The 134,656-nt window shown below is 53.0% G+C and overlaps 13 protein-coding genes and 1 long non-coding RNA gene across 33 annotated transcripts in view; 8 read left to right on the forward strand and 6 right to left on the reverse strand.

Annotated features, from left to right (window-relative positions):
* The first annotated feature begins 1,120 nt into the window (after window positions 1–1,120).
* IGSF8 (immunoglobulin superfamily member 8) lies at window positions 1,121–7,197 on the forward strand. Its single transcript, XM_087943596.1, is given in 9 exon segments — window positions 1,121–1,374; window positions 2,357–2,731; window positions 3,007–3,477; window positions 3,798–3,845; window positions 3,848–3,880; window positions 3,883–4,221; window positions 4,961–5,365; window positions 5,472–5,609; window positions 5,909–7,197. Coding segments are annotated over 8 exon segments (1,860 nt in total). The 5' UTR covers window positions 1,121–1,301; the 3' UTR covers window positions 5,588–5,609; window positions 5,909–7,197.
* Window positions 7,198–8,668: 1,471 nt separating this feature from the next.
* Window positions 8,669–12,965, reverse strand: KCNJ9 (potassium inwardly rectifying channel subfamily J member 9). The gene is made up of 3 exons (XM_026685986.2): window positions 12,363–12,965; window positions 9,396–10,353; window positions 8,669–9,043 (listed from the first exon to the last, which is right to left on the reverse strand). Exons 2-3 carry the CDS (start codon window positions 10,327–10,329, stop codon window positions 8,727–8,729), a joined length of 1,251 nt encoding a protein of 416 aa, XP_026541771.1. The 5' UTR covers window positions 10,330–10,353; window positions 12,363–12,965; the 3' UTR covers window positions 8,669–8,726.
* A 2,202-nt stretch (window positions 12,966–15,167) lies between these two features.
* KCNJ10 (potassium inwardly rectifying channel subfamily J member 10) lies at window positions 15,168–22,157 on the forward strand. Its single transcript, XM_087943597.1, is given in 3 exon segments — window positions 15,168–15,226; window positions 20,297–21,325; window positions 21,328–22,157. Coding segments are annotated over 2 exon segments (1,134 nt in total). The 5' UTR covers window positions 15,168–15,226; the 3' UTR covers window positions 21,433–22,157.
* Window positions 22,158–26,071: 3,914 nt separating this feature from the next.
* LOC113428758 (uncharacterized) lies at window positions 26,072–30,295 on the forward strand. Its single transcript, XM_026691291.2, has 4 exons — window positions 26,072–26,411; window positions 27,118–27,444; window positions 28,121–28,387; window positions 29,736–30,295. The coding sequence occupies exons 1-4, from the start codon at window positions 26,366–26,368 to the stop codon at window positions 29,810–29,812; spliced, it is 717 nt and encodes a 238-aa protein (XP_026547076.1). The 5' UTR covers window positions 26,072–26,365; the 3' UTR covers window positions 29,813–30,295.
* Window positions 30,296–33,639: 3,344 nt separating this feature from the next.
* Window positions 33,640–59,201, forward strand: KIRREL1 (kirre like nephrin family adhesion molecule 1). The gene is made up of 15 exons (XM_087943598.1): window positions 33,640–33,813; window positions 50,270–50,419; window positions 51,184–51,333; window positions 51,712–51,869; window positions 52,679–52,829; window positions 53,168–53,273; window positions 53,399–53,547; window positions 53,728–53,855; window positions 54,039–54,165; window positions 54,348–54,448; window positions 54,546–54,744; window positions 55,121–55,228; window positions 55,650–55,789; window positions 56,200–56,277; window positions 56,718–59,201. The coding sequence occupies exons 1-15, from the start codon at window positions 33,753–33,755 to the stop codon at window positions 57,180–57,182; spliced, it is 2,271 nt and encodes a 756-aa protein (XP_087799724.1). The 5' UTR covers window positions 33,640–33,752; the 3' UTR covers window positions 57,183–59,201.
* Window positions 59,202–64,055: 4,854 nt separating this feature from the next.
* Window positions 64,056–76,324, reverse strand: HJV (hemojuvelin BMP co-receptor). Of its 3 annotated transcripts, none has more exons than XM_026685964.2 (4): window positions 68,086–68,623; window positions 67,068–67,219; window positions 66,488–66,978; window positions 64,056–66,185 (listed from the first exon to the last, which is right to left on the reverse strand). In XM_026685964.2, the coding sequence occupies exons 2-4, from the start codon at window positions 67,174–67,176 to the stop codon at window positions 65,562–65,564; spliced, it is 1,224 nt and encodes a 407-aa protein (XP_026541749.1). In that variant the 5' UTR covers window positions 67,177–67,219; window positions 68,086–68,623; the 3' UTR covers window positions 64,056–65,561. The 3 variants fall into 3 exon arrangements, with proteins under 3 accessions (XP_026541749.1, XP_087799743.1, XP_087799742.1); XM_087943617.1 differs by lacking the exon at window positions 68,086–68,623 and adding an exon at window positions 76,030–76,324 and having other exon boundaries at window positions 64,260–66,185; XM_087943616.1 differs by lacking the exon at window positions 68,086–68,623 and adding an exon at window positions 76,019–76,324 and having other exon boundaries at window positions 64,260–66,185.
* On the forward strand, window positions 69,377–71,476 carry LOC113424307 (heat shock 70 kDa protein 1-like). The gene has a single exon (XM_026685952.2). The coding sequence runs from the start codon at window positions 69,572–69,574 to the stop codon at window positions 71,474–71,476; it is 1,905 nt and encodes a 634-aa protein (XP_026541737.1). The 5' UTR covers window positions 69,377–69,571.
* LOC113424339 (heat shock 70 kDa protein-like) lies at window positions 71,944–74,896 on the forward strand. The gene is given in 3 exon segments (XM_087943615.1): window positions 71,944–72,243; window positions 72,280–72,946; window positions 72,949–74,896. Coding segments are annotated over 2 exon segments (1,959 nt in total). The 5' UTR covers window positions 71,944–72,243; window positions 72,280–72,519; the 3' UTR covers window positions 74,481–74,896.
* A 45-nt stretch (window positions 76,325–76,369) lies between the features above and the next one.
* BOLA1 (bolA family member 1) lies at window positions 76,370–77,429 on the forward strand. Its single transcript, XM_087943618.1, is given in 3 exon segments — window positions 76,370–76,513; window positions 76,770–77,120; window positions 77,123–77,429. Coding segments are annotated over 2 exon segments (477 nt in total). The 5' UTR covers window positions 76,370–76,513; window positions 76,770–76,789; the 3' UTR covers window positions 77,269–77,429.
* A 605-nt stretch (window positions 77,430–78,034) lies between these two features.
* On the reverse strand, window positions 78,035–87,794 carry SV2A (synaptic vesicle glycoprotein 2A). The gene is made up of 12 exons (XM_026685953.2): window positions 87,209–87,794; window positions 85,047–85,227; window positions 84,665–84,816; window positions 84,065–84,198; window positions 83,830–83,919; window positions 83,557–83,667; window positions 83,255–83,343; window positions 82,392–82,556; window positions 81,926–82,059; window positions 81,234–81,437; window positions 80,638–80,797; window positions 78,035–80,035 (listed from the first exon to the last, which is right to left on the reverse strand). The coding sequence occupies exons 1-12, from the start codon at window positions 87,792–87,794 to the stop codon at window positions 79,852–79,854; spliced, it is 2,190 nt and encodes a 729-aa protein (XP_026541738.1). The 3' UTR covers window positions 78,035–79,851.
* Window positions 87,795–92,570: 4,776 nt separating this feature from the next.
* SF3B4 (splicing factor 3b subunit 4) lies at window positions 92,571–95,743 on the reverse strand. Its single transcript, XM_026685988.2, has 6 exons — window positions 95,680–95,743; window positions 95,396–95,524; window positions 94,732–95,274; window positions 94,402–94,593; window positions 93,988–94,158; window positions 92,571–93,855 (listed from the first exon to the last, which is right to left on the reverse strand). Exons 1-6 carry the CDS (start codon window positions 95,711–95,713, stop codon window positions 93,671–93,673), a joined length of 1,254 nt encoding a protein of 417 aa, XP_026541773.1. The 5' UTR covers window positions 95,714–95,743; the 3' UTR covers window positions 92,571–93,670.
* A 320-nt stretch (window positions 95,744–96,063) lies between these two features.
* LOC148129565 (uncharacterized) lies at window positions 96,064–101,565 on the forward strand. Its single transcript, XR_015745364.1, has 3 exons — window positions 96,064–96,332; window positions 96,723–96,860; window positions 101,281–101,565. It is a non-coding gene; the product is annotated as an uncharacterized LOC148129565 (long non-coding RNA).
* On the reverse strand, window positions 97,134–111,905 carry MTMR11 (myotubularin related protein 11). 14 transcript variants are annotated; one of them, XR_015745363.1, is made up of 17 exons: window positions 111,182–111,899; window positions 109,253–109,325; window positions 107,732–107,868; window positions 106,784–106,856; window positions 106,275–106,417; window positions 105,798–105,876; window positions 105,437–105,593; window positions 104,779–104,866; window positions 104,174–104,262; window positions 103,497–103,627; window positions 102,497–102,569; window positions 101,775–101,850; window positions 100,695–100,867; window positions 99,987–100,157; window positions 99,606–99,851; window positions 99,238–99,516; window positions 97,134–98,219 (listed from the first exon to the last, which is right to left on the reverse strand). XR_015745363.1 is itself a non-coding variant. In XM_026685961.2 (17 exons), exons 1-17 carry the CDS (start codon window positions 111,236–111,238, stop codon window positions 98,103–98,105), a joined length of 2,157 nt encoding a protein of 718 aa, XP_026541746.1. In that variant the 5' UTR covers window positions 111,239–111,905; the 3' UTR covers window positions 97,134–98,102. The 14 variants fall into 14 exon arrangements, 13 of the variants coding, with proteins under 13 accessions (XP_026541746.1, XP_087799730.1, XP_087799733.1 ...); XM_026685961.2 differs by having other exon boundaries at window positions 101,780–101,850; window positions 111,182–111,905; XM_087943604.1 differs by having other exon boundaries at window positions 101,780–101,850; window positions 106,805–106,856; window positions 111,182–111,884.
* A 4,450-nt stretch (window positions 111,906–116,355) lies between these two features.
* The window catches only part of OTUD7B (OTU deubiquitinase 7B), a 23,827-nt gene continuing 5,526 nt past the window's right edge, over window positions 116,356–134,656 (reverse strand). For all 5 annotated transcript variants that reach the window (XM_026685936.2, XM_087943602.1, XM_087943600.1 and 2 more), the window contains 11 exons: window positions 128,589–128,738; window positions 127,973–128,143; window positions 127,571–127,798; window positions 125,497–125,598; window positions 124,995–125,122; window positions 124,585–124,697; window positions 124,072–124,199; window positions 122,943–123,092; window positions 122,599–122,713; window positions 121,872–121,956; window positions 116,356–121,252 (listed from right to left, as the gene is read on the reverse strand). In XM_026685936.2, the coding sequence (XP_026541721.1) occupies window positions 119,939–121,252; window positions 121,872–121,956; window positions 122,599–122,713; window positions 122,943–123,092; window positions 124,072–124,199; window positions 124,585–124,697; window positions 124,995–125,122; window positions 125,497–125,598; window positions 127,571–127,798; window positions 127,973–128,143; window positions 128,589–128,673 (2,619 nt within the window). In that variant the 5' untranslated portion in view covers window positions 128,674–128,738 and the 3' untranslated portion in view covers window positions 116,356–119,938. The remainder of the gene's footprint in view (window positions 121,253–121,871; window positions 121,957–122,598; window positions 122,714–122,942; window positions 123,093–124,071; window positions 124,200–124,584; window positions 124,698–124,994; window positions 125,123–125,496; window positions 125,599–127,570; window positions 127,799–127,972; window positions 128,144–128,588; window positions 128,739–134,656) is intronic.

A 134,656-nucleotide genomic window follows, 5' to 3' on the forward strand; every position in this document is an offset into this window, starting at 1 on the left:
CCCTTCTGTGCTGTGAAAGTGGGGCAGCACACTCATCTTTGGCAGGCAAGCTCTTCCCATCGCCAAGGGAACCTGGCGGCCTTGTGCCTCCGAATCTGCAGCCTGGGAAACGCAGAGGCTGCAGGCTGGCTGGCGGGGAGGGGTGGGAGCTGGAAAGAATGCCCTGGGAGGGGGGCTGGTCCCTCCCCCCCCCCTTCCCAAGCTGTGTAAATAAATGCTGCTGTGAAAGAGCGCCAAGTCCACCGCAGGGAAGGGACCCGAGAGACCCAGCCCCACAGGCTCTTTGGCATGTGTGTGTGTGTGTGTGTGTGTGTGTGTGTGTGTGTGTGTGTGCCTGTGAGAGAGAAGAGCTCGCTCCCTCCCTCCCTCTCCAGAGAACTCCTCCTCTGAGTTCTCTCCCCGAAGAGACCCTCTGCAAGGGGGGAGGGGGGGAGGTCTCTGGCCTCCGCGGTCTCCCCCCAGCCAAGAAAGCCAGTCTGGGTGCTGCTAACAACGAGCCTGCAGGGGCTCTGAGGGGCCACCCACTGCAGGGGCGGCAGGACTCCGCAGGGTCTGGGCAACTTTTCATCTTGCCTCCCTCGCAGTGTTGTTGCTGCCCAGTCAGAGTCAGATGCCTTTGGATACCGGTTCCTTTTGTGTTTGCTGCTCAGCTGGTGGCCACAGTCACACCTTGAGGCCATGAGTTCCACAGACAAAGGGTCCCGGCCGGCAGTTCCTGTTACAATCCACCGTCCTTTGAGGGCGGCCGCGACTGGGCCCTTCCGACTTTCGCTCCTCCTTCAAAGCCGCCACCCGCTTTGACCTATTTAGGGTCCCCGTGGACTTCGGAGTCTCTTGGCGGGCGTCTCTCGTTCCTGCAGGGGAGCAGCTGCCTTTGCGACGGCCTTTGGCGCCCCCGGGGGCCGCTGCACCGCTCAGAAGGGCTCCGCCGAACCGGGTATAGCGCCGAGCTCCGGTCTGTCCCCCGCCCACCCCCGCGCCTCATTCACCGTCCTCCGTCCGCCTTGGCCATTTGCCCCGGAGGGAGGGAAGGCGAGCGACGCCCGCCCTGCCAGCGCGACGTCCCTGGCCACGCACAGACCGACGGGGGCTCAGGGCAGCTTCGCGCGCGCACGCGACCCCGGGCTTTGCGGGCGGGCGCGCGGCGGAGGCGGAGGCGTGGCTAGTCGGCCGAGCCCCGCGTCTCCTGGGCCCCGCGGGCGAAGCGAGCCGCCGCCCCAGCCGCGCCGGGTAAGAGCCGTTGCGCGCGCGGCTGGGATCTCGGCGTCTCGGAGAGGGTCTCGCCGCGTCTCCGGCCAGCCATGGATGCTCCCGCGCGGGCTCCGAGCCGCCGCCGCCTCGGCTTCCTCCTCCTCCTCCTTCTCCCGCTGGCCGGTGCGTGGCAGGGCCGGTCGGGGCGCGGTGGGTCCTCCGGGGCGCGCGGGGCAGCGGGCGCGCGGCCGCGGCCGGCAGTAGCGGCGGGAAGGGCGGGCTGGTTGGCGGGCCGTGCAGGCCGGGAGAGGAAGGCGGCCTCGGTTCGCTCTCCAGCAGGCCCTGCGGGCCGGGCCGGCCGATTCCGGTGAGTCCCCGGAGGCGCTTTCCGCCTCCCTTCCCGGCCTCGGGATTGCGCCGCGACTTTTCCTGCCCCGCAGAGCGTGGAAGGATCGGCGTTGGAATCTGATCCCGGGCAAGGAGCGCAGCTGCCCGAGGCGCCTGGGAAGACTGAGCCTGCCCGGCCGAGATGCGGTGCTTTTGAGGGCTGCCGCTGGGCAGAAGGATGGGCGCCCCCCTCCCAGCCAGGATCGGCTGACCCCGTTCCTCCCCCAGGCCTCCCCGCACAGTCCGGCTTGCTGTGGCCTGCTGGGGAAGTCGGGGGTTCCTTCCATTGCCCAGTCCAGCTGCGATTTACCCCAGGCCCCCTGCAGCCTCCCATGCGTGTGTCCATTTCCCTGCACGAGCCCGGCTGGGGGGTTACCCAAGGGGGCTGCAAACGAAGCCTCTCCGGCTGGAGGCCCCGTGTGCCAGCCCTTGCCCCGTTGCTAGGTGCGGGTGGCAGCTCCAGGGAAGGGCAGGCCCTTTGCACCTGCCGTTCTCCCAGACTCCGGGCTCCCCGAGGACCCCGAGTTGGGCTTAATGAGGCTGTTACAAGATTAGGCCCTTTTCTCTCATTGGCTGCAGGGAGGCCTTGTGTGAGGGGCGGAGGGAGGATTCCTGGTTGGCCAGATGCGTGTCTGCCCCTCCAGGCCCCAGGATGGTGGGATGGGCGCCCTCCTCAGTTAGAGCCCTTCCTCAGCCAAGGCCCTCGGCCTCCTTTGCTTGGCTCATCGGTCACTCAGCTCAGAGCCACTTGGCTAACCCGCCTCCGTTGCCCACACAGCCCTCAGCGGTGCCAGGAAGGTCCACCTGCCCCCGGGGCCCTTGTACCGCGTGGAAGGCACGACCCTGGCCATTCCCTGCAACGTCTCCGAGTTTGAGGGTCCTTCCCTGCAGCAGTTTGAGTGGTTTCTGTATCGCCTCTCGGCTCCCGACATCTCCATCGGCATGGTCAGCACACGCGATCCCAACTTCCCTTACGCCGTTTTTGGGGCCCGAGTGCAGGCCGGCAACGTCTCCATCCTGCGTCTTCGGGGCAATGTTGTGGAACTGCGTGTCAGGGCAGTCCGGATGGAGGACACCGGGATCTACGAGTGCTACACGCCCACCACGGATTCCAAATACCAGGGCACCTATAGCGCTAAGGTGGAGGTCAGAGGTATGTCCGCCATCTCGATGCTGGCGGTTCAGCACAACCGGAGGGAGGAACGAGCAGGCCTGTTTCCTCTGCTCCTCTTCCTGCACTGTCACCCCAAGCTGCGTGGGGCAGGGTCCAGCCCCCAGGAACTGGCTGCGGACTGGCGGCTAGGGTCACTTGGGTGGAATCAAGGCTGGGGAAGAGGGAGAGGTCCTTGCTGGTCTGGCTCATCTTCCAGGGGGATGGTGGGGAGGGACTGTGGGGAACTGACAGCATCCCTTTCTCCCCCCCCGCAGTTATCCCGGACCAGCTCTCAGTCTCCGCTGCCCCTTCCTCTGGTGCGAAGCCCCCTTTCTGGGTCCAGGGGGCCATGGCTGCTCCCCCTCCCCAGGTGGTGCTTCTGGAGAGCCAGGACCTGCTGCTCACCTGCTCCGTGGCCAGCAGGACCCAGCAGCACACCCACCTCGCGGCCTCCTTCGCTGTCTCTGCACCCGGCAGTCCCCGGCTGCAGCAGGAGGTGATCGGGCTCCGGCGGGACTTTGCCCTGGAGGCAGCCGGGCGTTTTGCCCTGCGGCGCCTGGCCCGGGAGCTCTCCCTGGTCAAACTGGGTGACTGGAAGTACCAGATGGCACTGGACCGGCTCAGGCCAGAGGACTCCGGGACTTATCACTGCGCCGCCGGGGAGTGGATCCAGGACCCTGATGGCAGCTGGCAGCAGATCACTGAGAAACGGGTGGTACTGGCTGATGTCTCCGTTCAAAGCATAGGTGGGTTTGCTCCTCCCCCAAACACCCCTTTATAGCCTGGGGGGAGCCTCACGGAGCCCCCCTTCCACATTTCCCAAGGGGCCCCTCCCTCATCATCTTGTGGCCTTCCAACCTCAGAAGTGGCACCAGTTCCCTCCTGCCAGCGTCTCTCCCTTCACTCCACTCTGCCTGTTGGGCCTTGAGGCCACCCTGCTCTGGGGTTACCACGGGGAGCCGATCGGTGGGGTGGGGCACGTGTAGGACTGTCACGGACAGGGAGGGGCCGTGCTCTTCCACCTCTGAGCCCGTGACCCCCTTTTCTCCCTGCGCTTTGCTTCCAGCGAGCCAGCTCTCGGTGTCTGCTGGGCCCCCCAGCGCCCTGCTCAGCCCCGAGATTCCCTGGAGCTCTTCTGCAACATCTCCGGAACCCTGTCCTCCTCCTGCCCCACGTTGCCTTTGCGGTCAGCTGGGAGCTGAGGAAGGAGGCTGCCGGGGAGGGGCATCTGGTCGCCCGGCTGGAGGCCAGTGGAGGGCTTGTCCTGGGCCAGAACTACGCCAACCGCAACACGGGCACGAGGCACGTCTCCCTGCAGAAGCTGGACTCCCCTCTGGGCGCTTTCCGGCTGCGGATCGAGTCAGCCCAGCCGGTGGACGTGGGCTCGTACCACTGTGAGGTTCAGGCCTTTTCGCGGTCTCCGAGCGCAGAGTTTCGTCCATTGGCCACCCTGAGCTCTGAGGCGGTCAGCGTGGAGGTCAAGTCCCAAGGTAGCCCTTCCTCTTCCCCCACCGAGCTAACCTGAGCTGGCCTTTTGAGGCGGGGGCACATGAGGGCCAGCGGGGTTCTTGCCCACTTGAACTAATTTCCCAAGAAATGCGGAAAGGTTCCAGATTTGATGCAATGGGTGAGCCATTCCGGTTTTCTCTTGGGCTGGGATCTACAGAGATCAAATTCTCCCGGAGGCTGTAGAGCCTCTGGAACGTGGCGGAAGACTTAAGTAGCCATAATTTGAATCCGTGCAATCAGAAAAGAGAGATGGGTCATAATAATGACCCGCCAAATTCCAGAGGCCTCTATGGGCTGCCTTTCCCTAGTTAGATATTGTTGTGTTTGGGCCAAAAGGATTTTAGAAACACTCTTGTGCCCCACTTCAGTCACCGCTCAAATTTAGGGGTGGACTCCAAGGGCATTGAACCATGAACTTCTCTTGGTCTTGGATTCCCTGAGGCTTCCCCAGTGAAACAGAGCAGCCGGCTGGACTACCTTTTCAGCCGACCTTAAACATACGGTGGCAGAAAAGGAGCCTTTGCCTGCTTTTATTGAGGGAAGCAGAAGAACGGAAACGTTCCCCAGAGGCCATTCGTCTTCTCAGCACTGCCTGCCATCCCATAATTACGCGCATGATAATTCATGCCATGAATCTCTTAACTCTGGCTGAGCTCTCGCACCCGTGGGAGGTGGCAGGGGCTCCTGCCCTCTTCTCAGGCTGCCTCCTTCTCTCCACAGCGGTGGTGCTGGGGGCCGTGGCATGGCTGCCCTTGCCCACCCTCTACCGCGGCAACACAGCCGACGTCCGGTGCAACGTCTCTGTGGAATCGGCTCAGGACGTCCACCTGGCTCTCAGCTGGTGGGCAGAGCTGCCCCAGCCGGACTCCTCCCCGCTTGGGGTCCTCTTGGCCTCTGTGGACCGCGAGGGGGTGGCGCAGCTGGAGAGGCCGCCGTCTGGAGGGGCCCTGAGCGTGGATAAAGTGGGGCCGCAGAGCCACCGGTTGCGCCTGCACGCAGTCCAGCCCTCGGATGAAGGGGACTACCACTGCGCTGTGACCGCCTGGGTGCGCTCCCCTGACCGCAGCTGGTATCAGGCCGCCTCGGCCAAGTCCAACGTGGTCACTGTGTACCCGTATCCACTGGGTGAGTAGAGCCAGGCCATTTCGGCCCCGAGTCTCCCCCTGCTTGGGCCTCCCGCCAGGCCCTCCCCTGCGCGAGGGCTGATGCCTTCCTCCCCTTGCTTCCTCAGCCCTGGACACCCTCCTCCTCCCTCTGGCAGTTGGCATCTCCAGTGCCCTCCTTCTGGGGGTCTCCATCCTGGTCTCAGTCACCTGCTGCTTCATGGCCAGGCTGCGCAAGAGGTGAACGCCCAGCCGGGAGGCCAGAGGTGAGCAGGTCTCCCTGGGGGCTTCCTGAGAAGAGGGGCTCGCTCGGCTCGTTGTGGCAGGGCCATTTGCTGAGCCTGTCCAGGCAGCTCCAAGAGAGGGGGCTCCGTTGGAGGCAAGGTCCTAAACAAGCTCCTTCCGTGGCTTCGTGGCTTCCGGAGACGGTTCCAGGCAAGTTGCCAGAGGCTGCTTTCTGGGGGCACCGGGGGCGTAATTTAGGAGAGCCTCATCCAAGTGCCCCTCTCCCCCCAGGAGGTAGAGGGTGTTTCAGGTGTCTCTTCTTTCTGTGTCTCCCGTATAGCTTTGCAATCTTGCCGGTCCCCAAGATGCTTCCTTCTCAGCCAAATCTCTCTGCTCTGTCCCTCTTTCCACTTTGCCTGAGGAGGAGGAGGAGGAGGAGGAGGAGGAGGAGGAGGAGGAGGAGGAGGAGGAGGAGGAGATGGGCTTTCCTTCATCCCCCTCCCCTCCATTTGCAGGCCCTCCCCGCTGCTCTTCTTAACAACGTCGGTGGCTGCTTCCTGAAGCTCATCAAGGCAGCCGTGTCTTCTGGCTTCACCTGTTTGGACTCTGGCAGAGCCCGGCCGCATCCTCAGCGCTTTGGAAGGGCTGCCACAAGAGGGGGTGCAGGGCCCCTCCTTTATTTGAGCCAGGAAGGAGCGCCTCCTGTTTGCACGGGGTGCAGCCTTTCTCTCTTCTGTTGGAGGCTTCTGGAAGCTCTCTATGCCCCTCCCCCCCCCAGGGGGGGGCAACCAGAGGGAGTCATGGCCTCCTCCAAGAGAAGCTCCAGGTGTGAGAGGGATGCCTGCCTGCCCCGGAGTCTCACCTGGAGGCCTAGAACGATGGGCAGCCATCTTCCGTCACCCAGATTGTGCCCAATGAACCCCTTGAGGGATCAGGGGCACCCTTCCATCCCACGCCTGGCCTCCTAAGGACCTGAGGCCCCCCCTCCCCTGGCCCTTGGTTTCCTGGTGCCCAAGTTGCTGGCGGAGTCCCTGACGGGCACAGGGAGATGCCACAGCAACAGGCTGCACCCCAGCAGGGGACCCAGGCACCGTGGAGGCCGCCTAGCCAAAGGGCCAGAGCTGAGCGGCCAACATCTTTTGGCTTTTGAAGAAGAGCGGCTCTGTGTCCAGCGGCCAGGCCGTTTCCCTCCAGGGAGGCTTTGCTTCTGCCCCACTCTGCAAACGTCCCAGGCACTCAACCCCAGCAGGCACCTCTGGACTTCTCTAGGAACGCAGCGGTGCCACCAATGCAAGCAAGTCGTGTGCGTGCCACTTGTGTTGTGTTGCGTGTGAGTGTGTGCCCTTGGCTCCCCCTCCAAATTCTGTTGCCAGCAGGAAAGGCCAGGCTGTGCCCACAGCTCAGTGCTCGCCCAGAGAGTGGCTTTGGGCTCCTGGCATCCCTCGGGCATCTTCCGTCCATGCACTTCTGCCCTTCGCTCAGAGGGAAGAGGGCGAGACCTGCCCAGCCAGGAGCGTTGGATGGTGCTCACATTCAACTGGGGGGCGGGGTGGGGGTGGGGGAGAAGCTCTCAAACTTGAAAATAATGTTCATGGGGCCAAATGGGATTTTAATAAAAATGTGAAGAGTCACTTTAAGTTTTCTGTCAAGTTTTCTGAAGCCCCCAAAACAGGAGCCACAAGATCCTGCAGGTCGGGGAAGAGAGGCAGCTTCCAAACAGGCTGGCTGGGACCTGGGGGGCTGCAGCTCCTGGGCATCAAGAGGGCACCAGGGGAAAAACGGCCAAGCGGTATCTGAAGGGGCAGCTTTCGTCCTCCAAGGGGGGGCTGCCATTTGCTCACAGAGGCGTCTGGCACGAGGGAGTTGCTTGAACCCTCTGGGCCTAGAATTTCCTTGCAAGGGCTTTGGGGCCATGGGGGGAGGGCACCCAAACTGGCTCTTTGGCCTGATCTCTCTTGCTCTGGGGCCCCCTTGGGGGAGCTGCACTACCCTTCCCTGCCAGGAGCAAGAGGGGGCGCTGCAGAGCTGCAAAACCACCGCAGCTGTGAAAAGTGGCTCAAAATGCTTGACTGGCTTCTAGGAAATGCACCCCGCTCCCCTTGTTTTCCAGTGTAAACTCTCCTGTAAACCACCTACCTTTGCCAAAGGAGGCCAGTCTCCCAAAAGAACTGTCTGGTTTGGAGCATAAAATGCCGGGGGCTTTTGAGTTTCATAGGCAAATATATGCAGACACACAATTCCTTGCTTGCGCAGTAAGGTTTATTTCAAAACATGGAATGTCAATATACCTCTTAGTCCATATCCTAAATCAAGGAGCATTTTCTTGTCCTGTGGGGGAAACAGCCAGCCGTGCAGTGCTGGGTCTCGGGTCTGCTGGGCGGAAAAAACTCGCTAATCAAAGCAGCCTCTTTGGGGCCTCCCTCCCCGACTCTGGCAAAGGAGGCCTCCAGCCCCTCCCCAGGGCTTTGGGCTTTCCGCTGAGGCCACATTTCTCCCTACACCCCCCTGGGGATCTCCTGGTCTTTGGCAGGCCCAAAGCGAACTGTGCGGTGTTTTTTAAAAAAGTTGTCTAAATTGTGCAAAAGTGTGCCCACTTGGAAACCGCAGGGTCTCCCAGGGGGGGAGGGGGGCAAGGAGAGCAGCCAGAGCGTCCATGGTCCTCCCCGGTTGTCTTCACTGCCTCCTTGTTGGTGCAGCTGCCTCTTCACACCTTCCCTCGTTGTCCCCCAGTTGCCCCCTTGCTGTTCGGTGGTGGCCGTTTCTTCCCCTGGCAGGGCCAGGTCCAACTAGGGCTTGCATGGGAGACCCTCGGGGCTCGGCTGGGAAGCCCGGGAAGCAGGAAGGGCCAAAGCCCCCTCGGCCTTAGTGCGGAGAAAACCCAGGGGCCCATCTGTGGAGCCCCGCCTCCCTCCAAGGGCCTCGTCTTTCCTAGCAAGGGGCTGGACCCCCCTTGAATATGGTGTCCAGGGCCACATTGCCTCCTAATGGCTTCAGCTGCACTTCCAGGAGCAGCTTCTCGGTTGCACAGTCGGTGCTGACAACCCCCAAGGTCCAAACTGGCCGGAGGGCTTCACTTGCCCAGATGGCTCCCTGCCCCCTCTGGGCGCCTTGTGCCACAGCCCAGGCTTCCTGGCTTGTTCTGCCCGTCCAGCGGTCGCTCAGACCTTGGACTCGCTCTCGGTGCTGGTGAGGTTCCCGTTCCTCTCTTTGTCCGCCGTGTCCCCCTTCTCTGTCCCCTCCTCCACCTTCTCATCCAGCCGGCTGGGGATGGACCAGTAGAGGTGGGCATCCATGCGAGCTGCAGCCTCTGCCAGCTCCCGGGCGCTGCAGGTGGGGGTGGGCACCTCGAAGGTCTGGTGGAAGCTGTTGTAATCCACCTCGTAAAACCCATCCTCCAAGCTGAGGACCGACATGAAGCGATGTCCCCACAGGACCTCGTCCACCAGGTAGGAGCTCCGGGCTTGGCATGTCATCCCTGCAGGGGAAATCGGGGGCATTTGGGTAGGGGGAGCAGGACAAGGACAGTCAGCTGCCAGTTCGTATATATTGATTTCTATGTCACCCCAATTCTGCCTTCCTGCACCCACTGGGGAGGGCTCTTCTCTTGATACCCACCTGAGGCTGGGGGCTCTTCCTTGACGGAGGGTAGGAGTTCAGTGGGAAAACGGGCCACAGGCGACCACAGGCACGTGGCTAGGACTGGCTGGGGTGGGATGGGGACGACCAAGCCAAAACCCCTTCGCTTCACCTGAGCTGAAGTGGCTCCTTCCAAAATTGGTTCTGCACCCCTGGCCTCTTTGGGGAGCCCACAGGCCCCACCCACCTACCTGTGGCCTCCACCATCCCCTCCAGGATAACCACGATCTCAAACTCGTCCTTCTGCAGCTGCTCCTTGGACACCTCCCAGAAGGGGCTTTGCTGGTTGATCTCGTGGCTGATGATGAGTGGAGAGACGAGGAAGAGCCGGTCGTCACCTGTCTCGAAGCCCACGCTGATGTCCGTCTGGTTGAGGGGGATGAACTCCCCTTCTTGGGTCTGCTTGGACTTGATCAGCTTGGCCCGGATCGAGGCCTCCACGATGTGGGAGTTGCGCAGGTCGCCCACCCGGAACATGAGGCAGAGGTGGTCGTCCCGCAGCGAGATGACGGCGTGGGAAGAAAAGACCAGGGTCTCCGCCCGCTTGTTGGGCTGGGAGATCTTGACGAACATGCAGCCCACCATGAAGGCATTCACCATGGAGCCCAGGATGGCCTGCAGCAGGAGCAGCACGATGCCCTCGGGGCACTTGTCGGTGATGACCCGGTGCCCGTAGCCAATGGTGGTCTCGGTCTCGATGGAGAAGAGGAAGGCCGAGACGAAGCCGTTGAGGTTGTTGACGCAGGGGGTCCAGGCATCATCCCCCAGGTGGTCCAGGTCGCCCCGGCAGTAGGCGATGAACCACCAGATGAGGCCAAAGAAGAGCCAGGTGACCGCGTAGGCCAGGATGAAGACCAGCAGGCTGAAGCGCCACTTCAGGTCCACCAGAGTGGTGAAGATGTCGGTGAGATAGCGGTAGGTCTCCCGCACGTTCCCGTGCTGGACATTGCACTTGCCATCCTTCTCCACGTAGCGCTGGCGCCCACGCTTCTTCTCAGCCTTCTCGGGGCTCTCGCCCAGGCGCCGCAAGGCCGCCGACTTGCCTGGCTGTGAGGAAAGGGGCGCTTTGCCCTCAAAGACAGGGGTCTTGGGGATGGCAGGAAAAGCCGGGTTGTCCTTGGCCATCGTAGCACTGGGCAGCCTCCAGATCTGCAAGGAAAGCCAGGCCAGAGCCCCGAGTGAGGAAGGCGGCACAGCGGAAGGCCACAGACCGCACAGAGAAGGAATCTCCCTGGGGCAAAACTGAGGGTTACTAAGCTGCTTTGGGGAGCGGGTGGGCTGAAAAGAGGGGGGGTGACCCCATTTGGGGGTTGCCCACCTGGGACACAGAGCTTGAGAATTGAACCATGCTCCCAGGAGGCTTCTGGGTGTCTGCGGACTGAACTTTGCCCTTGGAAACACACACTCTGGGTTTTTGCAAAACACGGACTCATCAGCTGTCCATAAGTGTTGGCTTTGCACAATTGCAAGCAAACAGAGCACACAAGTGGACCCCACCCTTCACGGTGGTTTGAGAGTCCAGAGCAGAGGCAAACCCTGCCAGTGCCTGAGGGCCTGGGGAGGGGGTGTTTGCTCAGGAGCAGGCTAGACTGCTCTGCTGCAGGGCCGGCCCTTGCCACCACACTTCGTGCGAGGCCAGGAGGAGAAGCTAAGAAACTACCCAGATGGCCTCTTCTCCAATTAAGAGGCAGGCTATTTTTAAACAGTGCCCACACTGTGAAACCAGTTGAGGTTGCACCATTGAAATGAGCAAAGGTTCCCTGCGCTGTAAATATTCTCCAGGCTGCTTCCTTGGAAAGCAAGTGACCCTTGAGCCAGTCCAAAAGCTTCAGGGGGAGGGGGAAAGGGGGGGGTGGCTGGGTGGCAGGAACCGAGGAAAAGAGATTTCTTCCGCCCTCTTGAATCCAGGTTATCTAGAGACTCTGCTGGGTCACCGTTTCTGGACAGGCCAAAGGTTGAGCCCTGCTTTTAGACGAGCTTCTTGCGCTCGAAAGGCTGCTGGCTTTATAAAGTGGCCATTGGGCAAACCCTGGGAGGAGGAAGCGGGCAGGACTGCTGGGATGGGCCAGGTGGGCTGGAGTCTGTCTGAAGGAGACGGGGCAGCCTGCGAAATCTTTTTGGCTTCTCGTTGTTCAGGGACTGTAGAAGAGAAACGGCTTGGCCGCTGTGGGAACAAGGGCCCGTTCTCTGCCCTGACGGTGAAGTCCATTTCCATTTTTCCTGGACTGGGGGTGGGGGGAAACCTTCAGGAAGCCCTAGGTATCCCCCCTTTTCTCCCTCAAGGGCACGGGGTGAGTTGGCAGCTGCAGGTGTAAACTTGCTGAGTGACAGGCCTCCCTGCTCAGCCTCCATGCCACATGTTCTATCAGAGAAGGGGGACAGAAATCTGATTTCATTGGGGGGGGGCAGTTTGACTGCTCTGCAGGGCCCCCAACCTGAAACCCACTGCCAGGAAATCCATCCACTCCCTCAGGGGTTAGCTGGGCCACCTTGTCCCACCCCTGGAGGACACAGGCCCTGGGTGGGGGTGGGGTCCTACTGGCCACAGGGGTCCCACACATTCAACCCTTGGGCCAGGGGCTCACGGGACGACCCCTGTGCTGAGCTGAGCCTGCAGGAGTCCCAGGCCTGCCTCCACCTCCTAGCAGGCTCCAAACCTCTCTGGCTCCGGAGGCTCCTGAGTTGGCGTGAAATATCATTTATTTAGCCCACGGATGTTCTTATTAGGAACTAAGATGAATAGCAATAACCGTGTTGACATCCACAGGGAAGAGAATACCTGGCAAAGTTCATAGAGAGAGCTGCTGGTTTTTCTCAAGCACAACCTTGGCTTTTCCTCTTCCTGCTCCGCAAGCCCAACCCATGTTTTAGATTAATAATACGGGGGAGCGCACCTATATTCAAATCCCCTCCCCCAAATTTGACCAAAGACGGCCTATCCAGCAGGACTGCTATTCTAGTGAAGGAGGCGCCAGAACTCCGCTCTGCCCTGATTCCTGAAAAGAAGGCCCCATCGAATTGGGGGACCTCAGAAGCCCCCGGAAGAGGAAGGATGGACACGCAAGGGCCCCCTCCGCCCGGACAGAGCCGCCGGGGACCCCCACCTCCCCACCCCCACTGCCCCGACCGGGCCAGCCCTGGGCTGGAGCTGTCCTCACCTGGTGGTGCTGAAATGGCTCCGCGCTCCGGACTGGGCGATTGCAGCAGCTCCGCCTCGCACACTCATCTCGTCCGCCGCCCGCAGGACATCCCTGGCTGGGGGTGAAGCCCAGACCAGACGCCCGGGCCCGCTTCCTCCTCCTCCTCCTCCTCCTCGACTTCCTCCTAAATTTAGCTCATCTCTGAGCCCGATCTCTCTTCCTCTCCCTCCCTCCCGATGTGTGTGTCATCTACCCCCTTCCCAGGCGCCCTTTCTTCCCTACCGTCACCAAGGCAACTGCTCTGAACGTCCTCCGGCTGGGATGCTGAATTGCACGGGGATGCGCATGAAAGCCTGCGGTGCACAGATCCCTCGACCAGAAGGCAGTGGAGGGGAGCAGGGTCCTTGCTGGCAACTAAGGGTCTCAACTACACCTCCAGACCCATGTTTCCCAGCAGAGGTCCCTGCGGGCGGAAGCAGAAAGGAAGCTGATTCAACTTCCATGGCTTTTTGGTTTTGGGGTTTTTTGTTTTGGATCTGGGGAGGTGAGACAGTGAGCTCCAGAGGAAACGGATGTTCCTCGGCCCCTGGGCCAGGGGCCTTTCATGACTGCAACCTTCTCTCTCCCACCTCAGGCAGGAGATCTGCGGGGGGTGGGGGGAGAGAATCTTCCTTGCAGGACCCTCACAAAGCAAAGAAGGAGGGTCGACCTGTGTTGGAAGCGATGCCAACTTTTGACCCAGACCAGGGATTGTCAGCTGAAAACTTGCCTACCCCAAGGGGAGGCTGGGCTGTTCAGGGGCCCATTGCCCAAATTGTGGGGGATATACTTAGGGGTCCTTGCTGAAGAGGACACCGACTCAGCACTGCCCTAGAGTTCCCAGTTAGCCTGGGCTGATCCTGAAAAACTTAGTGGAATTGGATCCGGTGAAGGCTTGGATAGGAGAGCACTGGTAAATCCCATGGATGAGAGCTTGCCTGAGAAGTCGAGAAAGGGCTCAAGAAAAAGGAATGACGCTTCCCCTCCTTTTGCTTCCCAATTTAAAGGAGATTCACTGGAAGCGTTTGATTCCTGTCCACAGAGGTGTTCAGGCACGGAAACCCAGTGCGATGGCCCCAGCCAGCATCCTGGGCTGCCTGCGCGTAAAATGTTTCCTATGACCAAGGCAGGAAAAGGCCTCCCTGAACACCCAAAGGGTCTCTGGTGCTGTGCAGAGCAAGGGAGGGAGAAGGAGGAGTCCAGCTGCGCCTATGAGGCAGAGAACATCAGGATCCAATGGCTTAGCGGCCAGTTGCAAGATGGGCAGAACCTGTGGGAGAAGCTGGCAAAGGGGAAACACATCGGGAATGCCCCAACCCCCTCCCCACCAATGAAGCCACGCTTCTGGCTCAGACCTTGGCGGGGTGCATTTGTGGAACCGGCTTGGGGGTCACAGACCACTCCGGTCAAAGGGTTCCTGCTAACGGAGGCCTGCTCGGCTTCGGCTATGCAGAACCACCGGCCTGTTTTCTGCTTGGCATTTTTTCCAACAGTACCAGAATAATCCGAAAAGAAAAAGAAACGAAGAAGGAAACAAGAAGCAGATTTAGCTTAGAAACAAGAGACCTTTGAAAAGAGGAGGGTTTTGCCTGAAAGAAGATTGGGAAGAAAGGATCGAGGTCCATTGCATTCATTTTCTAGAACGAGAAAAGGAACCGGAGCTCCTGAAAACGTGGAAGGAAGTCCCCCCCCAGAAAAGGTCAGGCGCAGCTGCTGCCTTGCCTTCTCACCCCCGCAGTTCCCTGCTTGACAGGCAGAGGGCGCAGGAACCTGCTGAGGGCCTGGAAGGGCTCCCAAGCGCTGAGACCTGCAGCCTCCGGCCAGGGCAGTGGCCCCTGGGGCTCCCTCTGCTGCAGACTAGGCAAGGAGCGGACGTGGGAGCCCCCTGCCCCTGAAGGTGGGTGGGCGCTTCATCCGGGCCAGGGGCTGCGCGCAGGGAGGGCGCTCCCGGGCAAGTCCAGCTCCTCTCTGCACTGGAGGTCGGGGGACGGAGCACAGAGGAGAAGCAAGCAGAGCCCTGCCTGGTTTAACCCAGAGAGCGCAGGGGTCCGGGGACCCCGCCCACCCCCCACCCCCTGCACAGATGAATACAGCCACCCGGTGGGGCGGCCGCCTGCCCCATTTCATCCCCAGCAAAAAAGCCTGGACAGAGGTGGGCGACCCCTGCAGGCAGAGGGCGAGTGGCTTTTAAAACCTATTGGCCTCCCGTCGCCCTGCATGGCCACTGCCCGCTTTGCCTTGTGACCCTTAGCCTGGATGGAGAGCCTTGGTTTCCAGCTCATTAACTTTCTACTCAACCTCTAACCCCGGAGAAGGCAGGGGGCTCCCCCCTCCCCTCCCCTCTGGTCCACGGCCGAATTCTCTCTCCCTCCTTGCTCCTGCTGGTCCCTCTTTCCTTTCTTTTGAGCGCTCCACTTTTCCTCCTCCTCCTCCTCCTCCTCCTCCTCCTGCTTCTCCATTCTCCACAATTCCTGGCAAGGCTCTCGTCTGATAGGCCGGCTAAGGACGTCAGTCGCCTCCCTCGGCTGCCCCCTCCTTTAAAAAAATAATCCTTTCATTCACTTGAAGTTGAACAAACTTTTGTCAGCCGTGGAGAGGGGGAAAAGGAGGCATAAAATCCATGCTCCCCCATCAGCCTTGCAGAGCGCCTCACCCGTCTTCCCCACGGTCTGCGCAGCCTTGCAGCCTCTGCCTCTCCAGCCCTGTGGGGAGAAAGCGTCGCCCGGGGTCAGCCGGGAAAACAGGGGAGCGGACTCCTTCCTGGTCAGGCGAAAGGCGCTGAGAAAAGGTCGCCTGGAGGTGAAGGTCCCCCGTTTGCAGTCCAAGCCTTCTCCAAGCTCAAGGTAAGGCAGTCCAACCTTGGACGTGGGAGGTTCAAAATGTGCCCCCATGGGTCGGGGCCCCTCTTGCTGGCATATCTGATGGGGGGGGGATGCAGGAGACGAGGGGGGGTTGCTCAGGAGCCCCTTCTGGCGTTTCAGCAGGTGAGGGGGAGGGAGGCCACCTGCATTCTTAGACAGTCGTAGCAACCTCTGCCTGCCCGACTCTCCTCCGCCGGGGACAAATGGCCCTTCAGGAGAATCCAGTCCTCCCAGGGTTTCGGACCCCCCTCCCTGAGGGAGAACACACAGCCATGGAGGTGGGCTGTTCCAGGTGGGAAACCCAGGGGAATCTCAGTGCCCCAGTTCGCTGTCTGGGGATAGACAGGAAGAGGGTCTTCCCACCCTGCTGGGCTTTCCCCAAAAGTAGGAGACCGAAAACCTCCAGGGGTGCCGAAAGGAGACATTTTGGGGCTGAACTCCAGGTCTGGGTTGGGGACCCTTTCTGGAAGAGGAGGGGGGCTGTGGCCCTCCCTCCAAAGGGGAAGAAAACAGGGGCGTTGGGTGGAAGGAAGGTGGTAGAGGGAGGATTTGGGCAGGCAGGGAAGTCCAGGCAGCCCTTCCCACCCGGGTGCTCTGCCCTTCCCAAGGGATGCCCCGACCCTCCCAGCCTGCCCCCCCCCTTCCCTAGAAACCCCCCAGGTGGGCCAGTCAGGCACTCGCTCGCTCGCTGCCTGGCTGGTCGTCCTGAAATGTCTTGTCTTTCTCTTCTGGCAACCAAACTTCCCGTTCCCGGAGACCGTTCCTGACATTTCTCCTTCTTTGGGAAGGAAGATTTCTTCCCCTGTCAGCCTTCGGAGGTGAGGCTGAGTCCTGAGGCCACGTTCTTTTCCTGGGACCAATGTTGTGGCCTGAAGACGGACGACTCCGTGCTTTCGTTCCGCTTTGCCAGGGCAAAGGTTGTGGCGGGCAGAGCCAGGATGCCAAGGCCAGGAGTTTCTAGGTTGGGTATATCGGAGTGTTTCCTCTCCTTGCTGAAGTGAGGGGAAGCTACCGGGGGTGGGGGTGCGGGGGGGCTTGGTTTTCTTGTGGATCTCCTGCCTGACTTTAGGGGAAGCTAAGATCATTGGAACGTTTGTGGAAGCCTTGTGTAAACGACCGGTTGGCCCGAGCGCAGAAGCCCCCACTCTAAGAGAGCAGTGGAGATGTGCAGCGGAGTCTGGAGCTGAGCTGAAGAGGAACAGAGAGACGTTGCAAACTTGGCTCTTCCTGGCCCTCCTGCAGGGGGGGGAATCCAAGCCCCCCACATCACACTTGGCAAGCAGAGAGGCGCAGGAGGCAAGGGCCTGGCTGAGCCCCCTGTGCTGGCAGTGAGCTGGGGGTCAGAACAGGTGAATCCCAGGGGGGTGCCATGGACACGGCCCGAGGAGCTCCGGTGGCAGGACTCATGCCCGCTGGGGTGGCCAGGAGAGGAGGGAAGGGGAGCCAAGCCAGAGAAGGCCGTGGCTCCCCCTCGCATACTAACGAGCTGGCCTTCTCAAAGCGCTTTTTGTCTCCTGGAAGCTCCATTCAGGCCTTCTCCTGGGGGGCAGACAATGGGGCTTCTGTCTTGCCTGCTCTTCTTACCAAACAGTCAAATGCTTTCAGTCCCCCCCACACCTCCTCCCCCTCCCCACAAGCCTGGCCGGATCCTGGGCAACTGAGCTTGGCGGTTTCCAACATCTGCTGCCTGCAGAGGTCCAGTGGGGAGCCTCGGCCCATGTTTCCCTTCCCTCCTGGGCAGCTGAGCATGATGGGAATGGTTATCCCAGGCTGCCAAATTTCCACAGGGCCAGCATGGCTGCAAGAGTGGCTGGGAAGCAAAGGGTGAGCCATTCGGATGCAATCCCCGCCAGATCGTTGTTCAGCCCAGCCTCTACCAAGAGGTCAAGGGACGCCGGCTGGCCTTTTATTTTTATTTTTATTTATTTTTTGTCAAGCAATTATTAGATAACAGGTATAAGTATAAACATGGTTATGAACGCATGAAATGGATGCTTATAAGAAAAATAAAAAGAAACAATAGGACAGGGACGGTAGGCACGTTGGTGCACTTATGCACGCCCGCTACAGACCTCTTAGGAAAGGAGTGAGGTCTAAGGTTAAAGTTTTTGGGGTTTGGGGAAGAAACCACAGAGTCAGGTAGAGGATTCCAGACATTGACCACTGTTGCTGAAGTCCTATTTCCTACAATCAAGTTTGGTGCGGTTTACCTTGAGTTTGTATCTATTGTGTGCTCTTGTATTGTTATGGTTGAAGCTGAAGTATTCATTGACAGGTAGGACATTGCAATGTATGATTTTATGTACTATACTTAGATCGGACTGAAGTCGTTGTAGTTCTACGTTGTCTAGGTCTGGAATTTCAAGTCTGGTGGCCTAAGGGATTCTGCAACAAGTATGCCCCACTTCAGCTCCCGGTGGATCCCCTGCCCTGGCCAGAGCCCTCGAAGCCCAAACACAAGTTTTAACAAGCTGCTGCTTGTTCTGAGTGCCACCCGGCTGCCCTGGAGGGAGAAATGTCTCTGCAGCACCAGCCTTTAAGACAAGCCTAGTTTACAGTTTAACCACATTTGCTGAAGGTGAGGAAGGGGCTGCCGCCTTGGCTCACCAGCCTTCGGAAGGCATACCTTTCTGGGTGCCCCTTTCAGCAGGAGGGGCGGAGTGGCCCCCCTCTTCCTCAGATGAAACCCAATAGGAAGGAGGAAGCCGCCTGGAGCCTCCAAAGGAGGCTGGTTCCCTGGTTCCGCAGAGAGGCCGGGCCCCTTCCACATCCATCTCTCTGAGGATCCCGGCTGCCCCAAAAACAGGGCCAGGCCCTTCACTTGCAACCCAGATCTGGGGCAGCCAGAACCCCAGGCAGAAGGCAATCTTCGGGAGTTAAGCCCTGGCCAGGTTTTCCAGAGGAAAAATAGTTATATATTATGTTCTCCTTGTAAAACAGGCTGTAAACTTTTACAGGCTGTGGCAGCATTGTTCCCTGCCTAATGAATGCAGGCTGAAGCACATGGAGTTAATGTTTAATGTTGCCGAGATGTTAACAGCAGCCACTTAGGGGCCTTTTGAGGGACCGCTCTGGGCCATGGGGGGGGGCAGATGGGGGGAGGGCGAGAGTGAGAAGGAACTGTTTAGGGGAGAAAAGAAAGGCAGCATTTCAACAGGTGCAGTTTCATGGCATCTGGCAAATAGCACCCTCTGTATATGCCCACTGGGTCCTTCTGGGAAACCTGGAAGATTAGGACTCAAGAGGGGGGTTGCTGGGGGGGGGGCGGGAAAGACTACGGAGGCTGCCATGTCCACAGATTGATGCTGCAGTCCCAGATGCCCCAGAGGGGCATCCTGCTTTACGCAATGTTTAACACGAGTAAACTTCAAGACCAGGTTCATCCTGGAACCACAACTGCAGTTTGCCAAGCTCCCTCCTTTCAGTCACAGAATTTGGCTCCATTCCCACAGTGCACATAGTTGTGTGCCTGGATGACACGGTTTTCCAGGTTGGCCAAACTTCCAAACTTTGCCAGTGGTGCAACTGCCACAATAGCCCTTTCTGTGAGAAAAACAGCCTCCCCCACCCTTCCCTTGAACCCAGAGCCAGATCCATTCCCACATGCAGAGCCAACTCTGCCTAGCACGGCTCCCTGAGCAGCGTGTGACTTAGAGCATGCCAGCCTTTGGCTTCTGCCCCCATGTAGAAGTCAGGCAGCTGTGGGGTAATACATTGGAAGAGCCCCCCCCGACCTCCTCCCCGTTTCTTCTTCCGGGAGCTGGAGACCCCGACGGGCATCTGCTTCCAAGGAGGCTGGGCTGCCTCCCCTCGGCCTGAGAGGTTACGGAGGGACCTGCGGGGGCCACCAAGCAGAGGAAGAGACCCCACAGGGCGGCAGACAGCCATGGCCTCTGATGGAGGCTGGCCAGGGAGCCCAGAGGGGAAGCCACGAAAGGAAGCGGGCGGAGGGACTGGCGGCTGGTTCCCCTCGGCCCAGAGCCGAGGGTCCAAAGCGAGGGAAGGTCTCTTGGAAGAGCAGGCTCTCCCTTTGGGGGCAGTTCGGGGGCTGCCCTGGCAAGAGGCAGCTGCTTCTTCACTCTCAGAAGTGGGGCAGCTGCTGAAGCCCACAGCCGTTCTGGCCAAGGGACGGGGGAGGTCTCTGGGCCAGGGCTGCAGGAAAGGCAGAGGCCCCCTGGGGCCCACCGAGGGTGCCGCTTTCCTCCCTCCATGGAAACGGTGGGGGGACAGGGATTCATTTCTTTTGCTGGGAACAGGATTAAAAGGGGGCAGAGCTGGAAGGATGGACAATTACTCCATGGACAACCTACTCTGTGTTTGTGTGTGTGTGTGTGTGTGTGTGTGTGTGTGTGTGTGTGAGAGAGAGAGAGAGAGAGAGAGAGAGAGAGAGAGAGAGAGAGAGAGAGAGAGTTGAGTTGGCCTCCTTGTCCTCCCCCCCAGTTCATTGGGTTTCACATGCAGGGAAGGGAGGAGGGGGGGCGCCCATCAAGCAGGGGCCTCTGGAGGGCTGCAGCCTGGTCAAGAGGAAGGGGGCTCATGGGCCTTGCTTGACCACAGGGCAGGAGGCCTTAGGGCAAGGCTGGGAGGTCCCTTGGACTCCAGCTCTCCCTTGGCCCTGCCTTAAGGGGCATCCAAGGAGCTTTCATCCAAGGACCTTCCCTGTGAGAATCCGCTCCCCGCTTTCTTTCAGTCAATCGCATCCTGTTTCCTTCAGCAGCCAATGGGCGACACACAGGCTAACAAGCAGCAACTAACTCAGGAGTGCAAAAATGAAGTGAAGCTGCTAGGAACCCCTAGGACTGTAAGCTAGGGGGCTGCGGGGTGACAGGAAGGGGGTCAAGAGCCCCTCAAGGAAACCAGAAGACTGTAGAACTGAGGAAGAATGGGGGGGGGGGGCACCAGAAGTGCCATTCCATGGGACAAAGGTTGTGGAGGTGGAGGGCTCCTTTGTGGTTCATCCCAAACTCAGATGCGATTCCCCCGCCTTGAATCCCTCTGGCCTGATCACCCCCTTACCTGTCCCTCTTTCCACTTGCTCTCTCCTCTGCCCAGATGACCTCGGCCACCAAGGTGTACTACAGCCAGACCACCCAAACCGACAGCCACCCCCTGATTGGCCCGGCGCTGCGGAAAAGGCGGGTCATGACCAAAGACGGGCGGAGTAACGTGCGCATGGAGCACATCGCGGACAAGCGCTTCCTGTACCTGAAGGACCTCTGGACGACCTTCATCGACATGCAGTGGCGCTACAAGCTGGTCCTCTTCTCGGCCTCCTTTGCCGGCACCTGGTTCCTCTTCGGGGTGGTCTGGTACCTGGTGGCGCTGCTGCACGGGGACCTGCTGGAGTTCGACCCTCCCGCCAACCACACGCCATGCGTCATGCAGGTGCACACGCTGACCGGGGCCTTCCTCTTCTCCCTGGAGTCCCAGACCACCATCGGCTACGGCTTCCGCTACATCAGCGAGGAATGCCCGCTGGCCATCGTCCTGCTCATCAGCCAGCTGGTCCTCACCACCATCATGGAGATCTTCATCACTGGCACCTTCCTGGCCAAGATCGCCCGACCCAAAAAGCGGGCGGAGACCATCAAGTTCAGCCGGAGCGCCGTGGTGGCTCAGCACGATGGTAAGACCTGCCTGATGATCCGGGTGGCCAACATGCGGAAGAGCCTCCTGATCGGCTGCCAGGTGACAGGGAAGCTCCTGCAGACCCACCTGACCAAAGAGGGGGAGAACGTCCAGCTGAACCAGGTCAACGTGGACTTCCAAGTGGACACGTCTTCCGACAGCCCCTTCCTCATCTTGCCCCTCACCTTCTACCACGTGGTGAACGAGCGCAGCCCCTTCCGGGACCTGGCCCTGCGCACCGGAGAAGGTGACTTCGAGCTGGTGGTCATCCTCAGCGGCACCGTCGAGTCCACCAGCGCCACCTGCCAGGTGCGCACCTCCTACCTGCCCGAGGAGATCCTGTGGGGTTACGAGTTCACTCCGGTCATCTCTCTCTCAGCCAGCGGGAAGTACGTGGCCGACTTCAGCTTCTTTGAGCAAGTGATCAAGGTGGCCCCTCCGTGCTGCCTCCAGGAAACCGCACGGCTCGGGACCCCGAGAAACTGAAGCTGGAGGAATCCTTCCGGGAGAAAGCCGAGCGGGAAAGCGTCCCGCTGAGCGTGCGGATCAGCAACGTTTGAGTCCCCCTGGGGAACCGGCCTCTCATAGCTTCTAGGCGTCTGACGCAGCCTCCCCCCATCCCTCCTTCCCTGGCCGGGGTGCCCCCTGCTCTCCTGCCAGCCTCTTCAGCTGCAGAGGGGGCAGCGGCTCCCCCAAAGAGAAGGCAGCGCCCAAGAAAAGGAACTCTTCCGCCCCCTGTGCGCTTCTATTTTGCCCCCTTCCTCAGACCAGGCAGAGACGGAGGCCGGGCTCACAAGGACAGCCAAACGCACCACCAGGGAGACAGGCCTGAGAGTGGCCGTGGCTGAGGCCCCCTGCGAGGGAGGCTTCCGTGGACGCAGCTCTGCTCTGGCCACATTGGGTCATGGGATCCCCAAGCCGCAGGTGGCTGGAGCCTTGAGGAGGACCCGTGAGGGTCCCAGCCTCTGCACGCGCACACACACACACACACACACACACACACACACACACCCTGCGTGATCACAGCTGCCGTTTTTGTGTTGTTACTGTAAACCATCAAAATGCTGCACCTTTTAAACCCAAGAAGGCGAGGCAGCTGCCCAGAGCAAGGGGGCCCTCCAAGAGCAGCTGGGAAGAAAAATAAGAGTGGGAAGGAGAAAGCAGGAGAAGAAGAGGCTGTCAGCTGGGGGAACCCACTGGATTCCAAGCTAGTTCAAAATCAGCTGGTGGGGCCTTTTCCTCAAGCTCCATCCGTCTCATTTTCATCCGGCCAAACCCAGCCCAAGTATTTTCTTTCAAAAGGTAGGATATTTCAGCAAATGTAGAAGGGAAACTGAGGCACGAAATGTTTCATGGACTTTGAAGCTAAAATAATCCTGCCTGTTTTCAGGTTGCCTGATCAAGGGGGAACCTGCCAGCTCCCCAAACTGTGCCAGAAAAAAAAATCTGCTCGGGAGAGAAGGAGTCACTTTGGGCACACACTGCCTGCAGATGGATGCCCACTGCAGTCAAGGTTGCCCTGAAATTTTGTCCCCCCCCTGCCCCCCAGGAGAGCCCGCCCGCCTGCCTCTCCAGTTGAGCCTGTTGAGGTCTTCCAAGGGTCTTGGAGCTGGAGGAGCGAGGCGAGGCGTGGGAACCTCCGGTCTGCAGCAGCCACTGACAGTGGGATCGATTGGGCGGTGGGCCGGGGAGTGGGGGGGCTCAACCCTGCTGTTCTGCGCAGGAGTCAAGCTGGCCTGGCCTGGATGGTTTCTGATGGGAACAGAAGAGTCCAAACTGGTGTTTTGCACATCAAGAAAGAGGGAGAACGTAGCTTCCTCTTGGGACATAAATGTCTACTATGATATTTATATGTTTATTTATATAAATGATCTATATGTTGGTACTCGTAAAAAAAAAACAGAAAGCAAAGAAGAAAGGAGCGAAGGAGTGATGTTGCACTTTGTCAAAAACGAGTTAAAGAGCAGACACAATGCTGTCAGCACCAAAAAGGAAGTTCATCAGAGATTACACTGCAGTCCTCATCCCTTTCTCCCACAGCTTTAAATTTTTAACACAAAATTAGCAGTTCCTGAGACTTCCTTCCTTCCTTTCCTTTGTTTTTTCTTTTCCTTTTTTAAGTTTGCAGCCTGGACCTATACCTAACAGATAGCACTTCATAGGTAGTTTGAAATGCTTTGACCTAAAATCCTCGTTCCTGGCTTGCACATGAATTTCGGCTAGAAAATGAATTGCGACTCCTCTCCCTGAATTTCACAGAATCATCCTTCGGTCTGTTTTCCTCCAAGCCCCATGGCATCCATAGGCAAACGCCGGGCAAATGCAGACCTGGAGATTTGGAGAGACCAGCTGGATCAGTACTTGCCATTCAAATCCATTTGGATCTAATGGAGATCAGGCCTTAAAGTTTTGGGAGACACGAAGAGGGAGAAGGAGGTTAATTCTTCTTCCTTTCTAAACCCAGGGTTAGAAAGGGCCAGGTGTCCTCCTCCCCATAGGAGGAAAGGGCCTCCTCGGGTGAGGCTGGTCCCACCAAATTTGCAGGCCTCGAATAAAGAAAGAACACGTTTGTTTGTTTGTTTTTGGAAACAAAGATGCTGCACAGAATAGAGGGGGGGTTCCCAGTGTTTCTTCCAGAGAGTTGGGGGTTCAGGCACGCAGACAGGAAAACAAAAAGGGAACTTTCTAACTTAGGAACAAGAACTAGGATGGTGCAATGCAAGAACTAGGGTGGTGCAATACACCTCTCCAGTGTGCATTCATGGCCCTGAGGAGCCAGGCCAGCTGCAGGGTTCCGCACAAGGGTCCCTCCCAGCCTCTCAGAAGGAGGAAGAAGCACCCGGGGTGGCAGCCCAGCTGATGCCCTGCCTGTCCCAGGCCAGCCGTCCACAAACACACCCAGATGGGTTGCAAACTTTCCTGAGAGGGGGGTGGGAAGCAAATAAACAAGGGGCAAAGGGAAGGTTTCCTGGGCAGAGTCCAAGCTGGCCATAACCTGTGACTGGTGGTCATTTCTCCGGCCCTTTTATACTACCAGACTCTCAGCTTTGTGTGGCTGAATCAACCAGAGTCTCTGGGAGTTATTGCACACAACCCACAAGACCCCAATAAGGACGGGTGTTTTGATGACTGAGTTCAAACTGCATGTTAATCTGATTTCCATTTTTAAAAAAGTTTATTTTGTGCCTATTAATTACGTACTGTACTTCATAAATATGAAGGTTTTTATCCACTGAAGAAGACTTTTTGCACTAAAAGTCCAATTTTATTGGCGGGTGAAAGGGAGCTGTTTTTTCTGTTTAGAACAAAATCACTAAATAAAGACAAGCTTAAAAGTCAGATTTTCAAATGTCTCGTTGCTTTAATAGATAGTGATGTGATGAAATCAGTTTATCAAGGAGGGGGCACGGGGCACAGGCATTGCTGAAGGTGGGGGGGGGCTTTCCCCAGGATTACTGCACGGCACCCTCTTCCTAATTTTATTCAACGCAAGTCCTCGGGTGCAACTCCAACATGTGGGCAGTGGGGCGGAAGTGGGAATGGCAGCTCGGTGGCTTTCTGGAGAACAATCCCGCCTTGCAGAGCTCCGCTTTTTTCCAGCGGGGAAGCATCCCACAACGACCCGCTCACACGCACAACGGCCCAGAAACAGCGGGATTTGGAGAAACGCAGCGAACGTGTCTCGCTCGGCTCTTTCCAGACCCCAAACGGTCCCAGGAGGTCCTTCCCACCGCACCTACCTCCAGCTAGAATCGGGGGTCCTTCCTCCCACGCGAGAGTCGTTCCCGGCCAAGAGGGATCGGGGCCAGGCGGGGCGCGACCGATGGTTCTCCCAGCTAGTGACCCACGCAAGGCGCTTCCTAGAGTAGAGGCTCCTTCCGGAGAAGGCCCCCTTCGGCTTCCCTTGAGCTCCCCCGCTTTGGTCTCGGCGCCTTCTCTCCAGAAGCGATGGAGAATTTACTCCGCCCAGAGAGCGCAGTCCTGCCCTGCGCCCACAGTGGGCTGCAGCCCGCGCGCCCCCTTTGCAATCTGGACAAGGCTTCGCCGCCACCGGAGGGCGTCCTTTCTCGACTCGGTGGACTGCTCCGGTCCGCCTGCCCGCCCAGCCCCGAGCCCCGAGCCCGGTGCAGCCGCAGTCGGCCCGAATGAACGTAGCTGCGGAGCGTTGCCCTTCGCGCTTCAACTCGGAGGGAGGAAGATGAGCCTCCTGCGGGGCTTCGGTCCCCAACGCGCTCTGCTTCCCTGGGGTTTGGCAGCTTCTGAAATCCTCTCCGCTGTCAGGACCCTCGGTTTGGACAGGTTGCTGGGCCAGTGCCGGAGTCTCTCGGCCCAAGGCTCCGGACAGCATCGTATTGTCCACGTCCCCCGCGGCCTTATTTATGATCAGTTTCCGACACTACTCAGTTTGCTCGGTTCTGGACAGACAACCCCACCCCCAAGTCATAAAATTGCAGTTAACAGCAGATGTATAGCAAGTCAGCAAGACAGCATAGCAAGCGGCGACGCCCTCGCAAAGCAGGGACTCAGATAGCACCCAAGGTCCGTAGAAGGCAAAGGCAGAGGCCACCAGCGATCGACAGGAAGGAAGGTTGGCGCCCATTGGGCCACAGGAAGCCCCTCTTGGCTCGGAAAGGGAGGCTGCCCCCCCGAAGACGCTCTGCCAACCAGAGCCTGAAATACCAGTCAGACAAGGCAACACTTGGAGGAGCTGTTGTTTTACCTAGATGTTTACTTAAGAAAGACATCTCTCTTCTGTCCTGGAGAACCACGGACCCCACCCCCACCCACCCCAGGCTACAGGTTGCACCAGGTTGAGCTTGGAAAGCGTGCAGCTGGCTCTGGTCAGGGTTTGCAGGAGTTAAGTTAGAAACCACAAGTTGCACCAACTGCATATTTTTTCCAGAAGTGAAGCTTCTTGGTTCTGGGGAGGTTTTGAGCCCTCCAGTTGGACCTATAAATTGTTTGTTAAATTTATATGCTGGAATTAAGGCCAGGAGTTTTATCTATTGATTTATTCTATTTCAATAGCCCCCCCAATTCTGGACTACTTACAATTCTAAAATTATAAAGCATTTAAAGCAATTATTAAATACAATAAAAAGCATCCACCCAAAAAACGGAAGAAAATGGCAGCAGCTCCAGCAGCAGCAGCAGTGACAATGGAGCCAAGGCAGTGGGCCCTCCCCGCATTCTGAGCGCCCCCGGACGGAGGCACGTTTTGAGCTGCTGCTGCTGCTGCTGCTGCTGCTGCTGCTGCTGCTGCGGCAGCTTTTCTCCACCTGCCAAGGGCCTGTCCCCCTGAACTTTGTTGAGTAGTGGGGCTTCTCCTCCCGCCGAAGCTTCCTTCCCTTCTCACTCGACAGAGCTGAGGCATGTGACTTGCTCTCCAGACCACCCCCAGGAACAAGGGAGTTCCTTCTGAGGGGGGGGAGGGAAGAGGAGACGCCCGTTTCCTTGTGACTCACTTTGCCCATTTGTCTCCGAAGGGCTGACATGGACTCCCACGTCCTCCTGGCGATCCTACTGTTCTGCTCCGCAGGTGAGCCACAGGAAGGGCTCTGAGAGGGGCCTCTTCTGCTGGGAATGGCTGGGACAACCGATGTTCTTCCTCCAAGGGCACTTTTCCCATGCTCAGAGGTGCTCTTCTTTGGAGCCTCCCAGCTTGAATTGGCTTTGCTTTTTGCTCAGCAAGGCAGCTAAGTGGAGGGATCCAACCTGGGGGGGTCTCCTGAGAAATGGTTGTTTGTGGCCTCTCCTCCTTCGGCTTCTTCACCTGGACACAGACGGGCATGATGCCCCACTGGGTGGGTCTCTGAACAGCAGGAAAGCCCAACCTCCTTTGGGGGCCACACTGGCAGCTTCCACCGAAGTCCAGGGAAATGGAAGGGGACCAAGGCGTGGCAGTTTGTGGTGCTGAGCCGCAGAAAGCATTGTTTCCTGGCCACTAGCAGGATGGAAAGTGTAATGGAATATTTGGGAGGGGGCCCCTGAGCACAGCTGGGGAGTGGGAAAGCAGGTGTAGACTTGAAGGAACCGGCGTAAGGAGTTGGGAAAGAAGGAACTGGCTGGTGTTTCACAGCTGTTAGGGGAGCATTTATTTCTGCAAATTGTCCCCCCACCAGAAGGACATCAGTGGGTCTCCTGGTTGGCTGGTCCCGTCCTGTCCCGTTTCCCCGGTCTCCAAGGAGGCTTTCCTGGGTGGGTGGGGGGTGTCAGAACGTGCTCCTCTCTCCCCTGTGTCCCAGGAGCAGCCTCTTCACCTGAGGTCACCTTGAAGTCGGTTCATGTGGGGGATGCCGTCACACTGCCCGTGACCCTTCCCAAGGGCCAGAGGCTCACCAACCTCCTCCTGAGGGACTCCTTGAGAAAACAAGCCATCGCCATCTGGATGGAGTCCAAAATGATCACGATTCTAGACATTGACTACGCCAACCGGGTGGCCTTCCAGGAAGACCAGATGGCCTTCAGAATTGCCAACCTCAGCTTGGGCGACGGGACCACCTACGAAATCTCCACCAGCTTCAGCACTTCCACACCAAAACTGCTCAGCAGCTTTCTGGTGGCTGTATTCAGTAAGGAATCTCCTTGCGTGGCAGATAAGTAGCAGTCGCATGTAGACGGTCCCTCCACTCAGGCTGCCCTGAGGGAGAGGAGGAAGCGGAGAGGTATTGGAAAGTTGGAGAAGGCAGGACTTGGCGTAAGGGACAAACTTAAGTGATCTCCAGGAAATCAAGTCCCTTTGACTTCCACATTTCTCCTTGTTTGCCCATTTCTTGACTGTTAACGCATGAAACGTTGATAGGAGGCCGGGGGGCGGAGCGGGTGTCACACTGCTTTCGGCTGAGCTAGGGGATGTTCTTAAAAGACAAGCCTTGGTTGGTCTGATTTTCAGATCTCTTGGCTGGACTGAGTGACCTCTCTGGCCGAATCCTCGCCCCGTTAGGTTAGTGCTTTGAGCAGCAGTTTCGCTGCTCAATTTTTTTCTTCCGTGGAACTTTCAGTTCCTCAGTCACATATTGTGAGTTTGTGCAAGACAGGCAGAAGTTGTGGTGTAGCCTGTTCCAAAAGCTGATTCATTTTGCTGCACAGCTAGAAAACTATTCTGCGTTCGAGGGAAGGAAGATTCTGCTTCCCTGGAAAGGTCCAGGGGGTTAGGCTGGATGGCCTCAAGGGTCCCTTCCTGCTTCAGAATCCTAGGTCTTCTCTCCTGCTCCTTCTGAATTGCACCCCTCCTGTCTTTCCTGCCAGACATCACCGAAAGGGTCTCCTCCTTGGGGAATGATTCCTGCCACATTTATCTGGACTGTCAGGCAGGGATGGGGCGCGGTCAGAGAGTGACCTACACCTGGAAGGACACCGAGGCCGGCACCACCCTGAGCCAGGTGGCCTGGCTCACTCAGCTGGTGCACCGCAACCAGAGGAAGGCCTACACCTGCATGGCCCAGACCTCTACCGCCCAGAGCTCCTTCAGCCTCGTCCTCCAGCACTCCTGTATTCCCAACACTGCAAGTCCAGGTAAAAGGCAGAACCTGCCCAAGACGCCCCCCCGTGGCTGAGCCAAGCCACTTGCAGCTGGCAAAGACTTTTCCGCACCCCCTGAAGGCAGACTCGCAGCACCAATGTCTGCCTGAAGTGCAGGTGCCCCTCCTTCTTGGCACCAGCAATTTGGCACCAGCATTCCTGCCCCCTGCTGCAGGTCCCCTCCCTTGGCCATTAGAAATGCCTGCCTGCTTGAGGCTGGGATAAAAATTCAGCCCTCAGTCCTTGTTTTGGGGAGGAGCCCAAATCTTCCAGTCTGCAAGCGCCACTGAACGGGTCCCCGGCAAAGTCTTGGCACTTCTGACGATCCTTATTTTGGGGGCCGATTCAACTAGGTGGGGCAGCTGCCAGGTTGGCCCTTGGCTCTGCAAGGGAGTAAAGGAGGCCTCAAGGAAGCTCTGTGGCCCCTCCAGAGCTCACAAGGTCCAAACCAGGTAAAGAATATTACAAATAGGGCAGCCCGAGTACCATTTTTGAGATCTACGCAAATTTGTCAGCTGTGTTTGGAATAGTTGCACTTCTGAAGTTTGCAGAAGCAAATGTTCCCTCTTTGTCTTCGCTGTCCTCTGCATTATTCATTGGTTTCATTAGTGGGTATTCAGCAATTCTGTTTGAAGTTCTTTAAGTCATTGTTTGGCTAACCCTGCCATGCTGCAATGGGGTGGGGGGGAGACTGGAGAAAGGAGGGCGGTTTATGGGCGCGGGGATGGGACCCAGCCAGTCTGGATCAAGTGGGACCTCTGGGAACTTTGGAATCCAAAACACAAAATGGGGGTCGGATGCAAAGTCGCAGTAAAAAGGAAACAGGAGCCAAAGCAAACCTCCCCTGAGCAACACACCCACAGTTCCCATCAGCCCCACTGGGAAAGGACGATGGGCAAGGTCAGGGAAGGGGCCTCCTGACTACAGGCTGCCCTGCCCTATCTCCCAAGCGAAACGAAGACCACGTCAACCTGAAATCTGCTACCAGTCGGGCCGGGCGGGCTTTCCTGTCCACCCAGGGGATGGAGATGCCTGACTCTGCCTGGCCAGTGCGGGGGGGCGGGGGTGTGTGTGAAGTTGGTGCGTTTTTTCAGATATCCAGGGATTTGTGTGGCTCTCAGCTCTTTTGCCACCAGGCTATGGAGTTGGTTGCCCAATTCAGTGGCAGAACCCACCCACCCCTTCTCGGGAAGCCCCCACTTCTGGCTCCCCTCACCCGATTTCCATGGCTCAGATCAGCCTCCATTCCCCACCCACCCACCCCATGACTTTGGTTTCCTTTGGATGGGCTGCCAAAGTATTAATGACCCCCCCCCTCTTCCCTTCCCCTCTCCTGCCTTAGGACCCTGGGCGCTGGGCTCTCTCCTGGTCAGAGGACTCCTGGTGCCCACCGTGGCTGCTGCTCTGCTGCTGCTGTGACCCAAGAAGACCCTGGGCGGCTGCTTCCCCCGGCCAGCCGGCCCCCAGCCGCTTTAATGGGGCAGCCAAAAGGGCCTGATGAAAGCCTATCGTGGCACCAGCCCTTCCAGGTAGACCAAGTCAAGCAACGCTCCAGAGGAAGACCGGGACTCTTCTTTCCTTGAGAAAGGCTAGAATCAGAGAATTTTATAATTGCTTCTTTTATCCCAGGGAATCCGCAGCTCTTCTAAGCCATGTTTAATCAGCTTCAGACCCCTTTGCTTGTTTCATGGGCCTCAACACCCCTCGAGGCATCTCCAGCCCACCCACAGCCTCCCTCGGGCTCCCACGTGCTGGCACAGGGTGTCCCTGTAGCGCCAGTTCTTAAGGCTGGAGGAGCAACCTGTCCGATGATTGAAAAGCCGCTTTTCTCCCTGTTTTCGGATGAGTATTTGTTGTGTCTAAGTGCTTTGCCTGCTATTACCCATTAAAAGATGAGGTGAAGCCTTTCTGTGTGGGTCCTCTGGGGGGGGGGGTGGGGGGTCCTGTGGAAGGAGAAGCAGAGAAGAGGAGGGTCAGTCTTGGTGGAGGAGGCAGGAAGGACCCCCATGAGCCAAGAAGGGCTGGGCTTCAGCTCACCTGGCTGCCTCCCAAAGGACAGCCCTTGATGGCTACTCCAACTCTGCCCCACTGGGAACTGCTAGATGGGGCAGGTGCTAGCTTGCCATTGGCTTAGCAGAAGCTGAACCCAGGACTCAGAGAAACTGGGCTCCCACCTGGAGCTAAGCCCCGCAGGTGTTGCCTTGGTTTCTTTTCCAAGCCACCGTTGGCTGGCCTCATGCTACCCAGGAAGCTGATTGGGCAGCTCTAGCCTTGGCTTCCCCCACCAATAGAGCCGACCCTCATCAGAGGAGGAGGAGGAGGAGGAGGAGGAGGAGGATGTGAGACCAGGGAGTGTTTCCTCCCAACTGCCCCAGCTGCAACCCAGCCCCTCTGTTTGCTGGCACCGGTCTGGGCTGCCTGCTGTTTGGCTGGACTGTCTGTCCTGGACTGAGCAGCCCTTCCAGGCAGGGTCTCCCGAGGGGGCAGGAAGGGCGACTTCCTGCCCCCTCGGGCAGGAAGCCCACTCAAAGCGCAAAAGGATGCTGTGTTCACTGTGGGGACCGAGAGGCCTCTGGGCATTTGCCCTCGATGCCTGGAGCTGCAGCCGGTGGCGTGGGGGGAGGGCCCTCCTCAGCCAGCCTGCATGTGTCGGTGTGTGTGTGTGGGGGAAGGTTCCCCAACCTCATCCTCATTTCTGGGGGCAATGGACTGCCCCGGAGACGGTGCCCAGCTCTGAAATATGGCCACGATTGACCTTGGCCGAAGCCCTTCAGCAGCAGATCTTTCTGGGGCCACCAGCTGCACCCCTTCTGCCTGCCCCAGTGATTCCACCTCTGCCTGAAGCAAGCAGGGCTGCTTTCCATGCAGGACCCTCCTGGCTGGTCTGCGCTTGCCTTCTGCGTGAGGCCATGGTGCCCAGGAGATGCCATGCGAGCGCCAGCAGAGGGGCCAATGCCAGCCTTTCCCATCCGCCAGGCAAGAGCACTGCGAGGAGCCCAGTGAGGGCACAGGGCAGGCGGTCGCCGCTCCTCATATTTATGGTCCTGAATCAGAGGGGAAGCTGTAATTCAAGATATCATAAAGCATCCCTTAGTTTATAATAATTGAATTATTTACTGGCGACCCTGCTAAATGCTGAGTGGTATAAATTATTGAGTGACAGATCTGCCAAGAAGTTCCCATAAATAAGTAATCCTGTGCCGTCTTAATGTTCTCACTAAATAACTCACTTGGGCTTCTGTCTAAATGCCCTCTTGGGAATATTACTCAAGTGGCTGGCTGGTGGAGCAGGCCAGGCTTCCCTGCTCCTTTCTGGGCACCCCTTCTCCTTGAGGGTCCTTTGCTGGGAATGGATGGGGAGAAGAGGGGGAGCAAAGGGGGGTGGTGGCTGCCAGTAGACACCCCCCCCCCCCGGTGAAAAAGCCAGCTGGGGTGGGGGCAATCAAACACCAGCAGCAGGAGGTTCCAGAGAATCCCAGCGGCCTTGAAAGTGCAGCCCATCTTCTGGGAAGCAGCCTCTGCCCACGACGAAGGAGCTGGGGATGGCAGAGGGGCAGTCAGGCCCAGAGAGACGGTGAATGGATTCATTCATTAATTCATTAAGAAGTTAATTACAGCGAGAGGCTGGCTATAGCATGCCAGTGCTGAGGCTGGATGGAACGTGACGCCTCCTTTTCCTTCAGATCTCTCATGCTGAGCCTCAGTTTCCCTTTTGGTACCTCTAGCTTTTGGAAGGAGCTATCTTCAAGCGTGCAGGCCAACCCTGGAGCCCGGGGAGAGGGGGGTCCGCCCCCGTCCCGCCAGGGAGAGCAGTCTTTTTGAGGGCTTGTCGCCACCGGAGGGCGCCAGGGAGCTTCAGAAAAGCGCCTTCCAACTTCGGAGGGAGCGAAAGAAGGCGGAAGTTTTTGCACGGATCCCGGCCGGTGTGTCCAAAGGGGAAGGGGGAGGGCAGGGAAGTTACGCTCCTCCTTGTCGCTTCCCCACCTCTCGCTCAATGCTGGGGGAAGGAGAGGGTGCTGTGTCGCCACGGAGGCCCCTGAATTGCCGGGGGCGAAGCCAGCTTGAAAGGCCTCCCGACTCCGGGGGCTGGCCAAGGGGGCAGAGGGGACCCCTTTGCAGCCCCGCCGGGGACGAGGCCGGCTCTGACTTCGAAGGCCAGGAGGGAGGAGCGCCGGACAGAGCCCGCAGCTGACCTCCTCCTGGGAGACGCTGTGTCCTGTCGGGGCCTCCTAGGCAGCCACAAAGCGAGTTGGGGCGGGGGTGTCCAGACTCTCGGCCTGCTTCCCCCGCCCCCCCGTTAGCTCGGAGAGCCCATCAACCTTCCCAGTCCCAGACCCCGCTTCTCCGGTTAGGGCCGAAGGGTCGGGCTCATCAGGAAGCCCCCGGCGGTAGTTCGTGTGGATGGGTCTCTGCAAACGACCTTCTAAGCCCGTAGGACGGAGGGCTCGGCTCGGGCCGCTCGACTTTGCAGGGCTGCTCGAAACGCCCGGCGTGGACACAGGTCCGACCTCCGGTTGTCGGGGGTTCCCCGTCTCATCATCCGCCGGCTCGTCATCCCACCCCGTTAGGCTTCCGAATATCAGCCGCGGCCGAAACGATGGGTCGCAGATCAGCCACGCAAGCCCGGGCTGGTCCGTGCCGAGGGAGAGGCACTCTACGCATGTTCAGAAACATCCTGCTATCCTACAGGTGCGAGGTGGGAGAGGGGTGTCAGCGGGCGCAGGATGGGAGAGCCGAAGACAGCGGCAGCGCGAGAGGAGCCTCTCCTGGGAAGCTGCGGCTTTTGCCTCTGTGCAGCCCCGCCGGGAGGTAAGGGGCGGTCGGGCCCGCGGGGACCTTGTTGTAGAAACGTGAGGTTGCCGACCATCTGCCCCCCCGCCATCCTCGCAAGGGGAGACCCTTCGGCCCCGGCGGCGGCGCCCCTGGCCAAGCTGGGGAAAGCCGGAGTCTCGGGGGGAACGTCCCCCTCCCAGCGGTGCCCCCTCGCCTGCTCGGCAGTTCCGACCCGGGCGCTGGGCAGCACCGGACTCCCATCCCCATCGCTCAGGGCGCGCGGGCAGCGTGGCTGGCGGCGCAGCGGCATTCCCCGTCTCCGGACCTCCCTGCGCCCGGCTGGGCCAATCCGGCGCGCGCTCGCTCCCCGGCGACGGTCCCTTCCTCGCTCCTTCCCCCGCCCGCCTCCTCCTCCTCCCTCTCCCCCGCCCGCCACCCCAGAGGTTCCTCTCCCGCCTCCTTTCTCCTCCCTCTCCTCCCCTTCGCTGGAAGGAGCAGCGGCGAAGACGGCGCTGGGCGCGCGGGGTAGCAGGAGGCCCCGAGCGGGCGGGCGAGTGCTGAACCCAGCCCCGCCGCGCCGGGAGCGATGCTGCCGTTGCTGGTCTTCTTGTGCGTCTTCTCGGGAGTCGAGGACGCCTTCGCGCAAGGTAAGCGGCACCCCGACGGCCGCCCCTGCTCGCCGCCCGGAGGGTCCTCCGCCTGACCCGCCAAGAGAAGGCGTAGTGTCCCGGCGCCTCCCGTATCTCCGATTCGCCTCTCGGGCCGGACAGGGATGGCTCGCTCGCTGGACGAGGCTTCGCGGCGTGGGACAGAGAGGCGGCCACCTCCGGCCCGCTGCGGAGTTGGGCCGGGCCGGGCCGAGCTCCGCTGGAGCAGCCGCGCCCGCCCCAAACCCGCCGCCAGGCTGTCTTTGAAGGAACAGCGTCGGCGCGGGTCGGGTCCCCGCCAGCAGTGGCGAGAAGCCGGAGCCCCCCTCGTTCCCTCCTCCGCAGCCCTGTGCTTCGGAGGCGGGCGAGGCGCGATGGCCTCGCTGCCCTGTCCTCCGCGCGGAAAGGAAGGGGGCGTCAAAAGTTGTTCGCGCTTGGACCGCGAGCCCATCGGCTACGGTCGTCGGGGAGGGAAGGAGCGGCGCCTCGGTAGGAGCCGGGTCGGGGGCGAAGGAAGGGGGCGGCTCCTAGCAAGAAGCGAGAGCGAGCTGAAGTGGAAAAGCGGCTCGCTGCCCGCTCACTCCTCCCTCGGGCGGCCTCGCCTCGCTTCCTTTCGACGTCCCGCCTGGAGTTGAAATTAAGACGGGGGGATGCAGGAGCGCTCCAGGATTGGGCGGGGAACGTCCCCACCTCCGGACCAACCAGAGGAGGCGTACAGGAAGAGTCCCCAGGGCAGGCGGGGTCGGGGGGGTCTTCTGCCAAGCGCCGGCGGGCGTCCGTCCTTGGCGCCCGGATTGGGGCGCGTGCCGGTGGGCCGCTCGGCGGATGGCGAGTATGTTTGGGAGGGGAGCCCGGTGGGCTCGCGCTGCGCGGGCTCCTCTCTCTACAGATGGGGCCGGTCCCTGCGATGCTGCTAGAGCCGGAGCTCCCAAGCGGGACCGGCTGGCCCTCGAGCCCCTGGCATCCTTGGCTTGCATATGGCGTCCACCCCGGGACGGCCATGGAGGGGGAGCCCGGTCTCCGGCGTTTGTGGGGGCGGGGCTCCCGGAGGAGGCGGGGGCCAGGCAGAATCCGAGCGAGGTGGCTGTGCTGGGGAGGGTTGAGGAGGGGGTGAAGCCTGACGTCATTCTCCCTTTCCCATCTCGTATGCCATAAACAGCTAGCGTTACTAATAGTTATAAAATGGTGTGTGTGTGTTTAACTGGCTTGCATCTCAGTCACAACTGGGCTCCTTCAGGCAGCTGGGGGCAGCTTCCAGTGCATTTTTCAGCATTTGTGGGATCTTGCACAGAAATGTAGGTAGCACAGAAAAATTATCTTCCTTGAATGATTTCATGGAATTCTGATTTTTTTGGGGGTAAGCCATGAGGACTAGAGACTTGTACAAAGGGTTTCCATGAATATCCTGATTTCCGGGGAAGAAAAAGCTTCAGACCAAAGGCCCAACCTGGTGCCTCGGGAGTGGGCTGGGGGCTTGGAAAAAATCTTTCTAGGACCCCTCTCTGCCATGGATGGGGCAAGGAGGCAAGGCCTGAGCCTGGCCTGAGAGCAAGGCCTCTTCAGTGGATCTCCCACATTCAGAGGCACTCTATACCGCGAGAGATGGCGGAGGAAGGTGCCTGGGTGTTTTCCAAGCTTGTGGGTGGGTGTGTATATCTCCATCTTCCCAAATTGTGTATCTCTTTTTAGGAATTCACCTAAAAAACACTCTCTCTTGCCTCTTGGGCCCGCTTGGGGGCTCCCCATTGAGGCATCTGGTTTCCCACCAGGTGGGATGGCCTAGCTCAGCCCTTAGGAACAACACCTTCTGTCCAGGGATGTGGGGAGGGGGGAGGCATGGAGGGGAGGGATTAAACTGTTGATGTGGGTGACAGAAGCTGACTGCCCTCTTGGCCCCATGCGGGCGGGGGGCAGGCTCTGGAGCTGGAGAGCATAGATGGGGCAGCCCCTCCCCTCAGGGCCCCATTCCATCAATCCAAGCAGGAGGGAGGAGGGCTTCTGATGGGATTGGGAGGAAACAGACCTTTGGGAGGGGGGAGGGGACCCCAGAGGGCAGCATTCCTGTGGGGGGAGGGCCAGGCCGTCCTTGGAGATGCATAGGGATATAGGGGGCTTTATGGGACAAGGCCTCCCCAGGCTATTACGGGGCTAATGAGAAACAGGGCCTGCGAAGGGGGCTCGGAACACCCCCCCTCCACCCCCCCCATGGATTTTCTTTTGGCATTCCAGACCTGCAGACTTTTGCTGGGACCAGAGCTCTGGCTGAGGGTAATGGGGGTTGTAGTCAGCATGTCTGCAAAGGCCCAGGCTGGGGAAGGGAGTGAGGGAAGAGAAGCTGAAGCCCCTTGTGCTCCCCCTCCCCCACTCAAAGGACACGCAGGCACTTAATTAGGAAGGGGGGGGCAAGCCGACATCCACGTCCTCGGAATGGGGGGGTGCTGGGCTGCCACTGGCCGAGCTCCATCGCTCCTCATTTTTCACAAAATAATTTTCTGTATTTTATCTAAATGAAAGTCATTTGTCTTCCCCTCCGCCCTCTTTCAATCATCCGGCAGGGGTCTTTCCATGATGGCATGTCACAAATTGAAATATTCATTCATTTTCAGAGCCATTCTGCCCGTGGATGATTTTTCATCTCCTCTTCAAGAGGCAGGAGGGGCTCTTTGTCGGGGGAGGGGAGGGAAATGGGTGAGGGAGGGAGAGAAGAAGCTGCCATGGGCCATTCTGGCTGGGATTCATGGGGGCTTGTTGTCTGGCCCAGGTGGCTGGCCGAGCGTGGCACTTCCAGCCCCTCGGTCCCTCTCGGCCCCGCTTGGGGGGCTCCCCATTGAGGCGTCTGGTTTCCCACCAAGGGAGGCGGGGTGGGATGACCTAACCCACCATCTCCTGCTCTCTGGCCGTTAGGAACAACAGCAGGTCTCCAGGGAAGGGAAAAGCTGGGCAAAGCCTCCAACCACAGGGGCAGTCTATCGTGGTAGTTTCTGGGAAGAGGAAAAGGAAAAAGGGCTGAGCTGTGCTAGATCCAGGCCCACTTCTAGGCTACAGCATCTTCTTGGCTTCTCCAGGCTGGGGATGATGGGAAGTGAGGAGAAGGGCAGGGGGAAGGAAAGTGCTGCTTTCCCACCTACCCAGCACCCTCTGAGCAGCACAGCTGCAGCAACAGGAGGTAGAAGGCGGACCTCCTCCTTCCTGGGCTCTGGCCCTTGTGGCCGTGCCCAGCAGCTCAGCTCAGCAGAAGGCCTGGCCAGCCAACCCCAGGGCCCACCGGGCGGCTGCCCTCTGCCAGCCTCATGACCTTCCCAGCCTTTGCAGAGCCCAGCAGGCTGCCCTGCGAGGCAGGACGGCTGGCTCTCTCTGCACGCAGCTGGTCCTCCTCTCCTTGCATTGGGGGGCAACCACTGGAGATGGCCTCCTCCCAAGAGTCAGAGGCTGGGAAGAAGGGAAGCACCTGTGGCAGCGAGACCTTGCGAGGCACCAAGCAGGCCCAGTGGCCCCTCCTTGGGGAAGACTTTGCAAGCCTGTCTCGAAGGCAGCCTTTGGCTCCCAAAGTCAGTCCCGTCGTCCGTCCCCCCCTGCAATGCCCCTTGGCTGCCTCCCCTCCCTGGCATCCAGCCCAGTCCGTTTCCTGCTGAGACCCTCCCTTGGCTCTGGAAGGGGCCAAGGTCAAGGTTCCACAAGCAGAAGCAGTCTACCTCTGTGGAACAAGCAACCAGGGGAGGGAGGACCCTTTGCTGCTGGGGCTGGGGCGCCTTCTTGGAGGAGCTCTGCCCCCCCCCCTCCCTCCTTCCCTGCTGGTTCCTTCCCTGGCAGTGGCTACCAGGGGATTAGAGCTAACTCCTCCTAAAGATTCCCCTAATTGCTTGGCTTAGCTCAGGTTTTATCATCAAAGCAGCCGTTATTTCCTCTCCCGCCTGCTTTTCTTTTTATTATCTCTTAATTAATCACTCTGGCGTTCACACTTAGAGGATAATTAGAGTCCCTTGAGCCTCCGCCCCCAGCTCATCTTCCTAACCTCTGGCTCTGAGTAGCTGGGGGAGGGGGAGAGGAAGGGGGCTGCAGGGAGCAGAAGAAGTCGACCTTGGGCCCCCCCTCCGGGCACGCCGCTGTCACCCCCATGCTCCTGGGCAGGGAAGTGGGGCTTGGATTAACCAGGGCTCCCTTTCTGGAAGGGCTTTGAAAGGGACCCCGCAAAACACTGGGCCAATTCCTGGGGGCATTTTGGCAGCTGTGGAAAAGATCCAAAAGAGTTCTCTGGGAGTTTGTTTCAACTTGTGAGGGACCTTCTGTGTCCCAGAGTGCATGGCACCATCCTCAAACTACAGTCCCCATGATTCTCTGGGGGGAAAAACCCTGGAAGGTGATCATCAGAGGTTGCAGGGGTGGGGGGTGCCCAACTGAGGTTCCTCCTGAAATGAGAGGCAGGTTAATCAGACGGGCTGCCTGACAATAACAGCCAAACAGGGAGAGGGGCTGCTTGAGGGGCTGCTTCATGCCTCTTTGGAGTCCCTCAAGCACTGGTTGCAAAAGCTCCTCCCTCCCTCCCTCCCTCCCTCTGTCCTTCCCTCCATGCTTTTCCGTTTTCCTCCCTTCCGTTTTTACTCAAATGAAAGTCTCTGTAAGTGTGCTTGCCTGTTGGGAGGGGGCTTAAAGATGGCCCCAAGCCTGAAATATTTGGGGTCTCCTGGGAATCCAGATGGGTATGTTTGTGTACACAGGAGGGGGAGGGGGAGGGGGAGGTGGGGGAGGGGAGGGGAGGGCCATTGTTTTGCCAGAGAGAAGCTGCAAGAAGAGACCGGAAAGAAAAGAGGCGGCTGAAATATCACTATCCAACTTTTATTGCAAAATTGGAGAACAGTTGTAAGCCTGGAGGTGTTTCCATAGAAACACCAAAGAAAGGGAGATGGGGACTGTGTGTTTGTGTGTGTGTGTGTGTGTGTGTGTGAGAGAGAGAGAGAGAGAGAGAGAGAGAGAGAGAGATTGGAGGCAACAACCCAACGCTTAAAAGGGTTGAACAAAAAACCCATTCAAAGATAATGAAGTGAGAGAAGCCTTATCAAGGGAGCTACTCCTGAATGCCAGCCTCTTCCCTCCTCCCCAGGAGCCCAGGCAAAAGTGACTCTTGTGAGGATGAGGATGAGGATGATGAAGCTGAAGATGTCTCCCTCCCTGCTTGTCCTTTGGAAACCAGAGGCCGGCCAGCTGATGGGTCAAGCAACCCCCGCTGGCTTCTCCCACCTTCCCCCTTGCTGAGGAGCTGGCGTGGCCCTATTTTTAGCCCCATTGAATCAGCTGGTGAAGGGGAAACACCCCCCCCCCCGGCTTACCTAAGGAAGGATCTGCTGTTTCAGGGTCTGGGGACAAATTTGCCCTTTTCTAATCTTGGTCAATTTTATTTAGGAATCATTTACAAGTAACTAGAAGTTACTTTGGGAAGTTTTGTTTTTTGTTTTAAACAAGTTACCTTTTGTCTTTGTAACAAAAGGCAGGCCTGGTTTGCTTGCAGACATGGAGGTCTGAGACCGCAGGGGCAGCGCTAAGCCACATCTGGGACAAGGGGGCATAAAGAGTGCCCAAGGAAGACGGGGGGGGAGGAAGGTCTTTCCTCCTCCTCCTCCTCCTCCTCGATCGGAGCCGCCTTTGGGGCTGCCTGCGGGGAGTTTCAAGATGCCAGGGAGGAAGGGCATGACCTGGGCAGCCTGGCAGGAGAGGTCCAGGCCCTGGGAAGCCTTGCCAAGCCTTGACCTCCTTGGGCTGCAGCCAACTGTAAAGACAGATATACAAACAAACGGAGAAGGCGCCATACGGTAATGGCTTTTTCACCCCCACCAAAACACCTTGTTTTCAGATTAAATGGTTGGCTGTGGCTGTCAGGCTTTGCAAATTCCTCCTGTGACATCGGGATGAAGGTGCTGCTTCGTTCCATGCACAAGTTACCACCTGACCCTGCCTTGTGTCAACCTGCCTGGAGCCGCATCCCCCTCCAAAAAACCCTGTACCTCTCCTGCACAGTGGGCCGGGACGCTCCCTTCCTCCCGCTGGGCTGGGGCCAAAAGCAGGCTGAGCTAATCTTGCCTGCTTCTGCCTTGCCTGCTGCTTCTCTGGGCCCTTTTCTCAGTCAAGAAGGGAAGCGCTCTTGCTCTGCTGCTGTGGGGGGGGGGGGGTTCCCCTCTCCCCCGCCTCGACTCATCATAAAATTCGCCCAGGTGAGCAACCAACAACGTCGGGCAAAGGCGGCCAGTGCCAACTTGTTGGTTGGCTCACTTGGCAGCTGTGTTTGCACACAGAGTTTCCTGGAGACTAAGGAGCTGAACGGCCGGACTGGGAGGGAGAAGGGGCTGTGGCAAAGGCGGCTTTGGGCTGCCTGTCTCTGGCGGGTACTTGCGCCATCCTCTCCTCCCCCTCTCCTGCTGCGTCTCCGTCTCCCTGACAAGTCCAGGAGGAGCTCTGGGGCAGGTTCTGGCTTTCTGTGCTTCCCCCGGGAGGCTTATATTCTGGCCAGCCCACGAGAGCGTCTTGCAGAGTCCCGCCTGGCCCCCTTTGAGGATGGACTAACCCCCCGCCTTTTCTCAGGGTCTTTTATTCCTCTGCACCCAACCAGATGCTGGTGATGCCCCTCTTGGCCCTCCTGATGCCCTTCAGTTAAGCAGGGTCCTGCCACTGTGGAGCCAGGCTCCTCCTTTCTTGCCTCTGGGCCTTCGGGAACCATTTGGTGGCCAAAGACACACCCTACCCCCCCAGAGACGGGGGGGCCCGGGACTCGGAGGATGCAGGGAGGGCCTCCCCCTCCTGTTCTTCAGCTGGAGCTGCTCCTCTGGCGCAGGGAGCCAGGCAAAGGGGGGCTGGGCTGCTGCTGGAAGGCCAGAGGCTCCCTCCCCTCCCCCACGGCTCCTCCTGCCTCCTCTCGCCTGGCAGGAAATGCTTCGAATTCCGGGCTTGTGGAATCACTGCAGTGTTGCAACCACAAGAGCCAGCGTGGAGGCAGGCGGGGAGAGAGGAAGGCCCAGCTCTGCTCCCAAAATCCCCTCCCAGGGCTGGCAAGCAGGAGTGTCGGGACGAACGCTTCCTGTGAACCGGAGGGGCCTTGCTGGGCCGCCCCAGGCACCCCACTGCCATAAGGGGGTCCAGGGCCTGGAGCGGGGGGCTGCCTGGACCTCTCCCATCTCGGATGGAGCAGAAGCAGCCGGGCATCTCTCCGGCTCCGGGCTGATGGGAGCCTCTCCTCCAGAGAGCTGGCTTTCCGGACTCTCTGGAGCCCCCAGGCAGGGAGGGGCAGGGCTCTTGGGCTCCCATGGTTGTGGGGATGAGTTCATGGTCCATCTCTGACTGGAATGCTCTCTGCAGATCGCGCGCGGGGGGGCATTGCCAACCCAGCCCGACTGGAGTGGGGTGGGGAGTTAATTTGTTCCATAAGGGCCAAACTCCACACCCCTTTCAAAGCCTTGTGCATAGAAATACAGGGACTTGTGTAGCCGGGTGGGTGGGGAAGGGGCCTGCTGTGGGCTCCCCTCTGGGGGAGGGAAATTTGCCAAGCAATGTTTTGCAGTAGCCCTTTCAAGTTGCCCCCCAGTGGCTCTTGAGATGGTGTTGGCCCTCTTCAAGGCCGAGCATGCTGGGGAAGGTCTCCTTGCATTCCTTCTTATCCACTGGGGGAGGGGGACCAAGGTTGCAGCTGAAGGTTGGCAGAACGGGGGTTGGGGTGCAGCCATCAGAGGCTGAGAGCTGAAGGGGGTGCCAAAGAGTGGAGGGGTTCTCGGATGCTGCCCCTCCCGGTCAGCCCCAAAGGGCAGCTTCCGCTGCTCCCCTGCCTGCTGAGAGGGGCAGAGGGAGAAGGTTGGGGCGAAGGAGAGCGTGGCGGCGCCTGCGGAAGGGGGAAAATTGGGCCCTTCTGCTCGAAGAGGTTCTGTGCAGGGCAGAAGCTGGGCAGGCACGGGGGAAGCGAGGTTGCTGGCCAGTCAGAAGGACTGGGGTGAACTGGGCTTCACTCCTTGCTTTTTCCTTCTTGTTTTCTCCTCTGCTGGGCTGGGCGGAGAAGGCAACGGCTGCCATCCGTCCGATGGGCCTCTCCACCCGCCGGCTTTCCCTTAGCAGAGCCAAAGGCCTTATCAATCGGGCGGAGGAGGAAGGGACACGGTTCCACATCTGCTCCGCCTGGCTGGAAGGAGTGCCCAGCTCCCCTCGCATCTGCTGGAGCCGGGAAGGATAATTCCGCTGCTAAAAGACCCTCATTAAGGCTTCTGTCTTTAGAGCAAGGCAGGCGGGAAGCAGCTTGATGGGCGGCTGCCAGCTTCTTCCTTAATGACTGCCGATTCTTCTCTCTTTCTTCAGGAGGAGGAGGAGAGGGAAGAGATCTTAATTAGCCATTGTTCTTAACAGGGATATTATACAAATTAATTAAACCTGAGCTAATAAACAAGCACCCTAAGTTTTCCCCGACAACCACAGAGATGGAGATTCCTAGCAGAAACCAGACAAACTAAGAGGGGCTCCCCTAAGTCCCCAAATCCCAGGGCTGCTGCTCCAACAAATTTCACCCATCAAAATGTGGACGAGGGACATTGAAGCCAGGGATGTGAAATTACAGTTCCCCTAATTCACCCCCTTGGTCCCAATTTCTAGCAAGAGTAGCTCAGAGGGTGCAATTTGCAAGACCGTGGATGTGGGAGTGTCCACAAGTGGGGGATGGACGGACGGACAATGGGGGCTCCCTGGCTGAGGAAGCGGGTTCGCCCTGCTCCAGTGAGTAGAGGCCGGGAGGGTGAAGACGGGGACCCACAGAAAGGAGGCTCTGGGACAACGAGGGCAGCAGCAAATGGCGGCCTCCCATGATGAAGTCACTGGGCAACCTCTGCTGGGCTTGGGCCAGTTTTGGGCCACAGCCTCCCCATCTGCCGCCTGGCCTCGCCTGGCCTCTCTTGGCCCCTCAGAGAGGAGGGAACGCCCGTCACTCAGCCAGAGCAGCTTCCGTTTACAGGGCAGGATCCAGGGGCTTCCCTGTCCCAGTTGGGCACAGCAGCTTTTTTGTCTGGTTGTGGATCCTTCCGGCTGATCAGCCCTGTTCCCAGCTGGGGGCCCCGACCTGCCCTTCTGCTTCCTGCCAGCCTTGGGGCTTTGTCCACACACTCTGTGTGTGTGTGTGTGTGTGTGAAGTGCTGTTGTGCATCCAGGCAGAGCCCCACTTGCCCCACCCAGAGAGGTGGAGAGGGCAGCCTCTGATCGGCCAGGCCCTGCCTGCCCCCTTCCAGGGGTTCCAGCCGGGCAAGATGGACGGGGAAGAGCTGTGCTGGAGGGGGAGGATGGCCAGGCAGCCCCTCTCTTGGCAGCCCTCCTTAAAAGTGGCTTCCAGGGCAGCTGCTGGTCTTGGGGTTCAGGTGAGGTTCCATAGTGGAAGCAGGTGCTCTCTCTGCCTGGAGGTGGAAGAGGATGTGTCTCCGTTGCATTTTCCTGCCTCTGCCCTCTGCAGCCTTCCCGGCATTCCAGGCCAAAAAGCTGCCTTGTGTCGGCATCTCCTGCTTCGGCCCCCCCCTCCCAAGTTGACTCGCTTTCCCTTCGAAGAGGGAGGTTTGTGCCAGCAGCCGGGCCAGGGTGGACAATGAGACATTTCCAGCAAAGCAATGGCAGCAGCGTTTATGTTTCCCTTGTTGCCAAGAACAAAACAAGGGCTAAACTGAGGCAGGTGGAGGGATTGGAGGAGAAATAACAACCGGGAAATTAACTTCCCTGGTGGCTGGGTTTTTCCTCCACCACGGTGCCTGCTTGCCAGCTCCCCTGCCTGCTCTCCTTGGGAAAGCCACACAGCAGTAGCAGCAGCAGCAGCAGCCAATCAGAATCGGGGTGCAGCCGCTGCAGCCCCGAAGAGGCGAGTTCCAACTGGGAATAAAGAAGCCGTTTCGCCTTCTTTAGTGGGGCCGGAGATGCGTTGCTCTTTTAAGCCTCCCTCTTCCCAAACAACAAGGATACGGGGGTGGGGGGAGGCATTCTCTATGTGGGCAGACGGGGGGTTCAGGCAGGAAACCCTGCTGGGAAATGCCGGGAGAGGGGCAGGCTGGTTGAAGCCAAAGGGGCAAGACGCCCCTCGCTTCCTTGCTCAGATCGAGGAGGTCTCTGGTGTTGGTTCCTGGGCTGAGGGCTGATGTGCAACGTTTCCCCCTCTCTGCTACCCGGGCAGCATTCAGCCCCCTCCCCAGAAGCCAGTTTAACTCTGAGCATCTGAATAGGTTTGCAACAGGAGGAGAAGCGGGGGGGGGGAGGTTGGGCCTGCAGTCCAGCTTCCTCTGCCTTTGGAGAGCCACTCAGGTGCAGGAAGAGCCTTTGAGTTGCCTAACAGAGGAGGAAACCTGTCCATCCATTTCCAACCTTACAAGATCTCTGGGCGACCATAAAAACAGGCAATATCCACTTCCATTGTCGTCCTGTTCCTTCCCAAGCTGTCTGCCTGTAAATCAGGGGAACTGGGCATTTGGGGAACCCAGCGAGGCCTCCAGAAGAAAATGAACGTGTGAAGCTGCTTCCCTCCGAAGGAGAGACGCTACGGCAGCTCCCGTAACCGGCCAAGCGGGCCGAACGAGGGAAAGCTGGGCCTCCTTTGCCTCTGCCGACTCCTGGGGGGCTTCAGTTGCACCCACCCTGGCCGGGAAATGGTGGGGGGGCTCTGGGTGGTCCCAGCAGCTGCTCTGAAGGATTCAGATGCCCTTGGATGACTCTACCCCCCCCCCAAGCCCCGCTGCCCCCTCTCCCACATGCCTCCTGCCCAGTGGTGGGATTCAAAATTTTGTACTGCCGGTTCGGTGGGCGTGGCTTGGGGCGTGGCTTGGTGGGCGTGGCAGGGGAAGATACTGTAACATCCCCATTCTCTCCCCACCCCACTAACCTTTCCAGCTCCATTCTCCTGTGCAGGGCAACCAGAGAAGACTCAGCCGATCAGCTGGGACTCCGGAGGCAGAGAATAGTTGGGGGGAGGGCCAGTCCGAGGTGGTATTCTGAACTACTCAAAATTTCCGCTACTGGTTCTCCAAAACTGGTCAGAACCTGCTGGATCCCACCTCTGCCCCTGCCCCGCTTTGGCCTCCCTCCCGTTACTTTCCTGGCCCCAAAGAGGGGGGGGGCGAGTCCCCCCCTTCCCCCAGCCTCTGTTAAGGGCTGTGTTGGGGTTTGTTCCCATCCGAGGGGAATGCCCTCCCCCCTCCGCCACCCTGCTGCAAATTTGGCAGCTCCACTCGGAGTGCCCGGGGGCTCTTCTGCCCCCCCTGACCTGCACCTGCGGGTCCCCTGGCAACCCTCCTGGTCGCTGGGCCACCTGCCGTGAAGCCCCCAGGCCTCTGGGCTGCTGGGGGGCAGCCGAGGAAGGAGAGGTTTGGGGGTCTGAATGGGAACTGGCTTGGGAGGGTGAGAGAAAGAGCTGCGCTGACCTACTTTTCCAAGGGAGCGGCTGACTACCTGCAAAGGAACATTGGGGGGGTGTCTTTCACTGCCCCTCCTCCCCTAGGAATTCCTCATGGGAGAGGAGAAAAAAGGGCCCCCTCTTTTATGTTAAATGCTTTATTTCCTCCTTGGCTTCAGCCTTCTCACCTGGCAAATGGGGCGTGGGGTGTGTGTGTGTGTGTGTGTGTGTGTGTGTGTTCTGGGCCTACCTGCAGGGCTGTTGTTAGGGGGGAAGCTGGAGCAGGGGTCTAAGGAGCAGAGGGGCTGCTGCTCCTCCCTTGTCCACCAGAGTGGGAGCCCTCCCTTCCTTCTCCAGCAGCCTCCTTTGTCTTCCCACCTGGCTGAGTCCTCTCTGGAGGATTAAACAGTCCCAGGGGAGGGGAGGGGGGCAAGGTTTAACCCCAGGGCAACAGAGTCGGGCAGATGGGAACCCTCTGAACTGGAGGGTTTGCTCAGCTTCCCTCCACTCTAGGGGGCCCTGAGGTTCTTTGGGGTGCAGCTGGGGGAGGGTGGGGGCATGGAGGGAGCTCTGCCAGGCGGGGGGCTACAGCTGCCCTGGCCACCAAGGGGCTTGCAAGATAATTGGATTCCTTGGGCCTCTGATTTATAAAAGGAGACGAAGCGGGAGGGAGGCAGAAAAATTCTCTCCCCGGCAAAAGAAAGAAAGGAGACAAGAATTGCACATTCCAGCACAGCGGAGAGGCCCTTAACCCCTCCGCGCCCGGCTTGAGGTCAGGCAGCTGGGCTTCCCGCGCATGGGGCAGAACAAAGAAGCTCCAGGCTTGTAGTTGCAACCCTGCTGAGGTTTGGGGGAGGGCTGGGAGCACCCCGCTTTTCTGAGGTTCCTCCAGGGCTGCCACAGCACCGTTTGCACTATTTCTGGGCTCAAGGGTTCCTGTGAAGGGCTTTTAAAAATGGGGAGAGGTGGGTGTGGGGCCCAGTTAACCCAGAGATCTCTTCGGGGGCTTTGGGGGAGCAGACTCAGCCAGCTGAGCCCATAAAGTTGGTAGCATTATTCCAGAAAGGGGGAGCTGGGCAGGCGCAGGCTTTGGGAACTGCCGAAAGAGGCCAAAATTTGTTTTTTCGGGTGTTTCTCAACGTTGCACACAAACCTGTATCTTGTCACTTTGGAATGCTGATAAACAGCTGAGCTTTGTCTTGGTTTCTTCTCGTTGACCTGGATCAAACTGCCCCCCTACGTCTGCCTTGCCCCACTTGCCCTGTTTGCGGGGAAAGTTGGTATCTTATCTGGAAGCCTCGGGTGGGGTAGTTTCTCAACCACCAGCTCTTCTGCACTGAGCACCCAGAAAAATAAATCTTGCACTTGGCCCAGATTTTATGGAAACATTCAAAGGTATTTTGGCTGCAGCTTCTCACCTGCCAAATTAAATGCAGGGGGGCAAGGGGGGCTGGAGGTTGGCAGGTGCTTCTCTTGAGGTGCCCTGGAAGCAGGAGACCATTTCCAGCAGACATTTCTCGGGGCCTGGCCTGGCTCGGAGGCTTTCTTGGGACAACCAGGGCAGCTGAGCATGGTTAAGCAGAGGTGGGGAGTGGGTTGGAATGGTGCCCCCTCTGTGGGCTCCCCGCCTCTGGCAAGGGCTTGGACCCACTCCCCATTTGGGAGGCAGGCTGTGCCCACGGAAAAGGGGCAGGGAAAAACTGCCCTCTGCCCAGCAACGGGCCTCCGAAGTGGCTTCCTTGGATCCCAGGGCAGGCCTTTGCCATTCCTCTGATCTTGGGCCTTTTGGGGTGCTGTAGCTGCTGCTTTGCTGCTCAGTCTCTCTGATGCTGGCTTGATGCTGGCTTGATTCAGCTGCTGCCCAAGTTTATCTGCTCAGCTGCACCAGCCTTTCCCCTCCTCTGTGTCTCCCTCTGTTTTCACCAGACAAATGGAGCTGTTTGCTGCAAGGCAGTAATGCTATTCATTAGTTTTAGGGGCTCTTCCCTATCCATTCCCCCTCCCCAGCTCTCCTCCGGGCGCACTTCTATTCCTGTCTTTGTGTGCTGGAAACAGTATCGTTTGCTCAGAGTTGGAGAGGACCTTCCTCTATTGCTTTCTGAAGCCTGAGGTCGGAGGGAGCTTTTTAATAATCCTCATAATAATTCTGATAATGATAATGTTATTTATTAGGTGGAAAATGTTTAGGAAACTTTGAGGAGGGAAAATAAGAGTCAATTTCCTTGTGTCAACCCAGGCCTGTATTTATAGCTCCTCTCGACATCATTTTAATTGAAAATTTTCCTTATGTTTTCTCTGGACTAATTACGGTTCCCTCCTGCACATCCAGCAGGGCCAGAAATGTCCTCTCCCCCTTTCAGTTCTCCATCCTCCCCCTCGATGGTGAGATGCTTCTGCAGAGGACTTGGGAGGTGGCTTCCTTCCCTTTTAATTGATTGGGGCCAGGAGGCTGGCAGGAGTTTGATGAATGCCCGTTCATTAGCTGTCTCCCCCAATTACTCCCTGCGCCTGGCAGGTCCCTGGGCTCTCCTTGGGCCTGGGGCAGTTGTGTGGAAGAGGACCCAGGCCCAGCTGCACTCGGGGATTGGGAGGGGGGTGAGGGTTGCCCACTTCCTGCCAGAGGGAGGGGGAGGGAGCGGGAGCTGGGAAAGCAGTGAGGGTTTCCCCCTCCCAACCTCTTTACCACCCCCCCCCAAAAAAGCCAAGGAGAGCGTCTGCCAATCAGAGGCAGCAACCACAGCTGCAAGCACCTCCATTCACACGGCGGCGTACTTGATTCTACTAGCATAGGGGTGGGTGGGGGCAGCTTGGGGACTGGTGGGAGCCGGTCATTGCCTGACAGGTTTTCTCTTCCGGGACCTTTGGGCTTCCCGGGTGGCAGGTGCTTGGCGGGGGCTGTAATGAGCCAGGCTGCCCCTCACCCCCAAGGCGCATCTTCCCCACTCCGAGGCAGGATGAGGAAGTGGGCTGGGGGGGTGTTTCTCCTCCTGCTTCTGGGCCTTGCTGGCTCCCCGTCTTTTCTTCCTTTTTGGCCAAGAGGTTGGACGTTGATTGAGTCTGACGTCCAGCAAAGGTGTTTTCCGCTCATGTAGATGTGAAAAGCCCCGTCTTGTGGCAGCAGAATAATCAAGGTGGAATATTTGATCGGGCCAGGAAATGAGGTGCTAAATTTGTTGTGAGATCGGTGTCAAAAGCAATCGAGGCTTTTGCTCCTCCTGCAGGAAAGATGGTTAAATCAGAACTGGCGAGCGGGGAGGGCACTGGGCAGAGAGAGCAGCTGCAGACCCTTTTTTTAGTTTTGTTTTTTTTTAGTTTTTAGTTTAATGTCTGGAACAGTCATTGTGGTTTGTAAACTGTGATTTAGGGCTCTCTGTTCCATATGAACGCTGCCAGCTTTTATTCGTGTGCCACAGACTGGGATGTGCCAACCAGGTCAGCATTTGGGAAGGTAAAGACCGGCAGGTGTCCGACGGCTCCTTGCTTATCTTTCCTGACTTGGAGGCTTGTGGGGCTCCCCAAACAGGCAGCCTCCCTTGAGCCTTGGGGCTAAAAGAAAGCAAGCGGGGGGGGGGGGAGGCGTAAGATTTGCGTGTCCCTTCGGGGCAGCTGCCCTTCTGGCAAGACCCAAAGAGAGGGGCACCTGTGTGGGCATCACTTTCCTATTGCTCACGAGGGCATGTGAAGCCCGTGGAGAAAAGGGGCTCTTGGCCCTGCAAATATTTTCTCTCCATACACAAATTATTTCTGGTGACATGTGTGCTGGCGTTTTTTTCCTTCCTGGCTCAACAATCAATAGGACTGCAGAGCTTTCTCTTATCTGGAGAGAAGTGACAGCAGCCTTAAATGAAATCTCTCTGCAGTGCTTGCTTATCACGGCTATCGCCTCCTCCCAGCCGCTCTGTGACAGGCACCAGGGAGCCTCTCTGCTTCGCTGGGTCTGTGCACCTGCGCTCACACCGGGCGGTTGTGTCGAGGGAAGCACAACAGTCTTGCCCGGATCCAGAAAGTAACACCGACCTGCAGTGTTCAAGCGGGCACATCGCAGCAGCCCTGCAAGGAGACGTGGCCATTCCTGTGGCGTGTTTTTTGCCATTCATGAAAGCGTCATTCAGTTTTCCGAGTGGTTTTTGTTGCTGTTTTCAAATGTTGTACTTAAATGTTGTAATGAACAAGCAGGAGAACAAACAAGCGGAGTGAGGCAGGGAAGGGCCGGTGCCAGTTGAGGGTCCAGCCTTTGCCAAGCTCTGTCCAGTCAGTTTGGCTTCCCTCCTGAGGATGGGAAAGGTGATGCCCAAGGGAGCCTCTGCCAGGGGGTTGCCTGGGGGCGGGGCTTCCAGGCTGCTCTGCCTGCACCCCTTTGGGTGCCCAGGGCAAAGGACGCCTTGCGTGTTGGCGTAATTACGCAGGCTGCACTCAAACTCTTTAGTGTTTTTGGTGACGCTGCTGAGTTGATTTAAAGCTGGGCCCAGAATTGGGGGGGGGCATTCAGCGTGTTTTAGGTGCCAGAAAGTGCCTCCTGTGCCATGAGCATCACCCCCACCCCACCCCCCATTCACTCTGCCATTTTTCTCCCAATTCTCTGGGGCTGCAAGAGAAGCCTTTGGCTGGTTAATCCATTGACTGGACACTCCCCCCTCCTTGAAACAAAAAAGCAAAAATCAATCCAATGTGGAAGGAAACACCAATTAATTAGGTGACCCATTTTTAACGTTACTGATTATTCCAACCAATCCTTCAGACAAGAAAAGGCTCCCCCCAGATGGCAGGGACAGACGGCAAAGGGGCAGTCCTAGGGAGGGGACAGCTTGGGGGGAGAGGAGAGCAATCCTGCTTTGGGGGGCCCTTCTGGATCCCCCGGCTTCACAGCTTCCGTTGGTGCCATGAAGCCCCGAGGGACGGAAACGCCTCTTCTGGGCGGACTCCTTCACAGCAGCCGTCCTAATCCACAGGGAGTCTCCTGGTCTGTTGCCATCCTCCACCTCTCTAAGGTGGACTGCTACTGTTCATGGCGGTTCTACAGATTGTTGCATTAAACCAGGACAAAAGGACTCCGCTCACCCGTTCTCCCCCTCCCCTCAGTCCTCCAGACCCGCTTCATCGAGGAACCGGAGGACCAGACGGTGGTTGCTGGGCAGAAGGTAGTGCTGTCCTGCGTGGTGCTGAACTACTCTGGGATCGTGCAGTGGACCAAAGATGGCCTGGCTCTGGGGATGGGACAAGGCCTCAGAGGTGAACAGGGAGGGGGCTTCTTCCTGGGCTTCTCCTATGGAAATTGTCCACCTCCTCCGCCCCCCTTGCCCCACCCCCTACCCACAAGGCCGGCTGCCTTCAAGAGACGGGACAGGGCTGCGGGGCAAGACCCCCCCAGCTCCCCCCAGCATCAGCCAGCCTCCTTCCAAGTGGCTTGGCTCCATGTGGCCCAACAGCACCAGCGCTCCAGCACACAGAGCGGCCCCCTCCCAATTCACCTGCCACCTCTCATTAATTCATGTGGCCGTTCCCCGTGATTTCTTATTTTACCCCCAAGGTGACCCAACTCCATGCAGGAGAAAAAGCTGCGGGGCAGGGGGGCTGCTGCGCTCCTTGCCCTGTGTTTCTTGGGGTGGGGCAGTGTGCTGGGTGGGGTTGGTGGCCCTCTCATCTCTTGGCCACTGGGAATGGCGCCCCCCCCCCCCCACTTGCTTGGGGAGGTCAAGGCTCTCCTTGCAGACCCCCTAAGGACAACGCTTGCCTTCCACCACTGACTGATGAGGCCGGGGCTGCTTCCAGCCCAACTCCTGGGGAGGGGGCAGGTGGGGGGGGGCATCCCCTAGATCTGCAGTGGAGACAGGGCTGCTCTGTAGACCCTCTCAGAGTTGAAGAGCGTCACTGGAGGCAAACGGCAGAGACTGTAAGAGGGCAGCCAGAGGCCAAGCAGGAGGGAGGGCGATGCCAGCTGGGCACCAGGCCCTGCTCTCGGCTCGGCTCCCGCTCACCCACCTCTCTCTTCTCAGCCTGGCCACGCTACCGGATCACTGGGGTGACAGATTCCGGCCAGTTCAATCTGGAGATCACCGACGCAGAGCTCTCTGACGATGCCTTATATGAATGCCAGGCCACAGAGGCTGCCCTGCGATCGCGGCGTGCCAAGCTGAACGTCCTCAGTGAGTGTTTGGGGGGGGGTCCCTCTTAGGAAAAACATGGCCGGAGCCCCAGCAACTTGCCCCCCCTCCCTTCCTGCTGCCTCCCTGTCCCACCTTCTCAAGTTGCCTGCCTCCCACCGATCCCCTGTCGATAGCTGCTCCTGGCCAGGACCTCCCGGGGGCTCTGGGTGCCGAATGTCTCCTTTTCCAGGCACTTCAGTGCTTTCAAAGCAGTGTGAGGAATGGGGGCGCCTGTTATCTCCCTGCTTTCCCCGCTGGGGACTGGAGGGTCTGCCGAACTGCTGGGCCCCCAAACCAGCCGGGCTCCTGTTCAGGTTCCGGCTGTGAACACGTAGCTTGACCTGTGGCTCTGACCTGCTATGTCTGCTTCCCTGTCAGTTCCCCCTGAAGACCCGATGATTGACGGGGCCCCCGAGATTTTGCTCCGTGCTGGCACACCACACAACCTCACCTGCCGAGCACAAAACGCCAAGCCTGCGGCCACAATCATCTGGTTCCGCGATGGGTTGCCACAGTCCGAGGCTGCTACTGCCACGGTATGCCAGGTGACCTTGGGGAGGGGCTGCTTGGGGCCTGCAGGCACCACCTTGGGGAGGGGCTGCTTGGGGCCTGCAGGCACCGTGAAGAATCCCAGTCCGCTGAACCCACGGCCCCCCAGGCGTATTGGACCGCAACTCCCCTAACTCCCAGCAAGCATCTCTCGAGCGTTTGGAGGCGTTGCCGATTTCAGCCTCTGTGCCCGGAGCACCGTGTGCGAAGGGTGAATCTTGCTTGGCTGCAAATGGCTTTCTCTCCGCCTCCTCCTTCCTCCTGGGAGCGCTTCCTTCCCCCCTCCCCAATTCTTAATTTCATTTCTCTCCACCAAAATCCAGAATAACCTTCCCACTGGCAGCGCGGTTGGCCTCCTGGCTCTGGCGAGGCCATTTTTCACTCATTAATCCCCCAGCAGTTTATGGTGCGTTGACATTAATTTGGGCAACCTCATTGGGCATTTAATAAGCATGGCTGAAACGTTTTGGTTCCAGGCTAATTTGGAAGTGATGATTGGTGCAATTCCCCCCAGATTTGAGGCGGGGCATGGGAAGGGCTGCGGCCACCGGAAGGCAGGTTTCTCTGCTGGGAATCTTTCTAATCCAAGGATGTGTTGCTGCTTCAGTTCTGACACCCTGTGCAGAAGCCTCCCCTGGGGACCCCTGGGAAGGTTCTGGGGTCCTTTATGGGGGGGTGTTATTCACCACAATGCAATGCCCAGCCACCACCCTGAGTGCAGGGAAGGAAGCTGCTTTCCTGACTGCTCTCAGTTCTGACGGCTCCCCTTGGCCGCCTGCTCTTGTTGCCTCCCCAGGAAGTCTTAATGGATGGAAAGAGAAAGACCACCATCAGTCAGCTGCTCATCACGCCCACCGACCTGGACATCGGGCGAGTCTATGTGTGCCGTTGCAGCAACGAGGCCATCCCTGCAGGCAAGGAGGCCTCCATCAAGCTCAACGTTCACCGTAAGGAGGGCCTCTTTGGGGCATAAGGACCCTGAGCTTTTGGCCCTTCCTGGAGGAAGGGGAGGAGCACGGCTGATTTGGGGCTTAGGGTTTGATAAAAGTGGGAAGAGGTTCATATTTTGGTTTCTGAAGTCACCCTGGCTGGGATGATGACGAGCTGACAGCCCAGTTGTAGACCCCTTGGCAAAGCTCGGCCGAAGAGGATGGAGGGTGCAGGGGAGGAGCTTGATGGGGGTCAAGAAATCTGGGGATGCTGCGCCCAAACAGTTGGCGATCAGGTCAAAGGAAAGAGGCAGCCATCGGTTGCATGGCTGTTAACCGTTCCTTCTGCATGGCAGACCCTCCAACGGTGACGCTGTCTATTCAGCCCCAGACGGTGCAGGAAGGAGAAAGAGTCACCTTCACCTGCTTGGCCAACGCCAATCCAGAGATCAAGGGCTACAGGTGAGCCAGGTGCTGGCCGGGTGGGAATGATAGACCTCCAGACCCTTGCCTGCTCTTGCAGGGAGGCTCCTCGAAGTGTCCCCGAATGCTTGGCCTAGTGGATACGTTTCCTCCAACCCTGCCAGGTGGGCGAAAGGCGGAACGATTATTGAGGATGCCAAGGAGAGCAAATATGAGACGCAGGTGGATTACACCTTCTTCACGGAGCCGGTCTCTTGTGAAGTGCGCAATGATGTGGGCAGCACCAACGTCAGCATCCTGGTGGACGTCCATTGTGAGTAGGGGGCACGGCTGCCAAGGCTGAGACGAGAGAGGGCACCCTTTCTGGGGAAGCCACGCCTCCTCCCAGCAGCCCCTCCCACTTTCAGCCACCTGGGCCCCTGGTCTCCCCTAGGGCCTTGGAAGGCAAGGGGGTCGCTCCCATGGTATCTCTTAACTTCCTCTCCTCTGCCAGTCGCTCCTCGGATTGTGATGGACCCAAAGCCCCTGATCACCGATATTGGCTCGGACGTCACCTTGACCTGTGTGTGGACTGGGAATCCCCCGCTGACCCTCACCTGGGCCAAGAAGGAATCCAACATGGTGCGTCCCCTCCCAGAGGAGCAGATTTGGGGCTGGGGGCTCAAGCAACCTTTTCTTAGGAGCAGCTCCAATTTGGGGTGGGGGTTGCACCCATGTCTTGATTGGGTTCTCTCAGGAGGGAGGGATGGACCCGCCCGCACTCTCCCCCCACCAAAGGCGCCTTGCATCTCTTTGCGCCCCCAGATACTTGGAAACAGCAACCAGCTGCACCTCAAGTCTGTCACACAGTCAGACGCGGGGCTGTACGTCTGCAAGGCCATCGTGCCACGGATCGGGGTGGGCGAGCGTGAAGTGGCCCTCTTGGTCAATGGTGAGTGAAAGCAGGGGCGCCCCTCACCCAGGCGGGGCACGGCTGCTGGGGCAGCTGCTTTGCCTGGGCCTTCACGGGGAAGAGGGGAGGCTGCTCACCCCCTCAGCTGGCCCTTCTGGGTCTTGGTCCGCCTCTCGGCCTCCTGACCCCTTTTCTGTCCCTCCCCCTTTCTGCTGTTCCAGGTCCGCCGATCATCTCCAGCGATTCCATCCAGTACGCTGTGCGGGGGGACCGAGGAAAAGTCGAGTGCTTCATTGGGAGCACGCCCCTCCCCGACCGAATCGTGAGTCCTGGGGCAGCAGGCGCTGTTGAGGGGTCTGGAAGGAGGCCCGTCTGGCTGGAGGGGGGAGGTCAAGACCGTCTCCTCTTCTCCCTGGAAGGCCTGGGGCTGGAAGGAGAAAACCTTGGAGACGGGCACCTTGGAGCGCTATACCGTCGAGCGGAGCAACACGGAGGACGGGGTGCTCTCCACACTGACCATCAACAACGTGATGGAGGTGGATTTCCAGACACGCTACAACTGCACCGCCTGGAATGCCTTCGGTCCGCGGACGGCCATCATTCAGTTGGAGGAGAAAGGTGGGCCACCAGACGGGGGCAGCTGCAAGCGCCAGGGAAGGCCTCTCACCAGCTTTCACCTGCAGCTGCTGCCCTCGTGCCCCAGGGGAAGGCCAGGAGTGTGGGGGGAGTGGGGCTGTGCAAATTCAGCGGTCCTGTGCCCATGCCAGCCCCAGATAACATCCTACCCTTGGATGGTGCTGCTGGGCTTGAAGGCTGCCGTCAATTCTGACTTAGCCCGGTGGTTCCTCTCGGACTTCTCTCTAACTGGGCTGGGGCTGCCCCTCTTTGCTACCTCTGCCCCCCTCCCTGTAAGGAGATGGTACGGCTTTGACTCAGACATAGAGGATCGATCCTTGGAGAAAGCCTTGTCTTCCCGTTGCTTTCCCTTTCGCAGAGGTCCTGCCAGTGGGCATCATTGCTGGTGCCACCATTGCAGCTGGCATTTTACTCATCTTCTGCTTCATCGCGCTGGGATGTTTCCTCTACCGACGTCGCAAAGGGAGTGAGTGTCTGATGTGTGTGGGATAATTGGGGCATGATCTCCTTTACAGAGGGCCAAGTTGGGGGACGGGTTGACCCAGGACAGTATTTATTGAGCAGCATACTGCTCCTAGCTGGGGAAGCTCTATTTCCTCATTTGGAGGAAACTCGGCTTCTATGCCCCTTTGTTTCTCTAACTGCCTTTCCGAGCCAAGCTCAGGGAGGACCGTCTGCTTCCTGGACTCTGAGGTGGCTCTTTCCTGGGCAGAGGAGACCTTGGGTTTTTTATTCCGCTGAGGAAATCGTTCGGGTTCCCTTCCGGTTCCTCAGCGCAAGAACCATCCCTCGAGGGATGCTTAGCGCTGGTGGCTCAGCCCGAGAAATCCCTGGGGTTCCCCTTCTGCCAGGAATCAAAAATGGCATGAATTTTACCTCCTGCCCAGGCCGGAAAGACGTGACCCTGCGAAAGCTGGACATCAAAGTGGAGACGGTGAACCGGGAGCCCCTGACGCTGCACACGGACCGCGAGGAGGACACGGCCAGTGTCTCCACCGCTACACGGGTCATGAAAGCCATTTACTCGGTGAGGGGCTTCCCCACCCGGCTCCCTCGCCCCAAAAGCCTAAGGGGGGACCTACTCCCTGCCCTTCCTTCTTTAAGCCAATTGCCGGCTGGGTCAGAAGGCCCTCAGGCCCTGCTCTTTTCTTCGCCTGCTTGAGATCGTGGCTTAGACCGAGGGGATGGCGGGGGGCGGTGTTTGTGGCTGGGAATGTCTTGAGGGGTGTGGGTCAGGGCTGGGAAAAGCATCTGCCAGAGAGAGAGAGAGAGATCTATGGAGCAAAGCGCCTCGCCTAAGATGAACTCCCTGGGGAACCTGCGGGATGCCCGCAAGAGAGGAATGGGCACGGAGTGGGGATGTTGTGGAGCACGACAGTCAGATATTGCCTGGCTGAAATTTGGGGTCTTTCTCTGCCCCCCATCTGCCCCCTGCAGTCCTTCAAGGATGACGTGGACCTGAAGCAGGATTTGCGTTGTGACACAGTGGACACGCGGGAAGAATACGAGCTAAAGGTGAGGAGGAGGAGGAGGAGGAGGAGGAGGCTGCTGGCCCTGTCCGGAGAGCTCTGGGCAGCTCCCACCCTTCCCTGCCTGGCTGGGGCCTGCCCGCCTTGCACGGAGGGTGCTTGACGGCCCCCTCTACTGTGGAGCAGCTCAGGAGTGGGGGGGCTTGCAGGCCATTGCCTCTGATGGAACCTGGAAGAGTTGGGCCCTTTTCTGTGGGCCCGCAGGACCCTCGTGGCTATGTAGCAGAGGAACCTCTGAAGGGTTCGCCTCAAACCCCTCCCCACCTCCAGGCACTGGCACCCACAGAAGCATCCAACCCTTGGGCGGGGGGCTCCCACTGCCAGGCAGAGCCTGGGTTCTGGAAGGGATTTTCCCCTCCACTTTTCACACTTTGTGAAGCTGCCACTGAGCTGCTGCAGCACTTCTCCTCCTTGTTGGTCCTCCAGGATCCCACCAATGGCTACTACAACGTTCGTGCCCATGAGGACAGGCCATCTTCCCGCACGGTGCTCTACACGGACTATCGCACCCCTGGCCCGTCTCGCTACGATGGGCGGCCGTCTTCACGCCTCTCCCATTCCAGCGGCTACGCTCAGCTCAGCAGCTATGCCCGTGGCCCTGCCTCTGACTACAGCGGAGACCCAGTCCCGGGACCCACATCGGGCCCGGCCACTGCCGACACGGCCAGCCAACTCTCCTATGAAAACTATGGGGGTCATTCAGGCTTCCCCCCAAGTGCCGGCTATGCCACCTACCGCCTGGGTTACAGCCAGCCTCCCCCGCCCACCCTGGACCGGGCGACCTACGACACGTACGACCCCCTGGGAAAGTACACCACAGCAACCCGCTTTTCCTACACCTCCTCGGACTATGGGCAGCGTTTCCAGCAGCGCATGCAGACTCACGTCTGAAGTGGGCGTTGCATCTTAGTGGGGTGCAGGTACCTCATGACTGCCCCCTGATATTCAGGGGGCTGTTTCCCCCTGCCCTCCCGGCCTCTTTCCAGGCTGGACTTGTGGACAATGCCAAGTGTGGCACCTGCTGCCCGGCTGAGGATAACGCGGTGGCCGCCAGTCCAGCTGCTCTTCTACGGTTTCCTCCCTGTGGCTTTAACAGACTCTGACGGTTCTTTGGTGAGGGTCCAGACTCTCCAGGCGCCCCTTCCTCAAGGGCTCCCCCTTTCTTCCTTGTAAAAGACAGACCAGTGGGGAGGGCGATGGAGCAGCCACAGAGCAGTCATTCTCTCCATCCTGCCTCTGTTGAAACTCAATCTCCATCTTACCCGCAGAAGGGGCACGTCCGTTGGCAGCCCCAGGCAAAAGCTGCGGGCAGCCTCCCACTGGGGGCACCGAGGCCCAATTCGGTACAGTAAGGCCTAATGGTTGGAGCTAGCCATCAAGCGGGGGCCATTGGTCAAGTTTTAGCCCTGGCTTTTTAGACCAGCCAGGATCAGGTGGCCTTGGGTGCAACAGGTGCCTCCTTAAACCTCCCTCTTAAGAGAAGTGGTTTGCGCTTGGGGCAATGCTGGTTGGGAATGGTCAAGCTAAAGTCCGCACCCCTCGTGGACCCCCTTTGGCTGAAGGCTGACGGAGCAAAAGTCCTGTCCGCCTCGGCCATAGCGCTGCGCGGTGCAAATTGTGGTACGAAACAGAGTCCTTGGTGGCAATTCCTCCCCCACTTTCAGGAAGGTGTTCATAAAACCTGCACCCTGTGTGGGTCCAGTTATTGGAGGGCAATATGGGGTTGCTCTCAGGTGCCCCCCACCCAACCACAGGAGGGTCTCATCCCCAAGTGAAACTGCTGCCAGCCAGGAGGGTCTCTGCAAGACATGGCTCTGTGAGTGCCTCCCCTCCAAAGCTTTCTGCCATGGTAGCCAGCCTGGAGGAAGCCTCTTTTGCACACACCCCCCACCCTCTTGCTTGAGCCCCGTCCCCTGGCGCTGTCCAGACTCTCCTCTGGGCCAGCCTGGTTGCGGTCAGAGGCAGAGGAGACCGCTGCTGGAGCCTGACCTTTGGGAGGTCAGGGCTGGACACACCCTCCGGTCTCCCCCATGGCCACATTCTGAGGGGTAAGACCTTACGGGCCTGTCCCATCCCAAGCATAAGGGCTTAGGGCTTCTTTCTCTCTCCGGCCTGGACCCACAGCTGTTGCCAGGGGTTGGTGAAATCATCCTGTGGGTCTGTGCAGCCTCCCCTCCCGCCCCCCCCCATTGTCCTACCCTCCTTGCTAGGGAGTGACTGCAAGCTCTTCAGCCTCCTGTGCCTTAAAACTCTTGCTCTGGTGCACCCACTAAAAAGGCAGAGCAAGTTGGGGGGGGGGGCAGATTCACTGACAGGAGGTGCCCCAGGCTGCCAACTGGGTGAAACAGGCGAGACTTGGCTTCTAGGCCGCATCAGATCCCTCCCAACAGCCCAACTCCCTGGCCCTCATATCTCAGGTGTACAGTAGGACATGCGAGAGACTCAGCTGGGAATTGCCCTCCCCCTGACACAATGGTACCCCCCTTCCTTTGCATGCTGCATACTCTGGTACTCTTGGTGGTGGGGGCACCTCTGCACTGCCTGGGGACAGCTACCTGAAGATGTGCATTCAGACAGTGCCCTCTTCTGGCTGGTTCTGGGAAGTCTCTTTCTGCAGTCCGGTGGATGTTGGTGCTATTGGGGGTTCCATTTTACCTTCCCCCTGCCATCCCTAGTGCACTGGGGCTGGAAGAACCAGGGAAGGCCTCCCCTGGTGCTTTCCAAGGGGTGTTTTCAGTGCCCCCTTTAGTGGCACCCTCAGCTCGGCTCTCCTCGGAGAACAAGAGTTTGGTGGTGCTTCAGGGTGCAAAATCTCCGGGAACTGCTGAGATCGTGTTGCGCCAGGAGAGGGCGAGGGAGCCCCTGATGGGCCTCACATTGCAGGTTGTGGGGAAGTTGCTGAATGCCGAGTTGGGGCCCTGCCCCCCCCGCCCCCACCTCCCTTTTTCACCAGAGGTGCCAGGAATGGAGCTCCTGCAGAGCCTGCCCTCTGCTCACCAGGAGGCGAGGAAAGGGGGGAGTTGAGGAGGAGGGACGAGGCTCTGCGCCAAAAGCAACAGGTAGTGCACCAATTCTAAGCCCGTGGCTGCATTTACATAGCCCACCATGCCCACAGCCTCCTTCCTGAATGAACCCATTTCCGGAGTCAATTTGAAAGGCCCGAGGGCCTGGGTTCGTACAACTTGCTTGGCTGCAAGCAAACCAGCATTAACATTAGCCAAGCTTGCCACGTTGTATGAATGCAATTTTCTCCAACCCCCCGCTTCATGAACATCTAGAACTTGAGCAATAACTAATTCCAGCTCCCACGTGCGATTTGCCATCAGAGCGCACTGCCCTGTCTTGTCAAGGGCCCCTCCAGCTCTTTGGGCGCAGGGATGGCGTGGGAGAGGGCGCCCCTGGCGTGCTTGTGGCTTCTCTCCTGAAGACGTACATTCGTGGCTGTCCCATCACTTCCTTCCCTCACCTCACTTTTTAGGAAAAATTGGTTTCCTTTTCTCATTCTTAAAAAATATTATGTACTATATTTTTAGTCGCAAACACAATATTATATATAAATATATATTTAATTTTTATATATATAAAGATAAATGTTTAAAAAAAGGGGGGGAAAGTGTCCTCTCTCTTGATACGGGCCCCGTGTGGTACAAAGTTGGTGGTGGCTGAGAGCAGCCATCCCGGCACCTGCTGGGGAAACCCAGAACAGCACAGGTTGCCCTGAACGCAGGAGGAACTGCGGGGGGGGGGGGGGGGGGGGAGGGGGGGGGTGGGAGGAGGCTTTGATCTGGATAGCATGGACTAACAAAACCCCTTCCTTTGTCAAGTGGATCAAGGTGCGGCTTTGGGTCGTTTTTTTTACTTCAAGCCCCCCCACCCTTAAACCTTCATATTACCTTCAATTCTCTCTGCTTTTAGGAGGGGAGAAGTGACTCCAGCTCTCCCTATTTGGTGGGAGGAGGCAAGAAGGTCCCCCTTTTAAGACTCAGCAACTCCTTGGCAGGAGGTGGGGGTAATGCCGGCACCAAGCAAGAGAAGGGGAGGTTTTGGGGGAGGGGGTTGAGAATGCCTGCCTTTCTGCTCTTTCTCCTTCCGCCCTGGACTTGCTGGCCGGAGCTGAGGAGCAGGGAAGAGGCCAAAGGGCCAAAGGGGAGGGAACTGAGTTGCCCCTTTGCCGCCACCTTGCTGTCTGAGGGAAGAGGAGCCCACCGAACAGGGGCACCACTGAAACGGGTGGCTTTGCGAGGCTGATGATCAGCAATATTGTAGCCGCTGCAGGTAGGGAAGAATCTAATCTCTCTCTCTTCACGCTGGTGGCAGCGAAGATAAAGTGTCATTTGGTTTCCCCTCCAATAAAGCAGCTAAAGATACACCTGGGAGCCTCTGGGAAGCAGGGCCTCCTCCAAGCAGCCTTCTCTGAGGGTGGAGCTCCCCAAGCATGGCAGCTCCCTGTCACCTGCTTGGCCTCACCTGGCCCTGGCCTACATGCCTTGGCCTCGCCTGGGCAGACACGGCTCTCGGCTGCAGGAAGGACGCTCCCCCGGGTTGATCTTCTGACCTAACCTGCAGAATGTGGGTGAGGAGCCTAATCTGACTACTAAGGAAGGGGCTGATGTAGTTGCTCTTATAATATAGTGTAGAAGACCCACCCCCACCCCCCAACTCATTGGCAGCTTCCAGTTTGGGGCACCGGTGTAATCTCCCTTCAGGCCAAAGGGACGGCCGGCCATCCACAGGCACCCACACTTTCTCCTGCCTCGCTCCGACTGCTTGGATTGCTTCACTCTGCCTTGTCCTTGGAGAGGCCAGGGAGGAAGAGCAGAGCCTCTGCCATTATTCCGGGAGAACGAGCAAGCGAGGGAGGCAGGGGGCTGTTTCAAAGGAACTGGGAGAGAAAGGACAAGAAGGCCCGAAGAAACTGCCCGAAGCAGAGGGGGAAAGAAACGGTGTGCAGATTGGGAATGAAGCAAGCCTTTTTTGGTCTTTGTGGTTCGGGGGAAAACCAGGCCCACTGCTCACCTTCCTCCTGGAGCTCATCCCAAGAGCAAACAACTGGGCTAGGATCATGCCAGGCGTGCCCTGGCAATCTTGCCATGTTATGCAAATCATACGCCTTCCAATGCCAAACACCCGGGAACACCTTGAAATGTTTCTTGGATGCTGCACATTTCTTTGCCTCTACGAAAGTGAAGCATCAGGGAAGCTTTTCTGATCTTTGGGGCTCCGTGGAAGCCGGAGACTGCTTTTCAGAGGACCCTGTCATCTAGTCCTAGGGGTCTCTGATATATGATGCAATTTTTTCCCTCTTCCCTTTTTATATTTTCCTATTGTGAGCAAATAGGCGCCTTTACTTGCTGAGTATGGCTTTTGCTGATTAGAACAATTTTTTAAAGCAAAAAAGAATAGCCTTTTTCTCAGAAACTCAATGTCACCTATTTTTGGAGCGTGAAACCCCAACGCTGAGGGATAGCAGTTTAATTAAATCATAGGACAGCTCACGTTAAGAGCTTGCCTGAAAATCTAAGGCCATTAAACGCTTCTCCTCCCCCATCTGCCCCCTCCTCCGCGTTGCAAAGATTATCAAATGAGCGTTCTCTTTTCTGCAGCATCCATAGATTATCACTGTACAATTCTGAATCTGCGTGAAGGTAACCCCTTTATTAGCTCAAGTCAAGAATGCCAAATCTTTTGCCAGCTGCAGTGTATGCCTCTCCCAGGGTGCCTGGCCTTCTTCACTGCGTCCATCCAGATGGGGCAGGCTTGGAAGATGGGGCTGAGGACCCCCACAAAGGAGGGCTGGCCTCTTGCTCTGGACCAGCAGTCCAGCCCTGGGCAATTCAACACCGTGAATTCTTTCGTTCCTGTTTTTTTCTCTTCTTTTCAGCTTTGTTTACCTTGTTTTTCTGACTCGGTGTGGCCTCTTATCTATTTAGGACTCTTAGAGGAGGACACATTTTTCATCCTCATTTAATTATCCCCTGGCTCTCCCAGGATTCCAATCACAGGGAAAGCAGAGGCACCTTTTAATTAAGCAGGTGGATCCTGGGACACCACAGAGCTGGAGTTAAAGAGACAGCCCGGCCGGAGGAGGATGGGAGAAGCTGGGCCAGAGAGCCTCCACTCAGTGATCTGGAAAGGGGCAATTGCCAACCCCTGCACAAGGGGGACCCCTTGGAAGGGGTGGGTGCTCTTGGCTGGCCATGGAAGGTTCCCCAGCTCCATCATCTGCCATGGGAGCCACCGGCTGGTTCCAGAGGAGGACAAGGAGGAAGGGGCAGCATTCCCCCAGGTCACGCTGTGGCTTGTGTCCTGCTAGCTCTGAAAGCTCCTTTGCAGAAAATGCCATTCCGGGGCCCGGAATGTGATTCCCCTGTGGCCCCTGGGTAAAGACAGGTGAAACACCGAGGCAGGCCGCTGCCCTGTGGTGAGTCAGGCAGGCAACTCAGGACATCAGAAGAACACTCAACTCTGGAAAGACTGTAAATTCCCCGTTTTGTGGGCATGTGTGTGTGTGTGTGTGCATGTACGTTTTTTGAAATCACACAATGGAAGAGAAGCTATGTGCCTGTCCAGGGGGACTGTGAGGGAGAAAAGATGTCACTTGAACCCTAAGCTGCAGGCGGTTTCCTTCTGCTAAACAAATCCCTAATTTTGTGGTTAGAAAAAAACAGCCTTCGGCCATTCCAGTTTTTCCTTATTTGTTCACTTGATGGCAGTGCTGGATCTCTGGAAAGCTGCCTTTGAAGGAAAGCTCTGAAGGCAGGCAGATCCCCTGGGATCCATTCCCAGAGAAAGCAAACCACCATTGACTAAGCCAACAGTGATTAGATCCAAAGCCTGCAGGTCTCAAGAGTCAAATTCCTCCCTGCCTGTGAGGGACCTTCCGCGACCCTGAGCTCCCCTGGGGGCTGGGGCAGACATCCTGGTGTGAAAAGGCGCCTGTTCCTTGAACAGAGATTTGGGGAGAGGAAGGGAACACCAGACCCTAACCCTCGGGTGCTTTTCCACTTTCATCAATCCCACCCTATTTCCCCCCAGGCATCTCTGCTCCTTTTTAAAAACAATCTTCATACAAATTCACACTAAAACATATTGGCAAATAGCTTGACACACTTTTTTCTCTGTGTGTATATTTTTCTTGCAAAACATGGGTTGGCAGGGTACATTTGAAGCTCGAAACATGCCCAGCAAGGAGGCTGAAGGACTTTCATTGGCATCTTGACGTGAATGGCTCTCATTATTTCCCATCTGCGCGTTGCGCAAATCCAGAAACTTGGCCAGCTGGTTTGGTGCCGTCGGGTGGGGGGGAAGGAGAGGAGAGGAGAGGGAGAGGGGGAAAGGCCATAAATCTATGTTCAATTATGCCAACCATTGTAAAATCCCCAGACACAGAAGAAGAAAGCAGTTGCTCAGCAGCCATTCCAGGTGGTTGGTGGGTTTTGCCTTTAAAAGAAAACTTGGCTGGTGTTTTCACTGTTAAGGAAAAGAGAGAATATTCCTGACAGCACCTGAACACTGTGCTAGCTCGCTTCCCAGGCTGAGAGGTGGCGGCTTGGGATTCTCCTGCTGACCCAGGAGCTGATTTTTCAGTTGCCACACATGGGAAAGGTGGGCTGTCCAAGCTCCACAAAAGCCCCTCTGGGACGTCTTGGCTTGCAAAGGGTCCAAATGTTTCTACAAGGATGATGGAAATAACCCAAAGCAACTGGCTCTTTTTCTTTGATAATTTTTTTTTATGAAGGAAACACTATTTATTATCTATTTATTTATTATAGTTTTATTCCTCAGTCGCATTTGGTTAACTCTACCAATGCAAATATTTTGGGAAGGGTGCGTGGAGCCCCTAGTAAGATCCGTTTTCTCTTTCCAGAGCGCCACAGGCAGCAGGAGAGAGGAGGGGAGAAGGACAGAGTCCAACAGGATGGGAAAGATACTTAATGCATAAATATCTGAATTTATTTTCTTTAGGCCTATTAGTCTAATAGGTCTAAAAATCAATAACCCGGGACCATGACTCTGCATTCTCAGACCACCGGCAGGTACAAGCATCCCTCTTCTGAAGGGACATTCTGTGCACAGTCCAGTTTCCACAGAACTAAAAATCAAAACAAAGACATCCCATCCCACCATTTAAGGCAGGAATTGCAGCTGATAGAAAACTGGACATGGTGCTAGAGGAAATGCCAACTCTCCTTGAAAAGGAGGCCCAATAATTTGATGTCATCCATACTCATAATCCCTGGGAACTGGGCAAGCGAGTGGCCTTCCTTCTCACAATCTGGACCCAAAGCCAAGAGGAAACTGCGGCTTGAGCAAAATCCCAGCAGCAAATATTAGTGTTGGGTGACTTTGAGTGACAGCCAGAGGCACAACTGCTCTTTCTGAAGAAGCCCCTCCCCAGGAGCCAGGTGAGAGAAGAACCCAGAAGTTCCTCAGCCAGCTCTCTTCCCAGCCAGCCGCCAGAAGGGGGTGCAAAAGTCCTGCCCCAGTCAGTGTGACTCTCCCATCCACCCCACCCCCCCCGCCGCCCCCCCCGCCCCCCCCACACACACCAGGCCTGCTCTTTGCAATGCTGAGGGAAGCTGCTCCGTTATTTTGAGCTTCACCTGTTGAGAAGCAGCATGAGAAACAAATGACAGGGACTGGGGGGTGGGGCTGGGGGCTGGGGGGTGGCACATTAACCGAGCTCTCCAGCGTGAGAATGGAAAGGCTGCCCAGGCCAGAGCGTTGGGGGCCCAGAGGCTGCCCAAGGGCCACTCGGTCTCCCTGGCTGCCTTTCTCAGCCAGCTGAATTTCAGTGTCCTCAAAGGGGAAAAGGGGGGGCACCCCCACACCCCACCCCGGAGCAAACTGCCCTCGGGGCCGCCTTGTGGCTGAAGGAAGCCTGAAGCTGGACCTGTTTCCCGAGGCTGCCCCCCCCCACCCCCAGAGGGTTTGGGGGAAAGGAGAAGGCCGATCCCACCAGGCTTCCTCTCACTGCCTCTGAGGAGAAAGAGCTGCAACAGACAGGAGAGGCGGCTGGTCTCCCACTTCCTATAGGAAGCATTTCCTGAAGAAAAAAACACGGATCGTATCACCCCCCCGCAGTCTCAGCTGCTGCAGAAATTGCCCCGAGGGACCCCTCTGAGCGGCAGGTTACGGCTCTGTCCAAGAAGGCTTCCAGTCCAGCCGGGGTCTCTATGACCCTGCGGGAGCCCCCCCCCCCCGCCCACCTTCATATCTGTCGCCTCCTCGGGAGGAAGATGCTCTGGATGCTGCCAATGCTGTCAGAGTCTAGATCTCCCAGGCAAGGGCTGGAATCGCGGCCAGGGTGAGGCAGAGGAAGGAGCTGGTGGCGGCGTGGTGGGCAACGTCACGCCAGAAGAGGTGAAGCTTCTTGGCATCTGGATGGAAGAGCCTGGCATCCTCCAAGGCGCCACGAGCCGCGAGGGTGGAGTTGCTATCCCCCGAGGCCACCACATCGAAGACGCATGAGTGGAAGTAGACGTCCTCCACTGGCAGCTTCTCCTTGCACAGCCGGTGGGCCTTCTCGGCACTGATGGTGCCGTGGCCGCAGCAGCTGTGGTGCCGGGAGATGCGCTGGCTGGGAGGGCAACCGCCCACGCACAGCTGCAGGTCCTGCTCCTCAGTGAAGGAGCCAGCCACCTCCTCGGCCACGCGGATGGAGAAGGACAGCTGCTTCCCTGCCCGGCGCACCACAATGGTGGTGCCGATGTAGGCCGCCCGGATCTCCACGTGCTGCCCGGGAGCCCGTTCGAGGATGCTGAGGCTGTCCCCGCCAGGCCGTTCCCCCCCGTTCAGCGAGCCATCCACAAAAGCCGCTGGGAGGTTGTCTGCCTCGGCCTGATAGACTTTCTGGTCAATGCACTCCTTCATGTTCTTGAAGATGATGGTGATCTGGAAAGAAGGGAAGAAGGTTGGCAGCTGCAGGAGGCAGCCCACAGCCCCACTACCCCGGAGTCAGGAGGAGCTGCATTTGGTTGAGCAGTGGGGGGGGGGGCTTCTCTCCACCCCTCCAGTTTGTCCCAAAGGCCCCGATCCCTGACCATCCATCTCCCCCCTTGGGACTCCTGGACGTTACTCCGAGGGACTCCTAATTCAGCTGCTGGAAGAATTTGCAGAGGGCAGGCCTGAGCCCCAAATTCCCTCCTTCTCCCGCCCCACCCTTTCCAGAGCAGCCGCCTCCGCCTCCAGGTCACCTTGCTGGTCGCCGTGGCGTTGGATCCCTTGGCCACGGGGGAGTGGGTGGCCTGGGCAAACAAGTAGTGGTTGTCCAGCAGCGGCCAGGAGCCCTCCACGCGGCAGGTGTGGAAATCGTCCCCAAAGGTCCGGACGTGGGGGTCCCCGAAGGAAGCGCAGTGCCGGTAGGTGGGTGGGCGGCCGTGCTTGTGGGCAAAGGCCTTCTCGTAGCTGCAGAGGTCTGTGGCCCTGGCCCCAGGGGGGTGGGGGGGGTGGGGTGCCGGGCTGGGCCCCTCCTTGGAGCAGTTGTGCTGGGCCATGAGGTCCTCAATGCCGTGGACAGCCAGGTGGAAGGCCAGGTCCCCACGGCAGGTGCGGGCCGTGTGGCGGGTGCAGCGGGCATAGGCACGCAAGGCCAGGCAGTGGGCCACCCTCCTGCCAGGACCCCGCAGGGGGAGTGTGGAGGCCACATACTCCGAGTTGCAGCGCAGGATCCTGCAGCGGGTTTGCACTGTGTGGAACGAAAAGAGCTGTGATGAGTGCACAGTGCCAGGCGCCCCCCAAGAATGGCAGCCCCCCTGCCACCTTCCCTCCTCTCACCGTATCTGCAGAGCAGGAGGAGGAAGAGCGTTTTCAGAAGGAAGCCTCTGCCCGGAAAGTGTAGGGGTGGCAGCCTTGGCAAGCAAGGGGGTCCCCCACTCCAATCCATGCAGCCTCGGAGGGAAGCTGCTTACTCGCACTGCTCCTGGCCTCTGGAAAAGACCCGGGTTCAAGGAAGGCCTCCCGCACCTGGTCCTGCGCCTGCCTTTCCCAGAACATCGGAGAGGGCCGTGCGAGGAGGCCACGCGCGATCGACCCTAGTCCTTCTCTGGAAAGCGCCTTGGCCAGCCTCCCACGTGGGCACCCAGTGTCTTCCTCGGGGCTCCGGCTGTGGGCATTTTGTGGAAGGGAGAGGAGAGGGCCTTTGGCAGCAGCTGCAGGCCCTGCAACACGATCCCTCCCCCAGAGGCAGCGTCCGAGGCAGAGGCTGTAAATAGGCCTTGCTGTTTCAGATCCCCTAAGCAGAAGCGGGGGGGGGGGGTATTTTAGGCTCAACCCTGTCGCATATTTGCACATATGCCGACAGGTGTGTGCAGAATATACACGAGCAAATGAAGGCTCTCAGGAACTCCAGCGTGTCCTTAAGTAGAGCTTTCCTCCCCTTTGTGCCTTTTTGTGCTGTTTGTGCATCTCTGGGCATCTGACCGTCTCCGCTGGGTGGTCGCGCAATGAAAGGAGGGCACTTTGTCCTCACCCGGGCCAATTGTGCCCCCCCAAGCCCCCTTTGAGGCAGTGAGAGGAGGTTCGGTTGAAACAAAAACCATTTCAAGGGAGAAGCTGGGAGGGGCGCACTGCTTCCCACGGTCACCGGGGGATTGGGTGCAGGCAGGCAGAGGGTAAAGTGCTCCAGGACCCGTTTTGTGTGTGTCTGCAGGTCTCCTTCCTGACACTGACCAGGTGCACACTGCCCCAGTCCCAATCTCCCTGCCTGCTGTCTCCAAGAAGGGACAAGGTCTGGTCAGGAGAGGTTCCGTCTGCTTCTGGGAGGCAAAATGGCCAGAGGCCGGAGTCTTCTCACCTGGGGGTGAACCTCGAGTTCTTCTTGTGAGCAGCGTGGAGTTTGGGGATCCCCTTTCAGGCCATCGTCGCCCAGAATTTCCCCTGGAGGCAGAGGGACGTTCTGGAGAAGGCGGGCAGGACGCTCCGAAGGTCACAAGCAGCCCAGAGGCCTTGGCTGGGGATTAAAGGGCGGGTGACAGAGACCCTCCCCCAATGCTCAGCCCTTCCCTTTCCCCCAGAGACATGGGACAGGAGGTTTGGCTGTGGCGCTGGTTCACACCCATGCAGAGACCATTTGGGAAAAGGTTGTGAAAGCCGGCTGCAGACCCACTGGGCCCTCCGCCTCCCTCGCTTCTGAGAGCAGGGGGCTGCAACCGAGAAGTCAAGAGACAGGCACACCTGTTCCTCTGCGGCTGTCATCCCTGGATGGGGGCAGTCAAAGCCCTGGGGGAGGACGCGAGGAGAGAGCCAAAAAAAGACTGCGCAGATGGACTGAGATTCCGGCACCGGCAGCCGCGTGGAGACTCTGGCGAACCGTCCCGGCTGGCTCCCGGCTGGCTCCTGGGTGCTGGGTGGGAGGAGCGTCCCCACGCAAAGCCTTTGATCTCCTCCTGGAGAGAAATGATGGGTGCCTGTATTCAAAAGAGGGAACGGACAAGGGGTTTTCCAACCCGAGGCACGCACTCATGCACGCACCCACCCCCCTTGTGCTGCAATGTAGCCCTCTGTGGTCCCGTCTGAGATTCCTCCCGTTTGCCCCACATTCCAATGGCCACGGCTGAGCCTCCCCCTGAAGAGGCGTCTACCAAGGCCGCTCCTGGGAAAGCCTTCCGCTTCCTCCCCACGTCTGTCCCAGGAGCTCCACGGTTGGCATTACTGCAAAGCCTCTGGATTCTGGCTCAGCTTGGACGGCCTTCAGCGGAAGCCCAAAACCAATGTCCCGAGCAGGCTCTTCGCTGAGGACTCGCAGGGCCGCAAAGCTGTGCATCCAATGCCTGGGCAAGTCCCTTTCCTTCAGCCTTGGGTCTACTACGGTCTTTGTCTTGTCCCCCTTTCTCTAGTCAGGCTGGCTGCCGACCCCCCTGCCCTGCCAAGAGAGCTTTCCTTCTCCAGCCAAGCAACACAGGACACTGCTATCCCCAGGTCCTCTGCGGACAGTTTGTCTGGATGAACTTTGGGGCCTTGGCTCCCACCCAAGGAGCAGGTGAGCCATGGAAGCAGGTGACTCGGGCTTAAGAAGGGCTGTCAGTTCAAACTCCATTGTGATGTCTGACTGTGAAGTCATCACATCGGTTGGAAAGGAAGGCTGGAGACCCTCAGAGCAAGGAGAGGCCCAAGTGCCCAGCTCTCGGCAAGGAAGACGATGCCATGATCCCTAGGAAAAATCTAAGCCCCGGTCATCCAGCTTTTTGATCCTAGAAGAAGAAAAGGGGAGACACTTGCATCTCTCATGAGAACGGCCACCTCCTTCCACTCCTGAGTCAGTCACCCTCTGGGACATCACCATGCCTAAGCAAAATGGCCTGGCTATCGGGATTGACCTTGGAACCACCTTCTCCTGCGTGGCTGTCTGTCAACACGACAAAGTAGAGATCATTGCCAATGACCAGGGGAAGCGGACTACGCCCAGCTATGTGGCCTTCACCAACACAGAACACCTGATTGGGGACCCAGCCAAGAGCCAAGCCTCTCTCAACCCTCAAAACACAGTGTTCGATGCCAAGCGGCTGATTGGCCGCAAGTACGAGGATGCCGCTGTCCAGGAGGACATGAAACAATGGCCGTTTACTGTGGTGAGCCACGAGGAGAAGCTAAAAGTCCAGGTCTCCCACAAAGGCAAACAACGGACCTTCTACCCTGAGGAGATCTCCGCCATGGTCTTGGCCAAGATGAAGCAAACAGCTGAGGCCTACCTGGGCTCCTCTGTTTCCCAGGCCATCATCACAGTGCCCGCCTATTTCAGTGATGCCCAGCGGCAGGCCACCATTGATGCCGGAGTCATTGCAGGCCTCCAGATCCTAAAGCTCCTGAATGAGCCCACGGCGGCTGCCATTGCCTACGGCCTGGATGCCAGAAACCAAGAGGCAGGTGGTCGAAACATTCTCATTTTTGACCTGGGTGGAGGCACCTTTGATGTTTCTATACTTTCCGTGGAGGACGGCATCTTTGAAGTCAAGGCCACTGCAGGAGACACCCGCCTGGGCGGGGAGGACTTTGACAAGAGGCTGGTGACCTACCTTGCAGAGGAGTTCAAGAAGAAGCACAGGAGAGACCTTCATCAGGACAAGAAGGCTCTGCAGAGGTTGAAGACAGCCGCTGAGAGGGCCAAATGCACCTTGAGTTCCTGCACCAGTGCCAGCATCTCTGTGGACTCCCTCTTCCAAGGGGTTGACTTCCACACCACCCTCACCCGGGCACGGTTCGAGGACCTCTGCTCTGATCTATTTCGAGCCACCCTGAAGCCCCTCGAAAGGGCCCTGAGAGACGCCAAGATGAGCAAAGGGGATATCAAGGACATCGTACTGGTTGGGGGCTCCACCCGCATCCCCAAGATCCAGAAGCTGCTGAAGGACTTCTTCAATGGCAAGGAGCTGAACAAAGGCATTAACCCTGATGAAGCTGTGGCTTACGGGGCAGCCGTCCAGGCCGCCATCTTGACGGGCAACCGGACGGCCAAGATGCAGAATATGTTCCTTCTGGATGTCACCCCTTTGTCTCTGGGAATCAATACTCAAGGAGGAGTCATGGCAACCATCATAAAGCGCAACTCACCTGTCCCAACAAAAGAGGTCATGGAATTCACCACGACTGAGGATGACCAGGACACCATCTTGTTCATGGTGTATGAGGGAGAACGGGCCTTGACCAAACACAACCACCTTTTGGGCATGTTCACCTTGAAAGGCATCCCCCCAGCCCCCTGTGGTGTCCCGGTCATCCTGGTCACCTTCTCCATTAACGAGAACAACATACTGACCGTCTCAGCCAAGGATGTGGAAACAGGGAACACCAGCCACTTGACCATCTCGGACACCCGTGGGCGCCTGGGCAAGGAGGAAATAGAGACGATTGTGCAGACGGCGGAGGAATTCCGGGCAAACGACCTGAGCCAGCAGGAAAAGATTGAAGCCATGAACTCCTTGGAGTCCTGCACCCTGGAGCTCAAGAGGGTGGCGGAAGAGCAGCTCCTGGATGGGAAGGCCAAGAGGAGGATGCTGGAGATGTGTGACGGTGCTGCCTCTTGGCTGGAGGGGAACCCCCTGGCAGAGAAAGAGGAATGCGAGAGGCGGCAGAAGGACCTGGAAGAAGCCTGGGACTCAGTCTACCCCGGCCTCAGCCCAGGCGAGGGGGCAGAAGAGCAGGTGGAAGGAGACTCCAAGGCCGCTGAGCCGAAGGAAGACATGGAATGAATCGGCCGAGTGCCAGAGTACATTGTTCCACCCAAAGGGCGCATTAAAACTATGGGTAAAAGAGGAGTCCTTCTCTGACTGCAGCCATTTCGTTTCTCGCTAGTAGCTTTTAGGCCCAAATCAGCTCATGAGCAAGTCACGTGGCTTAGCAGGAAGGCCAAAGCAAGAGAAGAGGCATCAAGGGTGGGCCAGGCAAGTCACCCGAGTGGCTGCCCAGCTGACCAAAGTCTCCTGCCTCGGCCTAAGTAGAGGGCCAAGTCCACTTCTCCAAGGTGGCTTCTCCCTTTGTAATATCTTGAGCCCCGCAAGGTGCCTTCTCCAAAGTGCAAGAAAACAAGAGCCACACAGCTCGGCTTGCTCTCTCTTCGTCTGGCTCTTGACACAGGCTAGAAGGTCATGGCGAAGTTAGTGACTCAGAGGTGGTCCTTGGGTGACCCTCCGTCCCAGGACAGCCACTACAGCTAAAGGATGGAGCACACCTGGACTTTCAGAAGTCTTACTTTATGTCAGTGAATCCTCATTTTCTCTAGAAGCTTTTGAACGAGTGTTTAGTTCACATTCTCCAGGAGTGGGGTGGGTTCTCTGTCCCATTTAAGGATTTCGTTGGTTTGTCTGCCTCTGAAACCCACCACAAATGGGATCTGGATCAGGGACAAAAAACACAGCCAGACCCTCTGCCCAAAGGCAGCCTGCACTTACCCAGGAGGCCCAGCACTGTCCGTTTTCCCAAGGGTGGCTGGGAGCAGGGAGTCAAGAGAAAAGGCCCCGTCTTCCCCAGGGGGAAACAGGGGTGGGCTCTGCAGCAGAATCTCCCCTGGGAAACAGAAGAAAAAAAGGGGCTGCCATCTGCTGGGGACGCTGAGCCGGGAGGGGCCCATTGTGACAGGCACCGTGATGGGCAAGGGTGTCTGCCCTCTGAAGAAAAGGCCAGGAGGAGGAAGGGGGAGGGGGCGCAGGGCCCAAGAAGAGCTGCCCCCTGGGTGGGATTGCCAATTTCCCATCGTTGGCTGAAGGCCAGGGGCTGCTCAGGGAAAGAGCCACCTATGGGAGCTGACCTCAGCCATGCAGACACGCCCAGGCCCACCTCCAGACCAGAGACTCCCTCCGGGTTGGGACCAGACACGGTCAGAATTTACCCCAAAGGTCCGGCCGTGGGGATTGACCTGGGCACCACCAAATCCTGCGTGGCAGTCTGCCAGAGGGGGAGGGTGGAGATCCTGGCCAATGACCACAACAGCCGCACCACCCCCAGCTGCGTGGCTTTCACGGAGAGGGAGCGCCTGGTGGGGGAACCGGCAGAACTCCAGGCCAGCCTCAATCCAGAAAACACCATCTATAATGTGAAGCGGCTGATCGGCCGCAGGTACGATGACCCGTCAGTGCAATCGGGACTGAAGAACTGGCCGTACCATGTGGTGGAGGCTGGCAACGGCAAGGCCAAAGTCCAGGTGTCCCACCGAGGGGTGGAGAGGGTTTTGTACCCGAGGAGATCTCCGCCATGGTGCTCTACAAGCTGAAGCAGGTAGCCGAGGCTTCCTTAGGCCGCCCAGTCACCCAGGCTGTCATCACGGTCCCAGCGTACTTCAGCGATGCCCAGCGCCAGGCCACCATGGATGCGGGGGCAATGGCGGGGCTCCATATCCTGAGTTTAGTCAGCGAGCCCACTGCAGCTGCGGTGGCTTATGGGCTCAAGGAGACCCGCCAGCGTAAGGGGAAGAGAAACATCCTCATCTTTGATCTGGGTGGGGGCACCTTTGATGTCTCCATCCTCACTGCCCAGGACGGTGTCTTTGAAGTGGTGGCTACAGCGGGTGATTCCCACTTGGGTGGGGAGGACTTTGATGAGAGGCTGGCCAACCAGCTCGCCCAAGAGTTCAAGAACAAGTTTCAGGAGGATCCCGCCGAGAGCAGGAAGGCGATGCAGAGACTGAAGGCGGCCTGTAAGAAGGCCAAACAGACCCTGAGTTCGAACACGACTGCCACTGTCTCCGTTGACTCGCTCTACAAGGGCATCGACTTCCACACCACGGTCACCCGGGCTTGCTTCGAAGATTTGTGTTGCGACCTCTTTCAGGCAACCATGGTTCAGGTGCAGCAGGTGCTAGAGGAAGCTGGGCTCAAGAAGAGCCAGGTGCATGAGATTGGGCTCGGGGGAGGCTCCACGCACATCCCCATGATCCAGAGGCTCCTGTCCAAATTCTTTGATGGACAGAGGTTGTGCAAAAGCATCAGCCCCGAGGAAGTGGTGGCCCACGGGGCAGCCATCCAAGCCGCTGTTCTGACGGGCCACCGATACCAAAACCTGCAGAACCTTCTCCTCCTGGATGTGACTCCCATCTCCTTAGGGCTAGAGACGGTGGGGGGTGTGATGGACGTCCTGGTCAAACGCAACTCTCCCATTCCCACAAAAGAGAGCAGGGACTTCTCCACCACGGAAGACCAGCAGAGCAGTCTCTTCCTGCAGATCTACGAAGGGGAGCGGATGCTGACCAAGCACAACCGTCTGCTGGGCACCATCACCCTGAGCGGCCTTCAACCAGCACCACGAGGCGTCCCAGTTATTGTGGTCACCTTTCAGATTGACCACAACAACATCCTCACTGTTTCAGCCACGGAGAGAAGCACGGGCAACAAGAAAGGGCTCACCATCACTGACACCCGGGGCCGGTTGGATCGGGAAGAGATGGAGAGGATCCTCCAGGAGGAGGAGGAACAGTGAGCGCAGGAGAAACTGGAGGAGGAGAAGCTGGAAGCCCTCAACGCCTTGGAGGCTAGCACCCTCCATCTCAAGAGGGCGGCGGCGGCGGAGAAACCCCTGGACGACCGGGCCAAGCGGAGGCTGCTGGAAATATGTGAGGAGACGGCTGCGTGGATGGAGGACAACCGGCTGGCACCCAGGAAGGCCTACGAGGAGCGGAAGAAGGAGCTGGAGGGCGTCTGCAGCGCCATCCTCACTCACTTCAGCACCCGAGAAGCCCAGCAGGAAAAGCCGAAGGAATCCTAGCTCCAGACCTCTGGAGGAGCATATTAAAAAAAGAAAACGGAGGTATTCATGTTCTCCTCCTCCTCACAAGAGAGTCCTGGTAGGCCAGAGTGGCAGAGCGGCTTTGATGCCTTGGCCAGACCAGGAGCTGAGCAAACAAGAGGCAGCCCCGCGCCCCAGTCCACAATCCCCCCAGCCCCCCCTCCACTGGGCCCCAGTGACAGCAGAGGATGGGGCCAGCGCTGTGACCGCTCCAAAGGGATCGCACCAGGCCTGGGGAGGGGGGCAGCCACAACAGGGTGTGTGTGTGCTTGTATTGTGGACAGCAAGCAGAGTGGAGGCTGGAATGGCCATGCTGGACTCTAGGGCAGTTGAGTGGGCCCCACTGAGTGGGCTTCAAAAGAAGTCCCCATGCCGCACCTAAGACAAGCGAGGACTCCAGCACCAGCTATTTGGAAGCCTCCCCGCTCCCCTCTTAAGACCCCCTGGAGATAAAAGGAGCCCTGGAGATCCAGGCTGTGTGAAACACAAATGTTGCTCCTGGAGGACTGAGTGGCTGCCACCCCCTCAGGAATGAGCATCATGTGCTGAGAATCCCCCCTCCCCAAATTAGCCAGGGATTTGCCTTTGTGGCTGCCACATTCAGAGAGGGAAGAGGAAGACATCAACTGCCCCAGATAGGGAGTCACTGGAGGGCCCTTTAGCTGCCCCAGATAGGGAGATGCTCTCGCTTTTATTGGGAAAAGAAAGTGTGGACAGCCCTTAACTGACAGGCAGGGGCAGGGAAAGGGCTCCTTTGCAAAGCCATTGCAGGAAGGTCCTGCAGCAGACAGGGGGCCCAAGGCTTAGGGGGAGGACTGTGGATTTGTGCTGGAACCTGGGGGACGGGGGTCTTGCATTGTGCGTGGAGAGACCAGAGATTCTCAAAGGAGGATCAGCCTCTCTGTCCTGCAGCCTGAGAAAGACAGAAGATCCGGGGAGACAGGGCTGAAGGAGGCATCAAGCAAAGAGCCCCCCAAGGAGTCATGCTCAGAATGTAACAGGAACATTGCCTGAGGTCACAGGGATTGCATGGATATTTGTGCAGAAATGGCAGTCACACCTCGGATCTCCTGGGTGCCTCCCAGCCAGGGTGGAGCCTCTGGCTGAGATGGGGGGCTAGGGGCTGCCCCAGTCACGGGACTCAGCTTGGACTGGGATTGTTCGCATCACCTCACTGAGGAGAGTGCGGGGTGGTGGGGAGGAGCTGGGGGGAACAGAAGCAGGAAGTAATGACCTCTTTTCTCCTGCTGGACAAGCGGTTTTGCTTTTGCCCGACCAGCTTGGAGACCCGTTCACGGGAACCTGGCCGGCCTGGCAGAAAGCGCAAGAAAGGCTCGCCCGCCACCTGGTGGACAAATGCGGGCCTGGGCCGACCCCTTGGGGGGCCCAGTCCGGTCTCGGGAGGGGTGGGTAATGGGATGTATGCGCTGCACCTGGCCACAGGTGAGCCCCGGGGGGGGATTTCCTTGCTGAGGACCAGGAGGCGCGCTGACAGTCGCTACAGAAGGAAAATCTACCTGCGGCACACCTGGAGGCCAGGAGCGGGCGCCAGGGAGGCGCTTCCCGCTGGAGGAGGCTGCGCGGTGCCCGGATCGGCGCAGTGAGGTCATAATCGCCCCTTCCCGGAGACACAGCGCGCTCGGGAAGAAAGAAAAGAACGGCGAACCTGCGCTTCCAATACAGGTGAGACAAACCGAAGGGAGAGACAGATAGTTTGGGGTGCCCGGCCGCGAAGGCTACGCTATGTGGGGTTCCCATCAGCCCGCTCTGGGCGGGTCTCCGAGGCCAGAAACCGGCTTTTCCCCATCGGGCCCAGCCAAGACTACGGCTCCCAGAATGCATCAGAGCGTGAAAAGAGGGGCCGGCTCCTCGAGGCTGCCGGGAAGTGTAGTGCCGTTGGCGCCCCTCGGGTAGGCAGGAGCTCGGTTTCCCGGCAGCGGCGAGACGGGGTCAGCGCGTAGGCCAGGAAGGGACGCGATTTGGAGGTCGATCTCGGAGGTGGGGCCCGGCAGGTGAGAGACACCTTGGGCGGTGCTCGCGGCGCCCGTCCGAGGCTCCTCTGCGCGCCCTTCCGAAGCCGGGCGTGGGCGGGGGCGGGGGCGGGTGGGCTGCAAACCTTCGGTCCGCTGGGCTGCCCTTGGCACTCGAGGAGGCGGCCGCCCAGCCGGGCTTCCTGCGCTTCGGTCGCGGTCCTTGCCGCCTTGGGCTGGCCGCAGCCTGCAGGGAGGTAGAGAGCGAGGCCCCGACCCTCCGGCGTTTGTCTTGCAGCTCCTCCAGCCGAGTCGCCAATGCTCCCCTCCAGCCTGCCGGCGCTCGGCCGTGCCCTCCGCTGCCCGGCCTTCTCCGCCGGACGCGCGGCGCTGAGCGGCCCGGCCGTGGAGAAGCCGGTGGAATCGGGCATCCGGACCAAGCTTCAGGCGGCTCTGGAGCCTCTCCACCTGGAGGTCATCAATGACAGCCACCTGCACGCCGTGCCCCGCGGCTCCGAGACCCACTTCCGGGTGGTGGTGGCCAGCCAGCGCTTCGAGGGCCTTTCGCTCATCCATCGGCACCGGCTGGTCAATGACCTCCTGCAGGAAGAGCTGGCTGGCCCCGTCCACTCCCTCTCCATCCAGGCCAAGACCCCCAGCAGTGGGAGAAGAGCTCCAAAGCCAGCCAGAGCCCCCAGTGCCTGGGAGGGGCCAAGCACGACCCACGTGTGGCCGACAAGTTGGGAAAGACGAGGCAGCAGGTGCACAGTGGGCTGGAGGGCCAAGCTGGGCCCTGACAGCAGCCCCCTCGACAGGTCCCCCTTCAGCCAAAGCCCGTGCCTCCTCCTGGTCTGAGCTGCCTAGAGCATCCCTGGGTGGCATGTTTTGTGCCCGCTTGGCTCACTGCCCTGCCTGTGTGATGTCCACTGAAGCCTATTAAACGCCTTGGGCTTTCCTCCCTCTGCCTGCTCAGTTTTGGGGGGAGGGAGGCGGCTATTGGGGGGGGAGCTGTTCTTCCCCGGAGGAGGAAAAGAGGGTCGCGGTTTCTTTCCCTCCCCTTGGCAAGGGGTTCCCAGGAAGGAGCATTGGCGGAAATGGCAGCAGGGTCAAGTAGCCATTTGCTCCCTGGCCCTCCCTGGCCCTGCGCTCTGGCGGAAATGTTGGTCCAATGGCCTCTAGTGGGAACTGCAGCTTAGCCCGGGTAGCGCCCCCCCACCCAGGAGGCTGCCAGGTTGGCCATAGCGCAGACTAAAACACCATCCCTCATCAAGTAGGAGCAGGCTCAGTGGGCCCCTGCTCGGCTGGCCCTGGAGCTTCCTGGCCGATAGCAGAAGAGCCTGAACCCCAGCCTTGCTGTCCCCCGCTTGTCTGGGCCACCCCCATCAGAGACCCTTCCTGTAGGGGAGGCTCCCTTCCGGCCTTCCACCCCTGACACCTGACTGTTCCCAAAGGCTCGGCTTTCCTGACAACTCATTTGGCTTTCTTTCTATAGGTCCTCCGAAAAGGTGGCCTGTGAAATGGAGTTCTCTCTGATGATTAAAAAGCACAATTCCACCAGAAAAGATCATTAGATTTTTCAATCTTTTATTTCCCTCCATTTTTACATGTTGTTAACTACAAATTCATCATGGTGGTTGTGGGAACATGGCTCGATTCAGCCAAACATCCAGATTTCCTTTTCTGGTTGAACGATCTGTACACATATTAGCCAAAGCATCTTTTTTTTAATTAAAAAAAAAACATTCACTGTTTCTCACAATGACATTTAAAATAACTCTCCTATCTAACCAGCATTCTTGGCTTCTTTGTTTATACAAAATGAAATGACCCAGAGACTACAGCTGACATTACGGGTTGTTTTTTTCCTGGTTTTTTTTTTAATTATTCTTTACACACATCTAAAAACTACACCACGGCACAAAGTTTTTGTCAGTTGGTTTTGCGCACAGACAGAGCTACATATGGTTTGTATCTTGGTTTTGTTCAGAAGCCCACCTACACCAGAACAAGGGAGGGGAACTAAAGCCAGGGAGGCTGGAGGTCTGGAAGCAGCAGGGAGGGCGAGATTTCATCAGGAAAGGTTTGTTCAGTGAGATTGGTGGGGGGGGGGGTCCGTTTCCCCTCCCTACAAGAAAACGTGGCTTTCTGTACCTGGAGAGGTTCGAGGCTTGGAAGAGGAAGAAGACACCCAGCCGCTTTTCCCAATAAAGGAGGAACCATCACTGTTTCTGCAGGGGGTGAAAGGAGCTGGGGCCGTCCTCCCTAGTGATCCCACCATCAATTGGGGCGGGGGGGGGGGAAGAGAATTTTGGTACAAGATGGCAAAATGCACAAGACTCAGAATCCTGTAACTAGCCAGCCTTGGAGAGATAGAATGGGCCCCAGGCTAGCAAAGAGCCTGGAGAACAGCTTCCCTGCAGCATCAGAGGCCACATAAAATTGCTTCCTTTGGTCCAAGATCTGCCTGCTGCTCTCTGCTCGGGCGCTTCGCTTGGAAGTGGCATTGTCTGCTGTTTTTGGCTACTCGTGGTGAAGGCAACAAGACGCTTCTGCTTAAGTCCTCCCAAGTTGTGCTTGGATGCCCCAAAACTGATTTCCAATGTTCAGGGGGAGGAAGGGAAGGGAAGGAAAGGAAAAGAAAGGAAAGCCTCCCCAACAGCCAAGCAAGTCCTGGCTCTGGTCCCCTCGAGAACTAAACGGCTGAGGGAGGCTGCTGTGTTCCCCTCCCCGTCGTCCCCACTGACTCGCCCACAGCCAGGAGAGGCCAAGGGGGTCCTGGATCAGCCCAGAGGGGGGGAGGGGCCTCCCCTTGAAAAGCACCATTGCAAGCAGTGAGGGGAAGACACTGCAAGTTAAAACACGCCTTATAAAATCTTTTTCCCAAGAAAAGGTTGTGCTGCCTCCCAGGCTTCATCTGCCCCAAATTCAAACTGCCTATGTGCTTGTACTATGTGGATCCCTGTTTCTAGCTTTCATTGTTAGCTATGGGAGTTAGTTTACTGGACAGATAGAAGTCATATTCACATATACACAGACTTGTGGAAACCGTGATCTAGAAGCGGGAAAAGAGGTTTGATTGCAACATACAAGATTTTGTACTATGTTTGCTGATGCCTAGTTGGTAAAATGTCACCCAGGTCCCAATGGCTTGGCCTGCCCTCTCTTCTGGCCTCCCCACCTCCATGTCTTGCTCAGCTCCGTGGGAGAAAGGATTGTGAGGAGAACTGAAAAAGCAGGTGAGCTTGCAGAAGAAAACCCGAGAGAAGACAGATTTCCCACTGAAATGGTACAACAAGACGGCCACAGTGTCTACAACGCTAAATCTCCCCCAGGTGGGGATGGAGGTGGGGGCAGAGGAGTGCCGGGGGGGGGGCTCACTCTCATTGCAGTACCTGCCCCCGGGTCTCTGGCAACTTCAGGGCCAGGGAGCTGCCCACGGCCAGGGCCGCTGATGCCAGCAAAATGGGCACGGCTTTTGTGATGCCCACAAACGATGTGAAGATGCTGATGCCCAAAACCGCTGCCAGTTTGCAAAGAGCGTTGAGGAATCCAAATGCGGTAGTCCTGGGGAAGCAGGGAGGGGGAGGCCATGAGGAGGAGGAAGGGACCGTGGGAAGTGTTTGTGGGAGCAGAGCTCTCCCTGCATCTCCCCGTTCCTTTGGATTGCCCCGGGCACCCACATTGGGCAGGAAGCCAGAGGCATTTTCACCAAGACAACCCTTCCGTACGCACACCCAGGCGCCCAGTGTAGGTGAGACCCATTGTTGTGGTTCGTTGGGCGCAGGTGCGGACGGCTGAGGAGAGCGAGGACTCAGACGAGGGGCCAGGACCATTAGGGAGTGGACTGCTGCCTTCAGAGATTGTGGGGGCTGGCAGCAGCGATGAGGAGGTTCCCGAGGAGCCTGTGCCAAGTGTGTGTGCGCACGCAGGCCTGCTCGCAGGAAAGAGCAGCTGCAGCAGCACAGGCTCCTCGGGAACCTCCTCATCGCTGCTGCCAGCCCCCACAATCTCTGAAGGCAGCAGTCCACTCCCTAATGGTCCTGGCCCCTCATCTGAGTCCTCTCTCTCCTCAGCCGTCTGCACTTGCTGCCGGAGAACCACAACATCCATTGCCCAGCTCTCCTGTCCACTCCTCCCTCCTGGAGGGCATAGCAGGGGAGCCTCACCTTCTGTCCGAGGGGTACAGCTCCACCGTGAGGACATCCAGGGCGTTCCACGAGGCAATGCTGACCCCGCCAAACAAGCAGAGGAGGGCGATCATGGCTGACTCGCTGTTGCCGAAGGACAAAAAGAAGCAGCTGACGCAAGACATGACGCTCGACCCGGCTGGGTTGGTCGGAGGAGGAGGCAGGGTGGCAGAGCAGAGAAGGAGGAGGAGGAGGAGGAGAAGTATTAGCTCACCACAGTCCATTTCTAGACCTCATTGTGAACAACGGGCAGGCCCAGAAACCTTTTTGCCTCCACTGTGAAGTCCTGCCCGGATCAGGAATCCCCGTGGCTGATTTTAAAATCTCCGATCCGGATGGATCCTGCTGAGGCCTCTGACACCCACAGTCAGAGCAAGGCAGAGCTCAAAAGGAGTCAGCGCCACTCCGGATCCTAAAGCAGCCCGCCACACGACTGAACGGTCGGCCCCTTGGCAGCCGGTTCCCAGAGCTGGAAAGGGGCATCCCACATTGCTTGCCCCCCAGGACCCTCTGCTGAAATGCTGAGAGGGAGGGCTGATCTCCCCCCAAGCATTTGCCAAAAGGGAGGCCCTCACCCAACATGCGAAGACGCCCGATCTTGTCCATCAGGAGCGCAGAGACGATGTTGCCTGGCAGCACCGCCAGGGTGCCCAGGAAGCTGACAAAGTAGATCATGTACGCGTTGTTGTCGTCACTGAAATCCAGCTGGCAGCCTTCTTTGTTGTGCAGGAAGGTGCTGTTGACGATCCGGCTGTCGATGAACTTGTACTCAAAGAGGTCTGTTGGGTGAGAGGCCTGGGCTTAGGCCGTTCCCTAAAGAAACCCGGCAGATCGCCCCATAGGGACCAGATCCCAAATCCCCCCCCCCCGCACCCATCTGCTGAAGCCAGCCCTTGGCCCACCCAGGAACTCATCTGGTTATGCCCGCGAGTGCCCGGTCGAGAGCCCTCAGGACACCTTGCTTCTTGCAGGCTCCTCAGTGCCAACAGCTCTCCCCAGGCCGGTGAGCACGCCTGCCGGTATCTTTCCACACTGGGAATCGCTTCAGAGCCTCTTTTTTCTCTGTCTTCGTTTGGTCAGAAAAGCAGCTGCTGCACCGCAGAGGCCAGGACTCCACAGGGGGATGCAAGGTGAGGGTCAGCGGCAACAAAGAGCTCGAGCCGCTCTTTGTGGAAGCCCAGCTGAGGCAGGAGGGATGATGGAGGCTTCCCGAGGACCCTCAACCAGAGGCGCCCAGGAGCAGCTCTGGCCCCCTCAGACATGTTACCTGTGTTGTAGAAGACGGTGGCCAGGAAAGTGCAGTTCTTGAAGAAAGTATTGCTTGATGTGACGTCCTCAAAGTAGCATTCTTCAAACAAAGAGTCAATGAAGGAGACCGACTTCATCTTGAGGCCAATAAACCTGTCCGGGGAGGGGTGGGGGGAGAGGAGGTCAGGGATCCACTGGTTAATTCACACCTGCTGCTAAGCCCTAATGCGGCTTCTTCCAGCGTAGCATGATGTGTGTCCGTGCCTGCTACAAAAACGCACCTGGAAAGCACCTTGCAGCGTGGGCTGTTGTGGTAGCCCAGGCCTTTCCTTGCCCAGGAAAAGACCGAACTGGGCAGCCCAGAGATGGCGCTGCTCAAAGCAGCATCCAGCTCTGATGCTGAGCCCCCAGGCTCATCTCTGCCATGATGGAGCCTGCGCTGACCCGGGGGGCAGCCTCTGAAGCAGAGCCGGGTTGACACCTACTTGTCATTGAAGTACTCCCCCCGGCGATGGATCTGGTTCTCCAGGGTGAAGTTGAAGGTGATGTGTCTGAACGTCTCGTTGTTAAAGACCTTTGTGCGGGAGGCATATTCCACATTCTGGAGGTATTTAATCATGTCTGGGAACCAGACGGTCAGGCCGTAGTAGCTGCCGGGTGGCCAAAGCAGGTAGAGGAGAAAGGGGGGACATCCCAGGAGAGTGGAAAAGAAAGAACCAGAAAGATTTGGAGAGAAGGGCTGGTTTTCCAGAACACCCCTTCTTCCCAAGTGGTGGATGCCTGGGCTGTTGGAGCAACGATTTGCAGGATCCCTCGCTGGGCAAGGAGCTTGGTGGGGCGATGAGGTGGTGGGTGAGTCCCAGCTGCCCAACCCTCAGTTCCTCTTGTTGGGAAGTTGGTCCTCCCGAGTCCAACGGAGGGAAGTGCTGGGAGCAAAGACCCTCGGCCCCAAGGTGGCCCCACTCGGGTCATGGGCTTCCCCTCAGGGAGTGGGAGGTTTGCTCTTCATCCCGCAAAGGCTTAAGGTTGCTCTTGGCATCCTCCCATGGATGGGAGGCCGGCACCCTCTTGGCTTCCTGAATGGCTGCTCCATTCAGGGTCTCCTTACAGGGGCAGTGGGCTCTTCCCTGACAATCGGCTCGCGGGGACTTGTGATGGAAGAGGAAATAAACACGGGTGGGTGGGAGGCAAGGGGAGACCACCAGGGAGTCTTTTCCATGATCAGCCCAGCACAGGGAGGGGGGGGGCGCGTCTTGTTCTTCAGAGAAGGGGCCAGGGCATCTTCCTCCCTTGAGGCAGACCTATGGATCCAGCCTCAGGTCACCTGGCTCCCCCCAATGTGGCTCACCTGAAGGACATGGTGAACCAGACGGCCATCATCATCAACGTGACCCGACGATACTCAGGAGCAAAGCAATGGTGAAAATTTGCCCAGACCTGTGGAAGGTGAGGAGCCACTTGAACCTTCCCGGTCTGGGACACCGCAAGGGGCGTGAGGGACTCGGCCGCTGTCCTGGAGGCCTTTTGTGGAGGCCATGGTCAGATTGCAGGCTCCCCCGGCTGGTTTGGTTGCCCAGCACAGCTCCCCACATGGGAGCCAAAACCCAGCAGTCCCACAAACCCTCCCAGCCCCCACCCCGGACAACTGACCTGCTGAGAAAGATTCAGGAAGCGGACCATCCAGCGCCGGTACCAGGTCCCTGTGTCTGACTGGATCTCGACCAGTTCGTCCTCCTGCTTGATTGTCTTGATGTGGGTCACCTGCCAATGGAGGGAGGCACAGGTGAGGGCCCTCGGCCTTCCTGGGTCGAAAGTCACCCAGAGCCCCCCCCCCTTGCCAAGAGAGCAGCAGGGATGCTGACAGACGCAAAGAGCCCTGTTTGGGGGAGGGGTCAGGTCTGGAGGAGGAGGGAGGCCTCCTACCGAGAAGACCCGCTCAGGATGGCCTTTTGCCCTCATGTTGGTGTCATGGACCTGCTTCAGGACCATCCAGGCCTCGTCATGCTTGCCGTTCTGGAAAGACAGAAACATGGAGGCACCCAGCACCAGTTTGCTTCCCGGGAGGCTCAGCTCTTGGGCCCCAAAGGGGAAGCTCTGGCCCTGTGGGCATCTAGCATCTCTTTCCGCCCCTCAAAAGGGGCCATCGGGGCCCACTTACCTCCAGGAAGAAGCGGGGGCTCTCCGGCATGCTGGTGAGGGCCCCAATGGCAAAGACTGACGGAAAGGCACAGACCAAGACGAAGACGCGCCAGCTGTGGAACTGGTAGGCGGATCCCATCTGGAAGCTCCACCCTGTGTGATGGGCGGGGGGGGGGATGGAGAGGAGGGCTTTACAAAAGGGGAATGTCATCTTCACGGCTATGAACAGCCCCCTCCTCCTCCTGCAAAATGCTGTTGTAGTTCCTCATCTGAGCCAGGCAAGCTACAGGCTGCTATGAGCCGCCACAACGCCCAAACCCTGGCTCTCCTCCTGGGCCCCATGAAGGCCCCGCTGGCAGGCGGCTTCAGATTGGGAGGAGGGGACAAACCCTCCAGCTAGCTGGGTCAGGAGGCTGCCCAACTCCGGGACAACGATGAGGAGGAACAATGAAGGAGGACCGATTTCCGTGGGCTCAGAGGAAATCCCACTTCTCTGTTGTGGACCTGGAAAGCCAGACAGCCAGCCAGGGCTCTGCAGCCAAGCTGAAAAGGGCTCAGCCCCACGTGGGTCTCCTTTGGTCGCCCTGATCCTTTCTTTCCTCCATCCTCTGTGACTGACCGTAATGGGGGATGATGGCCCAGGCCATGGCAGAGGCGTAGATGCCGCCAATCATCCAGAACATGCAGAGCCAGCTGAGGTGCTCGCCACGCTTCTCCTGGGCCAGGAACTCCGAGTAGTAGGAGAAAACGATGGGGATGGACCCCCCAATGCTGGGAGGGGAGAGAGTGATTTCAGAAGGGGGACAGGGAGGCCTTCCAGTCATATCTGGCTGACTTTGCAAACCTCGGGCGCCCTGCCAGCCCCGAGCCTCTCTTCTGGCCCTGGCTGCTCTTTAACACACAGCTCCGTTTGGCTGGGGGAGGATGCCCACTTCTCCAGCCACCCCCTGGAAAGCCAGCCCTGGCCTCAGGATGGGAGGAAAGCCCCGGGGGCCCCTTACCCCACACCAGAGAGCAGCCGGCAGAAGAGGAAAGTGCCGTAGCCCTGCACAAAGGAGGAGAAGAAGGCAAAGACGCTGTTGACCGAGAGCGACATCAGCAGGCACTGCCTGCGCCCCAGCCGGTCTGCCAGGCCGCCCCACAGGAAGGCCCCCACCATCATGCCCAGGTAGACAATCAGGCCTGCAGGAGAGGGGGGAGGGGAAGGAAGAGGAGGAGGGGAGGAGGAAGAGTTACAGCGGAGGAGCCGTGTTCTGGAGGGAGCTTGGCAACCCTCTGTTTATTCTTGGCCAAGGGGTCCTGCTCTGCTGATTGGGTCAATGTGCACTCCCGGAGGCCAATCCGTCCTTTGCTGAGGCCTCAGTGCCCACCTTCTCCTGAGAGTCCTGGCCGAGGGAAGCTGCCCAAGGCCTTTGGGAGGCAGCCTCGTTGGTGGCTGCTCTTATTAGACCCACAGCAGAGGGAAAGTGCTGGGCGCACTCACAAGGCCCAAACCAGAAGGAAGGGGAGTTTTGCTGCCCCACTCCCGCGTGAACTTTCCCCTCCAAGAAGTGGGGAGGAAGGCCGGCTTTGCCGCACTGCAGTGGTGCGTTGCATGGAAATCTGGCCCCACAGTTGCCTCCAAAGCCGCCAGCCCTCCTCCATTTCTCACCCCACCCCTCCAGCCTCCTCCGCCCAGTAGCATCGCTCTTCCTTTGCTGGGGATTTAATTTTGCCTGCGCCCTCCCCTCCCCTGCCTGCCCACCCCCGCCTGGCCTCCTTGCAGCGCCCCAAAGCAGCGAGGAGATAAGCTGGGGAGGGGGCTGGTCTCTCTGCACAGAGCTGCTAAGATGGAGAAGGGGAAGATGAGTCACCCAGCAGGCAGTGCTGGAACCTTCGGCAGCGGCGGCAGCGGCAGCTGCTGGTCCCGGACTGAGTCACAGAGCTGCCAGGGCGCCGCTGTTCCTGCAGCAGCCGAGGGGCTTCCATTCATCTCAGGAGGTGATGCTTGGGGTGTACTTGGGGTCACTGCCTGGGGGAGAGTTGCTGCCTTCTTTAGTGCCTTCCTTGATAAAATGGGAAACCCCAGAAACCCCTCTTTGGCCCACCAGCTCCTTTGTCAGAAAGATGCTAGGAAATGTGCAATACTAAGCAGAACAGAACCTGCTGGATCAGGCCAAGGGTCCCACCAACACAAAGCCCCTGTGGGAGCTCAGCCAGCTGGACGTGTGGAACCTGGTCCCCTTGATCTTGGCCTATATGTGAAGCACAGCCATTTTGTCACTTCTTTTTCAAAACTATCCGGTGGCCCCAATGGTTTAGTCAAATGAAAGAATCCTTGCCTAGCGAGAGCTAGCGTTTGAAGGAAAAATTAAAGCTTACAGCACCGTCGTCCCTGCTATGCTAGCTTTCCATGTGCATGGAATTTGTTACCTTACATCCAACACAGAGCGCTCACACAATCCCAAAGTCTAAAGCGGTGCTATAACTTGCAAACAGAACAACTCTGCTTTATAGAATCTCAGCTCTGTCCCCAAACATATACACACCGAGTAGTCAAGCCTTTGTACACCCATCAACTATGCTCTCAATCTGTCTGATCCCATAAAGATTGTACTGGTGGCAAGAGAGCACTATATAACCTGAAAGTTTGCTACAAATACTTTCTGCTGCCAGAAAATTAAAAGTGCCAATTCCACCACTCATTCCACATGAACTGGTATGACTTACTTCAGGGCAGCAAATTTCTTGCTGTAAATTATTCCGCCTCTTCCCTAAGCTGGAAACCCATGCAAATATTCTTTAACTGCGAATCACTCTTGGTGAAAGTATATGGTGGCTGAAGATAAACCTTTAATCAAGTTTTAGGCTGCAATAAATGATTTTTAAAAAGCTATTTCCCATCTCAACTCTACCAGAGAGCATCGTCTCTCCTTGTCATAATGCTCCATGAAACTCTAGGACTCTGGAGGAGGGGATGGGAAAGTTAACCATGCTCATCTATTGTCTTCTGAAATATAATAATAATAATAAAAAAAAAACCAAATACACCCCAAAACGCATGTTTGGGCCAGCCGCCTCCCCCTTCCAAAGTTATGCCTTCTTTGCCAGATTATCCCAAGAGGCGAAAGTGTGGGGATTAGTGTGAATCCCTCACTAAATCACAACCTTCCTGGGAACTTACCCAGCATGCCTTTATTGGAGTCGGACAAGCACATGTCTTTCTCTGCACTGGGGAGGACAAAGCCGACCACAAAAATCTCCACTCCGTCAGCCATGAGAGCCAGTCCAAGCACAAAGTAGAGTGTCCACTGGAATTTCCCATGTCCACACTCTTGTAGAATGAGCTCATACTGTTGAGAAAGCTCCTCCTTCTCCTTCTTCTTCTCTCCTTCCAGGTCATCAAAGTCTCTGAACTCACTGGCTACCTCCAGGCCAGCTGTCAGCCGCTCTCCACCTTTCAGGGAATCGTTCCGGGGGATTCCCTGGTACTCCCCCTCGTAGATCTCATCATCTTCATCGTGGCCTTCCGTAGCATCGCTGGAGGCCCCTTCGTCGTCAATCGAGGGCTCCCCATGGTAGTATCCGTCTTGGGGCTGATAGTCGTCATCATCCTCTTCCTCAAAGCGAGCGTAGGAGCGCTTGGTGTACTCGTCTTGCATGCGGTCCACCCCTTTGCCCACTTTCTTGGTTGCGTGCTTCTTCACCTCCTTGGCGATGTCTTTGGCGCCACGGATGAAGGCGGTCCGGTCTCTAAAGCCTTCGTCCATGGCTCCCACCAGCCCTTTGGGCCTTGAGATGAAAGGAGGAGGAAGGTGCTGGGGACTGGGTGGGGGGCGCTATATTCAGCACCGGCAGGGCAGACAGCTCCTTTTTTTGCCAAAGGCTCTCCCTTGGAGGACCAGCTCTTCAAGGGTGGGGACCCATCTGCCTGAGCCCTGGCTTCTGCTTCGGAGGAGGAGACAGTGCCTGCCAAGAGGAGCAAGGCAGAGGGGGCTCTGCTGGATTGACTGAGGGTGGCCCTGTAAAGGAAGGAAATGGATGGGTTGGTAAAAAAAAAAAAAAAGACAGAAGGTCAGGCAGAAGCCCAGCGGCTCAGGGAGGTTCAGATGACCAAAGGGACCAGATGGGTAGATGGTGCCCTCGCTCAGCCCTGGGAAGGTGGGGGCAAAGGGGAAATATTATTTTTTAAATGGTGCCAAGGAAACTGCAGAGGTTTCTCCAGGTGCTGCCAGGAATCAAGAATGACTTGAAGGTGCACATTTAAATAAATACATTAAATAAAGGGCACTGATTGAAACTCTTTTCAATACAGGTAATATAAAGGCGAAAGGAACTGCCTCCCTCCAGCCTGGGAACCCTTCAGCCACAGCCGGCGCTTTGGCTCCCTAAAGGCCCCTGATTTCCGCCAGGTTTCTGGTTGCCTGCAGTTTGACCGAGAGGGTCGGGAACGGAGCCGGTCATTTGCATAGCTCCACCCCTCCATCTGAACAGCTTCCCCAGGTGAGCAGATTTTTCCAAAAGGGGGAAAGGGAGGAACCATTTCTATCAATGCCATTACCACCCGACCGACCCCCTCCCCCTTCCAGTACCACACCGGGACTTATTTGAACGAGTAGCCGCTTTCTGAGCTTTTACAGAGCGCCGTTGCCTACACGACGCAGGCCGGATTCCAGGGGCCGCTCCTAAGCTAAGAGGAACGGTCATTCGGCCTTGTGCGGGACTCAGGATCGCTCCTCGTTCGCGCAAAGTGAAGCCCGCGGACCCGGGCAAGGTCACCTCCCGTCCCAGCATTTTCGCGGCCTCCTTCAAATATTTGCGCCCAACATTGATCCAAACACACGCTCTGTGCGCGGAGGAACTCTGTTGTACCAACTGGCAGGGAAAGACCCCCCCCCCTCGAAAATGCAGCCCTAGAGCTGAGGAAGCCGCGCCCGCGTTCCTCGCCGGCAGCCCCGGCAAAGGCCTCTCCCGCCTCAGCCCGGCCAAAGAGGAACCCCTCGTCGCCAGCCCAGGCAGAGCCCGAGCAGCTGCCCCACCAGTCTGGCGGGGAGCCCTTGCCCGGTCGATTAGCCCATTAGATCTATCTAAATACGCAGAGACGTCGGGCTACGTCTCGGATCCCATGATTCCGAAGGGGAATCACGCCGGCTGGGAGCGATGGGGTGTGTAGTCCAGTGGATTGTGGACTGGGGTCCTTTCGCGGTGAGCAAACGAGGAAATTTGGGACTCCTGAGCCAACCTTTTCTTTCCAGCGGCTTCCCCTTCGACGCCGCCCTTCGGGTGGGGGCCTTGAACACCAGGGAGACGCTTCTTTCACAACCATCACACCCCCTCCCGGCGCAAGGACCTAGTTTTAATTTGCAGCACCGACGGAACCCATCAGGTCCTCCGCGCTGGCTGCTCCGCAGAGACCACAGACTTCGTGCGCTTTGCGATCTCGGAGGCCGCTTGCCCCCTCCCAATTATTCAGTCGGCCTAAAAAAACCCGGCTACACGGCGGTGATGAGCGAAAGGTGAAGAGCCCCAGCCCCTCCCCGGGTTCGCCCCCGCCCCAGCCTCCAAGGTCATTTTCTCTCCGCCACCGCCACCCCCTCACGGCTTTCTTTCTCCGCGCAGCCCCGGCCGTGGCGGAGCATCGCCTCAGCATCGTCCCGCAATCCTGCAGCAGCCAAGGCCGGACCGCTCCCGGCCGGCAAAGCGAGCCCGCAGGGGGAAGGGGCTCCCAAGATGCGGGCGGAGGAAGGCCAAGGTTTCTCAGGACAAAATGGCCACACGAAGGGAGAAACGGTGCTGGCATCCACCGCGGCCGGCCTGCAAGCCCCCAGCTCACCTCTCTCCCGCGGTACCTGGCCCGTTCGCAGGCAGGCAGGCGCTCGCTCGCTCGCTCCCGCCGCCGCACGCTGCTGCTGCTGCTGCTGCTGCTGCAACCGCCAGAGAGACGCAGGGGAGCAGCGGCGGCGGCGGCGGAGCCAGAGCGCTAAGACTGCTGCGCCCCTCCAGTCACGGGAGAGTCCATTGTGGCACGGAGGGGACGGGGACGACAGCCCGCCCGGGGACGAGCGAGCCGGAGCAGGACCTGGCTCCGCGAGGAGGGGGCTGCCCCGAGGTCCCGCTTCCCTCGCATCCCAGCTGAGCCCCTTTCAGCACAGCGCACCGAGAGAGGGGAAGCGGTCCCAGGGACGCAAAAGCGGCGGCTTACCAAGTCCCCGCTCGCGCTCTTTCCTCTTTTGCGCTCGCTCCAAGCAGGCTTTTCAGAAAAGCAGCCGCCAGGCGAGTGGCTGGAGGACGAACCCGAGTCACACCAGCAAGCCTGGAACAGCAGCGATGCTCTCCCCTGCGGGGGTCTCCCCCTCCCGCCTCTGTCGTGACCCTCTTTTTCTTTACATCACGTTTCTGGTCAAAGAACAATTCAAACCCCACTCCCCCAACGGCCCCCTGGTTTCTTGGCTCTGTAACCACAACCCAGCAGTGTAGAAGGGCTTTCCCAGGCCAGGCTCCCTTCCCTTCGCCTGGAGCACCCAAAAGGGCCTTCTGCTGCAGAAGTGCCAGAGGGTACCTGGCCTTTGTCTGGAGTAGGTCACAGCTCCCAACTCAGGGGGGTGGGTGGGGGGCGCACCTTTGATAATGGTGCCAGGAGAGGACCAAGACTGGCTAAGGATCTCGGAGGAGTCCTGGTTGGAGGTGCTCTGATGGCAAAACTCTGGGAGAGCAAGGCCTTGCGTCTCCTAGAGGTGGTGGGTGTCTTGGTACCCAGAAGTGAAGTGCAGCTTAGTGGGAGATGCCCCAAGATGGCGGGGGGGGGGAGAGGAGTGAGCTGGTCAGAAGGCAGGTGGGAGGGGGATGCTATCCTCTGGCTTTAATTCCTTTGATGTCATTCCCAAACTACGGCCAAAGGAAAACCAGCCCTGAACTTCCAGAGAGAGATTCTGGGATGCCAGCCACCTGAAGCTGGTGTTTTTTTTGTTTTTGTTTTTTTTTTTTAATCTAGGAAAGGGCTTTCCTTTTCTCTCTTGGAGACTCCCCCTGCCCTTCCCTCTTTGCCTTCCAAGGCATCGCTGGCCCAGGCCCAACCCAAGAAAAGGGCCACCCGGGAGGTCCTGACTGGATGCTCCCCCCTCTTGGCCTCTCCCACCCTTAGGAGCCCCAGGGGGCCTAACCCTTTACAAGGCAGCAGAGTCCGCTTCTTTCATCTTCCAGGACAAACCTAATTCACACACAAAATATTGTTCAGCGTTGGTTGTGATGAGCCCACCTGAAGAGTTTCCTCCAACAGAAGGCCCAGAAGTTGCCATTTTGCTCCCCCAGGGATCCCTCTGTGCCTGCTGCCCAAATGCGCCTGCTGCTCAGTACGTGTGCTGCTGGTGGGCACACCAAATGCTCTGAAGAAACTGCCTCGGCGTGCGCTGCAGAATTTGTGATCTCTAGTGGCGGCAAGATTCTAACATTCTGCCCTTGGCTTGGCTTTTTCAATGAGATGTGGCTCAGAGCAAAGAGGAATTTGCGGGATGTTATTCCATGTTAGTTTGGGTATCTAAGCAGCATTCTCCCAGTTAACTGAAGACAAAGGTTTATTATTGAATTGAATTCTTTATTGTCATTGTCTGTATATACACAGTATACATATAATGAAATACTGTAGCTAATCAAGCTTTCAGCACACTGGGTTGAAACAGGCAAGTTTTATCTAACTGAGCCTCAGACCATCCCTTTATCTTTCTGGCTGGGGAGCTTAAGAAAAGGAAGGTGAACTATTCAGAAAACCACCCCTTGGAAATGTTTTTCACAGAGGTCTAAGTCCATTTCTCACATCAACACTCTTCCTGTATCCAGTTTACAATCATACATTCCCCTCAATAAATGCTATTAAAAACATGTACTTTTCATAAAGAAATCATCTTTACTATTATATATTAGCAGGCCACTCCTTTAACATTTTCCAAAAGTATGTCAGATCTTTGTAAAAAAAAATCCTGAAACTTAGGAATCCTGCAAAAATAGAATGTGTCCTGGTCTCATTTCCAAAGACACAACAACTAGGGATTAAAATATGTGCTGCGAGTTTTATCTGCTTGGAAAGGGATGTGTGACAGCACGAAGAGACAGCTTTAAGTCTGAACGCAGCACTGTTGTGAGGTGTTGAATTTTCCTTAACAGGATATTTTTTAACATTCAGAATGTAGGATAATTATCAGTTCTTTGCCTGTGATCACACCAGCTATGTGGAAACCAGGAAGCTTCATAGATTTTACACTCTTCTTTCTGAGTACGTGATTGGAACTCACCACTATCCTTCGGCCTCACTCAAACCCAGCAGGCTACTTCCATGATCCCATTCTTACTCTCAGGAAAGAGGGACTTCTGCATCTTGTCAACTAGGTCAATCCCTGTTATTTTTGTATCAACAGCTTTATCTGTCTCTGTGGGGGAGAAATTCAGAGTTTGGCATCTTGGTTGAGGCCTTCTGGAAGATAGCCTATGGTTGGATTCAAGTGGTAATGTCAGGTTCCAAGAAATGCAACCATTAAAAAACAAACTCCGAGGCATTTCAATTCCTCAAAGAACAAGTTTATTAAGATACACCATCTTGGCACTAACTCGTGGAAAGCCAGTACTGAAAGTTTCCCAGCTTTCCACGTCACTGTAACTAGAATTTTCTCAATTTTCCAAAACAATATGTCACATTGACCCCACTGGGGCATGGAACGGTTGCCTGACAACTTCATTCCTCCTTCCTCTGCGGCTGACTCATCATCCAGCTATGTTGTTTTAGCTGGAACTCCATCCACCTCAGTTCTTCCCCTTCAGCTCCCAAGTGTGTCAAACCGAATTCATATGAATAACCCAGATATAAACCAACCCACCATCTAACCCAATTCAGGCTTGACAGATAATTCATAGCTACTTGTGGGAAGGGATGTCACTCAGCAAACTGACTCGGGGCACACAAGATCTAGTTGCAGACAATGAGGAATTCCCAGGTATGGCATCTCACTTGATACACTGGTTTCTCACCCAGCTTATGATGGGGATCACGCTGGCTTTCACCTCCTTTCTTGAAATCTCTCATGGTTATTGTGCCTGGAGAACATTTATATCTGGGCATCAAGCAACCCCATCCCCCTTCAATAAGGTAATAGCAGCAAAGTAATCTGATAGCTGGGAGGGGTCTGAAACTTGGAAAGTCCAACCTATCCTACTAAATTGGATGCTTAAGTCCCTGAGTGACTCCCCCTACCCAATACACTTACCTCCCTGCTGGAAGGAGCAGATCTTTGGAACTAACCCTAACCCTTCTAACTCTGTGAGGGCAAGAGGACCGCAAACAAAGAAAGCCATTATAGAAAACCTTCTCATTTTTTAAATTTCAAAACAGCAGTTTTTCAATTGGATTTTACAAACAGGATCATTAAAAAAGAGAAAAGTGAAAAACCAACTTTTATTTAAGGGAACACAGGTAATAATCAGGATGAGCAAACCCTCAATGCTGCCAAATACATGGCCATGTTTTTCATCATTAAAGAAGAGGGAGATGCTGCTTGCTGGAATGTTTGTCTCCCCCGCACCCCCCCCAAAAAAAAACCAAAAAAAGGGAGACCAGCAGGAGGTGGCTGTTTTTTCAGGCAGGCCGGTGACCTATTGTGGCCTAGGGAGGGAGAGGCCCCCGCATAGGTCCCCGTGGAGGCACCATGGGCCGTTGGGCAGGACGAGGCGGCAGAGGGATGCGCTGGTAGCTGTAGGGAGGGGGCCGAGGGGGGCCATTGTATCCATGGGGGGGCATCAAGGGAGGCGGCCCACGCATCCCATGAGGTGGCATGGGACCAGGATGACCTGGAGAAATAAAACATGTGGACATCAGATGGCACCCAGAAGATGCCCAAGATCGCATCAAGCTGTGAAGGTAGTTGCTTTTTGGCACTAAGCCAGAAAAGAAGAGAGAGTACCCCAGACCTTTCCACTTACCCATTGGTGATCCAAAGTGAGGGCCCCTGGGTGGCATGCCCATGGGGGGCGGTCCAGGATGGGGCATGCCTGGAGGTGGGCGCGGAGGTGGCTGCCCCCCTGCCCCTGGGGGTCCAGGGTGATGTGGGCCCATTCCAGGCATTCCATGATGGACCTGCATTTGCGGCATCCCTGGGAGGGCAACAAAAGGCAGGGATTTCTCATGCATGCATTCACACAGTTCCAAAGACAAAGATCAACAAAGTTTGTGTCAGGAAGACTTCACCCACATCATACAGCTGATTTACAGGGGCCACAGCTGGATCGCACTGTTCTCAAACTCTCCCACAGCCCCTAGTACTGACATGCCTTACGGTGACAAAGGCAGAGCCGGACTTCTGCTAAGAAGAAAGTTGTTCAAATCATAGAATGTACCTGGATGCATCCCACCAGGAGGGAAAGGATGTGGGTGGGGAGGATGAGCTCCCCCGGGGGCTCCTGTGGAAGGAGGTCCTGGAGCACCAGCCCCCGGTGGCATGGGTGGAGGTGGCATGGCTGGAGGCAATCCTGGTGGCAAAGCTCCCGGAGGGGGCACTGGTGGAGGAAATGATCCAGGTGGGGGGATGCCTAGAATGGAAAAACACAGAACACCTTGAAATATTGGAGAAAGCACCCAACAACCCCCTGGTTGCATCACTCATTTTCAGAACTCAAGCGGTGAGAAAAAACAATTGTTGGAAGCTATCAACCCCAACACTGGTGTACCTGGAGGAGTAACCCCTGGTCCCAAGGTGGTAACCACTGGCGTGGGCACTGAAGGTGGCGGTGGAGCATCTGCAAAGAGTTGATGCGGCCGGTCGGCCTGGGAGAGGGGGTTCTGTGCAGCGAGGAGGCGCTCAGCCGCTGAGCCATGCCTTTCCCCCTTAGAATCCTTCTTGAAGGCATAGGAGACGGTTATGGGGCGGTTGCACAGGTATTGTCCATTCATCGCCTCTATGGCAGCATCTGAAGCATCAAAGCTGGCAAAATTGATGAAGGCGTAACCCTTGGAGTTGCCCGTGTCGGGGTCACGCATGATCTTCGGAGTCTGCAGGATAACCCCAAAAGCGCTAAACGTGTCATACAGCAGCTTCTCGTCAATCTCCGGGTCCAGGTTGCCAATGAAGATGTTGGCACCCACGTCCAGGTTCTTGTTGTGGGCCGAGGCCTTGTTGACCCGGATGGGCTTCCCATAGAGCTTGATCATGTTCATGATCTTGATGGCGTAGTCAGCGTCCTCCTCGCTGAGAAATTCCACGAAGCCATAGCCTGGAAGGACACAACCCGGAGAGGGCCCGCGATTCCGCTGTGCACTGGGCCCCGCGCTTGCCCCAGCAGCCCAAGCAAGCCTCCCCGGGCTCTCCTGCCCAAGGAGACGCCGCCCGCTTACCTTGGTGCTGGCCCGTGACGCGGTCTTTGGGCATGTGGGTGTTGACCACGGGGCCCGCCTGGAGGAAGAGCTCCCACAGGAGCGGCTCGCTGACCTTCTCGTCCAGGCCGCCCACGTAAACGGTGGCATCTGGGGGGCGAGACGGCGGTCAGAGGGCGCGGCGCCGGACGGCCTCCTGCCCGTCCTCCGACCCGCGCCCCTGCCGAGCCTTTCGGAGGCTGGCACCCAGCCCGCGTCTCCGCCGGGCGTCTCGCCCCGCGCCACCCCGAGCACCGCGCCGTTACCTTGGTTCCGCTCCGAGATGGGGCCCGCCGCCATCTTGCTGCGGGAGCTTCCCGGCTTTCACTCGCACTTCCGATCCTAGCCGGAAATTACGTTAAGGGCGCAGCGTGGCCGCCGCGGCCATCGTGTTCCCGGGCGGACGCTGTGGAAGGCAGCTGGCTTTAAGGGCTATACCAGGCAATTCACGCGCATAATCATCTCCTCGCGGAAGTCGGCCTTCAGATTAAATACTAAATCACATGAAGTGCCCGGCACTATATCACAACAACGCGCCTGCGTACGTGCGTCATTTTGACAGCAATAATGTGGCATAAAACCAGAATTTCCGGTTCCACCAGTTTCCGCCCAGAAGAGGGAAACTGCGCCTGGCCAATCAGCGCGAGTCTATCCCAAACTCCTCCTCTTCGCCCTTTCCCGCTTTTTTCTTTCGCCGCGCAGTCGCGCTCAGCCTTTTCTTCTTTTCTTTTGTTCATTCGCGCGCCATTCCTGAGGGGAGAATCGTTGCCTTTTAAAAGAAGGCAGAAAAAGAGAAAAAACTTGAGTAACCCGAAGCTTTGTGGGAGCCTCCTTTCCAAATAGAACGGCAGCCATTGGCGCCTCTGCCTCTTCTAGCCAAGCCGTGTTGGGCTCGCGAGGTGATCGAGGCCCAGCAAGGGTAGGAATAAGTCAGGGAATGGGAATGATGGGTCCTGTGGTCTTACTGCCGTCGTCTCGGCCTCTTCAGGCAGGGAAGAAAGTGCAAAGTAATTGCTTCCCGCACATTGAGGGTTGGATAGAGTAGGAAATGCTTCTGAGCATAGGCAGAGTGCGCCCGAGGCTGAGCAAAGGGAAGAAAGGTCTGGGGGGCCCTCAAGGACTGCCCCCCTTCCCCGGAGGGAACGGGGTAGAGCCTTAAATCGAAACCACCTTCAGGCAAACATGCCCAGGAGGGGCAAGTGGCTGATGTGCTTCATGCTAAATTGGCAGAGAGTTTTATTTAGACCCCAAATACTCCTGTGGCAGGCCTTTAGATAGATAGTAACCCTTTACTTTTGTTTTTTTCCAGCTATCACACTTAATGTGTTTTTACAGTGCCAGTCTGGGCAAGGAAAAGCCACTGGCAGAGGAGATGAAGGCTCTGCAGTTGGTTCAAAAGCTGGTTAAGAAAGGCAACTTCAGGCAGTAAATCGTGATTTAGCCCAAGGTGGGTGAAACAAGGTTTGCCCTTTCTTTTTGGTCTAGGTGAGAAGAAAGGCAAAGTAAATAGCAAAAGGTTTATATAGCACACATGCAAACAAATGAAGTGAGCATGAAATAATGGCGTGAATCCTATATATTCTGGATTTCAGTTTGACACATATAAAGGAAAATTTACATAAAGGTCTGTTGTGGTTGTGGCAAGCCAATTCGTCTTTGTAACATTGTGACAGAGAAAAACCATCCCATTTCATCAAATGCACAAATGTCCTTGACCCAGTTTGTATGCTGTTTACAGAGATTTTTATTTTATTTAAAAAGCCATTAGCTTAAAATTGGCAATTTCCTGTTTGCTGTTAAGAACCAAAGCATATGAAATAGTATAAAATTGAAATGGCAAGCTTTTGCCTTTATGGAAGGTTACACACACACAAACTTGCATATACAGTACATACAGGGGTGGGATTGTACCGGTTCCGATCGGATCGGGCGAACCCCTTGTTCCCATGTTCGATTCTCTGAACTGGTTCACTGTGACGAAGTGGGCCCGCTTGCCCACCCCTGCTCTTTCCTGTGCTTTATGCCTTTGTTTAGAGCACAGCTGATGCACGCGGCAGAGTGGTTTGCTGCGCCTCAGCTGTTTTCTTCATAGAGGCTGCAGTTGAAGGGCTTGCCTTTTTTAAATGCGGAGCACGCATGCGGTTGCTATACTAGTGGAATTCCACCCCTGAGTACATATATACTCAAGCAAATACAGCGGCTAGTACACATTGAGTGAATAAATAGTAAACTTGACATATGAAGAGGGAAGCTAAAAGGATTAGATTTTTGTGCACCAGTGTATCATACATATTGAGTCGGTGGCTCCAGGGTTGATGATTTCTGTCTACTGAATGTATAGTCAGCTTTTGATGCTACTTAATACATTTACAGGTTACTTCTTGGGCAATAAGAACAAAAGTTCTTATTGATCCTTTGCTGTATTCCAGGGCTGTAAATATATAGCATGCCGTTGTCTGCAGCATAAGAACATCAGTTCATTTGGAAAAATGTTCATTTTAGAAAATTATGCATGAGAATATATAAATTACAATGCCTCGTTTAAGAAGTTTCTAAAACCCAGCTTGTTGCAGGTGGTTTATATGAAGGAGAAGCAATAGCTTTTGCCATGAATGTTCAAGAAGCCTGTCCATCACCAATGGGAGGACAAAACTGAGCTTTGTATTTTTAATGAGCTGTTGTGGCCTTCTTACTCATTTTCCAGAGCTATGCTATAGCTTCCTCTTGCTTGCAAATAGGTTAGCCGCTTTTGAAGAAGATCCAGTTCTTCGGTGAGTTTAACAATGTTGGAAGCAAAGAGGCCAACCTGAAGGGTGACATACATTGATATTAAAAACTCAAGTTACAAAATAGTTGCTGCTGCTATATATGCCATTTTTAATCATCTTTTGCATTTATACTCCATGTGTGTGTTCAACCGTACAGGACACAAATTCCTCACCAAGAGGATGCAACATTAAAGATTTTTAGAAGTATGCTTTTAATCCAAATACTGCAATCAGAAAATTAAAATTTCTGCAGCTTGAAATTTCATAAGACAGAAAATCTACTTTAAAATATTTTCCACAATTGAGGATGCTGCTGGCCCTGTCCTTGACTTTTACAAAAATCCCCTTATCCCAACCAAATACAAAAGGAAAAGATGATAGTATTTCCTCACCCACCAACATTTTTGCGGGGTGGGGGAATTGTTACCCATAGAGCAGTTTCTATGGGGAAGCTGCTTAAGAAAAACCATGTCAGGAAGTAGGATGAGGCAAGAGCAATAGTTTGCCCACAAACTCTTTGGAGCTTCAGTGTATCAAATGGAATGGGCACTTTTACCATATTTCCAGTTCACCAGAATCAGAAGAGAAGGCAGTGTATAACCTTTAATAAATACTTTTCATATAAAGGCTGAACCAGAAATAAATTGGCTCATCTGCTGAGCCAGGGGATACCAGGAGAATATACATGTCTGGAGCAGATTGTGGGTGGCACCAAGACATTGTATGCAAGTGCAAGAAGAGAAATGATTCCTGCAGCACACGCCTGTCATTTTTTAAACATTGTTCAAGGTCTTTGAGGCCTTAGTGCATGTTTAGATTTTAAAATGCTTTTGGCATACAACTGAATGGGCTAAAATGATTTAGGAACAATGTGCAAATTAATAACACTGCCCACTTGAAAAATAATTTTCATTACTGTGCAGTGTTTGGAATCAAGACAGTAAATATGAGGTGCTGAACAGGCTTTTACAGACTCCATCAATATACAGTTCAAAAGCTATATTTGGCAATTGGTTATTTCAGCTGAGGCTTTTTTCTATTGGATATTTTTTGTACCTGAACTTCTGGATTCCCCCGAAGATAACACCTTTTCCATAAACGTATTGAAGTCCCTGTATGTGATGGGTGAAGCAGCAAATCATTATGATAAATGAAGCTGCCGTTGGATTTGGCCATCCAAGACCTTTCTTCTCTAGAAGTCTCCAGTGCCTGAACACGATGAAAACTCTTTTTGGAAAGGATCCCATTTTTCCAAGGAAAAATGTGTGATTGCAAACTGAGACAGCCTTTTGAAAAAATGTACAAGGTCTGTTTTTCTGAAGAACTGTTTTCCATCTAGAGGAAAAAGAATGTAGAAAAGATAGCTGCCTTTGAATCTAGCAAGTCAAATGTTTAAAAAAAACCTTATGTTTGTTAATACGCACCTTGTCACCATTTTTGAACAGGAAATTTTTGTTTAAAGTGCCTCCATTGCTGAGTTTGTTCTCATTGTACCAGGGGTTCCTGAACTGTGCTATCTGCCAGGGGTTGGATCTGAGTAGCCAGTTCCAAACTGTAGACAAATTTGTGTGCCCTACATTTTTGATAGGATAACCTTTTTGTAGGATTTCTGAGCAGAGATTTTCTTGCCAGCCATTGATAGGAGTGTAAATTTGATTGAGAAAACGATTCTGGATACAAAGAAAGAGAAACTAATAATTTCCAATATGTGTTTCTCTCCCCCATTTTCATAGATTTTAATATTCAAGGAATTAGGACAACAATCTTTACCCCATTATTTTTCACAACCGCCAGTCTTGGCTCACCTGATTCTTTCGACTTCGTTCCCACTGACAGTTGAATAGGAAACTGCTAGAAAATGGGATGAAGCAGCTATCATATATGGCCATCAAGTAGGCCTCTGTAAACTCAAAAGATTGTGGGAATTGCTGCAGCAGTTGCCATATGGAATCCAGGAAGAGGAAAAATACCGGTGACTACACACACACACCAAAAAAAAAGGGGATTACAACGGATTAAACAAATGATTCCCACCTCTTCCTCCTCCTCTAATCCTTATCTCTTTTATAGTATGTAACTTTTTTCTAAAAAGAGGATGAATTTTAAACTAAAACGAATGCTTAATAGTGGGTGCTAACGCCATGTTTTTTAAAGGCAGAAAGTGGTGTCTCCCATTCTTTGGGTTCCTTGCAAATCCATTTATTTTTATTAGATTTGATCCTGTTTTATTGACTGATTGGTCCACTGAAGGCTACAAACCTACTTGATATTCCTGCCTCCTGTTTTTCCTACACTGCCAGTCCTGTGAGGTGGGTAGGACTGAGAGAGTGACTACCAAAGTCACTCAGGTGGCTTTCATGCCTAAGAAAGGCCTAGAACTCAGTTTCCTGGTTTCTAGGCCAGCATCTTAACCACTACACCAAAACAACTCTCATTTTACTTTATATATACACATTTTATTTCAAATAGCTAAAAGCACAATTTCATTCTAGTTCATAAAACAAGAAACTGACCTCATCCTGGTCATTTTTCTTGAGTACATTGAGACGCTGCAGGAAAGGATGGCCGGCTGCTACCCATTCTTTTTGTATCAGATTCTGGAATCCATGTATTGTCCTATTATATGGATCTGAAAGAATTTGCACTAGGGAAGCCAGCAAACAGTTCAAATCTCTGTCATCTGATTCTGGGAGGAAATGAAACAGATAAAAAGAATTTGTGAGCTGTGGTATTTTTGCATAATTATTAATATGCAGAGAAGTGATTTTACTTACTAGAAATATTCACAAAGATGTAATAGGAAACATACCATAGATCCTGTTTAAATGCTTGTGGATAAACAAAAATAATATAGTGAAATCTGATTGAAGGTACTTCCATCAGATTCCATCCATGGGATTTTGGCACTGCTTCCAAATCAGTATCATGACCCTGGGAAAGGGTTACTTTCCTGTCAACAGGATTTCTCATTAAAGCCTTATCTCCTTGGTTTTAATCTCCTTGCGCTGAGCTTTGTAGCTAGAGACTTGTTTTGTTTTTAACTTTATTATAGGGCTGTGGAGAATATTGGTCAGCTTATTTGAATAATTTTTGTTGTAGATTCACTTGGACTCTAGCCATCCAGCTATCTCATCCTATTTGTAAGAGGAATCGCATGGATGGGAAGTGTGTTTTCTCAAAAGTCGCAGTTCTGTTTAGTTGTATTGCAACACTGCCACTGGGAAAAGAAACCACTCCCCACAAAGTTATGTTGTGCTTATGAATAGATGCTGCATAAGATTGTGGATAGCAAAGAGTGATAAATTAACTGAAATCAGAAAAGTCTTATTTCAGCTTTTATAGAAGACAGAGAATTACTCTGGTCCTTGGAGACTTCTGTCTAGCTCCCATACTGACACATTAGTGATATAAATACCACTAATGAAAATCTAGAACAGCGTGGTTTTCTTGGTTATCTTCAATAAAATTGTAGCATGATTTGTGAAATTATGATTTAGCATATTGTGTGAACCCATGTATTACAGTTTGCAAACAATGGTCAAACAATTTTTAAGCAAGTATTTGAAAATGGAATTAAGGACCAAGGAACTTACTTTACCTTGCAGTACAACTGATCGACTCCTCTCTGTTAGCAGAAGAGTCACTTCACTGGCTTTCTTCAAACATAATCTAGACAGACGAGGAAGATAGCACTTCTCAAGATGTTGGAAGCAAAAAGTACAAGTCTCACATAGCCTTTCCTATTTTTCTAATTGTACTCCTGCCTTTGAAGAATACGCTTTGTGTGACAGTTTCTTTAATATATTGAATAACTAGTCATGTTTAATATAAATCATTTGAAAGGTATTCTTATCTGCATGCTAACATTGGTCTTTAAAAAAATTAAATAAAAATGGCTGCATTGTGAATCAAACAGTAGGTTCTTCCCTGCAGTCTCTTCATATCATATTTTTGGCCAATCTAAAATCATCTTTCTTAACTAAAATCAGCCTTTAAAACACAAGATTAATTAGGAGGATTCATCTTGTAACTAGTTCTCAAATCATAAGGAAGCTAGAAGCCATTTTGTAAACAATCTTCTACATTTTCAAAAGAGACAGGCCTCCTTATTTCATTGAAGGAGAGCAAGAAACAGAGCCAGAGCTTTTTCACCATAATTTCCGTATATATAGGGTTTGCATTTGAAAATAAAATATTTATTTGAATTAATGTCTTAAATTAACCTGTTTCTTAATTCATCTTATTAATCAGTGATTGAGAGAGGGATAACTAGTGCCAGCCCAGGCAACTATCATAGAAGTCTGAGACCTCTTACCTTACATGATCCAGCCACCGTGTATTTTCCAGACTCGAGAACCATTTCTCATCAGATGGTGCAACAGATGTATCTAGGAGAAGCAAGAAGTGTCACTGAAGTTAAATTTGACACCTTTTTGTGAAAATTGGATATATTTTACACCTTTCTATAATAGAAGTCTCATTAAAAGCCTAGGATTTTATTCCTAGGCTTCCAAACCTAGCGAATCAGCTGTATCATAATCCTAAAAATAAAACCAAAACATAAACAGATAAAAGAGGTAAATTGTAAACTTCTAGAAAGCAGAAAGGGGCCCTCCAGATCATTCTGAAGGGCGAACACTGTTGTACAGAAGGCGTCCTTCTATGTTCCTCCTGAGAGACATTCTTTATTTGAAGAAACCTGGAGCACTTCAACCCTGTGGAATCAAATCAACTGGTCAGATGTTATAGGAGATTCCTCAGACGCTATGCCATGTATTATTTTTGTAAGTTCAAAGTGCTTTGCATAGATTTTAAAATATGTCAACATGCTTGGAGTAATTTTACTGACGTTTTGTAGGAAATTCTCAAATTAGATGAGAATTGAAGGTAAGAATAGCTTTCTTAAGGCCAGGCATTGTATTTGAACCAATGATTTCCTGATCCTTAACTCAATATATTGCCTCTTATCCACATAGGTATTTCTGGGTTTCCTAGCGGTTGAATTGAATTTCTGACTTCATTTAAGTGTGTTTACATTTAAATTAATGCAGTCGAATATGGGAGTTTTGTTTCTATCCTTAGACCTGTTTTTGATGTTCAAAATTATCTGGTTGCTTATGCCATCTTGTTGCTGACAAAATTGCTTAATGATCTGATGTAAGAAGAGCACTTGTCATTTCGTATCTTTCATTCACTTATACAGGCATTCTGACATAATGATTGGGCTGAGAGATCTCTTGGTCTGTCCTTGCTAGTGCTAAAATTTGTGTGTGGCACAATTCTTAGAAGGAGAGTTGTTTTCTAATTCTGCTTACCAGTCAGGCAAAGGCTCAGATTCCACAGTTTGGAGTAAGACTGATGGATCTCAGGAAGGCTGGGAAGGTCAGCAGTTGCTTCTACAATTACACACTGAGAATGTCCAGCAAACAATAGTATTTCTATTGCCCTTCAGAGAGGAATAGGGAGGGTGAAGGTAATATTCCAGAAAATGAGACTTTTTAAAAAAAAGTAGTCTAAGGTACTGCACAAATTTGACATTGCCAAAATTTAACAGATTTTTGAGCTTTGGCTGTGTGAAAACGCAACTCTCAAGCTGCTGAGATTATATCATTCTGGATCCTTTGTGTCTGTAATTCACGTATGGTTCCCATGTAAAAGATGAAATGGAATTCAGTTCCATATTGAATTGGAAGCCTTGGTTTTGTTTTGTTCTTTTTGATAAGACCTACCCAAGATTAACCGAGTGATACATACATTAGGAGGATCGGGGGTCTTTTTGAATAAAAGTAATAATGTCTCCAGGTTTTTGCTGATGTCCTGACCCCTTTTTCCACCTCCCCATAAGCTGTCCCACAGTGTTTGGTAATCCACACTTTAGCATCATTCCCATCCACCCCTCCCAGTCATCCCTATCTTTCAACCAATTGGTTTCTCAACAGCAGAAAATTCCATGGCTTACTGTTAGCTATGAGTTTCATTCTTTGGCATTTACCTTATATCTTCCTTCTCTGGATCTGAGTTAGTGTGGAAGTTAGCTGCTCTAAGAAGATCACTGCCATTCGTGTGATGCCAGCACAACCTCTGGTCATGATAACAGAGAGACAAAACTTGAGTTCTAAGCAAGATTTTTCTGATCTTCAAATTCAGACTTCCCTTTCTCTTCTAAATGGTTTTACATTATTTAGGCAGGTATTCCAACATGGAAACATTTCCTCTTTCATGCTCACAGACTGGCTTTGCATATGATGCTAAATGCAGGTTAATAAAGCACAATTCTTAATTTTTATAGAGCATGCTATGCTCTTTGAAATAAACCCTATTGTGGTTTAATGTTAGCATGATTCACACAATATACTAATATAGAAGGTGAGTTTCCTCATTATACTGAATCACTAATTACTTGGCTCCATTTTAACCTAGCCTTTCAGGTTGTGGGAACTTGGAAACATGCTATATTGAGCCATTGTGGGGGATAAATGTCCCTCCCCACAGCTCCTCTGCTTGCAGCTTAACAGTAAGGCTCCCTCCCTCATTTGGCCCTCTTGCTCTTGTGCGTGGCTAGCACAGCACATCCCTAATCGCAGCCTTATACTCAACTGGTATTCGTCTTTCATTGAAATGCACAAACGCTCTTTTCAGCTCATTGTCGAGAAATCGATTGGGGACCCACAAGTATTTGGGAAGGCTGTTAAAAGGAAACAAATATTTTTGAAATCAAACCTTACCAAGTATTTCTCTGCAACCTGGTACCCTTTAGTTACACTCCACCATGCCCAGCTAGTATAGGCAGGGTATGACTTAGTCTAACACATCTGAAAGGAACCCGGCTGCCAAATATAGATTTTTAATCTATGTTCAGAAAGGACAATCTAGTGTTCACTTCTATACCCTTAGTTAATTCCATGCCTGATTCTTGATGCAGCAAGATAGCATCAGATAATAATTTATTAGAATCTGACTGCATACTTTTAAAATGCCTGGGTTTTAAGAAGATTCTACCTAAAAAAAGAGACAAATACATATGTTAACTGGCTACACAGCACAAACACTAACTAACTTTTTACCTTTGCAAGAGCTTCCAGATCTAGGCTCCTTGGCTTAAGCCTTAAATGTCAGAAGGACTCCAACTTCTCTCTCCCATTCATCCTGACTTCACCTCTTTCCATTGTTACTTCTCCATTAGCATATCTGCCCCCAATGCAACATTTAGTATTGATGGGAAAGCACCTCCCATTCTCCTGAAAATGATCTTTACCTGGTAGACATATCGAAGCGTTCATTGACTGGGCTGACTCGCCAGCCAGCTGCACCGAGCCGCTTCAACTCCTTCTCCCAGTCACAGAGAGTCTCAAAAAGCACTACTGAGAATCCTTCCTGCAGCTGAATATCCTGTCTGGCCAGGCAGCTGTTCTCTGCAACACAGGTCAATGTTGAGATGCGTATTTCAATAAAAAATATCCCTGTTTCTTTGATGTTGCAAGTGCTCCATCGCTGGAGGTTTTCAAGAAAAGAGTGGGTAACAGTTTATATCTGAGATCGTGCAGAAGACTCCTGCTTTGGGCAGGGGGTTGGACTTGAAGACCTCTTTCCAACCTTAAGGTTCTATGTCTACTTACCCAAATTCTTCAGAGCTAAGTATTCATAGCAGGTATCCCTGCCACTGTTCTCCTGAGCTTGTGCAATGGCCATTGTCACCTGGAAAGTAAAGTTATGGAAGAGCAAGGTCATCTAGCTGGCTTCCTGTCTAAGGCAGACTGAGGGTGAAAAAAAAAAAAGGAATCTTTTTAAAAAGAAAAGGCTTTTCTGCCTTTAAGGAGAAGTTAATAAAATATGCCAATGAATGAGGCCAATGATTCTCATATCTAAAATATTGTTTACCATGATGGGAAGAATTAGTCTGTGCCATCTTGCATTTTCCAGTGCCGGAATTAGGAAGGGGGAATGAATTGCATATTCTCTTAATTGCAGAAAAGGTCGGTCATACAAGTATTTGATTTCTGAATGGAGAGTGAGAATATCTTTTGGCAGAAGGACTGTGTTTAGACTCACCATTTACTAGATATCTTTCTGCTGAATTCACCGCCATAACTTACCCGGAAGGCCTGAGGTTCGAAGCCATTTTCATGGAACTGGAACCTTAGCACCCGGAAATCCCGGCAGTAGATGATCAGTTCCTCAGGAATGAACTTCAGTGTAGATGTGCTCGTTAGCACCTTGGCTTTTGTGAAACTATTCACTGGGGTGAGAACACAAATCATGTTTTTAGGAGGAGGAAGGCTGTTGCGAGGGAAATACTGTTTATTAGAATGACCAACAGTGTCAATTTACAGAGCAATAAGGCAACAGTTTCCTGCCTTGGACAGTTTACAAGTCTAAAACTGGATGAAGTCCTTCCCAACTGTTACATTCTGATTCTGTCTCTGATCTTCAGAGAAAAATAAGATTCCATGGAAAATATTACAGATTTTAAGAGGTATTTCAAATGGAAATGGAAAAGAAGCATTGATTGATTTATTGCATCCTGAGCAAAATTATCTAAGAACAAAATAGTTGGCTATTATAAACCCAAAGATTAAATAGGCATTTTTTCCTCTGAACCTACCAGCCACCAGTTTTCCAATACCTGGTAGGGCCACTTCATAGTCACTGCACATAAACAGATAGCAAGAGTCATTCTAGAAGGAAAAGAAATTGGTATTTTATATTTCTGATCTCTTCCCTTAGTCACACAGTTTGAGCAGAAGCCACTTACATATGCTTGGAATACTGTACTGAATCTCCTTGTCACAGGTACACCCACAACAATAGGTTTCACCCAGGGGTGGGATTCAACCAGTGTTACTACCAGGTCAGTGATTACGTTTTGCACTTGCGCGCGTGTAATACACCTTGAGCTGTGCGTGCGAGTGCACAGCATTTGAAAAACCACTTTTTTACTGCTTTTTCAACCTCAGTTGTGCCGCACAAAGCAGCTGAGGTTGAAAAAGCAGGAAATAAAGGTCAGGTAACAGCCCGGGCGGGCAGGTGGGCCAAACAGCAGCAGATACAGAACCGGTTCTGTGTCTGCTGTTCTTCAGAGCTACTGGTTCTATAGAGCCGGGCAGAACCGATAGCATCCCACCCCTGGTTTCACCACGTTTTCTTGTCATAAGAGATACTGGTCAGGATTCTTTACTGTTTTAAAAGAACTGAACAACCTCATGGTGGAGTTACTGGGACGGAGGGATGATTAGTTGGAGGGACTAGTGTTCTTTTCTCACCGGATTTCAACTGATTCTATAGACTGAATCTAGAAGGGAAATGTAACTCAAACCCAAAGCAGAAATACAACAGAAAATATTCCTTCTGTGAAGGCAGGTCTAAAACTCTGTGACTGAGCAAGCCCCAAGAATCCTTGCGTTTTATGTTCCTCTTCTGAGTTCCATGCCTTCACAACTTCCAAACCATCTTTTCCTCCTACCTTTCCATTCCTGTTGCTCACTTGCTGCTCTCTGCTTTTAGGCATAACCTGAATTGCTATTAGTGGCCATGAATCAGTTGCCAAACGCACCTCATTGTTTGGAGAGGAATCTGGTAAGAAGGCCACTCTCAGATTAGTACAGTAAAGTGTGCCAGGAATATGGCCTTCTCCATCTCGGGAAGAACTGCTTTTTTTAACATGATCTGCTACTTCTTGGATATATTCACCTGAAATAAACAGTTAACTGTTAATTAACAGTTGAAGGATGACCACAAGGATTTTGTATTTCATTTTTAAGTGCCACAGTGGGATATATGAAGGTAGTATGTGAAGTATTTAATGAGTTACATGCATTAAGTATGTAATTAAGGATCACATATTTTATATGTGAGAAATAATGTAGCAGAGGTTGGGTAGAAATTCTTCCTGCAAGATCCAGAATAGTAATTTGTGCAGGGAGGCAGTGCGCAGCATCTATTGATGAATGATATCCCAGCATCCCAGCATTTACTCAAATTATACTGATGCAATAAGAAGGTAGAAATTTATCACAGATAGTTCTTGCCAGCAGAAAAGATAAGAACAATCTTTTGCATACCACAAAGTCTTTAATTGGTTGGGATTCGTGAATCAAAGAAATCAGCAAAATTTGTCCAGTTCACCAACCATTCCACCATAGTGAGTATTTCAGAGTCTTCACAAGTACTCTCTGATAATTATCTCAAGCTACGGCAACATTTGAGAGCCTACTGATTGGAAAGAACTAACATTGTAACTTGAACTTGGAAGTTCAGATGCACTTTTTCCTGCATATTATTGGAGAATATGTTGACAAGCTAAAGTTAATGCCAAGTTATATTAAGTTGAAGATATAAAAAGGAAAATCTCATCTTGTTTTATGCATTTAACTCTTTTCATTCCATAGTGATAAGCGGGTTGATTCATTTCCAGGCATATCAGTGCCTCTAAGGCAGTTACATTACTTGGAATCTAAGCAAATGAAGCATCTTCTGTGCAAGGATCTCACAACTTAAACCTGTATGTACTCTTTTGCATAGCATTATATTTGGTAAAAAGGTTCATGCTTTGCATCTCTGCTTTGGTTTCATAGACCTTGCTGCTGTATTATATAGAATTTAGTGAACAGAATCTATTTATTAGCCTTATTTTGCATAAAGGACTTACCTTCTGCTGCAGCAAAACAGCTCAGAGAATCCCTTCCCTCAAATCTTAATAGGAGGAGGTTTTTTTCCCCCCTATAATGATGTATCATGCCTTCACCCCCACCCTGTAAGGGTGTCCTCCATCACCATTGGGCTTGGCTGCTTACTTAAGCTGAACCATGTGACCCTGCAGAGGCAGCCTGGGAATGATCTGCTCTATTGGTGTCTGCTTTTTTAGGCACCCCAGCCTCCCATCAGTGTGACTTCAAGTGAAACATTGTACAGTAATAACCCTTCATATCCTTGCAAGAAAAAGTTTGACTCCATTTTTAATAGCATTCTAGCTCTGGTTTTTCCTCTCCATGCAATCTCAGCATGCTTGAGAAATGTAGCCCAAGTCTGACATCCATGTGCATGCATGCCCACATTGGCCCATTTCCCCCATTACCTTCAATGCACTGGAGAGAGTGAAAATTCCCATTCCTCTTTCTGCTCATGTGGGGGGACTTTGGACTCCTGGGCTGCAGAGAAGGAAATAAAGATAGTCACCAGTGCAGCACAAATTGCGTTTCCTGGAAGCAAAGGATCTGGACTTGCAATATCTTTAGTCTGAACTAGTAAGACCTATCTGGATATTCTTAAAGTAATACCAAGCAGAGATGAAACAGACAACACTTTTTGTCTTGTCAGTGCTAGTGAAAAAAGGGACAAGGGGCTATTTTGCATATTTTCATAATTTTAGGGAGGAGGGGAGGTTTGCACAAGATACTGGCAGTTTACAAGACTGTACTCTTATACACTACACTACACCAACATTTCAAGGCCAAGTATAATTTAACAAATCAGTAAATCACCTTGCAAAATGATTTTCTCCCTTGCCTTCTTTAACAGTGCTAGTAAAAGGAAGCTTGTGTCTGTCCTACCATTTCTTTTACATTCTAAACTTTAGATTGAGGATTGTCAATCTAAAATAACAAGCAAGCTCAGAGAGCACCACAGACCCTAACCCTGAGCTACAAATATTCTCCTTTATTAATAAAGGAGATTAATTAGATCGATTATGCCTTCCTGTATCTTCAGCTCCAGTGATCGTAACAGCACTTGGACTGGCTGACTTCAGCCATGCATACTTCTGCCTCAATTTGGAAAACATTGCTTGATTATGCAAAGAATGTCAGAAAGGAAAGAGAAAGAGAATGCTTGTAATAGTAAGGAAAAAAAAACAGATCTTTCTTGGAAAAGCAAAGACAGTTGAGCAGAAAAATATACATAAACTATTAATTAGACAAATTGAAACAAGCACTAGAATCACAGACTTTAACCTGTTTTAATTGGCCTTATTACTTTCCCTGGCTGTTCTAAAGAAACCGCCTGAGATCAGCTGCCTGGTCATAGCAGGAACCCTGGAATGAAGCACTCAGGCCAAGAGGCTGGGTTCCCTAGCTACCAGCTCAAAAGCCAAAGAAGCGTTAAAGCCAGGCGGCAGGATATTTTAAAAACATTCTAAATGTTTGTGAATCATTAACGGGAAAGTTGCCCTGCTGAAACGCTCCATAGCCAAGTACATAATGTACAGAAACAAACACCCATTTCTAAAATTATCGCTGCTTTAAACAAAAAGGGAGATTAGTGCTTTGAATCAACTTAAGAGTTTGGGTGCAGAACTCCTGTAGATCTTTAGACAAAATAATTTTAGAAATGTTGCTTTGAAATTGCAGCAGTATTTTAAATCTTCTGAAAGGAGACAAAAACAAACAGTTGGCTGCATTGAAATTATTTCCCAGTATAATGCCATGGATATCCAGTCATTACACCTAGTTTTGTTTTTCCATCCCTACTTCCTAACATCTATTTACAAGTGGTGCTGCTCATGCATTATGTTGTGCAAGAGAAAACACATTGATGTTAGTGGCTGTCTTGCCCTTGAGAGTAGTGTGGTTTAAAAAGGGAGTTTAAAAATCCAAAGTTTTCACTGGTGGCAGGGACACAGTTGACACAGTTTGCATCCCAATGATTTCAGTACACATTATTTTTGAAGGGCTCCTGGATAACACGGGTGCCACTTTGAAACGTTCTTAAATTTGCACAAAATATAGAATTAACTTCCCTATATGCATACTACTACCACCAAGTGTAATAACTGTATAATGTACCCAGACCTTTAGATCCTTGCACCAGACCTCACACATCTCCCTCTTTATACTAGAAGGATCTTACAGAGTAATCCTCTGCTGCATTTGAGAATATTACAGTAGAAAACCGGAAGATTTATTTATAGCCATATTCCCCCTCCTCCCTCAGTTTCCCCAAATCGCTGGCAAAAAAGTTACTCAACCTTCATTCACACATCAAAACAATAGGCAGATTCACTACTTACCCCTGTATCCGGAAGAGGGTGTTTAATTTTAAAAGAGTTCTTGGACATAGAAAGCATTGTAGTGTCTTTGTGTGCCTCATAAAAAAGGGCAAGAGCAACACCAGTTTGTGTAATAAAAAATTCTTGAGTGTAGTAGGAGAAATACAGGAAGGAGGAAAAGAAGTCTGTGTCCTAAATCCCCCCTCTGATTATCCTGGAATCTGAAATGCAGGCTAGGACTGGGGGTGACAGAGTGGAAGCATGGTAGGACGGGGGGTCTTGGTGATCAGATACCTCCAAGTCTCTCCTTCCTGCGAGGCAAGATAAACTGAAGCAGCTCTTCTGCAAATGCTGGAAGTCTTCCTTGGAGAGGGCAGAAGCAGAGAGAATGGATACATTTAATCAGATTCCTTTCTAAAAAAAATAAAATGCTGCTGTTTGGAGAGGACATCTGGAAAAGCTGGCCAGCAGCTGTGCATGTAGGAGGGCTGCTAGCTACTGCAAGGCGCGGCTTTTGGCTTTTCCTTGGAGGCCTCCCCACCCCCCTGCTGCAACGGGCCCTTTGGAAAGGAGCAGCCGCAGGAGGGCCATTCAGTCCTCTGTGAAACTGACACCTTCCTCCTCCTGTGGAATAAGCAGGGCGGGTGAAACTGACGCCCTGGCAATGGCTGTATGCTGCATGCAGCTACCAGCAACAGCTCCCCTTCCCTGGTGGTAGCTGCTGTTTTCACAGAGCACTCACTCTGCTGTTCTAGGATGGGGTCTTGTTGCCAAGCTGCTTTAGTCATAACACAAATCCAGAGACCTCGATTTGCAGTTGACAGGCTAACGAGCAGAATCCTGTCATTTAAAAAAAAAAAAAAAAAGATCACACATTAGTTTTTGCAAGTTAATGGTATGTGTGGTTAATGCAAGGACAGGCAAAGTCCTCTGTTTAAATTTCCAGAAGGAAATTCCCTCTGAACATAGGGCAAACTTGGCAATCATTTTGGAAAGAGCTAGACTAGAGTGTTGAAGAACTGAAGGCAGAAATCATAAATTGTGATAAGAGGATGTAAAGCAACCCCCACCTATAGTGGAAGCTAGTGCTTTTTTAGCATGTGGTCTGGCATTTGTAAGCAGCAAGATTTTTCAGCTTTACTGACAACAGCAAATTAAGAGTGATTAAAAAAAAGGATAATGGACATTAAAAAAAATAAAAGTCCATTGTGAGCAAGTTTCAAACTATATACAGTGAAACAAAACATCTAATTTTTATACAAACTGGTGTTGCTGTTATATATGAAAAAATAAAGACTACATACTTGTTGCAGAAAATATATTTGTGGAAAGTGGGGGGGGGGGGAGTTGTCATGTAAATGCTGCAGCTTAGATACAAATAAATCCCAATTCTTTTAGAAGTGTGGGAAAGCTGAAAACTGAGTTATTCTGTAACCTTCATTAATCTCCAGAATTGTTGGTTAACAACACTAATTAAAACTAGGTCCTGTGGTCTTTGGACCTGCTTGCTGTAATAACTGTTGCAATCCAAAACATCTGAAGAGCACTAGGATAGGAATATGACTCCAAGATCTTGGCCAAATCTTGTTTCCTTCTCCAAGAAAACAAGTAGCAGCAGCCTCAGGAAATTTGGCTAATGATTACAAAATGAGGTCTTGCTGGAAAGGTCAAAGGGTAGCCTGCCATAAAGTCTCTGATAAGGACATCCTCTGAAGCTCAATAGCTTTGAGTTAGACATGTCAGGTCAAGGTCTCGGAATGGTGGAAATGTTATTCTCAGTTAATTCTCTATAATATGTCACCTTTTTTTCAACTTGAAACAGCAAACTACAGTTCCAGTTATTGCCAGTAAATATATAAATTGGGATCGATGAACAACACCCTCCAACATTGCTAGAGGACGTTAGTTTGAAATGGCAACTATGCATACTTTGGTGCACTAGCCCTCTTAGACTCCAGCAGGCATTCCCCACACAGAAGCCAAAAGCTGTCTTCAGTATGCCTGAGCAGGGATGGTGTAATGAGGTCACCGCTCCATGCCTGGGGGCTTTTATAATATAAGAGGAAGATTAAATAGAGAAAAGGAATGCAAGCTGAAGCAGAGGCTGGCAGAATTGCTGTCGTGCCTTCTTCATTGTACTTTGCAGTCCAAAGAAATAACAGAGACAATGAAACTCTTCTAGCTGCTAGAGGATTTATTCCTATCTTAGGAAGCTTCTTGGTTAATCTTGAAAAGATGCAAATAAAAATACTGCCCGCCTGTAACCTCTGTCAGCCTTATAAGGTAGGCCGGACCAGGAAACCAACACCATAGAGGCCTAAAACTACTTTTATTGGAACCATTGTAGTGAAAGAATCTTGCAAAGCCTGAATGTAATTTTCTCCCTCTTACTTTATGCTCCCCCCATCTTTGTGGAAAAATCCCCACTCCCTGAGTCATTCCCACTTTCCCTATCAAAACAGGAGACTGTCCGGCCTAGACGTTCTAAGTGATCATTTCCCAATCAAGAGAAAATGTTCTGATCTGCTTCTAATAGATAAATATAGCTCTTTTTTATATATCTTATTACAAAACTGTTAAACTGTTTAACATTCAGTCACAAATACATTCATATTTCCCTTTCCAATTCTGAGCACTTAATAAAAATCACTATTGCTCCTAATAACAAAAAACATGAACCAGTTTTGTTCCAAACTGTCTTAAGGTGACTTAAATCCCTTCAAAATTGACTTCAGTTCTTTTAATTTGGAACAATTTTGTTTTATACTTTCATTGCTATTTAGAATAATTTAGAGTAGAATAGAATAACAGAGTTGGAAGGGACCTTGGAGGTCTTCAGGTCTAGCCCTCTGCTTATTTAACATAGTGCATTTGTTTACCAACTTGAGAACTCTTGAAATAAGGATACTTAATAAGCAAACGCAGGAAAACACAAAATGACCTAACTTGAAACAAATTGTTTTTTCAATTGCATCTAAACCTATAAAATGCTACAATAGGGCAGAGAGATCCTATTGGGGGATCTCCTAAAACCAATAATTAGCTGAAAAGTGTCAGAATAACTTTGGAATTTGGTATGGTGCATCGTAAGCCAAACACAGCAGTGAAATCCCCCGCTTTTTAAAAGGGCTTATCTACTTCAAAGAAGCCTCCCTCCTTTGTTCAATATCCGATTCTTGGAGGGCAAGTCCTTGCAGTTTTCTTGGGAAGTTTTTTTAGAAGTAGTTTGCCATTACCTCCTTCCGATGGCTGAGAGAAAGTTTGTGCCCAAGACAAGACTGGAATTCATGGTCTCCTAGTTTCTTGCCTGACGCCTTAACCACACCACCGAACTGGCTCTGAAGGCAGCAAATTGAGCTTACATCCCTTTTATTCTTCCAAAGGGATTTTCAGATTCACTAACCTAGAGAGGAAGGTGCCCTTTGAACAGTTGCAGGTATTATTTTTTTTCTGCCTCTCTTCCAGAAATTCATTTCCATTCCACTCCCAGTTAGAGGATAAATTTAACTCCACAGCAAAACAAAAAACTGCACTGAATGTTTTGCTTCACCAGTCTCCCTACCTCGGGGCATCTTTGGTCAAGCGGAAGAGAGTTATTTTTGGAGGCCACAGTGCCAGTCTTGAAAGCAGCTTATTATATATGAGAGCGACAAAGACTCAGCATGGGGCTTGATGGTTGAGGCAGAGCCAACAGTGATGCTTGTGGGAAAACAGAAACAAACTTCATTGGCACTTCAGATACAAAATAGGAAACTGCAATTCTGTCTGTCAAGTAACCCAACCAGAAATCAAACCAGCAGATGCGGTTTCGGTTTCCCTTTGCCAAACAGAAGTATTGTAAAGCTTCCATCCTAAACCTAAGCTCATTGTGCACTGGGTCCACCCAAAGATTCACCTTGCCTGGCATCCAGGTATTCCTGGCCTGGTCACAATCAGCAGCAGAATAAGCAGAATGACAGAGTTGGAAAGGACCTTGGAAGTTTTCTCGTCCAACCCCTGCTTGAGCAGGAGACCCTGTACTATTTCAGACAGACGACATATGGTTCAGCAGTCCTCGCTGCATAAACAAGCCTTTTCCAAGAGTGTTGTTAAAAAATCTGCTCCATTAATAAATTATGTTCAGATGGATTAAAATTTCTAGATCCATATTGAGTGATTAGGAGTGACACAATGCAGCTTCCTGGCTAATATGAACTCTTTTACCATTTAGTAGAACCAGCTGATTCATTCCTTGAGAAAGAAAAGTGAACACCTCTAACACAGGGCAAGGGAACCCCTGATTCAAGTTCCTCGAAGCCTCAAGATTTCTCTGTGTGAAAAGGCTTGTTATGGTACAAAGAATTCTAGGAAAAGTTCCAATACAGCATTTAGAAAAGCTGCTTGCCTGGAACCAGGTTAGAGAATATAGGAATGCGAGCAATATTCAGCTTGGGAACCAATTTCCTTTTGTCCCTCAACCAGGAGTGGCAGAGATCAAAGAGAACAGCCACTACCAATGTTTTAATGTAATTGAGGCACAAGGGAAGCATTTCACACACATGACCAAGGACAGTTTGAATTGGGAGAGCGGTACCTGGAATGTCCACTTTTAAGGCAATGGTGAGATGAGACAAGAAAGCAGGGGGTGTGTGTGGGAGAGCAGCCTCCTGCTCAATTGACTTGGAGCATCTTCAGAGGGTCCAAGCCACCTCCGCCCTGTGTTTTAGTTCTATTTTGTTCCTAATGCTGAAAGTGACACATTTTCTCTACCAAGGGAGGATGAATCTATGAAACTGCAAAACTCTACATACGTGTATGTATGTATATAAATAGAGCATTTTATTTTAAAGCATTTTAAAGCATCCAAATAAAGCATTTGGAAGATGAAAATTATTCCTATATACCGGTATATATTCCTTTAAAAATAATTGAAATAAACAAAACACCAATAAATGGTGCATTCACAAAGATAAAATGTTCTCAGTTGTTGTTTTAAAGCAGATCCCAGTCATTCTTCAACTGCAGAGAAGGAAGAAACTTGTTTCCAAAGAGGCTCACCAGTAGAAAATAACCTGAAAAGCACCAGCTTACCCTCCTGCTTAAAAAACTACAGCAAAACATAGTCAAACTAATTTTCAGAAAAATTATTACCTAGTAACACATATCGAAGGCATTTCTGGAGCAAAGTAAACAGAAAATACAACAATATATTTAAATAACTTTTTTACAAATAATTTTTATTGTCGACAACAGAATTAAATCAGGTCAATTAATTCTTAGACAACTAGCAGAAAAAAACTAACAAAAACCTTTCTATAGAGTTTCTACATGCTGGTTAAAGTTATACCCTGGACATTTTTATTTAAGGTCATTCTATTTTTGTCAAACTAAAAAAACAAATTGAGACATAATGTCAGAATTAATCATAAAGGAACTGAAGCCAAAATGAGGCCTTTTCTTTTGTTGTGCAAAACATTGTGCATCAAATGGGAAAAAGTTATTTTGATTCTTGGAATATTAAAATAATTTTAACTATTTGTAGAGTCCCACAAGTGTCTGTCAGAAGCCACAGTCACATCACTAATAATGCATTCTCACTCGACTTGCCTCAATCTGTGGTCTCTCTCCCTCCCTCCCTCCTCTCCGTATCCATAGGGAAGGAAGGTGGGAATAAACCAATTGTTAAATTTCTCAGAATATGCCATAAACTTCTTCCTCCAGCAGAGGGAGCAAGACCACAAACATCTCCCCCTACTTGCTCTTCTATAAAAAATTGTTTACTCTAGTGTCTCTACTCAATTAAAAGTGCTTGGGAAACTCATCTGCTTATATTTCTGCTCAAGAAAATAATGATTAAAAAGGTACCTTAAAATATATCCACTGCTTTCAATTTATAGCTGCATAGACAATGAATAAAAAGGGGAAGGTTTTATTTTTTCAATAAATAGTATTTTTAACTTTTGCTTTTTTAATGAAAAAAAGATTACTGTTTCACCATAAAGGAAACAAACCTACACTTCTCAGAAAAATAGAAGGAGGGTCTGGAAAGGGAAAGTCAGTGAACAACTATACCAATTCAAACTTGATCTGGTAGGCAGAAGTTAAATAATTAGAATTCACTGTTACTAAGGCGGAAAGGTTTTGGACTTAAAATTCTGGAGTTCATAGAAAAATACTTTTCAAATAGAGGTTTTTAAAGTGTTCACTTTGTTTTGATGTACAAAAATGCTACAATCTATTAACCCAATTGCTATAATAATTATAATAATAGTTATAATTAAAAAGTGATCAGCAACAAACTGTCAAGGTACAATCTCAAAATTACTAGTTACAGTTTGGAAAAGCAAAAAAAGAAAGCATACAGATCTCTAGAAAGAGGCTTCACTACTTGGAAAAAATTATATGGGAAGGGGGAATTCTGCATGTATCATGTCTTCCAGATAGCATGTGTGCATTTCCAAACAAAAATTTTGGAGGTGACATTCAATTTAGCCAAAGTGATCAAATAAAAAATAGTCCAATGTCACTTATAGGAATTCTTGCGATAACATCTTAAGCAACCAGCACTGAAAAGAGACACAGAGAATCATAAAAAATGCAACTACCACTGCTGCTGCCACCCTCATAAAAATAGATTTAGGATAGTTAATTTTTGAAGAAATGTGTAATTTTTTTAAAAAGGCTACTTTGAGCTCAGCTACTCTATACAGCCACAAACCAACTGAATAAGCTTTTCCTCAAATTAGTTTTTAGTCTATCAAACCCCAAAACTGCTTGAAATGTCAAAATTGAACATCCCGAGTTGGATTTTCAGATCAAATGAATTATAATCTGCAGACGTCCACCTACTGTCAAATTTTAAGACTGAAATTATTCTTCTGAACACAGTGTAAACATTTATGTTGCCTAACAAGACAAATACATGGTTTTATTTTTCTTTTGCTCCTGATTTTATTCCTCTGCACATCCTGGTTAAAAACACACACATTTCCCCCATTGTAGGGCTCTGAAATTAAGTGGTCTATAATCTTCCACGACAGTATTTAGCAAGAGGGGTGGATGGACTACCTATCAGTTGTGAGTGCAAATCCATCTTGTATGTCTCAGGAGCATTTTCTGCAAGCCCCGTTTTAATTTTATATCACGCAGCAGATCCTGACAAATTTAACATAGCAATACATATTTGCCTCTTAATAGTACCCCTTTCTCAAATAAAATTATCTAGGAAAGAAACAAGAAAGTGCCTGTTATTTCATATTGGGCTACTGTCCATGTTAAGGCAGTGTAAGGAGTATTAAAGAAAGCCATGAGTGTTGGGTTATTGTTTAAAATATTAAGTACACTTGCAGTTCTCTGTCCCAACTCAGCAGCTCTTGATGGAAAATAATTGCATAGTTTTAGACTCCCAAATGAGCCAAAAGAAGGAAAAAAAGACCCTTATCCACCATTCAAAATTCAGTCAAAACATAACTGGCATATGTCTTTGTGAAATATCTGATTAGGAGGGAGTTCCTAGCCATCAAACATGTTTTATTTGTTGAAAAAATATTTGCAACAAATGCTGCAACACCAAAAGTGGGAATAATCAGGTGCTTTTAAAATATACCAATATTTCTAAAGGCTGGAGTTGATGGGAATTAATGTACTGCATTAGAAAACCCACAAGGAACAAAGAATAATAACTATGTTCCCCCAAAGTCAGATTTTTTTCTATACAGAACAGAGGTAGTCTGGGAAAAATAGCTTGCACAAAAAGTAGGTTGTTCTCTGCAGACCGAAAATATTATATAGGTTTATCTTCTGATGCTTTTAAAAGTAGCTGGAGCAAAATCAGATAGCAAAGGATTCTTGCTGTGATGCCTCATTACCACCTTTCATCTCTCCATGTTTAAAGCTGCCTGCAATGGTTTATTGCTCTTATTAAAGCCCCACTGATTTCCCTCCTGGTCTCCAAAATTCTACTCAAGTAGTTTGATTCCATCAAGAACAGCTTCATTTTTTTTTTCAGTTAAAACTTTATCTCAATACACAACACCGTGACTTGATTCCTTCCCACCTAGCACATTCAGCTCCTGACAAGTATTTTAAAATATATACTTCAAAAAAAAAATCTCTGAAGCTCATCTCTAACTGAAGCTAACCCTAGCTAGAACAAGCATGCTCAGAAGACCAGACAATTGTGGGAAAAGATGGGTGGATTTGGAAGGAGGCAGCATCAGAAGAACAGGGAGGTAACTGAACTTGATTCACTCTTCAGAATACTTCCTTTCCAACTCAGTCCCTGTGCAGTATCAGAATACCCCAGAGACATAAAAATAGTCATAAAAAAGACATGAAACTGTTAAAGAGCCTCGACGCTTCAGGCATTAAGACAAAACTGAGTGATACTAATTTTAATCCCTTTGAAATAAAAATTTAAAAAAATATGTTGGAGGGTGATCAAATAAGAACAGGCCTTTGTCATTGTTTTTCTCTAATCTTGGAATTCAAAGCTTTGGTCTAGAGGATTTGCTTGATTCAACAACTACAGTCCTGCACAAAATGCAACCTCCCTGAATTCTACCCCCACCTTCCAGGGAACTGTCCCCATCACATTACACTAGCAGCCCTTGCTCTTTAATGGAGTTTTCTTCCATGCTTCTAGGAAGTAAGGGGCTTTGGTTCCCCCACTCCCGTAAGCAGCTTACCAACCCCCACTGGCCAACTCCTCCCCTTAATGAAAGGGGAACAGGGGTAGAAAAAATTATTGCATTCCCCATATCCCATGGGTCCAGATAGGAAACGTACATATTTGTTTCTTCAGAACCGATGTATCAGTGTCTCCTTCTCCTGTTCTTTGCGTTTCAGTTCTTCTTTGTAACAGCATGAACAGAAATTCCCAGTCTCTGGATGTCCATAAAAACTGCAGTTGGGCTGTTTGCATTTGGTTTGCTGTACATTGTACAGCAGCCATGTTTTTCTTCGATCACCCTGCACTACTTTTGTAGAGCTACCATCTGGCTCTGTGCAATCTTGATAGCCATTGCTGGATAGAACTGGGTAGGAAGAGCCCTCACAATCCACCTCCGCATAACTAGGTGGCATATCCATCTCTGTGGTACAGAAGTGTCCCACCTGCTGGGACAGGTGGGAACGGCTTTGTGCACACTGCCTGGGCAGTGTAGCGTAAGAGGGAAAAGGAGCACAGAGGCCTCCAGCAACTTGTCTTCGGCCATCTTGGTAAGTAGGAGGATAGGTGCTTTCCACATTGCTCATCATAGAAGGCCGGGGAATGGTGAAGACTCCTGAGTGGCCAGTGGAAAAACTGGATATTTTAGTACCCACCGTGGCCAGATCTGAGCTCTGGAGACTATATGGCGACAGTCCTGGGTGGTCCATGGAGTTCCGTGGAGTCTCTTCTCCTTTGAGAGGATTGCCTTCTAAGTCCATCTTTTTGGCAGCTCCCCCATTGCCCAGTGCCACCATCTTCTTCTCAGCTTCCTTTTGTTTCTGCTCTGCAGAATAGCGCTCCTCAGCATCCAGGAGATACCGCTGGATCATCTCCTCTTGGTACTGGTGCCGGTGACTGGTCTTCAGCTGACCAGCAAAGATGGACTTGCGCTCCCCTTGCATGGCAGCTCGTAGGATGCTCAAACTCAGCTTGACATCACTGCTGTATTTGCAGTGATCGGGCTGCTTTTCTGAAGATGTCGTCTTAGCTAGACCGGACTTCTCTGGAAGAGCTGAAAAATCTCCAGAAGGAGCCTCCTCTTTGCTGCCCTTTCTTATTTTTATGGAGCCTTTCTTTTTCTTCTCCAAGGTCTCCCCTTGTCCATTGCTCATTCCGCCTTTGACTGTTCGGCTATGCATCAGCCCGCCCATATTTTTTTTTAGCTTGCTCCCCAGTGTTTTGCCAAAACTTCCAAGTTTATTGGCTACAGAGTCAGCCCGTTTCTTCTCCTTGTCCTTTTCCCGCTCTTTTTTTGGTTTTTCTTTACTGCTGGTCTTGCTGCTGCCACTATTGCTTGCTGAGCTGCTACAAACTGATTCCTTATCTGAATCCCCCGAGTCTGCAGCCGATCGGATCTCATCACCTGCAGAAGCCGTTGGAGACTCTGGCTGAGCAAGAGGTGCCTAGAGAAAGAAGGGAGAGACAGGTACAGGAAAAGGCAGCTGTGCGCAATCAAAGGAAACCTTTCCACTGCCAGGGAAAGGGGAGGCTGGGGTTGGGTATGATAGGCTGTTCCATTGTGATTATTTCTACATTAAAATGGATCTGCCTTAAGAGTGGAGCACCTTATAAAACACATTATAGTTGTATGGGTATCCTCAGTATATAAAACTCTTTAAATCATAGTAGACTGAATGTAAGTTGAACAGCTCATATCACTTGCTAAACAAGTCACCTTTGCAACATTAGCACAAAGGCCTGTTTCATCCAATTCTGCTTAGCACAATTATTTTGTCTTCTTGAGAATAATGGATTTAAATTACAGAAAGGTAGAGTTCTCATTGGGGGAAAAAAAACTTCCTAAAATTAGTAACTGTTGGGGCGGGAGGTATATTTAAGCAGAGGCTGAGTAGCCATTAGTTGAGGATTGTTTTAAGGTGGACCCTTGAGCTGAGCAAGGGTTGGACTCAACACCTGAAATAATCCAAATCTAGAATTCCATTATTCTAGAGCGAACAGGAAAATCACCTGAAGTATCCCTCCCTTCCATACATAGAATGTGATTCCCTTAACATTTTTTACCTGCATTTCACAAGACAAAGGGATCCACTTTACATTCATGTAGCTGTGCAGCAAATGCAACTTGGCCTCCAGTGAAAGAGTCACACTAAACAGGTAGGGCCATGTCAGAAACAAAAACAAAATTATGCCACTGAGTTAAATTGGAGCTCCTGTCCCTGGATCTTATAGAAATTCCAAGTATGAAATAACATTTCAAATAAGTAATACCCTGGGTAAATTATTGTAGATTTCAAAACAGGAGTATTGGATTTCCTCACATTTTTCACTCCAATTCCTATTTCAAAAGACTGCCTCTCTGTTGCTAGCAATTTCCCCTTTCCCAGCTTAAAGACAAGTGCAGAAAATCAGGAGTCAAGGTGGTTCAAATGGTTTTTTCTCCGCTAACCCTCTCTAGGAGAATCTGAACTGCCAGCAGTCAAAGGAGATAGGCAGCAGACAGGAGGGCACGGAATTTAAGGTGGGCTGGACTTGGATCCCTGGTGGGCGCTAAGTGCCAGAGGCTTAGGATGTGCTTGGCCCCTCCTCCCTGGGGCTCAGCCTGGTCATCTCCTGCACCTAGCCTGTCTCTTGCGTGATTCTTTACACCTTCCATTTCTTACTGTTTTTTACCAAGACCTATTTCTCTGGAGGTTTCTTTGTCCTCCCTTACTCCTTTCAAGCTCCAATATGAAATCCAAAAATGTAGAAACTCAACATTTCCTCCACACTGAGCTCTCCTTTTATTTACCTTGCCAATTTGACGTTATCATTGTCATCTTTACCCCACTCCCACTCTTTCCCAGGATCCACTGCGAAGTGTACCGGAAGCAGTTTGTGTTCAGAGTCTGTCAGAGGGATCACAGCTAGGTTGGGAAAAAAAAGGGAAAAAATAATTTCCTTAAGGTCCCTAAAAACAGAATTTGGAGTTGGGAAAGTAGAAAACTACCAGCAAAAGGAAGCCATGCATTTGATAGAAAGGGCTGTGAGGGGATCATAGAACTCTCCTCTGCCGGATGTTTTTACAGGATCCAAGACAGACAGCAAGGACAGAAGGAAGGTCAACAACAGAGCAGCAACCCGTTTTGTGCACACCTTGTTCCTTGATGGGCTCCTTTTGCTCCATGGACACCAGGGCAGAGAAATGGGCTTGATCGTAGGCCAGAACCAATGGGGAACGATGGCACTTGCTGGCAGGAACTTCCAGAGGCAAATAGATGCCACCAAAGGGGATAGGAGCAAATGCTGGAAAGGAGAAAGAAGCCTCTTGTGAAACCATGTTCCTCAGTTACCAGCACTATCATCGTCATCAGCAGCAGCAGCAGGAGCAGAATGGGTGCAGCCAGCAGGGAGTTGCTGGGGAAAGTTGGTAAAAAAGGTCAAGAGAGGGAAGGATTTACATTTTGTTTGTTCATCTGAATGATATAGAGACAGGAGAAACTGCTTTTGTGATCTATTTGGTGTTTGTGCTTTTCCTGGAAGAGTCTAAGAGTGATACATGTGCTACATGCAGGCTGGTGCCTTCCCTGGGAGAAAAGCAAAACTGCCCACCCCGTAAGCTCCTCAGAAATGACAAGGAACTCCTGGAACCGATGCAGGAAGCACTTTGCAGGTTCAGTGGTGGTACCAGGAAACCTCTCAGAACACAAAAGAAAAGTAGATGGTGGGTGGGGACAGAGAGAGGGAGGAGTGAGATGTAAAGTTTCAAGGTCTTCAGAAACAGTACTTATTCCTTGGAAGACTGTGTGGAAACATAATAGCTGTCTTCTTCAAGTATCTGAAGGGCTGAGATGGAAAAGACGGGACAGAACTATACAGAATTGCTCCAGGAGGCCAGACAGAAACCGGGGAGTTCAAATTTCAAGGAACCTGTTCAGGAGACTGCCAGGGAAGGAGTGGACTCTCTTTTGCTGGAGACCCTGGATGACCACTTGTAAGGGATATTGCTATACTGGATTTCTACACTGCGCAGAAGCTTAAGGGATCTGTAAGATCTCTTCCAAACCTTATATTCAATGACTAAGTAAACTACGGACACTGAGAAAGCTCTCAACTTTTACCATGAAACCAAAAGTAACCGCTGAGACTACTCTGCACGAATGACTCTTCCTTGTCTACTTGGGGCACTTTTCTTTCCAAATAAGCATGCTGAAAACAGCAACTGACAGAACTGCCAAGGCAGATCACAGCCGCACTTTCTTAATGCACCTCACTGCACTCTTACCTTCTCCTCCAGAATCTCGCAACATTGTGTCTGCCACAACCACAATGGGCCTCTTCAATACATGGGAAAGGACAAAAACATGGAATTCTTCCAGGCTCTCATACACCGGCTCCTCAGATCCTTCAACCCTGAAGAAAACAAATCAAAAAGCGTTTGGGGGAGAGATGACTAAATGTTTAACATTCTGCATGCTGAATCACTGTATCCATGCACCCCTTTCCTGTGTCACTCAGAAGAAGGCGGTCACCCTGTGGATTGGAGCCAACATCCCTGGGAACAAGGATTGGCCTATTATACACACACTGCCAAGACAGGCATAAATTGCCATTCCATGGGAATTAGCCTTGGTGGCATGAGCAGATGCAGATTTCTGCTGAATGCGGCTTCAAAGACAAGGGTGTTTATTTTTCATTGAGCATCTTTTTAAGGACTCAAAGTATCACACACACACACACACACACAGCTAAAGTCCTGGGCATTGCAATATCTTGCTTAATGAAAAATCCTACTTACCCTCCACAGTTCCCACTGTTGGTGCTGTAATGCATACGTGGTTCACTTGAAGCCAATTTGGTCAGCTCATTCCACTCTTTTTGCCATTCTTCTTCTGTGTATACGAGGCCAGACTATAATATTGGCAGAGAGACAGTAAAGACAATAAGAAATCTATATGCAAACAAAATATCTCCTCTCAATCATCCTATTTTAGAGGGTGATTTTTTAAGATTATTCTCCAAGACTGATCTGGGAGGAGCTGCTGTGTTTAGGTGTTTAGAAAAGATACACCACATTTGACAGTTGAGGGAGTTAGGATTCAGAAGGGATGTAAGGTTGAATTTCGGACTAAAGAATCCCCTTTTCTGAACAAAGCAGAGAGCCAAGACTGGCCTCACCAGTTCTCAGAGACCGCTCCAAATCATTACCTCTTTGTTTTGCTGGGTCTGCTGCCACCTCCAGCGCCTTTTCAGAGCCTCCCTCTCCACCCCTCTATCCATCAGGGCGTAAAGGCATTTGCGGAGCATCAGATCCCTGTCGTGGAAACCCCACATACCTGAAGGTGGTAAGGAAAAAACAAAGAACAGCCTCCTTTTAAGGCATTTTTAATTGGACCGATTGGGCCTATGTCATAACATGCTTGCTTTGATTTTGGTTTACAGTATTGGTGGCTTACAGTAGTCAGGAAGCCCAGCTGACTGAGGAGAAAGAAGAGAATTATTTGGGACATACAGCCTGAGAGGAGGGCCCAAAAGGTCAAACTGACTCTGTGGTAACTGAGGTATTTGTCATTTTTACCAGGAAACTAAACATCATAAGCAGTTGCTTATGAAAGGAAGGAAGGAACAAGAAAGGGAGCCAGGGCCCAGCTGCCTAGCAACAGAAGGAATGCACAGAATAAATGTGTACTTTACGACCGAAAGTTCTTACCTAGGGATGCAGCATGAAGCAGGCAATTTCCATCACCCGTTGTTGCCAAGGGAAGCAGCCTTTGACAGCTGGGATCTACGTTGGCCCACCAGTTCAGACGACCTGGGCAAGGGGAGAACAGATGTGTGTATATACTAAATACAAACACATGTTCCGCATTTGAGAGTTTATGGATCGGAGCATTTCAAGTACAGACTGCTATCTTCATTTGGCCTAATTTCTGCATTTAATGAGCTGTTCCTTGCCTATTATGGAAAGAAAGAATCCTTTCTTAGAGATTCACAACTTTGATTCTTACCAGAGGTGGTATTCAGCCGGTTTGGACCGGTTCTGGTGTATCGGTAGTGAACATTTTGAGTAGTTCGGAGAACTGGCAAATACCACCTTGGGTTGGCTCCCCCACCCCCACCGTTTCCTGTCCCCTCTCATAGAACCGATACCACACAATTTTGAATCCCACCACTGATTCTTACCTACTATATACTACAACAGCTACTTGAGGTGACATAAAAGAAAGGCTCCGCTGGACCTTAAAAACAAACTGGAAATGAAGATTACTGTACTCTGTATTAATGAGTTTGTTGCCGAGTCCACTGCCATATAGAGCCAAACAGAAGAGGGAGAGGGTTAGCAGCAAACCAGCCAAAGCAATCTTTGCCTTATAACTAGAGCAAAATTTTTTGCTCTTGCCTTAAATATGGCAATAACTGTCCCCCAGCTTACTTTAAAAAAAGGGATTAAAGAAGTATCAAAATGTCAGGGTTGCCCAGCAAGACAGGCAAAACAACATTTCTCAAGAACAACTCAATCCTACCAGAAGGCTCAGAACAAGAGGACTTTTTGATTAGAATAATTAATCCCTTGCTTTCCCTGGAATGGCATATTTAACAGGCTGGAAATCGGCAACCGTTCCTCCGTCCTCCAAGAGAAAGGATCTGACTCTGTGATGGAAACAGACAGGATTGGCCCTGAGCCAGCCTTTGGAAACAGACCAGCCACTTCCCATTTTGGCACAGGCAGCACAGCCAAGAAGGTCACTGAGCGCAGAATTCCAAAGAGCAACAGAGATAAAACCCAATCTGAGGAAAGCTAAAACACGGTTTACTGCAAAAAGATTATTTTGTCTATCTTTTGAATATATCCTTTTTCTGCTGTGTGTGCGCACGTGCACACATACACACACACACACACACACACTTGCATGGGTGCTAGACGCTTACATCATTGTCTTCCTAAGCAATAGCAGATTATGTCTGAAAGCAACATAAAAGTATTCCTTTTGCAAGACCTCCCAAGTCTCACAGCCAAGAAACTGCTTGAACATCTTTTCCTAGTTGGACAATTTTAAAGTCCAAGTAACCTTAAATCTTGTCACCTTAAGGGGGTGGAAGACATTGTGATGAAAGCCCCAAATAATTCAGGAGATTGGAGGGAGGGAGGGAGGGAGGGAGTCATTATTTTGAGGGGAAAAATTACCGTTCTGCAGTTACTCACCAGGAGTAGGGGAGGGTTTACATTAATCCTTGAACCAGTCTGCAGCATTAAGCAATATAAATTTTGTTGGGAAAATGCACTGATTCCCCAAATTATATGAGTATTTTAGCAAAGAGATGGTTCCCTTATATTCCAGGAAGAAATATAAGATGCGATGCTGGCCATTGACATATGAGAGATTGTGGAATTTCCAGAATGTGTATTTTTCCTCTTCTTAGTTCTGAGAATGCTGCAGTGTGCTGCAATGTTCCAACTCCAACCCCAGAAAACACATCCTAACAGTTCAAAGGAAGAGGACCCCGAGTGAGCATACCAGGCCAATGCCAAATGCTAAACTCTGAACCTTCATAGAATGTAGGAGGGTTCAAGTCAGCAGGGACTGAAAATCAAAGCAGCTCTTTGATATAGGAAGTTATGGGGAATTTTGAATCAAAGCGCCCTGGGGCTTGGCTCTAAAAAAAATAGGCCCAGGAAGCAATAGCACAGAGGCGATACCTAAGCAGCTTGGTAATCGAGCACAATCATCAGGTGGGCCCAGGAGAGTCTCAGCCTTTCTGAAAAGCGGCAACTCTCTACTCACCAGCCTGCTCCAGGGCCACCAGCATCGATTGCTCAATGAGATCCCGTTCGATGAAGTTCCGGAAGTCTTCACTGTAAACATTCAGGTCAGGGAGCTGGAAGGTACAGATCGGCATCTCCAAGAGTTGCTCGCTGCCGCCACCGCTGCCGCCATTGCTGGAGACGTGGGAGCGAGCCAAGGAGATGATGGTGGAGCTGGCGTGGGAAATGCCTCGGGACAAGCGCTTCTCTGAAAACAAGAGGAAGGGGAGCAGCTGCAGAGGCAGCATCCTTGTCCTCTCCTGACTGGGACAGGAACTCAAAATTCATCACGTTCCACCAGGTGCCGACTCGCTTTCCTTGGAATGCAAATAGTGCTTCTATCCGTAAACCAGCCATTTTCAGCACCAGGAGAGGCTCTTACCTTGAATTATATCATCTTGGCGCTGCAGCTGTGGCCGGGCACTGTGGGCAATCTCCTTCTCCACAAATTTAAAAGTATGACCGTCATTGAAGGAACGGGGCAGGACCCCGGCATGAACCTGCCTCAGCTGCTCAAAATCATTCAGTGCAGCGTTCAAGTCCCAGTTTTTCCCTAGGAAAAGGAAACAAGTCTAAGCAGGTTTTAAAAAGCCAACCCAGCCTCCTCTTTTCCTTTGTAAGGAAATTTGGGGATCACCACCACCACTATCTAAAGGAAATTTCCCCAATCTCAGCCTTTTATCTCTGCTTTCTCTAAATTTCTAGAAATAGATGCGCTCTTCCCTTTCTGCCAATTCAGGGAATCATCCTAAGCGTAAGTATTTCACAAGAGGCCAACTGTCATGGACGGAGATTTAGGAGATGCACCCAACTACAGAATAAAATCCTAAGGCAAAACCCCCACCTTAAGATGGGGAGCTGTAGATAATCATAAATAGCCAGATGTGGCATTTTCTGAGATGACCGTATTATTTTGCAACTCAGAAATGGATAACTAAAAGGCAAGAATTGAAGGTGGCAGAAAAAAGTCAAAGCCATCTTCAAACTGAAGTTTTTACCTTCAAGCAAGTCTCTTGCCAATCCTGGCTCTGCCCCCGTTGAGCGAACAAAATCCGAGAGGACGACATCCATATCCAGGGTCATGTGATCATGAATTCCTTGAAGGTGACCGGAACTGCAGGGACATCAAGCCGGGACAGTTTTTCATTCTAGAGAAGAAGAAAAGCAGGTGCAGTCCGGCTGATTGCCACAAAGGTCATCAGAGAGATTTGCCCATCTGATTCATTGGGAGGCCAGTTAAGTCGCTTCCTCATAGCTGAGCCCCATCCACAAAGACAGAAGCCCCGCCTGGCAGCATGAGATTGGAACAAGGGGATGGCTGGAATACTCCGCCTTTGAAGGTGTGAGGCCTTCCACATGGGCCTTCCGGACCTGGCTCTCCTGGCCGGCCTAGGGCTTTGATGGGGGTGGCTTATGCTGGGCCTGGTCAGCAGGCTAGATTCCACCCTCTTAGCCTTCACTTTCTAGCTAATCTTCCTTAATTTTAAGTGTTTGTGTATTACCTTTTCTCTTTTTGTAAGCTGCCCAGAGTTATTTCAATAGTTAAGTGTGCAGCATGGAAGTACAATCAATCAATACATAAGCAAACAACTCTGCTGCACCTCGCAACTGATGATGGCTTTAGGTAGAGTTGCCTGACCCAGCTCACTCCAGATAAAGGGCCACTGTTTCCACTTCTGGGCAAGACTTTGCTTTTGGCACAAGTAACCTGCCAAAGAACAGGTGGCAGAATGGTCAGTATGCACATCCCATCATGAAATACAGGTTCTCATTTAATGATAGGCAACCTTAAGCAAAGCAGTTGCTAAGTGTAACTGCAACTATGTTTGTCCTTATTCCACTTACTCCAGCTTTCTTTTTCTTTACTGACCTGCGAAGGTGGTAAATGGAAATTGCAAAGTTACTTTTTAATTATTGTCATAATTAAACAGTCACTAAATAAATCAATGCTAAATGGCTATCTGTAGTTCTCAAGACTTTATGCTTGACACTGCAAAACAAGTACTGTAAAAATAATTTTACAAGCACCGAGTAAAAACACCCTTGTATTCTCAATTTTCCTGGGCAAGAATAACTTTGGCATCTGAAAGAGTTTCAAAAGGTCAAGAATGCTAATTAAAATGAACACAAATGGACATTTCCGTAAAATATAAATTGAATTTCAATAATCAAACGTGAATCTAAACTAGGAGAAAGAGGAGGCTTCTTCAGCCAGAATGACAGAAAGGCAAATGGATATTTGTTTCAAATGGATTGAAAGTTCTCTAGAACTTCTGTCTTTATTTACCAAAAGGATCATTCTTCCTATAGTGGAATTTCCAAGGCCATTCACACCAGAAAGAAGTTTAATAATATTTCTGCATGTTTTAATCCAGATTTCTACTGGGCTTGCTACATTCATCTGCATCCGTTCTTTTCGCTATGAAAAAGATTAACAATGCTGCTATAAGGAGACCTTCAACTCTTCACAAGTCACCACCCAATTAGGCAGCTTGCAAATTGCACTATAAGTGGTCTACGGCTGATCAGGTCTGCCAAGAAAGAAAGACTCACCCTTGCCCTGGAAGTAGTAGACAAGAGGAAGGGAGGGAGGAAGTCCTTGTTAATTTCTTGTTCTTGTCCAGCCAATTGCCAAACTTCACTCTCAAATTTTCCCCCCAGACAATGTAATCCTTGATAGAAGGTAGTTTGCTCCCCAGACTTTATAATCAGCATTTTCCTGCCCTCCACTGCTCTGCCTCAAATACACACCCACATACCCAAAACATGTTACATTATTCTATTCCCTCTTACAAAAGTTCCAAAGTAATTGGAAATTAATTTTTTCCTGTCTGCTGCCAAGCGCAACAAAAGTGAGAAGTACTGAAAGATTCAGGGGTGGAATAATAAGAGGACTAGACTGTGACTGATATCTCCCATTAGCGATATTGTTGCTTTTATTAACTATTGCTGCAATGTGCCCTCAGCCTTCAAATTGGGGAACAAACCCTAACGAAATTCTAAGAATCTTGATTTTGGGTACTTCCCCCTCCCCACTCCAAGCAGATGAGCAAAAGAAGTGCTCCTGCCAAGAAGCATCTCTTGCATTAGTCCCTAAAGACCACGCTGACAAGTCCAAACTTTGTTCTTCAACCAGGCCCAGCAGTAAACTGTTCCGCTGTTTCAGAGAGTTGAAAACAAGAGGGCAGAGATTCCTTTGCAAAGAATCTGCTGGGTTGGCCTTTGTCACGCCTGACCTGCTGCATCCCTGCATCAAAAATAATGCCTCAAATAACTAATAGGGGTTTTTTGGGGGGATGTGTGGTAGGTACACAGAGGAGATAGAACCCTGCCAAAACTTTTAGATCTATAAACACAATAATATGAAAAGGGCAGTTCCTTTTCTTGACTTTCTTTAATTTGCACGTGCACAATAATTATATTTTAATCTCATCTGTAGGAGGTAAACAAACCACCAGGCACCATTCCCAATGACTTAGCAGGGGAGAAAGCCATTCTTCAGAAGCTTCTAGCAATTTGTTGTTTTGAATGCTGATGCTAAGATAGCAAGAACGCTACCTGTGCCCCCATCCAGATAACGCTACAGTTCTTTTGCTACTTACTGAGAACATACACAATGGTTTAAAAAAAAAGTGCTACATAGAACAGAGCAGCAGATTGTGGTGGATGTAGGAGAGTTAGCTGGGCCACTCCCCGTATTACTTTTGAATTGAGGAAAAGGAATTGTTATCAATATGAAGCATGGAGCTCTATCTTTTAGGCTGGATAATAGAGGAGTAAAAGGAAAGTAGAATTGGGTCACCTTGCCTTAGAAGCTGGTTAGACGGAGCATCAAATTGACTTTTAAACAGAAGACAGTCCAAGAGGCTAGGATAAAGGAGAAGTTTTTAATATTAGATAATTTCACCACCCTTAAAACCTGGTATTACTATCCATGGGAAATTCAAGAAGAATGATCTGCTATTGAAAGGAATATATCTTTTTGTTATTGTACTAAAATACACCTTCCAATCAGAAACAAAGCCACCAAAGCAAGGAGGAATTCTTCCAATAACCTGTTTGAAAGCTGTATAAGCATGTTAAGTGACAGTATTTATCTACCAGTCACATCTGAAAAAAGGTGACAAAAAATCAAGTAACTGCATACAAAGTGAGTCCTGTTTGTAAATTTATCCTTTGCTGCAGGCAAGCTTGGAAACTCAATGTGTGCATGATATGCATCATAAGTCCTGTACTGATGTAATAAATCTTCCTTCCTTCCTTCCTTCCTCTGCTAGTCTGATTTTAAGTATGGTTCCAGTTACTACGAGCAGTTCCATCAATCCTGAAGCCCCCCCCCCTTCTCCAAAACACATAACCAAATCATTGCAGTCCTTGCTATTATCTTGCAGTAACTATCTCTATGCATGAGGAACTATTTTATAAGAGCATACCTGAGTAAATATTCTTTTCAGATTTACTCATATGATGGTACTCTGAAACAATTCTGGGTTCTAAAAACCAAAATTACAGTTCATATATAGTAGTAAGTCAAGGTCTATTTAGGGTAATTAGTTTAAAATAGGCCACCTCTGACAAAAGGAATAGAAGAGAAAGAATACAGGAAGCCAACCTAGAAGGAATGAAACTGAATTTCATAGAAATTCCACAATGCTCCTTTATTTCTAGGGAACGAACAAGGGAAAAGAAAATGAGAACATAAGCAGTGACGAGTAATATTTTCCTTTAAACATATATGACTGTGTGCCAACTACAGCCTGACCCTGGGGTGTCAGGAATTCAAAACTTCAGTTATGATGCAGCCTCCAAAATAGGCCTGCAGAACCACTGAAGGAGTCTTGCTGGTGGTAGGACAGGGCCATCTTGGTGCAAGGGAGGGAGGAACGGCCCTCCGGGTAAGCAACTAGCAACGCATTACCCTAATTCCCAGCCATTTCATACTTTCATTTACCACAAACTGCCCCCCCCCAATACATGTTTTAAAAAATCCTAAAAGGAGTGGGGATCCAATCCACAGGGCAGTACAACTACTAATATCAAAATATTCCAAAATGGTACCTTGGAAAATTAGGTTAGCATTACTTGTTCCATATCGCTGATAGGAAAACCAGCACCCTAAGATTAATCTGTGATTTTTCCTGAACTTTAACCTCAGAAAGAACTGATAAGAATGTAATTAAGTTGGCTGTTTCTTTTTCTCCATATCTGCCAAAGCTGAACTCGAGTAAGAGAAATGGCAAATGCCCACTTTACGATACATTCTTCCAAAGAACTCCTTGAAACAGCGGGCTTCCCAAACGGAAAAATAAGCAAAGTGACATATATTAACAGCACTGTCACCAGCACGGCAAGGGCCGTGCATTTGCACATTCATGTCCAGGATGTAACGGATATCATCCCCGCTATAAATAGCCTCCTCTGAACAGGTCTTTTGGGTGCTCCGTCATGCCGAAAAGAAACGAGAGGAGGAGTGTCTGTACCTGGTTCAGAGAGAGGTGATGCCAAACACTTCCCAAAAACCAATTACATCAACCCTCTCAGGCAGCCAGGCTTTTGCAAACCAAAGCTTCCTGGTGCCTATTTTTAACAGAAGAAAACTTGAAGCACAGAAACAGTGTATAACTGGCATAGTAGAGGACAAAATTTGCCATTTCTATGAGCAAGACCAGGAAAGCATCTGGCAGCCTTTCTGGGCCTCTTGGCACAGCCTGTACAAAACTCCAGAGCACATTATTCACCTCACATGACACTTTTTCCTAGACTCAGAGCTTCAGGAGACCTGCCATGACTTTGCCAACTACACCTTGTAGGCCCATCAGCCCACACGAAAAGAAATGTGCATCAAGACACATGGGAGATTGTCCTCACCTATTCCAAGGAAGAAACACTTTCATATCAATAGAAAAGGTTAGATTCTGTACTTTGGAATACCACATGACAGAGACAAAGAAAAGGACTATTATTCTTTGTAATAAGAACGAGATACACATCATTTCTCGCCAGCAATTGCAGTTTTAAGCAGAAGCTGTGCCAAAGAAGTATTAAATACTTTTTTTAAGTCAGTGATTAAAGGCCACCTATATAATAAAAGAATTTTAATGGGTGCAGGAATGTTTGCACATGGAATTCCAGCTGCATATTCCAACCTACCTGTGACTATATAAATCAGTATACTGTTAAATGATTCATGGATCACATTTTATGACTTCATATGGGGTGGAGAAGTCCACACCCCATTGGGTCCAACTCCATACCTGCATGCATTACAACAGGGAAACAATATACATTTTTCAGGCCATTTTCAGCTTGGCCAAAATTATGTATAAATTGTGAATATTTCTCCTCACCTTTCATGTCAAAAAGTTCACAACGTAAAATGGAAAAATAGTTAGGAGGCACAACGTAAAATGGAAAGTACTGCCAAATGTTTTCCATTTAGTTCTCTGCAATTCCAGTTACTGGATGTTAGGTTTTTAATAACAAAAATAGATTTACTTGTTTGATCTGAGCAGGAGGAGGAGGAGGATGGCAACAATGTCATGGGTGAGATCCAGCAAAGGCTAAGGAGAGCTTAGCATCTTAAGCAGCAGTCACGGCACAAGATCAAATGAAGTCTCAAATCTTGAATGCTACTCAGAAATCAATTTCTTGGTAAGTCCACAAATCATTTTGCCTTCTCCCTTCCTTATTCCAGTACATCAGATATAGCCTAGCCAAATGTGGGGGTTCCATTTACAGCCCCTTGCTATGAAGTGGCCTCTATTTTTAAACCCATCCTCCAGCAGGGAATTGCAAATTTAATTGATCCCTTGCAAATAATTTAGCAATGCACTGTGCAGCCCTCTCAATATAAACATTCACCTTTCTTGTAATCCCACTGGTATCCAACCTTCACCCACAAAAAATGTTCCCAGTCGTGCAGCACTTTAATTCCAATCCATGTGTAATCCAATAGCCAAACAGGATACACTTTTATAAACCAGAAGATCTTTAACTGTGAAATATGTTTATAAAAGTTCCAGAAGGCTACTAACTTCCTGAGGACCTAATTGTGAGGCTTGCTAAC

Source organism: Notechis scutatus, chromosome 14, assembly GCF_049901735.1.
Source record: "Notechis scutatus isolate UNSWTSFEM ecotype Mainland chromosome 14, rNotScu1.2, whole genome shotgun sequence".
NCBI lineage: Eukaryota > Metazoa > Chordata > Lepidosauria > Squamata > Elapidae > Notechis > Notechis scutatus.

Bases quoted from the DNA above. Each gene is read 5' to 3' on its own strand.
- KCNJ9 (XM_026685986.2), bottom strand. From the start codon at position 10,329: ATGGCCAAGGACAACCCGGCTTTTCCTGCCATCCCCAAGACCCCTGTC. The intron at 9,044-9,395 runs GTAGGTGGGTGG...TTTCCCCTGCAG, and splicing joins GGGGATGGTGGAGGCCACAG to GGATGACATGCCAAGCCCGG.
- LOC113428758 (XM_026691291.2), top strand. From the start codon at position 26,366: ATGGACTCCCACGTCCTCCTGGCGATCCTACTGTTCTGCTCCGCAG. The intron at 27,445-28,120 runs GTAAGGAATCTC...CTTTCCTGCCAG, and splicing joins CTTTCTGGTGGCTGTATTCA to ACATCACCGAAAGGGTCTCC. The intron at 28,388-29,735 runs GTAAAAGGCAGA...CTCCTGCCTTAG, and splicing joins TCCCAACACTGCAAGTCCAG to GACCCTGGGCGCTGGGCTCT.
- KIRREL1 (XM_087943598.1), top strand. From the start codon at position 33,753: ATGCTGCCGTTGCTGGTCTTCTTGTGCGTCTTCTCGGGAGTCGAGGAC. The intron at 53,274-53,398 runs GTGAGCCAGGTG...CAACCCTGCCAG, and splicing joins CCAGAGATCAAGGGCTACAG to GTGGGCGAAAGGCGGAACGA. The intron at 55,790-56,199 runs GTGAGGGGCTTC...TGCCCCCTGCAG, and splicing joins TCATGAAAGCCATTTACTCG to TCCTTCAAGGATGACGTGGA.
- HJV (XM_026685964.2), bottom strand. From the start codon at position 67,176: ATGGATTGGAGTGGGGGACCCCCTTGCTTGCCAAGGCTGCCACCCCTA. The intron at 66,979-67,067 runs GTGAGAGGAGGG...CGTTCCACACAG, and splicing joins CCTCCTGCTCTGCAGATACG to TGCAAACCCGCTGCAGGATC. The intron at 66,186-66,487 runs GTGACCTGGAGG...CCTTCTTTCCAG, and splicing joins ACGCCACGGCGACCAGCAAG to ATCACCATCATCTTCAAGAA.
- LOC113424307 (XM_026685952.2), top strand. From the start codon at position 69,572: ATGCCTAAGCAAAATGGCCTGGCTATCGGGATTGACCTTGGAACCACC.
- SV2A (XM_026685953.2), bottom strand. From the start codon at position 87,794: ATGGACGAAGGCTTTAGAGACCGGACCGCCTTCATCCGTGGCGCCAAA. The intron at 83,668-83,829 runs GTAGGAGGCCTC...CTCCATTGGCAG, and splicing joins ATCCTGAGCGGGTCTTCTCG to GTGACCCACATCAAGACAAT. The intron at 83,344-83,556 runs GTCAGTTGTCCG...CACCTTCCACAG, and splicing joins TCCTGAATCTTTCTCAGCAG to GTCTGGGCAAATTTTCACCA.
- SF3B4 (XM_026685988.2), bottom strand. From the start codon at position 95,713: ATGGCGGCGGGCCCCATCTCGGAGCGGAACCAAG. The intron at 95,525-95,679 runs GTAACGGCGCGG...CTCGCCCCCCAG, and splicing joins CATCTCGGAGCGGAACCAAG to ATGCCACCGTTTACGTGGGC. The intron at 94,594-94,731 runs GTACACCAGTGT...TTTCCATTCTAG, and splicing joins ACCAGGGGTTACTCCTCCAG to GCATCCCCCCACCTGGATCA.
- MTMR11 (XM_026685961.2), bottom strand. From the start codon at position 111,238: ATGCTTTCTATGTCCAAGAACTCTTTTAAAATTAAACACCCTCTTCCG. The intron at 107,869-109,252 runs GTAATGGGGGAA...TGTTTATTTCAG, and splicing joins CTCTCTCCAGTGCATTGAAG to GTGAATATATCCAAGAAGTA. The intron at 100,158-100,694 runs GTCAGTTTCTTG...GTGTGTGTGTAG, and splicing joins AGAAAAATGACCAGGATGAG to TCACCGGTATTTTTCCTCTT.